Raw genomic sequence first — 107,252 nt, 5'->3', positions numbered from 1 at the left:
TCCGCTAACATCAAAGCGGTGACCCGATCCTGTAGGTTCATGCTCTACAACATTCGCAGAGTATGACCCTACCTTACACAGGAAGCGGCACAGGTCCTAATCCAGGCACTTGTCATCTCCCGTCTGGATTACTGCAACTCGCTGTTGCCTATGCCCCCTGGCTGTGCCATTAAACCCCTACAAATCATCCAGAACGTTGCAGCCCGTCTAGTGTTCAACCTTCCCAAGTTCTCTCACGTCACCCCGCTCCTCCGCACACTCCACTGGCTTCCAGTTGAAGCCCGCATCTGCTACAAGACCATGGTGCTTGCCTACGGAGCTGTGAGGGGAACGGCACCTCCGTACCTTTGATCAGTCCCTACACCCAAACGAGGGCATTGCGTTCATCCACCTCTGGCCTGCTGGCCCCCCTACCTCTGCGGAAGCACAGTTCCCGCTCAGCTCAGTCAAAACTGTTCGCTGCCCTGGCACACCAATGGTGGAACACGCTCCCTCACGACGCCAGGACAGCGGAGTCACTCACCACTTTCCGGAGACACTTGAAACCCCACCTCTTTAAGGAATACCTGGGATAGGATAAAAGTAATCCTTCTACCCCCCCCAAAAAAATAATAATAATATATATATTGTAAAGTGGTTGTCCCACTGGCTATCATAAGGTGAATGCACCAATTTGTAAGTCGCTCTGGATAAGAGCGTCTGCTAAATGACGAAAATTTAAATGTAAAATGTAATGTTTTGGAATATTTTTTATTCTGTACAGGCTTCCTTCTTGTCACTCTGTCATTTAGGTTAGTATTGTGGAGTAACTACAATGTTGTCATTAAACTCTGCAACTGTTTTAAAGTCACCATTGGCCTAATGGCGAAAACCCAAAGCGGTTTCCTTCATCTCCGGCAACTGAGTTAGGAAGGACGCCTGTAGTGACTGGGTGTAATTAATAACTTCACCATGCTCAAAGGGATATTCAATGTCTGCTTTTTTTTACCCATGTCCCAATAGGTGGCCTTCTTTGTGAGGCATTGGAAAACCTCTCTGGTCTCTGTGGTTGAATCTGTGTTTGAAATTCACTGCTCGGCTGAGGGACCTTACAGATAATTGTATATGTGGGGTGCAAAGATGAGGTAGTCATTCAAAAATCAAGTTAAACACTATTATTGCACACAGTGAGTCCGTGCAATTTACTATGTGACTTGTTAAGCAAATCTTTACTCATGAACTTATTTACGCTTGCCATAACTAAGGGGTTGAATACTTATTGACTCAAGAAATGTCAGCTTTTCATTTTTAATTAATTTGTAAAAATGTATAACAAAAAAAATCAACTTTGACATTATGGAGTATTGTGTGTAGGCCAGTGACACAAAATCTCAATTTAATCCATTTTACATTCAGGCTGTAATGCAACAAATGTGTAAAAAGTAAAGGGGTGTGAATACTTTCTGAAGGCAATGTACAGTATATCATAAGATTGTGGTACTGGTGATGTTAAACACTTCTCCAATCATTGTTGAGATCTGCTGCCAGAAATGTAGGCTACACCGTCCCACAAAATCATCCCATTGTCCAGTATTTGGGTATTTTAAATGTGATCACCCTAACTAGGACACAGGAAACGAGTGAGGCACGGTTTACTTGGGCCCATTAGTCGTCACAGCAGGGGAGGAAGGACCTGCCGAGCCCAGTACCTGATAAATACAGTGCGGCCCCTGGCAATAAGCACAGCAGACCCCCAGGTACCAGATAGGGGTCGCGAGGTCAACCGAGCTCTGCCAGATTCTAAATCAGAAGCTGGGTAATCCTTGTCACCAAACATGATATCAGAGTTAAAGAGGGATATCGGTTGGTAACTGGTTCTGGTCCGACACCATATCAGCATTTGTAATAGAAGTGGGTATCCATCTGGCATATTGTGTTTGGTATCTGACAGACATGGGTTCAAATAGTATTTGTTTTCTTTCGAATACGTTAGCTGAGCTTGATTGAACTTGGCTGGCATGATTGAACCAGGGAAATATGGCCAAAAGTGCAAACCTGAATCAAAGCTCAAAGTATTTGAAAGAAAACAAATACTATTTGAACCCTGGGCAGAGGAGAAGATAATATCTGTGCTCTGGAATACAGGTTGTCATGGTAGCCTCTAATCTGAGTGCCTGATACAACTATTGCTCAAATCTTTTGGGGGCACACCAAAATTAAGATGCAATAATTTGTTGGATTTTCTAGATAGTAACTGTATGGAGCAGGTATTTTGATACAATGTGAAGAATTGTGTCAATCAAACAAAATCTGGGGGTTATTCCATATCATCTTAAATCCACATGGAACATGAAAATATATCCGAATCACGAATTAAAGAATAAGACGGAAAACATTTTAACTTCCTGCAATGTATTTAGCTGAAATAGAACTGAATCCTAAACTTCCTCATCTCAATCCATTGAGCGATTGGTGTAGGGCAGGGTTCCCCAACTGGTGATTTTATTTGGCCCCCCAAGTGTTCTGAACACTTTTTTTTCTGTATTTTTGTATTTTATGGGACATTAAATACTGTAAAAACACCAGCAAATCAGCTCCAAGTGATTTTAATTTTGGAAATCTGTTCCAAAGTATTTACAGGCATAAATACACAGTTTATTAGGTACACCCATCTAGTACCGTGTCAGACCCCAGAACAGCCTGAATTCTTCTGGAAATGTTCCACAGGGATGTTGGAAACGTTCCACAGGGATGTTGGTCCATGCTGACTCGATGGCATCATGCAGTTGCTGCAGATTGGATGGCGGCACACCACCGCCACCAGCCTGTACCGTTGACACCAGAGTTCATGGACTCATGCTGCTTACGCCAAATCCAGACTCTGCCATCAGCATGACACAATAGGAACCAGGATTTGTCAGACCAGGCAATGTTTTTCCACTCCTTGTCCAGTGTTGGTGATCGTGTGCCCACTGGAGCTGCTTCTTCTTTTTTTTAGCTGATAGGAGTGGAACCCGGTGTGGTCGTCTGCTGCAATAGCCCATTTGTGACAAGGATCGACGAGTTGTGTGTTCCGAGATGCCGTTTTGCACACCATTGTTGTAGTACTGCACCGTTATTTGTCTCTTTGTGGCCCGCCTGTTAGCTTGAACGATTCTTGCCATTCTCCTTCAACCTCTCTCATCAATGAGCCGTTTTCGCCCACAGGACTTCCGCTGACCTGATATTTTTTGTTTGTCGCACCATTCTCTGTAAACTGCCATGTGTGAAAAGCCCATACCAGGCTCAAAGTCGCTTAGGTCACTCATTTTGCCCATTCGAATGTTCAATCGAACAGTAACTGAATGCCTCAATGCCTGTCTGCCTGTTTTATATAGCAAGCAACAGCCACGTGACTGCAGGAGCGATCCACTTTCGTGAACAGGGTGATGTCACTTAAAAACTGTCCGGTGAGTGTATGTGATCGTATACAAATGCAAGCAAGGTTTGAAATTATTATGTTTTCATCAAATATTATATATGTGTTGGCTTCTTGCGGTCAATTTGCAGTCTACAAATGATTTGTAATTATGTTCTGGCCCCATTACCATCCGCTCAAGAAAAAATCATCCCGCGGCTAAATCTAGTTGATGATGCCCAGTGTAGGGTGAAGTTGCCCCCAGATACTGATCTGGGATCAGTTTTGCATTTCCCCCACTAATGGTTAAGGTTAGGATTTGGGGAGGGGAAGCTGATCCTAAAGGAAACTTCACCCCTGAGCCAACTGGTTCCTCTTGGGGTTGGCCCCAACATAGTAAGTTTAACAGGCTTCTCCAGTTTCCTCTCCCCTCACTGGCCGGGCCGAGGAACTCATTTGCATACAGGTGGAGAGTGGAGTGTGCTGGAATCATATTGGTTGTCGCTACCGCCATGCCCTTTGTCCTCCCAGCCTCATAATTCCAGAGGTGGACACAAAGCAGCGCTTCGCTTCAAAGAGGCTGGCTTGGTCGCACCTGGAAGTTCATCCAGAACGAGGAGGGAACCTGCCTGCTATGGCCACCGCCACCACTGCCACAGATGGCCTCTCTGGGACAAACACAGTAAGGAGGCCTGTTACGGCCCGGGTGTTCAATTTCAACATGAAAGCGCTCTGGACCACAATGTAGTTATCTTTCCACACCAGCAACACAAAGTGCGGGGTGGGAGAGAGGGAGGGAGTTGGGGGGGTCATTATTAATTCATTAGCGGGTGCTAAAAAGTGGGACTTGCATTTCAACACTTTCCCCCCTCTGGGACGCGCTCGGATAGTGGCCAGCGCGCGACCGGGGGTTGGCGTTCCTTTGTGTGACCGTCTGAAACTGCTCCATTGATTCGACAGAGGCTTCAACTTTGTTTGTGGAGTAGGGGAGAGTGGGGTAAGTTGAGCCAAAGGGTTAGTTGAGCCGTCCCTTGTTTCTAGGAAACCATACACAAAATTAATCATGTGACCAAATATTTAGGAAGAGGGCTTCATATCACGGAGTCTGTGAAGGAAAAACCACATGGAAAACGTGGTAAGCAAGTTAGGTCCATAAAACAGATTTTCACAAAGTCAAATTAATTTATTCTGTTATAGGTTCCATAATGCTTGTATCTAAACCAAAGTATATTGTTTTATACATCAGTTGGGGTCTCTATAAGTTACAATGCGAGGCCCTAAACCTAGCATGAAAGTGCATCCTTGTAGCTGTGTGGGCTAATATAGTCAAAATGTTTGCCTTGGGGTAAGTTGAACCAATGGCCACCATACCCCATACAAATGATGATTAGATAGCACAGGAGGTTGGTGGCACCTTAATTGGGGAGGATGGGCTTGTGGTAATGGCTGGAGCGGAATCAGTGGAATGGTATCAAATACATCAAACATATGGTTTCCAGGTGTTTGATGCCATTCCATTTGCTCCGTTCCAGCCATTATTATGAGCTGTTCTCCCCTTAGCAGACATCATGCCCCCTGTATACAAACGTACAACAATGAGAGGTCTAGCCCCCCTTGAGGTTCTTGAGAGAGCAGCCAAGGAAGTGAGAGAAGGGAACAATTCCATTTGAGGAGCAGCAAGGGATGAACAAATAGACTGAATGACACTGAAGTGGTACATTGACAAAAATGATAAGTACCTGTGCTAAAGAGAGGCTATGATAGAGTAGCAGAGGAACATAAGGCCTTATCTGATGACATGGAGTTTGAGCTTGCTAAACATGGACATCTCATGGACACGTTTTATGGACTTATTGGCTTCAAATGCATTTTGAGATGCTATAAGAATTGCATTCAGCCCTTCTCTAGGACTAACACTTGGTTGCGTCACAATAATCTATTTTCTCCATGCACTTATTCACTTCCCTTTATGGATGTCAAAGGAAATATGGAAACTCCCTCTAGCCTGTGCCTATACCAATGCAATGCTTTTAAAGTTGTGGAGAGTAGTGAGTGAGTGAACACTTCAGGAAAAGGAAGAGATTATTGGGATACCCCCTTAGTAATGGCAATGCCAAAAAAATCTAAAGATTAGATTGCACTTTTAATACATTCAGAATCCAGTGACTTGACTAAGACAGACCACTATGTAGCTACACTTTGATAATCCTAACCCTGACTGAGAAGTGGTCATTACGGGGAGCTGCAGCAGAGTTCTCTCTGTGTTGCATACAGCAACATCAAAATCACTAGTTTCCCCAATATAGAACTGGAATAAAGTTAAATGCAATTGCCAAACCGGAGAGGGCTGCCCAACATTTACTACACCATAAACTAATCTCTCCCTCGCACTCCAGATCGAACTGTTGTTGTTAGACTTGTGACGTGCGGTTGCCGTGAGGGCAGAGAGGTTGCACTTGGTTAGCTGATGCGTTCACTTGTACTACCTTCCCCCACCCACTTTCCTCAAAGTGCATGCATGACTTTGTCTAATGATTACTATTCCACCTTCAAAAGAAAATACCAACACAAATATTGCCATGACAATTACACTTCACTCCACTGGTGTCAAATCTTTAGCTTGGACATGTGAGCGACCAAGAGCACTTTACTACGTATCAAAAAGAAGGATGTGTAAAATCAAAATGTCGATTTAAGGTGCTCTGGTTATTGGTCATTAAATTAAAAAAAACAAGGACAACCAAAGCACCCTTAAATTTAGAATATTTTGTTCCATTGAACATTCCACAATTAATATAGCAGTGCCTTGGTCCTCCTTCTTTAAAATGTTTTATACTTTTGTTATACCGGAGATACTTCTACCGTACTCATGTTATAACCATACTCATGTCATACTCATCTTACACAATACACTCATGTCATTCTGATGTTATACCATACTCATTCACTTTTGCTGGCTTCCCTGTTTAGGAATACGCAGTGGAAGGGTAGGTGCGAGCAGAAGGGTGTTGTGTGGGATTTTTTCTTGTTTGCATCTTGTGCATGTTACTTTTGTAAAGAGTTCTCTTGAAGGACTCAATACAGTTAGCCAGAGAAATTAAAGGACTCAATACAGTTAGCCAGAGAAATTAAAGGACAATTGAAAAAATACATGATTTAGGCATCAACCCTCTTTTATTTACACTTAATGCAGTTCAATGAAACAGTTAGTGCACATGCAAAATATCATATTTAAATATATATATATTTGCACCAAGTGCCATAAGTATGTTTTTTCTAAACTGTGAAATATTTTAAAAGAACAATTACGAAATCAAGTTAAAAATATAAAACATGAAATATTACTCAAAACACGGACCACAATGAATATTCACTCCAAATAAAGCAGAACAATTCTGATAAGAAACATTGACACTTAACTTTGCCGATATAATTTCTCAGAGAATCAATTAAAAAGATAACACTAATTCCGTGTAAGACACATAAAAAATTCACAATTGAACAAATTGCTTTGCAGTATGACTGACAGTTCAAATAAATGCATAAACTAAAATAATCAGGGGTCTTAAATAGAAATTACAATTTAAACCCCCTTTCTTGAGAACATAAGCAACAACTGATATTTTCACAACCTTGTTGCTTGTAATGGATACTGAAAATACTCGTCAAGCATTTGAATTGTCAAATAAAATGAAAAATATGTATTTTTGTCTGGCTCTCAGCTATCACAAAATAATATTCCATGCTCTCAGAAAGGTACTGTTGAAAAAAGTTGTAGTTGCAATATCAAGACAGAGTACCCAAAAAGTGGTATCAATCAAGTATGTTTAGAAAGGGAGATATGATGCATTCTATCCCAAAGAGAACTCCACCGAAATTGACACTTCCGATATTCATGGAACGTTTGATATGTTAGTGCCTTACGGGCATGCCAGCACGCGCGAAATGCAGCTTTTCTTTTTCTTCACATGGGCCATTGATGCTGTATGCGCTACAGTGATGGAGTGTGACTTAATGCGACATGCCTACTTGCCACACAGTGATAGAGGTATAATCGTCGCATGGTGTTATTATGGTTTAGAGACAATCAGTGCTGGCTATTTTTCAAAGAAATTTGGACTCTTCACCAAAAATGATAGATGGCTTACAGGTTTCAGTTAAAGGCACAATCTGTATGTCCTGTCTTTCAATGGTCACGTTGATTAATGATATGTACCCAACTTGGTACAACTGTCTTACTCTATCATAACCCCAAACCTATGATTGTATTACTCCATGATTTATCTTTGTCGTAAACAAACAATGCATAGATTCAAAATATTTCTTACAATGATCATGTTGCTCTCACGGACTGTCGGTCCTTGCATCTGTAGCACAGTCTATTAATTTGAGAGGGGTTACCTCGAAGCCCCATCCCTCAGTTTTCCAAACAAAGTGACTAGGCTGTTCAAATTACAGATTTGGCCAGTGAAAGGGTTTGATACCTTATGACGTCATAAGGCACCAATGTACTGCTATGTAAACTTATACAGAGTATCAGTCCTTAAACACATACGAGTTCTAGCTGTACAAATCCAGACCATCCAAAAGGTAGGAGCACCAACACAACAACTTTCGGTGGAGTTCTCAGTTAAGATTTTGTCTCAGCAGGGACAATGCATCTACCAAAATCTAACTCATCTGGATTTGAATGAAGGCAGACATCAAATAAAAGATTGTCTCAAAGGCAGAGGAGACAGCGTGTTCAAGTCTGGGATTAGAGATTTAAAGCTGGAATCCTTAATGGTTAAACAGTCACGTCCGTTTTCGATATTACAACAACAAGAAGTCACTGCAAACAACGAACACTGTTTTTTCCTCCAGACATCATCACACGCACGATAGAACATCAGAATATGTACTGCATTTATTTTATTTTTTTACAACGTTGGGGCAACGCTCCTCACCGCCGCTTCGGCAACAAAACAAAAACAATAACAACGTCCATGGGGCAGACAGTGGCATTGTTTCCCCTACAGTGGACTCCATCTTTAAGGGAGAAACTGTAATGGTTAAGACAACTAAGTTACAATAGTTCCCTGATAACACTTTTAGCCTTCGAAGCCTAACCCAATTTCTCTTCATAAATACTTAGCATGATTCAATCAGCGGCGCAAAGGAAGAGCAAAACTCATACATGTTAAAGCCTTCAAGAGTGAAAGAGTAAAGAAAAATGTGTCTGTTCTGCTACTTTGTGTAAAACTATCTAACTAACTAGCATGAGTATAGGGTAATCTTATTTCTCTCTGTAAAATAAATTATAGCCATTCCAGCAAAAACCATGCAATCCTGATACTTGATTGCGGAATGATTCCAAATAGCTAACTACCTGCTCAGGGGAAAAGGGCCCACATTGGCTATGGAAGGCCGCAGTCCAGTCCTTTTGAGGTCAAGAAGACTATGATCAAGTCCTCCCCTTTACAATGTTATGGTAAGGGAAACACCCCTGGTTAAAACTATTTAACAGTTTACCTTGCCTTCTAACAGCATCGTCATTACTGATATCCTCCATCTATCCACACACCAGTATTAGAGAGGTCACTCGTTTCAACTTGATTTCAACTTGAGATACCTGGGCTTTACTCTGACTTCCTCACAACTTTTCCTACACTCAAAATGCTCTGACCGACATGGATCAAGTTTGAGTTTTCATGCCTAAATAGAGTCCAAACAACGGCTGTGCTACTCACACGGCGATCATAGCTGGAAGCATTAAATACAGTGGACTAGAGTGTATTAGTTGAATCTCAAATCAGTCAGGAAATGTATGGTTGATGTAACAGTGCAGTAAGAGCCTTTCAGATGAATTGTTCATTGGAAAGATAAACTGTGGCTTGTAGCAGTTGGACAATCAAACCAGTTGGCTGGGCAAAAAATTACGTAATTTTCTGGTGGTAAACTGGTTCTCTGTTTGAGAAGACATTACACAGACTCAGATTTTTCACTTTAAAATGTATGCCAAACAAAAACTATTGATTTCAAAGTTTAACAAACCATACAACTCTATGCACAATGACTACTTTGAATAATTTACACAGTACATAAAAAAAAAAAAAACATTTAATGGAAAAACTGTGCAGATGAAAGTTTGGTAACAGAATTACAGTAAAATCTCCCTCAGTTTTATTCTGTTACCAACATTTGTATCTGCACAGTTCTTCCTGTAAATATGTTTTTGTAAAATGTTCAGTGGAAATTGCTTAAAGTAGTCATTGTGCATAGAGTTGTGTTGAACTTTGAAATCAATGGTTTTTGTTAAGTATACATTTGAAAGTGAAAAATCTGAGTTACCCATCACCATGGAATTGCCCCTAACCAGATACAACAACTGGCCTCTTTTACAACTCTGGGAAACCGAGCCAGTCTTTCACAAATGTAAACAAAGTTAATGTATAATATTTTTATGTTTCATCAACTGTTATGTTAAGACCTACGTGGCTATGGAATGATGACGCCCAGAATGCAATTACAGGCCAATTCAGATATCAAGCTTAACCCAATGTGATCAAAGTTAAACTAGGTAACAAACTGTACAAGTCCAAAACAAGTAAACGACTATGTATTAAGAACTTGCTGTTTCCTTATTCTACCAACAACTACTAGACCTTGCTGTTAAGCCTTCGGTTAGGAAGCCACATATTTTCAAGCCAATAGCTTATTTTCAATTGTTATGAAATTGAATTGAACCACCGCTTCATTGATCTTTAACAACTTTTTGCGGAAGGGGCCATGAATCCACACACTAATATGTTGCCAAAAGAAAGGTTTGTCTTGAGAAGATGTGTCAATTCACCATTTAGGACTTTAAAAGGTCATAATATTTGCAAACTATATAGAAATGTTACTACATCACTGCCATACACAATGGTTAAAAACTATATCGCTAAGACGGTGCAGATTGGTGATCCCTGAATGTCACCTCGTCAAGGGGGGGAAACCGTTTGGACCTGAGATGTTAAGCAAGTGCTTTTGAGATTGATTGTTGTCTTAAGCGCCATCTGTCCCAAATAGGGTTGCAAATCCCGGAACCTTTCCTAAAGTTCCTAGGTTTTTCAGAAATCCCAGTTGGAGGATTTCCAGTAAAACTGAAGGGAATCATCAAGGAGGGAATACTTCAGCTGGGAATCCTCCAACCGGGATATCTGAAAAACCTGTGAGCTTTGGGAAAGTTTTGTAACCCTAGTTTCAAACCACCATAGACTTGGATAGCTGCTGTTGTCGATTTCTGTGGAAATGGGGGTGTTTTGAAGAGGTCTGGCCAAAACAGGCATACGGAAAAGAGGGGTCTGTCTAACTGTTGGGCCATGTCTCTCAGCTTCACAGGTTAAAAAGAGCAACCATTTTTCTTCAAGCGTCACAGACGGTGCTGGTATCAACAAAACTCTTCCGCCCCCGCAGTCAGGTTCAAAACAACAAGGGGATCGCAAAACACAGCGCTAAGGGCTCAGGGTGCTGTTCCAGGAAGCTGGTTCAAGTAGCACGCTAAACTTCCACCTACATGTTACAAGCTAGGTTTTCAGTTTCCCAAAACAAAACTCCCATTGAACCTACTCAAAAACACTGTCTGAGATATACATAACGCTCTTGATCTTATAACCAATATTGGTGAAGCCTTCCTGCTAACCCGCACGTATAATTGTGAGAGCAATTGTCCACCAGAGGGTTCTCACAATTTCACAATTAATTATATAGTGGTTACTAGTGTTATTACAATGCTCAGTATCATGATACTCAGAAGTATCATAGTATCATGATATTACAATACTTTCGAGTATTGTGATACTGAGTATTGTGGTGCTGGTATTGTGACAACATTAGTTACTGTTATAAATCTACCCAGTGTAGAGGTAGGTCATATTCCCATGGTAGTTAAAAGAAGCCTCTATCAAATGTACAACTTCATGTGACCTCATAGAGCACACACTACTGTAGTGACTCCCCTGGATTCAATGCAATGCTTACAACTTATCTAATTGCCTCTGCTAACTGAACTGTTGATTTGTTTCTAAATCAAACCATGATCAAACTACCAGCTATCAAGTATTGCTTAGAGAAGTGTTTCCCAATCCTGGTCCTGGGGGACCCAAAAGGTGAGCAGATTTGTGTTTCACCCAGCACTAACTCACCTGACCATCAAGCCATAATAATTAGTGGAATCAGGTGTGTTAGTGCTGGGCTGGGATAAAAATGGGCACCCCCCTCACCCCATGATTGGGAAACACTGGCTTCGAGGCTGAGTAGACCGTGGAGAAAGTAAGCAAGGCTTGCCTGGACCAGCTGCGGTAATCAAACAGACTCAGCAACGTCCGACATACGTAACAAGCCCTGGCGCTGACTAAGCAACAACATTTTTGCATTCCTGGAACATGATCCAATCAACGGTAGACGAGCAGCTCCGAACGAGAACGCTATCATGTAGCTATCTACACTGGACCTCTCTGTGAGAAAAGGTAATACATTTACAGTGAAAACTAACAACGAAAAGTGCTGCTGGCCACCAGCATATGGCAAGTTTTAGAGGAAAAGTAGTTAAGACCACGTATAAAAAAAATAAGAATTAGACAAACCTCCGAAAAATAACAGTTAGTAACGAGAAAAAATGGTCGCCCTGGGGACAACATATGTATATGGGCAAAGGCGAAGGTGAAGGGGTTGGGAGTAGATTGAAGTTGTCCCTAACCACTGACAAAGGATCAGATTTTTTCTCCATCCCCCTAATGGTATAGATTAGGCCTATGGGTTAGGGTCATTGATCCCAGATCTGTGGTTAACTGCAACTTCTACCTCAGGCTGAAGGGTACAGGGACCGGGACAGGTGTTGGGTGGGTTACACGTTGGTAGAGATCTTGTACTTGGGCGACATGTTGTTGTGGAACCAGATGAAACTGAAGATGACGCCCATGGTCTTGGGGATGCTCTCGTCATAGGCGAAGGTCATAGCCTCGTGGAGGGGCACCTTGACCACCTCGATCAGCTCGCCCTCCTGTGGCTCGCCCCCGCCCTCACCCACACAGTTCTCGTCCGACACCTCGGCGTAGAACATGGTCTGCTTGGCGCCCGTCACGCCTACGCCGGACCTGCCGAGAGAGGTTACACACACACACACACACACACGGTCAAAGGTCATGTGACGGGTGTGTAAGCCTACTTGCGCCAGGTTAGCATTTCACACTGCAATGCGAAACACATAGAGCGAAGCAAGCACAGCTAGGGCACTAGCCCTTCCGACAGCAATAACCCTACAACTAAATGTTTCTTCTTACCACAACTGTATAAAAATGACCCATTCTATGCTAGTTCCTACTTCGCATACTTTTTTTCAGAGTCTTGGATGGGTGCCCATTTTTTCCACCAGCCCAGCACTAACACACCTGATTCCACTAATTATTATGGCTTGATGGTCAGGTGCGTTAGTTAGTTTTGAGTCTCCCAGGACCAGGATTGGGAAACACTTTTCTAAGCAATACTTTGATAGTTTCATAGCTAGTAGTTTGATCATGGTCTGATTTAGAAACAAATCAACATTTCAGTTAGCAGAGGCGATTAGATAAGTTGTAAGGATTGCATTGAATCCAGGGGTGTTGTTGCAGAAATGCCTTCTTGAACTTGTGAACTTTCATGTCCCTTAATTACAAACTTGTATGGGATCCGTAAATATGAATGTTAACCTCTTAAAGGATCGGACTCTTTTTTTTCCAATTTTCGCCTAAAATTACATACCCAAATCTAACTGCCTGTAGCTCAGGACCTGAAGCAAGGATATGCATATTATTAATACCATTTGAAAGGAAACACTTTGAAGTTTGTGGAAATGTGAAATTAATGTAGGAGAATATAAACGTTCAATGCAGCATAGCTTCCCAATGTTACACCAATTGTCGTGTATGATATAGATATACCACTACAAAGCTCTGGATCTGAACTTTGTAAAATTGATTTTTTTTTAAATGACATAAGCTCACATATAGGTGGGCAGACACAGTTTAAACATTTTAACCTTGACAAGCATTCAACAGGAACGTGATCAGGATGGCACAGGAAACAATATTATACTGGTTTGGTGGTAAGTCAATTTCCATAATGCTTGAACAGAGAATGGTGTCAGCAAAGCAAGAAAAAGTGTAAAATATGTATTAAATCAGTGTTACAAAAATAAGTGTTTAAATTTTTACTCTGGAATCAATTGTCCCAGTTTACGGCTGAGACCACACACACAGACACCATTCGTTTGTCTGGCGCTTGTTTTGCCACTATGGAAGAATTCAAACATCCATTGTTAGCCAGTCGGGCACCCAAAGGGGCTGGGGCCTGTGGGTGCATGTCACCACGGAAGCACCCAGAGCACAGTGTTTCGAGCTAAGTACTTTTGTCAAGCACTCCCTCATAGGGGGCCATGGGGTTAGCCATGGGGGTTAAGGCGATACCCATCTAATAAGACGGGAAAAAACCTACACATAACAATGCCGATAAATACACCACCACAAGTCGTGGAGCTGGTGGAGTCAAATCAAAAGGCATGTTTGGAGAACGGAAGTCTTCACTCTCCAGGTGGAGGAAACATAGGCAGAGAGGGGGGATGTGCGGCTGCGTATCTCAGCTTTTTTCCGCCGCAGTGTTTTACAGTGTCAGAGTATTAACCGTTGTTTGTTTTTTTTGGGGGGGGGATGGATCAGCTTAATATTGCAGATAGATTGTATCTTCTATCAATGTAATTGTCTGCATCACTTCCAATCCCCCATGTTTTTTTTTTTTTTATATATATATATATATATTCCCCTTTATTACTTTTCAACCCCACCATCCTTTCCCTACTTGGAGTAAATTAGTGAACAACAACGCCCAGGCCTCTACTTCCGGTCTATAATTACTATCTACACCTTATGGACAGAGTTAATTTTACAATAATTATATATATATATATATATATATATATATATATATATATATATATATACACACATATATATATATATACATACTATTAACCGTTGTTTGTAATTGTTTGAAACTGTCTTTGGACATCATGATGGATGGATAGTTGGTACTCCAAAGGCCCTGGTTACCATCTCCTTTTCAAGGGGGGAGAGAGATATACAGAAGACAGCCCTATTTGGTAAAAGACCAAGTCCATATTATGGCAAGAACAGCTCAAATAAGCAAAGAGAAACAACAGTCCATCATTATTTTAAGACATGAAGGTCAGTCAATACGGAACATTTCAAGAACTTTGAAAGTTTCTTCAAGTGCAGTTGCAAAAACCATCAAGCGCTATGATGAAACTGGCTCTCATGAGGACCGCCAGAGGATAAGTTAATTAGAGTCCAAATTTGAGATTTTTTGTTCCAACCGCCGTGTCATTGTGAGACGTGGTGGGCTGAACGTATGATCAACGCATGTGTATTTCCCACCGTAAAGCATGGAGGAGGAGGTGTTATGGTGTGGGGGTGCTTTGCTGGTGACACTGTCTGTGATTTATTTAGAATTCAAGGCACACAACCAGCATGGCTACCACAGCATTCTGAAGCGATACACCATCCCATCTGGTTTGGGCTTAGTGGGACTATCATTTGTTTTTCAACAGGACAATGACCCAACACACCTCCAGGCTGTGTAAGGGCTATTTTACCAAGAAGGAGAGTGATGCAGTGCTGCATCAGATGACCTGGCCTCCACAATCCCCCGACCTCAACCAAATTGAAATAGTTTGGGATGAGTCAGACCGCAGAGTGAAAGAAAAGCAGCCAACAAGTGCTCAGCATATGTGGGAACTCCTTCAAGACTGTTGGAAAAGCATTCCAGGTGAAGCTGGTTGAGAGAATGCCAAGAGAGTGCAAAGCTGTCATCAAGGTAAAGGGTGGCTATTTGAAGTATCTCAAATATAAAATATATTTTGATTTGTTTAACACTTTTTTGGTTACTACATGATTCCACATGTGTTATTTCATCGTTTTGATGTCTTCACTATTATTCTACAATGTAGAACATTTATAAAAAAATAAAGAAAAACCCTTGAATGAGTAGGTGCGTCCAAACGTTTTAATGGTACTGTACACAGCCCTGATTGGCAGATAGGATCATCTAGACCCCTCAAACTCAACTCTGGACCTTAAAGCCAGTTCCACAGGGTACACCAGGTAGGTGCAATTAATTATCAGGTAGAACAGAAAACCAGCGGGCTCCGGACCTTGTAGGGTAAGAGTTGAATACCCCTGGTCTAGACTCTCCGTTGGGACAGACGTGAACTAGCTAAATTGATTCAGTAGCTAGCTTTAGTAAGTTTATAACTTACATTTATTTTTTATTTTATTTTTACATACTGGTAACCAGAGTCGTTTAAAAGGAATTCAAGACATGGGTGACTAGTTAACGTTAGCTTGGTTTTCTCTGTGTGTTTCATACTGTGGGAGGAGGGGTTGGTTCGTTGACAGAGAGCGATGGCTAGCTAATATGCTAACTATTCTAGTTAGCTAACTAACTGGCTGAATAAGTTGACGACGTACTCAGTCAAACTGTCAAAACGAACCCCAAAACTTTACACAACGTTAGACACGGACACGAATGATCTGTTTAGCGTGTTAACACACTATTGGTAGTTTGTTGTAACGGAGTATTGGTGCTAAACCGTGTGTTATTGGAAGCTAGCATGCTAGTTAGCTATGGCGTCATAGGATACGGTGGCCTGGGCGGTTTTCACGGAAGAATACTGTACCAAGTTAGCTAGCTGAATAAACAAAGTTAGAGTCTATTCCTAGAAAACATTGAACCGCTGTAGTTTACAACAATTATAATTTCTAAAGTGGAAGTTGGGAGTTATATTTGAGTGTTTCAGTGAAAGGTAAGTGAGGGAGGCCCTGCTCTCTCGCTTTCCCAGATGTTTAGTTAATTTTATTCCGATCTCTTTTGCATTATCTCCTCTCTGCACAGGCCATACAAACGCTTCACACCGAGTGGCTGCTGCCACTCTAATCTGGTGGTCCCTGCGCGCACGACCCACGTGTAGTTCCAGGTCTCCAGCAGCCTCTGGAACTGCCGTTCTGCGGCCAACAAGGCAGAGTTCATCTCAGCCTATGCTACCCTCCAGTCCCTCGACTTCTTGGCGCTGACGGAAACATGGATTACCACAGAAAACACTGCTACTCCTACTGCTCTTTCCTCGTCTGATCATGTGTTCTCGCATACTCCGAGAGCATTATTATTATTTTTTTGTAATTTAGTAGACGCTCTTATCCAGAGCGACTTACAGGAGCAATTAGGGTTAAGTGCCTTGCTCAAGGGCACATCGACAGATGTTTCACCTAGTCGGCTCGGGGATTAGAACCAGTGACCTTTCGGTTACTGGCACAACGCTCTTAACCACTTAGCTACCTACCGCCCATCTGGTCAGCGTGGCGGTGGCACAGGAATCCTTATCTATCCCAAGTGGACATTCTCTCTTTTCCCCCTGACCCATCTGTCTATTTCCTCCTTCCTCATTTGAATTCCATGCTGTCACAGTCACTAGCCCATTCAAGCTTAACATCCTTATCCAGGTTCCCTTGGAGAGTTAATCAATGAAATGCTCAGTCTGACCGTGTGGCCGTGTTGATACAAATTTTTATACAATTACATACAGTACCAGTCAAAAGTTTGGACACATCTTCTCATTCAAGCATTTTCCTTAATTTTTTACTATTTTCTACATTGTAGAATAATAGTGAAGACATCAAAACTATGAAATAATACATATTCAATAATGTAGTAACCAAGAAAGTGTTAAAAAATCTAAATATATTTGAGATTCTTCAAAGTAGCCACCCTTTGCCTTGATGACAGCTTTGCACACTCTTGGCATTCTCACAACCAGCTTCATGAGGTATTCACCTGGAATGCATTTCAATTAACAGGTGTGCCTTGTTAAAAGTTTATGTGTTTCAGCCAATCAGTTGTGTTGTGACAAGGTGGGGGGGTATACAGAAGAAAGCCCTATTTGGTAAAACACCAAGTCCATATTATGGCAAGAACAGCTCAAATAAGCAAAGAGAAACAACAGTCCGTCATTACTTTAAGACATGAAGGTCAGTCACTAGCCCATTCAAGCTTAACATCCTTATCATTTATCGCCCTCCAGGTTCCCTTGGAGAGTTCATCAATGAGCTTGACGCCTTGATAAGTTCCTTTCCTGAGGATGGCTCACCCCTCACAGTTCTGGGTGACTTTAACCTCCCTACGTCTGCCTTTGACTCATTTCTCTCTGCCTCCTCCTTTCCACTCCTTTCCTCTTTTGACTCACCCTCTCACCATCCCCCCCTACTCACAAGGCAGGCAATACGCTTGACCTCATCTTTACTAGATGCTGTTCTTCTACTAATCTCACTGCAACTCCCCTCCAAGTCTCCGACCACTACTTTGTATCCTTTTCTCTCTCGCTCTCCTCCAACACTACTCACTCTGCCCCTACTCAGATGGTAATGTGCCACCGCAACCTTCGCTCTCTCTCTCCCACTACCCTCTCCTCTTCCATCCTATCATCTCTTCCCTCTGCTAAATCCTTCTCCCTCCGATCTCCTGATTCTGCCTCCTCAACCCTCCTCTCCTCCCTTTCTGCATCTTTTGACTCTATGTCCCCTATCCTCCCGGCTGGCTCGGTCCTCCCCTCCTGCTCCGTGGCTTGACGACTCATTGCGAGCTCACAGAACAGGGCTCCGGGCAGAGCGAAAATTGAGGAAAACTAGACTCCCTGCGGACCTGTCATCTTTTCACTCCCTCCTCTCTACATTTTCTTCCTCTGTTTCTGCTGCTAAAGCCACTTTCTACCATTCTAAATGTCAAGCCTCTGCCTCTAACCCTAGGAAGCTCTTTGCCACCTTCTCCTCCCTGTTGAATCCTCTTCCTCCTCCCCCTCCCTACTCCCTCTCTGTGGATGACTTCGTCAACCATTTTGAAAAGAAGGTTGACGACATCCGATCCTCATTTATTAAGTCAAATGACACCGCTGGTCATGCTCACACTGCCCTACCCTATGCTTTGACTTCTTTCTCCCCTCTCTCTACAGATGAAATCTTGCGACTTGTGATGGCCGTCCGCCCAACAACCTGCCCGCTTGACCCTATACCCTCCTCGCTTCTCCAGACCATTTCCGGAGACCTTCTCCTTATCTCACCTCGCTCATCAACTCATCCTTGACCGCTGGCTATGTCCCTTCAGTCTTCAAGAGAGCGAGAGTTGCACCCCTCATCAAATAATCTACACTTGATTCCTCCGCTGTCAACAACTACAGACCAGTATCTCTTTTTATTTTCTCTCCAAAACTCTTGAGCGTGCAGTCTCTAGCCAACTCCCTTGCTGTCTCTCTCAGAATGACCTTCTTGATCCAAACCAGTCAGGTTTCAAGACTGGTCATTCAACTGAGACTGCTCTTCTCTGTGTCACTAAAGCTAACTCTCTCTCCTCTGCTCTTATCCTTCTAGACCTATCTGCTGCCTTTGATACTGTGAACCATCAGATCCTCCTCTCCAACCTCTCCGAGTTGGGCATCTCCGGCGCTGCTCACTCTTGGATTGCATCCTACCTGACATGTCGCTCCTACCAGGTGGCGTGGCGAGAATCTGTCTCCGCACCACGTGCTCTCACCACTGGTGTCCCCCAGGGCGCAGTTCTAGGCCCTCTCCTATTCTCTCTATACACCAAGTCACTTGGCTCTGTCATATCCTCACATGGTCCCTCCTATCATTGCTACGCAGATGACACACAATTCATTTTCTCCTTTCCCCCTTCTGATAACCAGGTGGCGAATCGCATCTCTGCATGTCTGGCAGACATATCAGTGTGGATGTCGGATCACCACCTCAAGCTAAACCTCGGCAAGACGGAGCTGCTCTTCCTCCCGGGGAAGGACTGCCCGCTCCATGATCTCGCCATCACGGTTGACACCTCCGTTGTGTCCTCCTCCCAGAGTGTAAAGAACCTTGGCGTGACCCTGGACAACACCCTGTCGTTCTCCACTAACATCAAAGCGGTGACCCGATCCTGCAGGTTCATGCTCTACAACATTCGCAGAGTACGACCCTACTTTACACAGAACGCGGCACAGGTCCTAATCCAGGCACTTGTCATCTCCCGTCTGGATTACTGCAACTCGCTGTTGGCTGGGCTCCCTGCCTGTGCCATTAAACCCCTACAACTTATCCAGAACGCTGCAGCCCGTCTGGTGCGGCACCTTCTTACCAGCAGGCTCTGATCAGACCCTACACCCAAACGAGGGCACTACGTTCATCCACCTCTGGCCTGCTAGCCCCCCTACCTCTATGGAAGCACAGTTCCCGCTCAGCCCAGTCAAAGCTATTCGCTGCTCTGGCACCCCAATGGTGGAACAAGCTCCCCCACAACAGCGGAGTCACTGACCAGCTTCTGGAGACACTTGAAACACTACCTCTTTAAGGAATACCTGGAATAGTATAACAGTAATCCTTCTACCCCCCCCTCCCCCATAAAAAAATAACAATGAAATAGGGCTGTTGTCCTACTGTCTATCCTAAGTTGAATGCACCAATTTGTAAGTCGCTCTGGATAAGAGCGTCTGCTAAATGACTTTAATGTAAATGTACAAAATACCTTGTGTACCCTTCAAAGTAGGAGGACACATATGCAAATAAAAGATGACTGGTCATTGCTCAGAATAATCAGATCAGATTGTGTTGTCATGCTGTGGACCAAAAAACTCCATCCCACCTGAACAGGCTGAAATTCAAGGCAAAAAATTAAAAAAAGAAACGCTTACACTAAAAGGGTATTCTCATAATTTTCACAATTTCATTGTTAATTTCGACCTCAGTGTGGATATATCATACAAAAACAGGAAAATCACATTTCACTGCACTGCTCCTTTAAACGAGTCAACATGGAGCAAGTCACCACTTGTACCGCGATAGACAACGCAAAGATTCTGTCTGTGTCAAAGTGGAAGGAGATAAAAGTGTAAACGAATAGCTAAGTTATTGCTAAGTTACAGATGCAGATACGACTTCAGCAAGTTATTTTGCCGTAGGTTCGTGGGTGGACAGGGAAATGCAAGCAAATGATCATGCAAAGCTGGTCTGTCCTTTGAACTCTATGTGAACACCAAGGTTCCCATCGCTCCGTTTGTTTTTTGGGGGGGATAGTGAAGAATCACTTTCGTTATGTATTTTAAGTGATTTATTGACAGATAAATGTGAAACTGAGTGGGAGATGGGAGAGGAGACAGTCAGAAGGGAGCACACAGGGATTGAACATTGGTCTCCAGCAGGGAGCCACACGTGCATGGAGCCAAGAGTGTTACCAACCAACCACGGCTCCTCACCCCATGGCTCAGTTGATTGGATCGAGGTGCTTAAGCCGGGGTGGGGGGTGGTTCCAGTGAATTGTTAGGGTGCATTCACACTAAGCAACGCTGGGTAAAATGACAGCGCCAACTCAATGTATTTCAATGGGAAGGTGTATTGGAGTGGTGAAGGGGTAGGTGGGTCAGCTTGCTTGAGATTGCGCTAAACGCACATCAAACTCTGCATCAAATTACACATACTCCTCCGTCAGCTCTGCATGGGACTGCGTTGCCAGTGTGAATGCAACCTGACCCTAGATTCTGAGCTTCTCAGTCACTCATATGTTTGTCTATTGTGAAGAATATGTGCCACGTAACACCTGAATGCATGCATGACTCCTTTCTATGTGCACCAAAATTACGATCTGTTTCTCTGAATTGCTCTGTGAAAGCCTAACACTAAGATCGTATTTTATAACTGAGCTAGTCATGTTGGCAATAGAACAAACTTTCAAATGATGCCCACCTGACCCGGATTGCCCACCTGACAGTAATTGTGTGATGGCGGGGATGCAGGGCTGTGTTTCAAACAAAACAACTACAAGTGTGCTTCCTCTAGTCCCTCAACAGCAGAGCTAGGAGGGCTCAAAAAAGCATCTTCTAGTTTAAGTCATAAAAGTGCATTGAAATTACTTAGAAACTGTGCACACTTTGGAGATGTGTGTGGCCACGGAGACACCAGTTAGTCCTCTCACTCAAACCCTTCTAATTGTTTTTGTCGCATGTTGCACCTACTCCACATTTTCCAGGAATATTCTTATCATGTTACTAAATGTATCAAGAGCATTTTCAGATTTCGTTATCAACAAATACAGTGGAAAGTACAGTAAATGTAAAATGCACATAAAATCAAAAGTACAATGAATTCAGTCTTGTGTTAGGTGAACTGTTGTGTCCTCAAACTTGGTCCATTTTTCCATGTTCCCTTTCAATTGCTACCATGCTTATGCATTTTCATATTTATTTTGTAAGAAACATTTACATTTAGCTCGATCCTTATAGGCAAATTCCCACAAGTGTACAGTCGTGGTCAAAAGTTGAGAATGACACAAATACTACTTTCACAAAGTCTGCTGCCTCAGTTTTGATGATGGCAATTTGCATATACTCCAGAATATCATGAAGAGTGATCAGATGAATTGCAATTAATTGCAAAGTCCCTCTTTGCCATGAAAATGAACTTTAATTCCAAAAAAACATTTCCACTGCATTTCAGCCCTGCCACAAAAGGACCAGCTGCCATCATGTCAGAGATTCTCTCGTTAACACAGGTGAGAGTGTTGACGAGGACAAGGCTGGAGATCACTCTGTCATGCTGATTGAGTTAGAATAACAGACTGGAAGCTTTGAAAGGAGGGTGGTGCTTGAAATCATTGTTCTTCCTCTGTTAACCAGGGTTACCTGCAAGGAAACGCGTGCCGTCATCATTGCTTTGCACAAAACGGGCTTCACAGGCAAGGATATTGCTGCTAGTAAGATTGCACCTAAATCAACCATTTATCGGATCATCAAGAACTTCAAGGAGAGAGGTTCAATTGTTGTAAAGAAGGTGTCAGGGCGCCCAAGAAAGTCCAGCAAGCGCCAGGACTGTCTCCTAAAGTTGATTCAGCTGCGGGATCGGGGCACCACCAGTGCAGAGCTTGCTCAGGAATGGCAGCAGGCAGGTGTGAGTGCATCTGCACGCACAGTGAGGCGAATACTTTTGGAGGATGGCCTGGTGTCAAGAAGGGCAGCAAAGAAGCCACTTCTCTCCAGGAAAAACGTCAGGGACAGACTGATATTCTGCAAAAGGTACAGGGATTGGACTGCTGAGGACTGGGGTAAAGTAATTTTCTCTGATGAATCCCCTTTCTGATTGTTTGGGGCATCCGGAAAACACCTTGTCCGGAGAAGACAAAGTGAGCGCTACCATCAGTCCTGTGTCATGCCAACAGTAAAGCATCCTGAGACCATTCATGTGTGGGGTTGCTTCTCAGCCAAGGGAGTGGGCTCACTCACAATTTTGCCTAAGAACCCAGCCATGAATAAAGAATGGTACCAACACATCCTCCGAGAGCAACTTCTCCCAACCATCCAAGAACAGTTTGGTGACGACCAATGCCTTTTCCAGCATGATGGAGCACCTTGCCATAAGGCAAAAGTGATAACTAAGTGGCTCGGGGAACAAAACATTGAAATCCAGGAAACTCCCCAGACCTTAATCCCATTGAGAATTTGTGGTCGATCCTCGAGAGGCGGGTGGACAAACAAAAACCCACAAATTCTTACAAACTCCAAGCATTCATTATGCAAGAATGGGCTGCCATCAGTCAGGATGTGGCCCAGAAGTTAATTGACAGCATGCCAGGGCGGATTGCAGAGGTCTTGAAAAAGAAGGGTCAACACTGCAAATATTGACTCTCTGCATAAACTTAATGTAATTGTCAATAAAAGCCGTTGACACTTATGGAATGCTTGAAATTATACTTCAGTATACCATAGTAACATCTGACAAAATATCTCATAACACTGAAGCAGCGAACTTTGTGAAGAGCAATACTTGTGTCATTCTCAAAACTTTTGACCACAACTGTAAAGGGTTACTGAGGGTCCTTTGGGCATATCAGAAAGGTTGCCTTCTCTCACGTAAAATAAAGATTCTGAATATTATATAATTTTTGGCCATCTCAGAGAGATGTTCTATCGATTCCCGGGGTCATTTCATATTTTCATGTTTATCTGAGCTCTTGTCAATCACGCAGGCAGAACTACAACCGGTCTGACATAGCATTGTGATAAAGCCACTCTCACAACACTGGAAGTTAATAGGAAGATTACTTTTAGATTGCGAAAAACTTCTATCATACATGTCAGATTTCTGGCCAATGTCATAACCCAGGAGGTTGTCTTCTCTTGAATGAGCCATTGATTATATTTTTGCAATATTTCTACCTTGAAACATTTGTAATATAACAGAGGGACTACCACATTTCTCTTATGTCTGCCACTTCAGTCCAACATTCAAAATGCATGGTGCCGTTGCGAATGTCAGACCTCACTCTGCGAAACACACGATCTACAGGTTGAATATGGCGAGATTGTAGACTCCTAAATTGATAGCTGTAAAACCACCTAAACAAACTGCACTAACTAGCTACTTCACATGCTGATATTGACTTTGGTATTATTGTGTGTAGCTACGTTTGCTAGCTACTTATCTAGCTAGCTAGCTAGCCAGCCCATAGAGAGCATTGCGGGTTTTGTAGTCGACTTGAGTGAGCTGCAACAGATTTCCACAACAATTTTCACGTTGCAACCAACCTTATTATAACGACAAAATTAAACATTTGTTCACAACCCATCATTTTTATGCGAGTAAAGTCAAACTGTATAAAAAGAAAATCAAGACGGCTATGATGGAAAAAATAAGTTTCGGTACAATTTTATAAATGACGACAGATCATTTGTTCGACCATTTATTTGTTCGACATGGTGGGATCTTTTTGTGTCTGTAAAATTAATTATGCGAGAAATGGCGGTGGAAACGCCTTTATGTGCAAATATTGATATAATAACCATCATATCGAAGTAAACTTGGGAGTCACGCGATGATATGGTGTGTGGTCCTCCCAATATGACTCAGGAAAGCATGCAGTTTATTAGGCTACAGATAAATAAAGTATGATGAACTTCACAGGGTGGTGAAAGTGCACAGTGCCGTTGATGCCCCTTTACAATAAATATTGAGGGTCTGGTGACATGATGATCGATGCTTGACTGCCGTTTGACTAATACAAATATTCCCACTCTTGTCCGTAATAATCTCATCATCTAGACTAGTCCACCCGCACAGCATCTGTGAGCTGTTGGCTTTAGCGCACGTGGAAATGCGAATATTTTCTTTATGTGGATTTTTGAATATTCGCATGAAAATCTGTCGTCAATTGGATGGAAACCTAGCTACATATGAGTGTTATTTCACATTGTAAATTATAGGAATGAGTGGTTTTGGGTGGATTTTTCCTTTAACTAAACCTAAGAATTATCGGCCCCTTGGGCTAAAGGAAAAAACAAGACATTCCACATTTCTTTTCTCCCAAGTTGCAGGTAAATCTTAGACTTAGTTTGTGTGTGTGTGTCTGCATAGACGTTGCATATCCGCACAATGTCTATACGTATGTATGTGCATATGCATGCATGTGTGTGTGCTCGTATGCATATGCATGTGTGCGCCTGTATGAAGCTATGGGTGTGTGTGTGTGGAGCCACACCGTGTAGGATGAACACGCCCCTAGACACTGATCTTGGCTCAGTTTAGCATTTTCCCCACTAATGGTTAAGGTTAGGATTAGGGGAGGGGAAGCTGATCCTAGATCTGTACACAGGGGAAACTTCACCTCGAAGCCATACGTACACACACACCTGTACGAGGTGATCCTCCGCAGCTTGGCGACTGGCACGTCGTAGCCGCACTCCTCCAGCACCTCCTGCCTGGCGATCTCCTCCAGCGACAGGTCAGCCTTGTCCACCAGGCCTGCGCATAGTTCGTAGGTCATCCCCACTGAGCCTGGGGGCTGGGACGTCTCCCCGCCCCCCACCGTAGCAGCAGTCTCGCCTCTGGGGGTCTCCGGGGCTGCAGCCGCAGCCCACTCTTTCTCCTCCGCCGCCTGCTCGGCCGATTCAGGTGCCTTGGGCTGGGTCCTCTCCCACTCGCACATGTACACGGCTGCAGAAGGAGAGCGGGAGGGAGGGTGGAGAGAGTGAGAGGGGTAGAGCTAGATAGCAACAGATATTACAGTTTAGTGACATCGACTTGAGGCCTATATACCTTTTTCTCAGTGATGTATCGTTCCATTCACTTCTCGACAATTGAGACTGTGCTAATGGTGCAGTTTATTTCAAAATCAAAGTCTACGTTTTAATTCTTCAAATAAGCAACAATTGTGAAATAATAAGTGTCTGACAAACTTTGTTTCTGTGAACTGCATGTTTAGTAAAATCATACCCCTATAAAATCATGAAAAGCATAACCCCAAAAAACCTCACTGGTGGAAAACACAGTAATAAGAGACAGTAATAATATATATATTTTTTCTTTAAATTTGTATTGCTTGACATCTGACTGCATCGTTAGGAGCTAGCAACATAAGCATTTCGCTGCACTGCCATAACAACTGCTAAACTGTGTACGCAACCAATAAACTTTGATTTGATCTTCCAGTTTGATTTCACACAGACACAAACACACCTTGTGTCTGCACTCAATGAAAAAAACCGACATTGGATGCATTTGTTTTTTTCCACCTCACCTCCAAAAACAATGCTGCCTTGTGTAATAATGTGCAAAAGGCCCCTGTTACTATGCCAGGCAGGGAACATCCTTTGTTTGCCGCTAAATGGCTGGGGACAGTGCGACACCGCAGTGCACTCCACAGAATGGAAGGAAGGCCTCGCATTGAAAGTCTGTGTCCCAAATGGCACCCTATTCCCTGTATTGTGCACTACTTAGGACTCTGGTCAAAAGTAGCGCGCTATGATGGTAATAGGGTGATATTTGGGACGCAACCGGTTACTTTTTTCCCCTTGCTTGAGGAACAATGTGTCAAAAAGGGTCAGCCATTGTTTGGATGCCATTGTGCGGCGACAAAATCTCTCGAGCTTTTTGATCAAAGGCTGATTTGTTTCAATAAAGTGTACAGTGAGGGGAAAAAAGTATTTGATCCCCTGCGGATTTTGTACGTTTACCCACTGACAAAGAAATGATCAGTCTATAATTTTAAAGGAAGGTTTATTTGAACAGTGAGAGACAGAATAACAACAACAAAATCCAGAAAAACGCATGTCAAAAATTTTATAAATTGATTTGCATTTTAATGAGGGAAATAAATATTTGACCCCTCTGCAAAACATGTACAGTGAGGGAAAAAGTATTTGATCCCCTGCTGATTTTGTTCGTTTGACCACTGACAAAGACATGATCAGTCTATAATTTTAATGGTAGGTTTATTTGAACAGTGAGAGACAGAATAACAACAACAAAATCCAGAAAAACGCATGTCAAAAATGTTATAAATTGATTTGCATTTTAATGAGGGAAATAAGTATTTGACCCCTCTGAAAAACATGACTTAGTGCTTGGTGGCAAAACCCTTGTTGGCAATCACAGAGGTCAGACGTTTCTTGAAGTTGGCCACCAGGTTTGCACACATCTCAGGAGGGACTTTCTCCCACTCCTCTTTGCAGATCTTCTCCAAGTCATTAAGGTTTCGAGGCTGACGTTTGGCAACTCGAACCTTCAGCTCCCTCCACAGATTTTCTATGGGATTAAGGTCTGGAGACTGGCTAGGCCACTCCAGGACCTTAATGTGCTTCTTCTTGAGCCACTCCTTTGTTGCCTTGGCCGTGTGTTTTGGGTCATTGTCATGCTGGAATACCCATCCACGACCCATTTTCAATGCCCTGGCTGAGGGAAGGAGGTTCTCACCCAAGATTTGACGGTACATGGCCCCGTCCATCATCCCTTTGATGCGGTGAAGTTGTCCTGTCCCCTTAGCAGAAAAACACCCCCAAAGCATAATGTTTCCACCTCCATGTTTGACGATGGGGATGGTGTTCTTGGGGTAATAGGCAGCATTCCTCCTCCTCCAAACACGGCGAGTTTGGTTGATGCCAAAGAGCTCCATTTTGGTCTCATCTGACCACAACACTTTCACCCAGTTCTCCTCTGAATCATTCAGATGTTCATTGGCATACTTCAGACGGGCCTGTATATGTGCTTTCTTGAGCAGGGGGACCTTGCGGGCGCTGCAGGATTTCAGTCCTTCACGGCGTAGTGTGTTACCAATTGTTTTCTTGGTGTCTATGGTCCCAGCTGCCTTGAGATCATTGACAAGATCCTCCCTTGTAGTTCTGGGCTGATTCTTCACCGTTTTCATGATCATTGCAACTCCACGAGGTGAGATTTTGCATGGAGCCCCAGGCCGAGGGAGATTGACAGTTATTTTGTGTTTCATTTGCGAATAATCGCACCAATTGTTGTCACCTTCTCACCAAGCTGCTTAGCGATGGTCTTGTAGCCCATTCCAGCCTTGTGTAGGTCTACAATCTTGTCCCTGACATCATTGGAGAGCTCTTTGGTCTTGGCCATGGTGGAGAGTTTGGAATCTGATTGATTGATTGCTTCTGTGGACAGGTGTATTTTATACAGGTAACAAACTGAGATTAGGAGCACTCCCTTTAAGAGTGTGCTCCTAATCTCAGCTTGTTACCTGTATAAAAGACACCTGGGAGCCAGAAATCTTTCTGATTGAGAGGGGGTCAAATACTTATTTCCCTCATTAAAATGCAAATCAATTTATAACATTTTTTACATGCGTTTTTCTGGATTTTTTTGTTGTTATTCTGTCTCTCACTGTTCAAATAAACCTACCATTAAAATTATAGACCGATCATTTCTTTGTCAGTGTGCAAACATACAAAATCAGCAGGGGATCAAATACTTTTTTCCCCTCACTGTATGTGTGTGTCACCCTATCTCGGAAGTCGGAAGTTTACATACACCTTAGCCAAATGCATAAAAAAAAGAAAATCACAATTCCTGACATTTAATCCTAGTAAAAATTCCCTGTTTTAGGTCAGTTAGGATCACCACTTTATTTTAAGAATGTGAAATGTCAGAATAATAGTAGAGAGTGATTTATTTCAGCTTGTATTTCTTTCATCACATTCCCAGTGTGTCAGAAGTTTACATGCACTCAATTAATATTTGGTAGCATTGCCTTTAAATTGTTTAACTTGGGTCAAATGTTTCGGGTAGCCTTCCAAAAGCTTCCCACAATAAGTTGGGTGAATTTTGGCCCATTCCTCCTGACAGAGCTGCTGTAACTGAGTCAGGTTTGTAGGCCTCCTTGCCTGCATACGCTTTTTCAGTTCTGCCAACACATTTTCTATAGGATTGAGGTCAGGGCTTTGTGATGGCCACTCCAATACCTTGACTTTGTTGTCCTTAAGCCATTTTGCCACAACTTTGGAAGTATGCTTGGGGTCATTGTCCATTTGGAAGACCCATTTGCGACCAAGCTTTAACTTTCTGACTGATGTCTTGAGATGTTGCTTCAATATATCCACATATATACCAACTGATGCTGCCACCACCACCATGCTTCACTGTAGGGATGGTATTGGGCAGGTGATGAGCGGTGCCTGGTTTCCTCCAGACGTAACGCTTGGCATTCAGGCCAAAGAGTTCAGTCATGGTTTGTATGAAAAATGTATGCACTCACTAACTGTAAGTCGCTCTGGATAAGAGCGTCTGCTAAATGACTAAAATGTAAAATATAATGTTTCATCAGACCAGAGAATCATGTTTCTCATGGTCTGATAGTCAATTAGGTGCCTTTTAGCAAACTCCAAGCGGGCTGTTATGTGCCTTTTACTGAGGAGTGGCTTTCGTCTGGCCACTCTACCATAAAGGCCTGATTGGTGGAGTGCTGCAGAGATGGTTGTCCTTCTGGAAGGTTCTCCCATCTCCACAGAGGAACTCTGGAGCACTGTCAGAGTGACCATCGGGTTCTTTTTTGTTACCCTTCCCCAGATCTGTGCCCCGACACAATCCTGTCTCGGAGCTCTACGGACAATTCCATCAACCTCATGGCTTGGTTTTTGCTCTGACATGCACTGTCAACTATGGGACCTCATATAGACGTGTACCTTTCCAAATCAGGTCCAATCAATTGAATTTACCACAGGTCCAATCAATGTCTCCATAACATGGGACAGCAGCATTGGCTGTGACTGTATGTCCGTTTGGTGTGTTCGTTAGTATGAGGTGTGTGTGATAGCTTGTGTGTGTGAGTGAGTGTGCATCGCCTGGTAGACAGCTAGTGATGGCTGTTCAACAGTCTCATGGCCTGTTTTTTAGTCTCTTTATCTTGGCTTTGATGCACCTGTACTGTCTCGGTCTGTCGGATGGTAGCTGAGTGAACAGTCCGTGGCTTGGGTGACGGAGGTCCTTGATGATCTTCTTGGCCTTCCTTTGACACCGGGTGCTGTAGATGTCCTGGAGGGCAGGCAGTGTGGCCCCGGTGACACGTTGGGCTTCCGCACCACCCTCTTTAGAGCCATGCGGATGAGGGCGGAGCAGTTGCCGTACCAGGCTGCGATGCAGCCCGACAGAATGCTCTCAATGGTGCATCTGTAGAAGTTTGTGAGGATCTTTGGGGTGATCTTTGGTTGGCATCTCTCTAAGGTAAGAGCGCCTTGCCTCACAAATAGTGTAGCATGCCTCCACGTGTGTGTGTGTGTGTGTGTGTGTGTGTGTGTGTGTGTGTGTGTGTGTGTGTGTGTGTGTGAGAGAGAGAGCACTGCTCTGCTTATGATACATCAAATGGAAGACGGACGAGATCTGCATCTGCACCTCACCCCTTTGTAACCTGCGCCAAAACGATTACTGATGGCACCTCCCCATGGCTTTACCAACCTTCCCTAGACTCAGTTAAGCGGGTGAGATATGGGCCCCATTCCATTTTGGTCCCTATCCCCTACCCATTGACCCAAACTCTTCAGGGTTTACATATCTAAGAGGAGTGGTACATGTAAGCACCCAATCCTTCTACATAGGCTGTGGAGCATTCCCCATATTATCACAAGCAGCTGAAAATAATATATTATTAAGCGCCTGTTTTCCCCCTGATCTGTCCACACCAGAGTTGGGTTAAATTCCATTACAATTCCATTTAAATTCACAAAGAAATGTACTTCCTGAATTGAAATGGAATCGACCCCAACCCTGGTGAACACCAAAGGGGTGGCGGGAGCTGGAGGTAGGCGTTAGCTGCTGGAATGGAACAGGGCCACATGCCACGGGATGACTAATGGATTTTAAAGCCTCGATGGGGCGGTGCACCAGCCGGGCGGAGAGAGTCCGTCAGCATTTTTCTCAGTAATAGACAAGCCTCGACAATGCCAGACAGATCCCAGACCACGTGGCAGGGGACATATTGTTGCACTTGACACACTCAAGTGGGAGTTCAGCATAATACACAGGTGTTGGCTAAGAAGCTCGGAATGTGACAATAGCAGGGTTTCCCCACAGGGATAAAGCAAGGTTGTGGTGGGTTCGAATCAGACCCACGCCCTACTAACACACTTTCTACGCCTTACTTTCCTGCCCTTTCCTGTCCCTCTTCACTGTCTAATACCTATTTTAAAAAATGTGAATTTCCAGTCCTTAGAAGAAAAAAGAACGCTATCCTTGTGGATAAAACATGATTTGATTGGTCGAGCAAAAAGGAAGTTGGGGGTATTACCTGGGCGGAACTGCTTGACCAAGACGAAGCAGTGCGAGGTGGTGTTGAAGATCAGAACCGAAACACTGGAAAGAAAAGGGAGCAGAGAAAAATAGTTTATTCAGTTTGATTCATTCATTATTTTTCGGGGGATGAGTAAAAGTGAGAATCACAGAGGTTTATTGATTCAAAATCATATTGGTTAATAAACGAAATAAACTATATTACATGACATCATCATATACAGCGGGACAACTTCCTGCTTACAGAAATCAACAACAACCGAATACATATCTGCCCAGACTGCCCCCATCGCTTCTTCCCAATGTAGCCATGCGATGGCACAAATTGGGAAGTATATTCGCTACTTAGAATTACGTTGTTCTAGTCTGTAAGCAGGTAAGCACCCTGCTATGTTGATGATACTTTTGAGCGTTAAACCCTTTACACTCGTACCCATATACGGGTTGAAAATGGCGCCTAAATTGGAACGTAGTGGCTTCAGAGCTCGGTCTCTACGCTTCACAGCGCTGTATGGGTTTTGACTGACAGCCGTTCTGAACTTGAGAACCACGCACAACAAGAAGTTGCCCCAATTCCTCGCGGTAATTTGGCAACTTTAGCACATTTTTTGTAGTCTGAATCAGGGAAATTATGTAAATTAAGAGGACTCTTAATTTTGAAAGATGAGATGTTGAGGCGCATGTCATACAAGCAAGCCAAACACCCGTGAGTCCAAATGTGCACTTCACATTTTCATATCATAAAACTCATATACAGTGTCAACGTTTATGATCACTATGTTTGATGTACAGTTACAAGATGAAATGTTGTCATACCCTGGGTTGTTCTGAACAGAATGAGCATGTTTGTCTACTGTGAAGAAAAGTCACCGCGGCACATGCATCTGAATGCACACATTACTCCTTTCTATGCGCATCAAAATTACAATTTGTTTCTCTAAATTTCCTTGTGAAAGCCTCACACTGTAAGATCGTATTTTATAACTTAGCTAGTCATGTTGGCAGTAGAACAAGCTTTTAAATCATGCCCACCTGACCCAGATTGCGATTTATAATGGACAGTTTTTTGATTGCGTAAACAACAAACAGTAACTGTGTGATGGCAGGGACGCAGGTTTGTGTTCCAAACAAAACAACTACAAGTGTGCTTGCTTAGAGTTCCTCAACGGCACAGCTAGGAGAGCTAAAAAAAAAAAAAAAAAAACGTACCTTCTAGTTGAAGACTTCTTTGAGTCATAAAATTGCATTCAAATTGCTTAGGAACTGTGCACACTTTAGAGAGGTTTGTGGCCACTTGGAGACACCAGTTAGTCCTCTCACTCAAACCCTTTTTGGGCTTATGTTGCACCTACCCAACATTTTCCAGAAATAGTCTTATGATGTTATTGAAAGTATCCAGAATATTTTCAGATTTCATTCTCAACAAATGCAGTGAAAAGTACAGTAAAATGCACATAAAATCAACAGTGCAATGTTTGGATTCAGTCTTGTGTCAGGTGAACTGTTGTGTACTCAACTTTGGTCTAATAATTTCCCATCATCTCCAAACTGTTCCCTTTCAATCGCTACCATGGTTATGCATATGCTTTTCATATTTCAGTACGAAACATTTCAATTTAGCCCTATCCATACCGGCCAATTATCACGAGTGTAAAGGCTTAACTGCACAAAATGAAAACTGATTTTAAACCAAAATTGCATTACATTTAAAAAATCCATACATTTTGGCAGTGTAAAATGTCCATGGATAGTCCACAATTCCAAACTAGTTAGTGTGTGTGCATATGTGTGATTGAGTGAGTGTGTGTGTGTCTTCGTGTCAGTGCAGGATTAACACATGGGCCAGTATCCACAAAGCGTCTCAGAGTAGGAGTGGTGATCTAGGATCTGTCCATATAATCTTATTCATTATTATTTAAAAGGCAAAACTGATCCTAGATCACCACTCTTGCTCTGAGACGCTTTGTGGATAAGGGCACAAGTCTTTTGTCCCTTTCTCTCTCTTTTGGCTTCCGAACCCAGTGACCAACACCTTAGTGAGGAGAGAACAAATACCTACTGCTTAAAGAGATAGTTTAAGGCAGGGCTGCACAACCCTGCCTTAGGCACTGCATCGCAGTGCTAGCTGTGCCACTAGAGATCCTGGTTCGAATCCAGGCTTTGTCGTAGCCGGCCGCGACCGGGAGACCCATGCGACGGCGCACAATTGGCCCAGCGTCGTCCAGGGTAGGGGAGGGAATGGCCGGCAGGGATGTAGCTCAGTTGGTAGAGCATGGCGTTTGCAACGCCACGGTTGTGGGTTCGAATCCCACGGGGGGCAGTATAAAAAAAATAATGAATGCACTCACTAACTGTAAGTCGCTCTGGATAAGAGTGTCTGCTAAATGACTAAAATGTAAATGTCTGTAGGTTCAGTCCAACCCTAATTTAGCATTTCTGATTCAGCTAGTTAAGGTCTTGTTGAGCATGGGCCAGTACAGAATCAGGTGTGTTAAATTAGGGTTGGACTGAAAACCCACAGGACGGTAGATCTCCAGGAAGAGGGTTGGGCAGCCCTGGTTTAAGGGAAAGGAACACTGCCGCTACCTAGCTCTCCAACCAAGGTGCATGAACTGAGGAGCAAACTGAAGAAGAGAGGAGATTCCGCAACTCTTGGAGGACAGTGGAAGTTGGTAAGAAATCTTTATTGTTAAAAGTCAAATCAATGCGTTTCAGCTCACCCTGATGAAGGCCAAGAGCCGAAATCATGTTGGTTTTACTTTTAACAAGAATTATTTAGCTTATCACCTTCCACTGTCCTCCAAGTTGGTGAAGCTCCTCTCTACTAAAGGGATAGTTCACCAGAATGTAATATTGGTTTCAATTGGTACCCTGTAAGCATTCTATGAACAACGGTTTCCAAAACCATAATTTGCCATTTGTGGCAGAAAGTCAATATCTCCTAAAGTAGCATTTTCCACTCTTCATTAATGTTCCCTCAAATTTTTTCATGCACTGAGCAAATTTCAGGTCTGCTGAGTGCAAACTTGACCATTGTGAAAATTCTGTGCAACTTCCAGCGCGCGTATACTGTGAACACGGAGGCTGTATCCCCTTTAATTTACAGTTTTAACAGTGGCCATGTAGGCTACTGTGGCTATTTGATCATAATCTACGCCTATCAGAGTGGCCTACCATCAAAAACGATGGAGAAAATACATCCCAGAACATTTTAACATGGAAATAGCTGTTCTATCATTCAGCCTACAGTAGCAGCCAATGTGTGGTGTTCAATGTAGGCCTACATCCCATGAGACTTTTGAAAAAAAAAAAACATGCAAGGCTTGACAGTTACCTGGTTTATCCACTTGTCATTCAGACAAGGAGGTGACTGAAAATGCTGTTGTGTTTGATGCAAGAAACCACTTTACAAAATAAAATGCATTACTATTCTCATACTATTATCTATTATATATATATTACAGAGAATCAGACAAATTATGCTACCCTATGCCAATTGGCTACTTAGCTTATTCGAGCCTGTCTCAAAATACAACACTGCACCTTTAAAACAAAAAAAAAAGCTCTTTACCTGACTCGCTTTTCAAAGATGTCTAGAAATGTACATGTTTTGTGCTCTTGTAGGAAGCAATCACTCCCCTATTGCTGACGACAAATTATCTATAACTGGGCTAATAACTCACTAACTAGCAAAGGATATGAACAAATATGCACACGTGGCTACATGCAGCTCTTGCTTTGATCTAAAAACAAGCGCATCTACTCATGACATTTCATGCTGTAAACACAATTCAGTTAAAAGTAAAATGGCACAGATCCATATATGGCAATGGTCTATTTGCATATAGGCCTACTGCAGCTCTGATTGGTTATGCTGCACTGGTCTGTGTAGTCAGTCTTGAGTGTCAATGCAATAGAATCCTACTCCGATGCGTTCTGCCTACAACAAAATCTCTTGCATAGTTCGTTTTGTTTCGGTATGCTGCATTGAAAGTGGCTAATGTTGCGTTGATTCGATCACATTTGCCACAGTAAAGGGAAACGTTGATAGTGTTAACAGGGAAAACTCTAGAACAGTGGTCACCAACCTTTTCTGAGTCAAGATCACAGAGTCAAAATGCAAGCCGAGATCTACCGCTCAGATATGTTTGTAACATGACGTAAACAGTAAGCCTATGCAACATTAACCAATTAAAAACAGTACTGTAGCAATGAGGGTTGTGCAGTAAGCTATAGGTCCAATACATTATCACCGCATATTAGCTTTGCTTGAATTGCCCTGCCAATGCATTGTTGTTCGGGCCATTTGAGGTAGGCTATATGATCACACCGGTAATAGATCAGTTGTTGTATTACTTGTGAGGCACAGCTGAGTGAGCATACATTTAAATAATTTGCTTTTTATTTTTATTTTACTGGGCTGATGGTGCCTGCATCTGATGGTCAGTCTCAGCGGAGGAAGAGAGCAGCAGAATGAGGGTCCGCCTCTCAACATCACTCCGCTCTCCCTTTCCTCCGCTGACACTGACCAAAAAAGGACACCATCTTCCAGCTGATGGCGAAACTCAAGTCGCACCGCATTATTTCTGCCTCATGCAAATTCAGGTTGTTACTCCTATGAGAAAAGTGAAATATTCCTTGATATTAAAAAAGACCCAAGCCACGAATAATAACAACGCAAGCCCATAGATACACTTTCCTACTCATTCATTACTGCTGCAGTGCATGTTGTAGCGCTGAGTGTAAATAGGAAGAACGTGCATTTTATGGTTTATGAAAGTGTTGAATACAAAGTGTCGACAGTGCTGAGGAAGAATTTAAACATGAACTCTCATAAAAACAGCAGCTCTTTGCTGTATTAGTTGACAGTCTCTCTAGTCATGGTTTCAAACGTATCAACTTTGCTGTAGCTTTCTTTTATGCCTGCTACATTACTGCAGACACAGTAATCTGAGCCATCCGATTGGCCAATGGTAGGCCTATAGTGCACTTGATTTGCTCTCTGGGCCCGCCGGCAAGGCAGAGTTTGTACCTTCAGACACATTAAATGGTTCAAAATGGCAACAGTACGCCTACCCGGCGCTCAGGGCAGCTGAATCCCTTGGAGATCGAAATGACCACTGCTCTAGAAAGTTGAGTGAAGTTCAATCTAGTGCTTCTCTCTGTGGGCTGATATTTCTGCACAGCAGACCCGGGGGAGCTGCACGGCAGTCTCGGGGCTACTGCACGCGCGCAGCTTAGAGGGAACATTGCTCTTCATGTCCAAATCATCTTATGCAATCATCAACTTCATTGAGCTAAGGAAACCAATGAAATTTTGTAATTTGAGTAAACTATCCCTTTAAAGCCTCTTTGAATAATGGGATTGTAACACAGAGGGGTCAATGACCTTAGAGTCACTACACATGAGCAGAGCACAGACAAGATGAGGAATATAGGCTAACAACGCTCTTCATTACTAGCAAAATATTTGATTGATTACAATGTTAGCCAGGCTAACTTAAGAGCATGAAAACTAATGATACACACTAACTCATATATTTTCCTTTCTGGGGGACACGTAGGTCATTTTTAAAGCCTCTCCCACAGGCCACTGCACAATCCCATTTCAATCCCTCCTAAATTAAACCCAGCCTCGCACAAAAAAAACACACAGGACCGCAATGATCACGTGAGCTAGCTAATCTGGCCTAACCATTAGCGCTGCTAGCCACTTAGCCCTGAACGTACTGTAGCATGTAGCTAGCTAGCTAGCCTGTCATCGGCAAGTCACACAAAGGAGATAGCATGCTAATCTGTTATTTTATACTTCTTTATTTCAACTGTTAGATAATTTTTCACTATGAAGCTTACCGGTAGTTCCCCAAAAACAGCTGATTGAGCCAATCACGTGTGTTTGATTACAAAGAAGCACAACATGCAAAACGGGAGCATCGTGAGGTGATCTGGTGCAGGGCAACTTAAGTATTCAGGTGAAATTCACTACTAAGATCCATGCCGTCTAATATTTGTTTTGTGCGTTCAGCAAACTGAGTAGCATTTTCAGATACTTGCATAACTTTATGAATTGGGTTGTCTGTCCTAGTTAGTATTTACCTAGCATCCGCTATGGGAATTACTTTGTAGTTGTTAGCATTTTGTTAGCATTCTGCTAACTGAAATAGCCCCCCTTGTGTGCACCGCCGGTAATACCGGTACACAAACCGGTGCGCCTGACACCTACTACCATACCCCGCTCAAAAGGCAGTTAAATATTTTGTCTGGCCCATTCACCCTCTGAATAGCACACATACAATCGATGTCTCAATAAGCATCCTCCTTTAACCTGTCTCCTCACCTTCATCTACACTGATTGAAGTGGATTTAACAGGTGACATCAATAAGGGATCATAGCTTTCACCTGGTCAGTCTATGTCATGGAAAGAGCAGTTTTGTATACTCAGTGTACACTCACTCACACACACACACACACACACACACACACACACACACACCAGGGTTTCAGTTAGGAAAATGCGACCGGCAGCATTTTAATATACCAGACATTTTTTAAATTTGCCGGACCCATATGCATTGGTGGACGCCGATTATGGCGTCCACCCACGGTGCTCAGAATGACAGAAATCACATTTTGATTATTGTAATTCATCTTAACAGAACATGCAACTCGAGGATGCAACCGTGTGCATCCTTCTTACCGAATACCGATGCGCTCTTTGAAGACGTTAGAATAACTGTCCTCATTTATATTTCCTCAGCCAACAAGAAGAGCAACAAACATCAAAATCACTAGCCTATGTCAATCTACTATCCCCCATAGTAGAAAAGTTTACCTATTCTTTTGGTCAGCTTGTCGTTCTGTTCGAGAAAGAAATAGCCTATTCCAAACAGACTCTGGGACAGTTGTGCGACGATAGATCACAAATTCATACAACCAGTACATCAAAATAACTTTAAAAAGCAGTAGGCTACACGCTAATGTTCGTTCCATAATGCAATTAGCGGGAAAACACCAGTCAAAAGTGCACTGCACATGCGAGCGGTTTCTTGTTAAAGAGATGAAAATATCCGTTAGAAATGTTGATGGGAGATCTAAAGATGCAACTAGCATGGGTTGCTAATATGACTAGGATTGTGCCTTTGGCTACTGGACAATGAAAGAAAACCAATAGAACACGAGATAAATATGTTACTTGTTTCAATGGCATATGGAAGTCTTTAGAAAACGGATTTTGGCTCAGCTACTTCGAAGCAATGTAAGACATGGCTCATAATATGAAGTAAAACGTTAAGGTTTCACACAATTAAGTATGTTTTCAAAATGTGTACTTCCTCAGCTCACATTGCAAAGTGGTGTGTGACGCACTGAAGCCTGCCTACCGTTGCCTAAGCACTTGAATGGCGAATGGGAAGCGCGCTTCAATTACAAGTTGAGGAATAAAAATAGTAGCTCTTTAATCGTGGTGTCAAAACTGTTTTTAACAAGTGATTGCATTTAGAATTGTTGCGCAATGATTGGGCTTATAAATGCACGTTTCACTCCAGCAGCAACAGGAGCTGTAGCAGCAGCTCTCGCGTTGTCTTACAGATTTTCCGCTCAAACTAGGCTCTGTTTCTGTATGCTGTGTGATAAATAAGAATCAAAACGACTAATGAAAATACATATGCACTAACTTAATTCCACTAAATTATGCAAATTAACCTATAGACCGATAAGTATGACCGGTCAAATGTATTTACGTCGACTGGTGTTTTCCATCAATTAATAAAAAACATAATTTAGCAATGGGATTTTTTTCTTCTCCTCAACAATTGGCCGGTGGCAATTTTATTTATCGGCTTTTCATTTAATTTTTTTATCGGCCAAAAGCCAGCTAAAGGAAACCCTGACACATACACACACACACAAACATTATAAAAGGAGCCTGGGTGGGAAAAGTGCTTTATCATGATTGATTTTGGCCTCAGGGCACTGATTAAGAAAGGCTATGTTCCGTTTTAGGGCCCTCTAACCCTTCCTTCCTTCCTGCCTCCTTTCCATCATCCCTGCTCAGGAAGAGGAAGTCACTTCCTCCAGTAGGAGGACGGGAGACTGAGGCGATCAATTCCATTTAAATTCAGTCAATTTAGGAAGTAAACTGAAAAGCTGCAGGTTTTTTATTTCCAATGTGGATTTAGGATTTGTCTGGAATCAAGTGTATATATAAAACATTTTTTACAAACGTTTCATCAAAGTTACCCCAGGCTCTCAGTCCAGTGACAGCGAAAGGAGGAGGGGGCATAGGGGCAGTGTACAGTATAGCTAGACCAGATCTGGGCTGAAGCAGGACAAACCAGCCCACTGCTTTTACCCCACGGCAGGTCCGGGCTTGTCGACTGTTCAACGCCGCTTCCCCCCAAAACCTGTGCTAATGGTTAAACCGTGGGACGGCTAAACTGGCACTCTGGACATTTCACGCACCGTTAGGCTTGTGGCCTTCTCCGTGGGGCTTCCGGCTAGCCAGCAGGGAATGGTTTAGGGCCTAGTATCATACATATGGGTGGGGGATGAGGACAGAGCGCAATCCTCTATGTAGCGATGCTTTAGCTGGCTCAGTTGGAAGGCGCATGGTTGCTTAGAACAGCAGTGGCGGGTTTGAATCCCACATGACCCACATATCCTACTGTATACCTGTTCATTGGAAGTCCCTTCAGATAAAATGCAAAATCCTCTCCTAAACTACCAAAAGAACCAAAAAATAATAATAATTACTCAAAGAAAATCCCTTTCAATTAATGAGATGGGAATGGACGCCCACTCCGAACTAAAGTTTAAGAGGGTTCTCTCCCTTTCCAAGTCACACCCTTACCACTATTCCCCCCACCCCTTCACCCTTCAGATCGACACCAACTCTCCCCTCACCTTCCCAGGGCCCGTGGTGAGGACTAGTGCAGCAAAGGATTGCAGCGGGGCCTGCTGTAGTGGCAGTAATGACCTGAACAGATGCTACTTCTAATGGCTTTACCTTTCACCTCCCCCACTCCCCCATTTAAAAACACCCACACACACACGCACGCAAAACCCCCCACAAACACACACTTAAAAAAACACTCTCCGCAATAAACACGTGCTGTTACACAAACACTCCAATAAACACATATGGGCTAACATAATACTGAGTTATGTAGATAAATATAAACACACGGTCGCTACAATCAACACAAAGAAAACAGGCAACACAACCCAAATAGACAAACACGCTCACACATTCACACAAACAAAACAAGCATTTAAGACTAGCATTTAAGCCAAAGCAACATATTCTGTTTCTTTAAAGACACCAATCACAAATATATGTTAGCCATACACTAAAATAAAAACAGAAACTAACAAACTATAGTGATGGGGGGAAATCGATAGTTATATATCACAATATTATATAGATAAATTGACTCCAAGTATCGACAAAAATATATAATTTATATACATACAGTGGGGAGAACAAGTATTTGATACACTGCCGATTTTGCAGGTTTTCCTACTTACAAAGCATGTAGAGGTCTGTAATTTTTATCATCATAGGTACACTTCAACTGTGAGAGACGGAATCTAAAACAAAAATCCAGAAAATCACATTGTATGATTTTTAAGTAATTCATTTGCATTTTATTGCATGACATAAGTATTTGATACATCAGAAAAGCAGAACTTAATATTTGGTACAGAAACCTTTGTTTGCAATTACAGAGATCATACATTTCCTGTAGGTCTTGACCAGGTTTGCACACACTGCAGCAGGGATTTTGGCCCACTCCTCCATACAGACCTTCTCCAGATCCTTCAGGTTTCGGGGCTGTCGCTGGGCAATACGGACTTTCAGCTGGGTTCAGGTCTGGAGACTGGCTAGGCCACTCCAGGACCTTGAGATGCTTCTTACGGAGCCACTCCTTAGTTGCCCTGGCTGTGTGTTTCGGGTCGTTGTCATGCTGGAAGACCCAGCCACGACCCATCTTCAATGCTCTTACTGAGGGAAGGAGGTTGTTGGCCAAGATCTCGCGATACATGGCCCCATCCATCCTCCCCTCAATACGGTGCAGTCGTCCTGTCGCCTTTGCAGAAAAGCATCCCCAAAGAAAGATGTTTCCACCTCCATGCTTCACGGTTGGGATGGTGTTCTTGGGGTTGTACTCATCCTTCTTCCTTCAAACATGGCGAGTGGAGTTTAGACCAAAAAGCTCAATTTTTGTCTCATCAGACCACATGACCTTCTCCCATTCCTTCTCTGGATCATCCAGATGGTCATTGGCAAACTTCAGACGGGCCTGGACATGCGCTGGCTTGAGCAGGGGGACCTTGCGTGCGCTGCAGGATTTTAATCCATGACGGCGTAGTGTGTTACTAATGGTTTTCCTTGAGACTGTGGTCCCAGCTCTCTTCAGGTCATTGACCAGGTCCTGCCGTGTAGTTCTGGGCTGATCCCTCACCTTCCTCATGATCATTGATGCCCCAAGAGGTGAGATCTTGCATGGAGCCCCAGACCGAGGGTGATTGACCATCATCTTGAACTTCTTCCATTTTCTAATAATTGCGCCAACAGTTGTTGCCTTCTCACCAAGCTGCTTGCCTATTGTCCTGTAGCCCATCCCAGCCTTGGCAGGTCTACAATTTTATCCCTGATGTCCTTACACAGCTCTCTGGTCTTGGCCATTGTGGAGAGGTTGGAGTCTGTTTGATTGAGTGTGTGGACAGGTGTCTTTTATACAGGTAACGAGTTCAAACAGGTGCAGTTAATACAGGTAATGAGTGGAGAACAGGAGGACTTCTTAAAGAAAAACTAACAGGTCTGTGAGAGCCGGAATTCTTACTGGTTGGTAGGTGATCATATACTTAGGTCATGCAATAAAATGCAAATTAATTACTTAAAAATCATACAATGTGATTTTATGGATTTTTGTTTTAGATTCCGTCTCTCACAGTTGAAGTGTACCGATGATAAAAATTACAGACCTCTACATGCTTTGTAAGTAGGAAAACCTGCAAAATCGGCAGTGTATCAAATACAGTGGGGAAATAAAGTATTTAGTCAGCCACCAATTGTGCAAGTTCTCCCACTTAAAAAGATGAGAAATGACAAAATTAGAAAAGAAAATCCAGAAAATCACATTGTAGGATTTTTTATGAATTTATTTGCAAATTATGGTGGAAAATAAGTATTTGGTCAATAACAAAAGTTTCTCAATACTTTGTTATATACCCTTTGTTGGCAATGACACAGGTCAAACGTTTTCTGTAAGTCTTCACAAGGTTTTCACACACTGTTGCTGGTATTTTGGCCCATTCCTCCATGCAGATCTCCTCTAGAGCAGTGATGTTTTGGGGCTGTCGCTGGGCATCACAGACTTTCAACTCCCTCCAAAGATTTTCTATGGGGTTGAGATCTGGAGACTGGCTAGGCCACTCCAGGACCTTGAAATGCTTCTTACGAAGCCACTCCTTCGTTGCCCGGGCGGTGTGTTTGGGATCATTGTCATGCTGAAAGACCCAGCCACGTTTCATCTTCAATGCCCTTGCTGATGGAAGGAGGTTTTCACTCAAAATCTCACGATACATGGCCCCATTCATTCTTTCCTTTACACGGATCAGTCGTCCTGGTCCCTTTGCAGAAAAACAGCCCCAAAGCATGATGTTTACACCCCCATGCTTCACAGTAGGTATGGTGTTCTTTGGATGCAACTCAGCATTCTTTGTCTTCCAAACACGACAAGTTGAGTTTTTACCAAAAAGTTATATTTTGGTTTCATCTGACCATATGACATTCTCCCAATCCTCTTCTGGATCATCCAAATGCACTCTAGCAAACTTCAGACGGGCCTGGACATGTACTGGCTTAAGCAGGGGGACACGTCTGGCACTGCAGGATTTGAGTCCCTGGCAGCGTAGTGTGTTACTGATGGTAGGCTTTGTTACTTTGATCCCAGCTCTCTGCAGGTCATTCACTAGGTCCCCCCGTGTGGTTCTGGGATTTTTGTATGTCTTCCATTTCCTAATAATTGCTCCCACAGTTGATTTCTTCAAACCAAGCTGCTTACCTATTGCAGATTCAGTCTTCCCAGCCTGGTGCAGGTCTACAATTTTGTTTCTGGTGTCCTTTGACAGCTCTTTGGTCTTGGCCATAGTGGAGTTTGGAGTGTGACTGTTTGAGGTTGTGGACAGTTGTCTTGTATACTGATAACAAGTTCAAACAGGTGCCATTAATACAGGTAACGAGTGGAGGACAGAGGAGCCTCTTAAAGAAGAAGTTACAGGTCTGTGAGAGCCAGAAATCTTGCTAGTTTGTAGGTGACCAAATACTTACTTTCCACCATAATTTGCAAATAAATTCATTAAAAATGCTACAATGTGATTTTCTGGAGAAAAAAAATCTCAATTTGTCTGTCATAGTTGACGTGTACCTATGATGAAAATGACAGGCCTCTCTCATCTTTTTAAGTGGGAGACAATTGGTGGCTGACTAAATACTATTTTTCCCCACTGTACTTGTTCTCCCCACTGTATATTATTTTGCTAGGTAGTGTTAAAGTCGATTTATGGTCATTCCAGTATGAAAAACGTACGCACTCACTAACTGTAAGTCGCTCTGGATAAGAGCGTCTGCTAAATGACTAAAATGAAATGTAATTCCGGGGTCTGCATTGGCCGTACAGCATTTACTGCGATGCGGCCTCTGCACAAGTCAGGGCTTCGCGGAGCAGAGCTGTTGAGAAGGAAGTTGTCAAGGAAGTGAGTTTGTGTTTATGCAGGACGTACCGCCCCCACCTACTGTTAACCAATCATGTCAATGTGGACCTATACGGAGCTCTCTGCATTGTTGCACAATTTTTGCTGCGCGTCAGTACAGAGCTTGATTTGGTTTCCGCAAGCCTCCAGAGGCTCCGCAATGTCGTCACACCCTCTGTACGGAGCCTCCGGACCGCATCCCATATCAAGCATAAATCGGCTTTCAGCTAGTGCTAGTCGGCTGTGGAGCTGAGCCAAAACGCCAGTATTTTTCATCCTATAGCTTGTTGTCCAACTTTTTAAATAGTGAGCCAACTTGTTTTCAGCACTTTATTTCCATGACTGATCAAAACTAATTTTCTCTTGTCTCGATATATAGTGAGCAATATGTTTGGAACATCAAAATCGCTATCAAATCGCAATACATATATAAAATCGGGACATTCGTGAGAATCGCAATCGTATCCACACCTAAGTATTGTGATATCATATCCTGAGGTCCCTGGCAATTCCCAGCCCTAATAAACTATCAAATACCCTTTTTACATTATTGTGTCGACCCGAACTGCACTGGCATAGAGCTTTTATTTTTTTACATTGTCCTTTCTAGCATGGTTCCAGCAACTATGGTGGATAAGTAGGCCTAACCAGGCCAGCACAGCAGTACAATTCAGCTTTGCTCAGCTCAGTGCAAAAATAGTTAAAGATACTGATTGCTCAATATACAGTACACCCATGCAGATAGACATATATTCAAAATCTAAACATATATATCCAGTGTAGGCTATTTGGGGTTTATGAAAGTATGAGACCCACCACCATCAGCCTCCTATTTTACCATCCTACCATTTCCTTCTCTCTTTACTACCTTTCTTTCGATTCCATCCCCTCTCCTCATAAATTTGGTCCCTTTCCCTGACCTTTTTTCACAGAGAGGAGCATTGGAAGCGCTTCTGAAGAACAAAGCTAGCTGGGACCCTGAAACAATCTCCACTTTTACATCTACATTGGAACCCACCCAGGTCTTGCCTCGCCTCCACTTTCAACAAGAATTTCCATACCTTTTTTTTTTTTTTACACTGATTAAAAGGTGCAGGCCAATATTTTTCTCTAATGAGAAACGTCTGTTTACCCTTTAACAAAAGGACCATTATGCAAACCAACTCCTAGAGGTTAACCCCACGGTCCCGTCATCGTCCACTCTGGAAACGTCTGCAGAGGCACTTGGACTGAAGGCACCTCTGAGATAGACTTGTCTCTCTGGGCAGATTCGAATGCGCCAGGGGGGCTTTTTCACTGGAAAGTAGGCCTGCATTTTTCAGTTTACTGCCCTTTTCTCCATCGCACCATCCTTTCCCAGTAAAATGAATGATCTCTCAGGGGTTGGTGGGGGGAGAAGCAGGAATGAGGGCTCAAATGGCCCATGAAGTACCCCAAGGGCACAATGCTACTGCTCTCTGAATAGCAGGTGGGAGCCTGGCGATGTGCTTTGACACCAAGGAGCAATATTTCCCTTCCACTGGCCTCGTCGCTGGTCAGGATTTTATAGTCATTGTTTAACAGTGTAATATGTCCACAATTAAGACCACTTTGTTTCACACGGAATATTACTGTATTTTGGCAACTGAGAAGTGATTGCTTCCTGAAAGGTCAACGACAGACAAGAAGGGAGTCGTGATTTGTCTGACACCGGGGCCCTCAAAGGTGATACTTATTTGGTGAATTAAAGCTTCTTTGGTGGGAGAGTCTAGCTTCTACCTTCCTCTGTACTGGTAATGTGGAGCACACATACTTTTTACCCTACAATGTGCTGTCCATTATCCACTTATTCAGACCGATAAGACTTAAATGAAGCAAAGAGCCCCTTTCAGATATGCATAAGTGACTGACAGCACATGATCAAATCTGTGGTAATGGGACTGGAACGACTTTACTCTGCTATATAAAGTGGTTACAATAGTGTCAACACACCTCAGTTTTTTTAATCTCCACAAGAAATACCTAGAGCTTATATATTGACTGAAGGGAGAAATTGTCTGGATGTTGGCTTTTTCCCAAGCTCATTGAAATGGCATTAATATTGTATTTTTGAGGTTACTAGGTAACATGTCAAAGTGAAGGGTATGGGAAGGCATTGGGAAAAGTGACAGAGGGGAGCCATGTGGGATTTTTAAAAAGTCTTTACTTCTTGACCACTGACCTTTAGGGACTCCTCCTCTCAGCTGACAGCGAGGACGAAGAGGTGGTGGAACAACTGAAGAGTGTGTGTGTGTGGTGTGAGTGTATGTGTCAAGCTCTGGCACAGACTTTTCTCTTACCAACAATGAAACTGGTCAATGGCAGATAGAAGCTCACCTGTCATGAGTTCGCATGAAGTCCCACGATTTCTTTGTCCCATTCTGTGAACGACACAAAAACAGAAAACAACGAATGACATCCACATTCTGAAACCATTGTGATAGGACTAGCTGTCCTACACATCGTGGGCTCAGATGGATATCAAATCATCCGTGAACGCATATTAAAGCCTCTTTTGTAAAGCCAGGTGTAGACAGGGAAAAGGAGCTAAACGCATTCAAACAATGGCTTCACACAAGACATCGGCCTCCTCTTCGGTGCGTCAAACATAGCTACCACAAACCACATCAATAAACACACTAGCCTACTCCCACAGAAAACATCATCTTGGCGGACCAACAGAAAGCAGCATAGCACCTGCACCAAAAACATGCCTATTTACAAAGTCCTTTGGGCTATTGATGAGTAAACTTTGGCGATTGGCTATGCCAAGACTAATCCGGATTTATTTCCTCTCTCGCTGTCAGTTTCTGGCTTGGACAGAGTGTTAAAGCTTGTTAATCACTAAAGAAAAATGTCAATCTAGCTACGGTAAATACAGGAAGCCGAGACACCAACATGTACTGCTAACTATATCGTGGTCATATTAACTTATCATTCTTCCTCCCTCAGGTTTAAAAAAAATCAAAATGGGCCTTAGGTGGTGGGCGTGGCAATGGGTACGGTTGGCCCATCAGCACAGCTGAATCTTGGCGGTGTAGAGAATGTTTTACATTTTTAAGCCAATTTCCATGGAGCTGAGATACATTTTTGCAGTTTTAAAGCTGATTTCCTGCGATTCTATACTAAACAAAAATATAAACGCAACATGCAACAATTTCAAAGATTTTGTTGAGTTAGTCATATAAGGAATCAGTCAATTTAAATAAATTCATTAGGCTGTCCCCAACAAGGTGCACCTGTGTAATGATCATGTTTAATCAGCTTCTTGATATGCCACACCTTTTAGGTGGATGGATTATCTTGACAAAGGATAAAATGCTCACTAACAGGGATGTAAACAAATGTGTGCACAACATTTGAGAGAAATAAGCTTTTTGTGCGTATGGAACATTTCTGGGATCTTTTATTTCAGCTCATGAAACACGGGACCAGCACTTTACATGTTATTTACACTATATTTTTGATCAGTGTACATATTCTGCCATTGAGCTGAGAGAAAATCTTGCAGTTTTAAAACTAATATCCTGCAATTCTATGCATTTTGCCATGGCTAATGCTCTGTTATTTTGCTCAAACATAATAACATAATAAATACTGTTAAATTAATAATTTTGGGAATTTTTAATTCTCCCTGTCTAGCTTTTATTTTGGTGATTGTTAGTTCGCAAAGATCATATTATTTAATATAATCTTCGCGAACTAACAATCACTAAAATAAAAGCTAGACAAGGAGAATTTGAAATTCCAAAAATATATAGGACATTATCTTTTCTACATACTTTATTATCTGTTTTCAGTCGTTTTAAATTTACACTGAAAGTGTTTTTGTATCCTGAAAATGTATATACAGTGGGGAAAAAAAGTATTTAGTCAGCCACCAATTGTGCAAGTTCTCCCACTTAAAAAGATGAGAGAGGCCTGTAATTTTCATCATAGGTACACGTCAACTATGACAGACAAAATGAAAAAAAAATATCCAGAAAATCACATTGTAGGATTTTTAATGAATTTATTTGCAAATTATGGTGGAAAATAAGTATTTGGTCAATGACAAAAGTTTCTCAATACTTTGTTATACACCCTTTGTTGGCAATGACACAGGTCAAACGTTTTCTGTAAGTCTTCACACACTGTTGCTGGTATTTTGGCCCATTCCTCCATGCAGATCTCCTCTAGAGCAGTGATGTTTTGGGGCTGTCGCTGGGCATCACAGACTTTCAACTCCCTCCAAAGATTTTCTATGGGGTTGAGATCTGGAGACTGGCTAGGCCACTCCAGGACCTTGAAATGCTTCTTACGAAGCCACTCCTTAGTTGCCCGGGCGGTGTGTTTGGGATCGTTGTCATGCTGAAAGACCCAGCCACGTTTCATCTTCAATACCCTTGCTGATGGAAGGAGGTTTTCACTCAAAATCTCACGATACATGGCCCCATTCATTCTTTCCTTTACACGGATCAGTCGTCCTGGTCCCTTTGCAGAAAAACAGCCCCAAAGCATGATGTTTCCACCCCCATGCTTTACAGTAGGTATGGTGTTCTTTGGATGCAACTCAGCATTCTTTGTCCTCCAAACACGACGAGTTGAGTTTTTACCAAAAAGTTATATTTTGGTTTCATCTGACATTCTCCCAATCCTCTTCTGGATCATCCAAATGCACTCTAGCAAACTTCATACGGGCCTGGACATGTACTGGCTTAAGCAGGGGGACACTTCTGGCACTGCAGGATCTGAGTCCCTGGCGGCGTAGTGTGTTACTGATGGTAGGCTTTGTTACTTTGGTCCCAGCTCTCTGCAGGTCATTCACTAGGTCCCCCCATGTGGTTCTGGGATTTTTGCTCACTGTTCTTGTGATCATTTTGACCCCACGGGGTGAGATCTTGCGTGGAGCCCCAGATCGAGGGAGATTATCAGTGGTCTTGTATGTCTTCCATTTCCTAATAATTGCTCCCACTGTTGATTTCTTCATACCAAGCTGCTTACCTATTGCAGATTCAGTCTTCCCAGCCTGGTGCAGGTCTACAATTTTGTTTCTGGTGTCCTTTGACAGCTCTTTGGTCTTGGCCATAGTGGAGTTTGGAGTGTGACTGTTTGAGGTTGTGGACAGGTGTCTTTTATACTGATAACTAGTTCAAACAGGTGCCATTAATACAGGAAACGAGTGGAGGACAGAGGAGCATCTTAAAGAAGAAGTTACAGGTCTGTGAGAGCCAGAAATCTTGCTTGTTTGTAGGTGATCAAATACTTATTTTCCACCATAATTTGCAAATCAATTCATTAAAAATCCTACAATGTGATTTTCTGGAATTTTTTTTCTCATTTTGTCTGTCATAGTTGACGTGTACCTATGATGAAAATTACAGGCCTCTCTCATCTTTTTAAGTGGAATAACTTGCACAATTGGTGGCTGACTAAATACTTTTTTTCCCCACTGTATTTTTTTACACTCCTTGGATTTAAGAGGCCCGAAAAAAGACTTAAGTGGCCCGCCTAAGGATTTCAATAGCAGAAAAATCTCTGCCTCTCTCTCCGCTACAGTTATGTAAACCTCTATGACACACACACACTCCCTTCCTTAGGTAAATCTCTGGCATGTTTGATTACTTTGATGCCTGGGGATAGGAATTGAGCAGAGCAGAGCGCACAGCAGCACAAGAGAGGGCATGCAGGAGAACACTACTATAATACTAGGCGGAAGGCATGAGGCCTGTATGTACATAAATGCTATTGTATATCAACACACACCTAAAAACATACTGCAAAACATTGTCACCTAGCACCGGCTCACAATGAACTGTAGACTACTATGTGAGTCGGCCAACAAAGGGGGCTTACTAGTGGGGTGAGTAGGGCAATTAAAACCCTGGCGGCGGGAGAGCTGTGTGCCTTACATTTTACATTTACATTTTAGTCATTTAGCAGACGCTCTTATCCAGAGCGACTTACAGTTAGTGAAAATATATATATATTTTTATATATTTTTTTTTTTTTTTTAATATACAGTGGGGGAAAAAAGTATTTAGTCAGCCACCAATTGTGCAAGTTCTCCCACTTAAAAAGACGAGAGAGGCCTGTAATTTTCATCATAGGTACACGCTCCCAACTATGACAGACAAAATGAGGAAAAAAATCCAGAAAATCACATTGTAGGATTTTTAATGAATTTATTTGCAAATTATGGTGGAAAATAAGTGTTTGGTCAACAACAAAAAGTTTCTCAATACTTTGTTATATACCCTTTGTTGGCAATGACACAGGTCAAAGGTTTTCTGTAAGTCTTCACAAGGTTTTCACACACTGTTGCTGGTATTTTGGCCCATTCCTCCATGCAGATCTCCTCTAGAGCAGTGATGTTTTGGGGCTGTCGCTGGGCAACACGGACTCTTCAACTCCCTCCGAAAGATTTTCTATGGGGTTGAGATCTGGAGACTGCTAGGCCACTCCAGGACCTTGAAATGCTTTACTGTCACTCCCCGCTTTGCCCGTGCGGTGTGTTTGGGATCATTGTCATGCTGAAAGACCCAGCCACGTTTCATCTTCAATGCCCTTGCTGATGGAAGGAGGTTTTCACTCAAAATCTCACGATACATACTCGCCCTATTCATCCTTTCCTTTACACGGATCAGTCAGCCTGGTCCCTTTGCAGAAAAACAGCTCCAAAGCATGATGTTTCCACCCCCATGCTTCACAGTAGGTATGGTGTTCTTTGGATGCAACTCAGCATTCTTTGTCCTCCAAACACGACAAGTTGAATTTTTACCAAAAAGTTCTATTTTGGTTTCATCTGACCATATGACATTCTCCCAATCCTCTTCTGGATCATCCAAATGCACTCTAGCAAACTTCAGACGGGCCTGGACATGTACTGGCTTAAGCAAGGGGATACGCTCGCCACTGCAGGATTTGAGTCCCTGGCGGCGTAGTGGTGTTACTGATGGTAGGCTTTGTTACTTTGGTCCCAGCTCTCTGCAGGTCATTCACTAGGTCCCCCTGTGGTTCTGGGATTTTTGCTCACCGTTCTTGTGATCATTTTGACCCACGGGGTGAGATCTTGCGTGGAGCCCCAGATCGGAGGGAGATTATCAGTGGTCTTGTATGTCTTCCATTTCCTAATAATTGCTCCCACAGTTGATTTCTTCAAACCAAGCTGCTTACCTATTGCAGATTCAGTCTTCCCAGCCTGGTGCAAGTCTACAATTTTGTTTCTGGTGTCCTTTGACAGCTATTTAGTCTTGGCCATAGTGGAGTTTGGAGTGTGACTGTTTGAGGTTGTGGACAGGTGTCTTTTATACTGATAACGAGTTCAAACAGGTGCCATTAATACAGGTAACGAGTGGAGGACAGAGGAACCTCTTAAAGAAGAACTTACAGGTCTGTGAGAGCCAGAAATCTTGCTTGTTTGTAGGTGACCAAATACTTATTTTCCACCATAATTTGCAAATAAATTCATAAAAAATCCTACAATGTGATTTTCTGGAATTTTTTTCCTCATTTTGTCTGTCATAGTTGACGTGTACCTATGATGAAAATTACAGGCCTCTCTCATCTTTTTAAGTGGGAGAACTTGCACAATTGGTAGCTGACTAAATACTTTTTTTCCCCACTGTATATACTGGCCCCCCATGGGAATCGAACCCACAACCCTGGCGTTGCAAACACCATGCTCTATCAACTGAGCTACATCCCTGCCGGCCATTCCCTCCCCTACCCTGGACGACGCTGGGCCAATTGTGCGCCGCCCATGAGTCTCCCGGTCGCGGCCGGCTGCGACAGAGCCTGGATTCGAACCAGGATCTCTAGTGGCACAGTTAGCACTGCGATGCAGTGCCTTAGACCACTGCGCCACTCAGGAGTGCCTTCACACCTGCAGACTGACAAAATGTCTGTCTGTGCATGTAATGTTTTGTCTCAATAGAAAAATGTATGACATACTGGCTCAGAAGTTTGCGTCATGTTAAATTTCGAAAATCTAAAATACTAATAGCAAGACATTTTAACATTGTGATGCTAGTTAAACTCCGCTGTGGAAGAATGGTACACTGGATAAATAGGGGTTGGGTTGCACGATAAGCATTTTGCCTATATTTGGGCTTAGCGGATGTCCATCCTGCCACACCCATCTCAGACTGGACAGGCCCCAACAGAGAGGAGTAGGGTTGGAGGGAGGAAGAAACCCCTGTCAGCTCAGATGACAAGAGTTTACTAGAACAATTGAAGTAACTGCCAAAGATGCCTCATGTGGGTGTATGCTGGCACTGGATTCAGAACCACCCCGGTATTTTAAGGCCTTTGCAGTGCCAGCACAGGGCAAACTTAAAGGCCACATTCCAGCCCTACATTGACTCAGATGACAGGCCATCATGGACTTACCCAGCATCCAAGGGCTCCATGCTACTAGTCCTGCTGACAGAGGTTATGGCGCTATGGCAACCTACTGGAGACTGCTCTTCCTAAGCAAGGTTGTTGTTTTATCTATACGATTCTGTTAGCTATTGATAATCTACCCACACTCTTCTGCTATACAGGGAACATGGCTACTCAACTCTTCTGTTTGCAAAAAATTAGGGTATTTTTTGAAGAAACTTTGGTGATGTTAATTTCATCACAGGTTGTAAAAAATATATCCACAAACATTTGGATTTTGACCGGACGTGGCCTTTAATGCAAGTCGGGTAACTGACCATACAATCAGATGGTTGGTTGGACGGATGGTCGATCCAGGCTGGTTTGGTCATTAGGTGATGATTACAGAAGTTAATTCTCGAGACAGACAGTTGACAAGCTATCGGCTCACTGAGCCAAACAACGAAGCTTTGCAATTTCAGAAACGTATCCCCACGTTATGGTCAAACAACTTCGGCATGACCTAACAAGTCCTTGGTCGTCAACATAAGAGGCTTGATCTGTTAATAAGAAGCTTGCGTAATGGCAAATGTGCATCATTAACTGCGGGCTCTAGCGTAAAATGAGAGTGCGGAAAGTGAGTTTGCATACTGCTCCAGCAACCGAAGCGTGGCAAGAGAGGCCATCTGGGTCATGTTTGCTTTAGGGCCCCTTCCGTCATCCCTGATAATGAGAATTTTGGCTCCAAAATGTGGCGGGAATTGCAGTTCGTGCCAGCAAGAAGCACGTCCAAGGGTTATTACCCCAGAGAGCAAACAAATGGCTGAAGACAAACAAAAAATTGTCTGGCCATCACAACCTTGTGGCGCATTCACAAACCGAGAGCGTGTTAAGGTGCACTAGTGCCTCGCAATGTGCGCTCAATGAGTTCTTCAACATCAGCCCTCTCCTTTCTGAAAAGAAAGTCCTAATCAATTTCATGAGGGAAATTAGAAAGCACATTATAGGCCTCTTAGATTATACCTGATCAACAGCTCAGTCGGGGGATGATTTTAGTCAAAGAGAGGACTATGATTTTCCCTCAGATGGCCCATATTCAATGTTTAAAAAAAGATAATACATTATATAAAGCTCTCTTACAGAGCATAATTGAGGTTACCTGACCAACAGTGAGAATAAACACCTCAGTATCATACAATGGACAAGTAAAGCAAACACAAAAGCCAAGCAGTTGAGTCTTTGGAAATGTATAAATCGGTATAGCAGACTCTGTAAGAAAGCCAGGCTATGGGGTGTGTGCCCACCTCAAAGGGATCAACACATATTTGTGTAGGAGTGGAAATCTATCTTCTCCTGTATGAGACTGGAAAGGTGGAAAGGTTCAAAAGGCACCGTTTCACTACAAGCATGTGCTTGAGTGCATAGTTGTGGAGGTGGGCATGTTTAGATCTGTGGGCCTGTTTGGAAGTGAGAAACTGGGAAATGAAATGGTGACTGGCCCACACAATGACCTGCTCAAAGGTCATGGTACAAAGCATGATCCATCAAAGCACACTTTTCCAGCTTCTCTACCCGATAGAACTGAGAAAATTCTTGCATACGCGTGTCCAAACCAATTACAAAGAAGGGGAAGAATCAGGTTTCTGGAGCATCAATGTCAGACTTAGCTTTTACTGTAAATGACAGTAAATACCCCAGCCCAAATTCAAGGGGAAATGAGAGTGGAGTCCCGTGGCGAAGGGGCTGCAAGTTCAAGCAGAACAGACATGCCAAATGCATGAAAAGCAATGACAAGCAATGAAAGTGAAAGCGGGGTAAATCCACCGCCTCTTTACATGTGCCCTGACATGCTTATGGGAAACGCAGGTATCGACACGAGTTCCCGATTCAGTGGAGGCATGTAATTACTGACACAAAATCCTGCAGTGTCAACCAACAGTGCGAGTGTCTGACACGCTTGCTGCAGTTCCTCCCTGGGGCCAAGCCAACTGCACCCTTCTAACTTTCCCTTGGCGAGAGCAACCTACTGTGGAGGAGGGAGCCAATGATAGAGCACCTGTCACCATTAAGGTTTAATACGCTTTGTGCTTGGGGGCTTTGCAAACATAGTAGGTGGGTGATCACGCAACATTTTAGTATAACTTCTTTGTAGTATACATTTGATTATTAACTTTTAGTAGCCTCCAGGAAAGGAATGAGTCAATTCAAGCGATAGAGGGCTGCCAAAGTGGAGGAAACACTAAGTGAAGATGTTTTCTTACAAGGCATTATGCTTGAGAAATTCATCAACCATTGATGATGGGTACCACTGCAATAACAATGCCCCACTGATGCATCTTCAAAAGACTCAACAATCATCTAAAATGTGGGAATTAGGCTTGTTCTGTATTTCCACAGGGACTTTTAAAATTGTCGTTTATGGCAAGGATGTGCAGGAAGCCCTAGAGCAAATTGTAGAAGTGGGTTTTCTAAGCGACCCTCAGCAAAAGCTATCAAGGCACAGCCAAGCCAATCATCCCTGACCGTGCACACTTCCAGGTGTGTTTGGAGCGCCACGTGCTGTTCCAACTCCTCTCCTCTCCTTCAGTGCCTCTCTGAGGGTTTTCTTTGGGGATGAGGGGACAGCTGGCAAAACGAGAGGGGTGCGAGAGTGGCACTGTGGGAAGGGTCTTGGCTCAACTGCATGGGGCAACCAGTGGAGGTTGTACAGTGCTGGGAGGCAGGGGGAGGGTATCCGGGTATCAAAGAATGAGCCATGGTGACACAATGAGCTCTTTTGAGAGGCGCACTGGGCCTCTAGGAAGATCAAAGGCGACAGAGTCGAGACCTGTGTCAGCTCCAAGACAAATAGGCCAGGTCCATTGGGTGCCTCACACACACACACACGACAGCCATGTGTTCGATTCAGTGTAGAAATGTGATACTCTGACTGTCTATTAATAAAATTGCTTACCTTTGAAATATGTAAGCAGCATAAAAGCCATGTGCCTGTGTCTATACTGCAGCCAGAGTAACCCACCCTACTACAGATTCTAAATGTGCAGTATCGAGGACAACAAAATATAGCTAGGCCTACAGTAAAACTATCATTGTATTCAGCAACAAAAAAAGAATACAGAGCAGGCATCGTTTTCAGACTCCCTCTTCACCTGCATCAACTCCACGTTCCCTCTTTTTATGACCGGTCTCAAGGGGAGGAACTGATATTCCCCTCGAGGGCCACCCTGTTTGGGGCCCGCCTGCATGTCTCCCCCCTCCTCTGGTACCCTGTCACTACTCCCAGATGGTGGCAGTCCCTCATTACCAGGGGCCACTTGCTGGGGCAATGTGAATAGCCCTTGGGGACCACGAGAATCACCGGTGACACAGATTGCAATACAGATCACAGGGAAGAGGGGAGCGCAGGGAAGCTGCAGCAACCTTGAAGTTAATGTGGTCCCCCTGACTCAGGGCGCAATAAAGACAGATCCTCGTGTGAATGGGTATTGAAAGGGGGGCTTGTCTTTTAGGTGCTTAAAGTCTAATTACCATCGTTCCCCTAGTTTATAGAGCTTCGACCTCGGCAGCTGCTGAAAATTTCAATTGCCGTCACGCTGCCGGGTACAATGGCAGCCTTTAATTCGCACCATGTGCCATTCAATTTCCCAGGATTTAGGCCCAGCTCCTTGCCGTGCTCCCTGCGAGTGACAGTGGGTGTGTCATGTGTTGAAGCGCTTCTGACACCATTCATGTGTATTCTCATAGTGTGCGTCAAGTTTCACACTGGCAAAGAAGAGTGGCATGGTTCCTCCAAACTTAATTGGGGATTCAAGCAAGATGACACTGCAGGCCCTTGTGGCACTCAACCACAAGTAGCCCAACATGGGCAACAGCCTCAGTAACCATCCACATAAAAACTCCCTGCGTCTTATAAAAGTCCAGCAAAATTAGAAATGATGACCTGAAAAAGAGGTTGTCACTTTGTTGAGTGACGACCTGAAAAAGAAAAACGAATATATGACCACATATACTCCCCTCGGGACTCATTTGGACAGTGAAGCCAAAACATTTAATTTAGCTCTATACTCCAGCATTTTGTATTAGAGATCAAATGTTTTATATGAAGCGACAGTACAGAATGTCACCTTTTATTTAATACATATCTGTTTTACTGTTTAGAAACAAAAGCACTTTATGTATCTAGTCCCCCCATTTGAAGGAATCATAAGTATTTGGACAAATTCCCTTAGTGTATTAAATTTAGTCAAACGTTTAGTATTTGGTCCAATATTCCTAGCACGCAATGCCTTCATCAAGCTTGTGACTCTACAAACTTGGATGCATTTGCAGTTTGTTTTAGTTGTGTTTCAGATTACGTTGTGCCAAATAGAAATTAATGGTAAATAATGTATTATATAATATGAGTCTCTTTTATTGTAAATAAGAATAAAATATGTTTCTGGACACTTGTACATTAATGTGGATGATACCACGATTACAGATAATCATGAATGCATCGTGAATAATAATGAGTGAGAAAGTTTGACGCATAAATATCATACCCCCAACATTTTTTTGCATGTTTTGGGAGCATTATCTTTGCGGATCTGTAACTTTCTCATCATTATTCAAAATTCATTCATGATTATCTGTAATCATGGTAGAAGTGTTCAGAAACTAATTCTATTTGTATTTACAATAAAGGTGACTATTATTTACCATTAATTTAACATAATCCAAAACACAACCAAAATAAACTACAAATGCATCCAACAAGTTTGTAGTCACTAGCTTAATGTAGTCATTGATGCATATAATATATAATATAATATATATAATAATTGCATGCTATGAATATGGGACCAAATACCAAACTTTTGACTAAATGTAATACTCTATAAGTGAATTTGTCCAAATACTTATGACACCTTCAAATAAGGATACATAAAGTTAATAAACAGTAAAACAGATATGTATGAAAATACCCTCAAATAAAAGGTGACATTCTGTACGGTCGCCTCATAAAACATTTGATCTCAAATCCAAAATGCTAGAGTATAGAGCCAAATGAAATGTTCTAGCTTTACTGTCCAAATAAACACGTAGGGGAGTGTACATTTAAGGCTACGCTATATGGAATAACCAAAGATTAGGCTACCCAAGTAAACATTCTAATAGGTTCTGGAAATACAGCCTACTGAGAATATAAACTCCGTAGTTTGCCCGAAATCCTTCCGTGTGCATTGCAATATTGTGAATTTTGCGATAATGATAATACACATTATAAACTGGGTGGTTCTAGGCCTGAATGCTGATTGGCTGAAAGCCCGTGGTATATTAGACCGTATACCGGGTATGACAAAACATTTCGTTTTACTGTTCTAATTACGTTGGTAACCAGTTTATAATAGCAATAAGGCACCTCAGGGGGTTTGTTGTATATTGGCCATATACCACACCTCCTCGTGCCTTATTGCTTAAATATGTTGCTTTGGTCAGCCCCTTTAGTTCTGATGGCACACAGGGCATAACATAATAGGGACAATTATATTAAAAGAATTCAGATTTCCATGGTTAATTGGAACACAATTAACAATTAAGCACAGTAGCACCACCTGACAAGAGACGAGAGGGGGTTTCTCAAATAGTCCATGGAGACAATCGGCTGCTTTGTGACGAAGAACTAAGGAGGCGACAAAACAAGCCATAAACACTTAGATTTGTCATTAGCTTCCATTTTTGTGAGGGAGAGAGGGGGAAGAGGGAAGGGAGTAAGACCGAATAAGTGTTTGTGTGTGTGTGTGTGTGTGTGTTAGTTCCAGGGGGAGGCATAGAGGGAAGGATGCAGATGCACTGTAGAGAGAGAGGGAAGCCTGGGTAGAGATGCCAGCTCCTTTCAATTGAAAGGGGTTCCCTCCCCCCCTCGCGCTCCAGAAGACAGAGCTAGGATGAAAGAAACGAGAAAACAGAGGGAGCCTTCCAACCTCTTTTGTCTTCCATCTGCTATCTTTTGCAACAGTAGGCCTAGCTCCCCAAAATTACCCCCCTGGTCATTCTCTGTGCCCTCCTCCAGCCTCTTGGGAGGACCTGAGGATAAGGCTACCCCAGGAGAGTTCAACCCCCCCTCCCCTCCCCCACACACACCCCCACAAGAGCTCAAGACTCAGTACCCCACCTCTCCCCCAGCCACTACACCACTGCTGGGCCTACCTTCAAACCTTCAATTACTCACCCAACAGGGTCCTCAATTACACAGCTGCTTGATGGGGACAGTCAAAACAAAAGCTTATCTCCTTTCCCACTGGAACAATGTGATGCATTATAAAACAGGTTCTGAGAAATCTGCAATCTGATTGGCTGAAATTGGGTTCTAAGCCTTTGACAAATCCCTGTTATCTGCACTGCCTGAAGTAGCCTAATCACTCGCTGAATTAGTATCTTACGTCAAAGTATCAATACGCCAACTCCAAGCCTTGACCAAAACAAAAAACATGGCGGACAACTTCTTTAGCCTCAGATCTGTAACCAGTAGTAACCACAAACTTCAACAAAGGTTATCTTAAAAGTAGAAGACTAATCTAACATTCCCCCCCCCCACCAGATTTGAGTTCTCAGCAGTAAAAAAAATTAAAATAAAATAAAATAAAAAACTCAGCTAGCGAAATAATTTGCGCCGCAAGCGTAGCTAGCTGTACTCGGAGCTTACAGGTATGCAGCTGGTTAGCTAGCTATGATTACACCACGGTCATGTATTGACAATAAATACGGTAGTCATCTAACTGGCGAAGTTAGTTTTCAGAAAATTATGGGATCATTTTTATAAGCGCATTAACACAATCCAGACTGTGCGTTGCCAGGGAATTAACTCACATCTCAGCGGTTGAAGCCACTCGGCCTTCGGCCTCGTGTCCTCTCACACCGCTGAAGTGTGCGGTAATTCCCTGACAATGCACAGTCTGTCATGTGTTAATGCTTACTTAATGGGGTCTAATAACTGTGCTTTTGCACGTAGCCCTTCGCGGTCCCATTCTGTTCACTCAAACATATTTGGTTTACCAGAATGGGAGTTAAGCATAAAACTGTTTTGTGTTCTCTAGCGTGTCAACCTTCTATCGGAGAGGGTTGAGGCAGCGGTTTACCTCTATTTACGACCATGCAAGTGATTTATTGATCTTCTCGGTAGGGCTGGGCGATACGGGCAAAATATCATATCACAACATTTTTGACAGAATTACGTATTTTACGTTTTTGAATAATAAAAGTTCTACATTTGCTTTATGAGTTGTGCATGACCCTAGGGTGGCAACACATAAATGATACGTTTTTTTTCAATGGGACTTTCTTCATTCTGATTGTTTTATACTGTTCAATCAAACTTCAACCAAACGTTGATCTCATTTGCGATCATTTCCACACGGTCACGTAGGGCTGGACAATATGGGCAAAACATCTAGAACTTATTTTTAACCAAATATTGCAATTGACTTGCCATTTAGATCAAAACACTTGGGTGACCTGTCAGAATCATGGAAATACAATGATTATTATAATTCTATAGTTAGAATGTAATAGTGGACACTTTAAATATTGTTGTTTGACATGACAACTGACATGACAACTAGTGAAAAAGCCAGGGAGGCTTTCATAGAATTAATAGGATCTCTACGGAGGGGTTATTGTGACAGGGTAGGAACCAAAGTGTTGGTCGGTATTTCCCAGGGGAGTGGGACCCTATAGTCTTTGGCTACATTATAAATGTTTTCTCTTACTTCATGTAGCTAACATATTCATGCTTTACCTTCTCATTTCTGATTTAGAAGATACTGTTGTACAAAAAAATGCTGATTTAAGCCTACACCAGCACTGGTTTCAGGCTGTATTAGCTAGCTACGTTTGCACTGACTCAGTACATTTATTAGCTAGCTAGCAATTAAACATTAGCGGCTTACACAATTTATTTTAGCCACAACTTAATAAGAAAAGACAAACTTGCTGTTTGCAGACAGTAAGATAAATCTAAGTGTTAATATAGCTTGTGGATTTATATTAAGAAGCAAAGTGGAAAGCAGCATCGTTGACATCAACATATTGTTGCATCTGCTGCATTGACCATGCAGAGTGAAGAGTGAACGGTCTGCAAATTATCTTGTGGTCGAGCAACAACAACTGCGCTGCGCTCATTCAGTGACGGGGCCGGGGTTTGGTGAGAAGAGAGCGAGAGAGACACAACTCAAGTAGCGGAGTAAACTATAAAAACGGAGTGGCGTATCACATTTAAGAAACCAAACATTGAAACACCGTTATAGAAGGTACAGTAAAAACACAGACCGGTCCGTGCATCCAAACCGGTATATAGTAAAATACGGCATACAGCCCAGCCCTACTTCTCAGTGGCCTGAGCAGCATTGTTTATTGGAACAATCCACAGTCTTGCAGGGAAGTGCTACACAGGTCGAAACAATGCCCCCGAATGGCGGGCGCAGGAGGAAAAATGGCCCGTCGACAGAACCACGTCTCCGTCGTACAGTGGGAAAATGTTCCTGCACTGCAGCCTCGTCACCCCTGCAGATGGGTCCTACGGCAGGCGGAGAGAGCTGGCCTGTGTGTTTGTGTGTGTGCGCGCGTGTGTAAATGGGTGTTACTGTGAGAATACGTGTGTGTATGTTTGTGTGTGTGTGTGTGTGTGCGTGTGAGAGCGAGCAAGTGTACGGTAGGCATCGCCTTTTTGAAGTGCAACAGTGCTTCACAATAAGAAAACAACATGTAAAGTGTTGGTCCCATGTTTCATGTGCTGAAATAAACAATACCAGAAATGTACCATACGCACAAAAAGCTTATTTCTCTAAAATGTTGTGCACAGATTTGTTGACATCCCTGTTAGTGAGCATTTCTCCTTTGCCAAGATAGTCCATCCACCTGACAGGCGTGGCATATCAATAAGCTGACTAAACAGCATGATCATTACACAGGTGCACCTTGTGCTGGGGACAATAAAAGGCCACTAAAATGTGCAGTTGTGTCACAACACAATGCCACAGATATCTCAAGTTGAGGGAGCGTGCAATTGGCATACTGACTGCAGGAATGTCCCCCAGAGCTGTTGCCAGAAAATGGAATGTGAATTTCTCTACCATAAGCCACCTCCGTCGTTTTAGAGAATTAGGCAGTACGTCCAACTGGCCTCACAGCTGCAGACCACATGTAACCACGCCAGCCCAGGACTTCCACATCTGGCTTCTTTACCTGCGGGATCATCTGAGACCAGCCACCCGGACAGCTGATGAAACTTAGGAGTATTTCTGTCTGTAATAAAGCCCATTTGTGGGAAAAACTCATTCTGATTGGCTGGGCCTGGATCCCAAGTGGGTGGGCCTATGCCCTCCCAGGCCCACCCATGGCTGCGCACGCTGCCCAGTCATGTAAAATCCATAGATTAGGGAGGGCCACATTTATTTATTTCAATTGACAGATTGTTGAAATTGTTGCATGTTGCATTTATATTTTTATATGTACAGTACCAGTCAAAAGTTTGAACACACCTACTCATTCCAGGGTTTGTCTTTATTTGTACCATTTTCTACATTGTAGAATAATAGTGAAGACATCAAAACTATGAAATAACACATATGGAATCATGTAGTTTTTGGTTACTACATTATTCCATGTGTGTTATTTCATAGTTTTGAATCTTCACTATTATTCTACAATGTAGAAAATAGTAAAAATAAAGAAAATCCCTGGAATGAGTAGGTGTGTCTAAACTGTTGACTGGTACTATATATATATATATATATGGGATTCGCCTCTCTTCCACTCCCATTTCGTAGAGGTTTGGGGTAAGTACCTTGCGAAACATGTGAGGTGGCGAAACATGTGAGGTGGCAGGCTTTGTGACGGACGCACTCACTCACACACGCGCACACAAACTATTTCTCAATTTACTTTCCTTGAATCCTCTCTCCTCTTTCCTAACAGCTAGGAGAGGGCCTTCAAAGTATCAGGGCCCCAAGGGGACCAACGCACGCAGGCACATACACACACATTGACACCACGCCGGGGTCAGAGGTCAACCCTACGGACCACCAGTCTATCAGAGAAGAACCCTCCTGGGCAAACTTAACGAGGCCCACTGCCAGCCACGAAGCAGCCTGGTAGTAGCACCCCAGGACTGCACTGGGGCTACTCTCACCCCCTTTCCTCCACCAACCTCTCCAGTCTCCACATTGTCTTAAAGGCCTGGGTAACAATTAAGTACCTTACTGCAATAGATTTCCATTAAAATGAGCAAAAAGTGGGGAGGGGAAAACTGAAGGTTTGGAACTCTTTGTTATTGGTCTATTAACCAATTTACCGCATGGTGATGTCACCTTGGAAAGCCAAAAGTCTGGCCCATGCAAACCTACTGATTAGAAGGTCCTGTGTAGATTGTATTTTCAACCAGCAACTATCAGAAAATAACACTGATCAAATGTTTTCACACTTCTACAGTGTTAGTTTCATCTGCTGTGAATTTTGACTGCACTGGGCCTTTAACCATAAGCTACCTCTAGTGAGCTCATTGGCAGACGGACGGTGTGGGAAAGAAAGGGTTTCATGGGAAGCGCCACCTTATCTCGCTCATTGAGCCCCGATGCATTCATCACCTCCCGCCTGCCACATCTGCCTCCCCTCCCCGCAAATCCCATTTCCTGGGCTCCTATTGAGTGTGTTCAGTGGTGAGGGTCGCCACACGTTTTCCCATGGCCTTCTCACCCCTATGTCTACCACCCCAGCCCTCCCCAGATGAAAAAACACACACTTCCCCCGCTCACCATTGTCAGTGCCTCAACTGTTGTGCTTCCCCATACACCGATGGATGCACACTGCGGTCCGCTCACCGGCCTTGCCTTTATCCAGCCCCCCACCCTATTTTCCACACACAATCTTTTGACATCCTAAACTCCAACACACACACACACACTATCTTGAGAGCCTAAACCCCTTTGATAACCCCACTCCACAACACTCCCCCTAGAACCCCACTGCTGGAGCAGTAGCTGTGGCAGCCTAGTCGCTGGGATATGACGGCTCACGAGACATAGGTAGTGTCTCGCAGCTCCGAACGACCTAACCCAATGCCCGAGCCTCACAGAGAGCTGAGGCTGAGCTGAGGCCTGGGTTTCATTATTCCACTGGTGGCCTTATTAATGGAGTCTTAATCCGGCAGGCCCAACAGTGCCGGCGACTGATAAGGCTACTCGGGCGCACTGCGTGTGTGAGAGAGTGAGGGGGAGCAGGGAAAAGTCAAAGAAATAGGGAGAGGGTGTCACCATGAATATGTTTAGAATTCAGGATGGCACAAAAGCAGCTCAAATTTAGAACCGAACTGAATCAAAAACAGATCTTGACTCTTCTTTCACCCTGCTACTGTAGGCTATTCTAACTGAGCATTTAGGACGATTTTTGTTGGGAAACATTGATCCAAGATTGCTGCATTCTTCCTCTAAAAAATATATGTCATACAAAAAGACACAGAATTCTTAAACTGGGTCAGAATCTAGACAGTTTTACTATATCATCAATGTAGCACTTTCCATTTCACGTTGTCCATTCTGTAGACCTAGGCTAAGTTTTGTACCCCATCACATTGATATAAACATAGATAGCCTACCCTTTCAACATTTCTATCCAAGAGTTTTGGCACAACACTTCTAAAAGAAGTCTCAAGGACCGAGTCAGTGAGTGCTAAGGCCTACATGCTTTCCACATGTTTCTCAACTGCCTAAATGGCACCCAGAAATAGCAGGAGCGGATGTTGGTTTACTCTAACAAGTCATCTTGGATTCCAGCATCTGTTCGGCTTGGTAACGCTTCCTCACTGCGACATTCAGCAAAAATCTTAGAGCCCGGAATTAGATCATGGAAAGCGCCTGATGATGATGATGATGATAACTGATGAGACATGCAAGGAGGCCGAGGACCTATCCAGGTGGGCTCCTGAAGAGAGAGGGTGCCTACAGGTGGTGAGGAGCGTGGGCAGGAAGGCTGGGTGGGGGAGGCTTCTCAGTGGCAGTGCCAGCAAAGAGTGGGTGGCAGAGCGCTGTGACTCAGTGCTGCGGCTGTGGCCATTGAGACTTAAAGACTCATTGGAAGGAAGGAAGCTGGAGAGAAATTGACAAAGGCCCACTTGAAGCCTTGGTGCCGACTGCCAACAAAATGAGTAAAACACCATAGGCCTACATGACCACTCTAGGTAAGCCTCCCTCCCGGCGTCACACCAAGGCCGCATAGCCATCACACTTGCAGCAGTGTGAAGCGCACCGCATCCATGCACACGCTCAGATATTTTTTGCCAATATGGGTGATTCCCCACGAAACCAAGACAAAAAAAATATGATCAATAGAATGGTCCTTTGGAGGAAGGATTGTTGACATATGTATCTTAAAGTATAATTGATCAAATAAATATTGAAGTTGGAATATTTGTGACATTTTGGCCTTACCCAGGCCTCCTTTAAGACTCATGTTTCATCTGTAGGTGCAATAAAGCAAAAACAATTGTCATATGAAGCTTCACTGCTTGCTCTGTAATATGAGTAGTAGGGCTATTTTGTGAAACTTCACAGCACAGTTGAAAAATACATGGCAAATAGAAATCAAAACTGGATGATGTTCAGAGATAGATGGGAGGGTGGGACTAAAAACAAACTATTGTAAAATATACTGTGTCTGTAAAATTAATATAGTTTGTATAAGCTGGAAGTAGAAGCCTAAGTGTTGTTGTCCATTAGTTTACTCCAATTTGGTGAGAGGTGGTAGGGTTAGGAGAAAATAAAAGGAAAATATATTTAAAAATATATATATATATATAGGTGCTATTAAAGCAAGCCTTAAAAAGGGATTTTTTAAATAATTACAGTTGTCTGGACAAATTATAAGATCCCCTAGTTAGGTTTATAATAATTCATAATTCACTTACATGTAAATATGAAACAAAATACATTTCTCAGAATGCATCAAACACTACAGAATGGAAGGGATCAACCTAATATCATGACAAAAATACAAAAAACTACTATATTTTAGTTAGTTATAATCAAGCTAATATTTGAAATGGCATCTGTATTCTTTGCAGTAGTCTAATTAGTGGCAGATATTTTAGATAAAAGATTTGACAAAGGAATGAAACTTTCATGCTTTAGGTAGCAGTTGAATTGCTTTGAATTCAGTTCCACTTCCTTTAATTCAAATTCTGCTTCCTGTGGGGGGTGTCCAATTCAAACTCCAATTTCAATTCATGAGTGGAATTGAATGAAATTAAAACATTCTGAATTGACCCCAACCATGTTCTACGGGCATATCAACGTTTCAGAGTGGGATCTCTGTTAGTATTAAAGTTATGACCCATTTTAAAACAGTGAAATTGGCAAACTACTAATGCCATGATGATCTGGACGAGACTGCCGAATCGAGGCAAAGGTACGAATTTTTGGATTCTCTGGATAGCACTGCTGGGTGATTTAAAAATTCATAGTAAATCGATCAATAATATAATACTCTTAGCATACATATATATATATATAAATTGAATCTCTAAATTAGCTAATGTTAAGGGCCTCCCGAGTGGTGCAGCGGTCTAAGGCACTGCATCGCAGTGCTAGAGGCGTTACTACAGACCTGGGTTCATTCCCGGGTGGTGCCACAACCGGCCGTGGCCAGGAGTCCCATAGGACGGCGCACAATTGGCCCAGCGTCGTCCGGGTAAGGGGAGGGTTTGGCCGGGGGGGCTTTACTTGACTCATCCCGCTCTAGCGACTCCTTGTGGTGTGCCGGGTGCCTGCAGGCTGACCTGGGTCACCAGTTGAATGGTGTTTCCTCCGACACATTGGTGCGGCTGGCTTCCGGGTAAAGCTGGCGGGTGTTAAGGAGCGACGCTGGGCCAATTGTGCGCCGTCCTATGGGACTCCTGGCCACGGCCGGTTGTGGCACCACCCGGGAATGAACCCGGGTCTGTAGTAACGCCTCTAGCACTGCGATGCAGTGCCTTAGACCGCTGCACCACTCGTTTGGGAGTTGCAGCAATGAGACAAGATCGAAAAAGGGAGGTACATTTGTTAGCTAAATTTAGTAATGAATAAATTGGCTACATTTCTTTAAATTGACAATTCTGTGAACTGTCTTGTGCAAGTTTTAAATTGACACTAACTGTTAGCAAAGGTGTCAGCTAGAGATGACGTGCAGGAGCTTGCAGGGATTTGTAGTCTTACATGATGGCTACTTTGATGCTAATTAGCATTTTCGAATCTAAGAGTAAAGAATGTAGAGCCGAATATATTAAGAGCATCAAAGTAGCCTTGTCCGAGATAAATTTACATGGTTATCAAAACGTCACGCCAGGGTAAGCCTACACGAAACACAGCCCTTATTTTAAATGTTTCTAAAATTCCCTATGGGAAAAATAAATGGTGGGAAAACTATTGGAACCATTTCCATGTTTGACCGCTAGGTTTTATGGGTATTATGACACCTCCACTGTGGGGCTCTATGGGACAGATCCAAAAATGTGTGGTCTAAGTGTATGAAATAGATTTAAAATGGTCGCCCTCTGCTGGTAATTTACAGGATGAGCAATGATACAAGTAAAAGGAGGGCTGCGATTGGTTAACTACTATGCCAAAAAACAGTCGTTTTTTGTAGTTTTTGTCATGATATTAGGTTGATCCCTTCCATTCTGTAGTGTTTGATGCATTCTGAGAAATGTATTTTGTTTCATATTTACATGTAAGTGAATTATGAATTATTATAAACCTAACTAAGGGATCTTAGAATATGTCCAGACAACTGTAATTCTTTTTTTTTTAAATCCCTTTAAGGCTTGCTTTAAAAGCCCCAACAGTCTGAACAGCTCTGAGATTGTCAGGAAGGGAGTTCCAAAGGCGTGGTGCGTGTGAAGAAAAGGCACGGTCCTCCATTGTTTGGAGCCGGGTCCTGGGTGCATGAAGCAGTTTGGCGTGGCTTGACCGTAGGGTGTATAAAAAATTAAAACGAAATACTACTCATATGACACAAATGTTTTGCTTTGTAGCACCTTCAGATGAAACATTATGGAGTCTTACAGGCCCAGTGAAGTCAAAATTCAATTTTTCATATTTCATATTGTACAACAGCTGATGAAACACAAAGTGTGAACACATTTGATCAGTGTTATTTCCTGATAGTTGCTGGTTGAAAATACAAAACATCACATGGGCGGGAGTTTCGGCTTTCAATGGTGACAACACCATGCGGTAAATTGGTTAATAGACCAATAACAAAGGAAGTTCCAAACCTCTCTGCCAATAACCACTAGTTTTCAGTTTGCCCCTCCCCACTCAGACCACTCCCAGACAGTCCTACAAAAATTATTGCTTGAGAAAGATTTTTTTCAAAAAAGCAATTTTTGCCCATTTTAATACAACTATTACAGTAGTTAGGTTTCCATCCAATTGGCGACAGATGTTCATGGAAATATTCTAAAATCCACATAAAGAAAATATGCACATTTCCCCACCAGTGGTGTGTTTCCACCAAACTGATTTGTTCAGTGCATGATGACGTAGTGCACACAAAATGTACTTTTTCATTTAAGTTTTCATGTACTGAAAAAAAATCTGAAGTTCAATGGCCTATTGATTAACGAGACACACTATTTATCTTATTATTTTGTGTTATAATTTGCCATTTACCTTTAATTTGTTTTACATTGTTGTGTCAATTGGCCACTAGGCTTTAAATAGGAGATAAGTGCAATGGTCAGGTCACTGAGGAAGATGTCAGCTTGACGTCGAAAAGTCAGTCACCTGTTCGCATCCTGTACAATTGATTAAAGTGAGCAAAAATAAATCTGCCTTTTTTTTGTTGAGTGATCCAACTCCTTTTTACTTTAAAATGAGTCCTTTTGGACGTTTTTCTTGTAAGCCATTCTCGTGTTTCCATCGCATTTTCAACTCTACCGATAGTTTTGTCACAAACACTTGTGTTAAATAGCAAATGTGCCTACTTTGGTCTTGGCAGATGCGCTCTAGCCAACAGCTCGCAGATACAGTGCAGGTAGGCTAGTATGGGATTATTATAGATAAGATCGAGAATATTTTTATTTGTCAAAACGGCAGTCAAGTATCAAATCATAATATCTCCAGAATAAGACCCTCAATATTTATTAGGAAGGAGCATCATGCTCATCACCCTTCACTTTCCACACCCTGTGAAGTTCATCATAACTTTTTTCATCTGTATCCTAATAAACCACATCGTAGTAGGAGGACACAACACCATATCGTCATCATCATCGTGTGACTCCAAGTTTACTTCGATATGATGATGATTATATCAATATTTGCGCATAAAGCAGTTTTCACCGCCATTTGTAACATAATTTATTTCACCAACACAATAAGATATCCCACCATGTCGAACAAACATTATCTGTCAACATTCATAAAATTGTACCGAAACTTCCTGTTTCCATTACAGCTGTCATGATTATTATATATTTTTTTATACGGTATGACTTTACTCGCATAAAAACTGTGAATGGAAATGTTGTTCGTAAGGTACTTAATTCTTACCCAGAAATAATGTGATATTAATATAAAAACAGCTACATTGGGCCTTTAAAGGAGGCCTGGGTAACGCCAAAATTTCATCAATATGTAGGGCTGGGCGATATGGCCAAAATATCTTATCACTGTATTTTTTTTATGACAGTATTTTATGTTTTTGAATAATACAATTTCAACTTTTTCTTTATGAGTAGTGCGTGACCCTAGGGTGGCAACAGATACATTCTAAGTGATTTCAATGGGTCTTTCTCTAATCTGATTGTTTTATACTATTCAATTCAACTTCAACCAAAAAAAATGTCTGCTGTTGTACTCATTTGAGATCATTTTCACACTGCCATGTAGGGCTGCACAATATGGGCAAACAATCTATGCCTTATTTTTAAACAAATGTTGCAATTGCGATTTGACTTGCGCTTTAGAGCAAAACACTTAGGTAACTGTTGTAATCATGGAAATATAATTATTGTTCTAATTCTATAGTTGCCAGAGAGGAGTTATTGTGACAGTAGGAACCAAAGTGTTGATGAGTGTTTCCTAGGGGAGCCTATAATCTTTGGCTACATTGAATGTTGTTTTCTCTTAGCTACTTCATGTAGCCAACATATTCTTGCTTCGCATATTCCTCTTTGATTTAGAAGATACTGTTGCACAAACATGCTGATTTAGGTCTATACCGTCACTGGTATTATCAGGCTGTATAGCTAATTACATTTGCACTGACTCAGTACATGTATTAGCTAGCTAGCGATTAGCATTAGCGGCTAGTAATTAGCAGCTAACCGGATTTAGGCCCAACTTGCTAAGAAAATACAAACTAGCTGTTTGCAGATGTAAGAAACACAAAACTAATAGTGTAATTATAGAACGCTAGTTGATTAATATTAATAAACAAAATGAAAACAGCATCGTTGTGCTGCATTGACCATGCAGTCTGAATGCAAGTGTCTCGTGGTCGAGGAACAACAAATGCACTCCTTGAGTACAGGGAGCGGGGCTAGGTCTGTGTGGAAAGCGGCATGGAGAGAGAGAGCGGATAGAGATGACTCAAGTAGTGAAGTAAACTATAAAAATGGACGTTACACACGGCTTATTACATTGAACAAACCAAACATTCAAATAGCCCTATAGAAGGTAAAACCCAAACCGGTCCGTGCATCAATACCGGTAAATCATAAAATACGGTATACCGCCCAGCCCTATAAAAATGACAATTTTGATTCATTATTGTTCAATTAGGCGTTCAGATGGCAAATATATTCAGGGGTCAGAAATCTGCATTTTCAAAACACAGACCATCAAATAAATCTGTGTTTTAAACCATTTCACCTGTGTTTTATATTGAAAGAATTTTTTTTTATTTTTTACTTCAATAGAGTGGTCAGGGGGGTGCAACTATAGTTTTCCTTCACACAAAAAATACATTAGTGCAACACATTAGGGCAGAAAATAGCTTCATTTTCATCAGATGTCAAATTAAGTGCAACGCTATTTGGCTAGCCACTTAAGTAAGCATCTCTTTGTCCAAATAGCAGATTGCACCCACTCATAAACTACTAAATAATATGCCATGGCCATGACCCCTGACCTGGCCCCAACTCTCACCCTTGACCCCATAGCCAAAGGGAACATTTGTTTAGTGGGAACAATTTGGCACTCCAGCGTCAGTCAAGCTCCAGAACACGTGAATTAATGGAGGGGACGAGGACCAGGGTTCTGCCTCCAAAATGTGAGTGGCTCTGTGCCACCTTGTTGAATTACAGGGCCTTCAGAAAGTATTCATACCCTTTGACTTATTCCACATTTTGTTGTGTTACAGCCTGAATTTTTTTTACCCATCTACACACAATACCCCATAATGACAAAGTCAAAACATGTTTTTAGAAATGTTTGCACATTTATTGAAAATGAAATACAGAAATGTATTTTACGTAAGTGTTCAGGGGTTTGCTATGACACTCCAAATTGAGCTCAGGTGCATCCAATTTCCTTTGAACATCCTTGCGATATCACTACAACTTGATTGGAGTCCACCTGTGTCCAATTCAGTTGTTTGGACATGATTCAGAAATAAACACCTGTCCACATCACCAACAAACTATCATGGTCCAAACACACCAAGACAGTCGTGAAGAGGGCACGACAAAGCCTATTCCCCCTCAGGAGACTGAAAAGGTTCTACAGCTGCACCATAAAGAGCATCCTGACTGGTTGCGTCACTGCCTGGTATGGCAACTGCTCTGCCTCTGACCGCAAGGCACTACAGAGGTTAGTGCATTTGGCCCAGTACATCACTGGGGCCAAGCTTCCTGCCATCCAGGACCTCTACACCAGGCGGTGTCAGAGGACAATAGCCTCGCTACTGTTATTTTACTGCTGCTCTTTAATTATTTATTTTTTTAAAGTTATTTTTTACTGAACACTTATTTTTCTTAAAACTGCATTGTTGGTTAAGGGCTTGTAAGTAAGCATTTCACTGTAAGGTCTACACCTGTTGTATTCGGCGCATGTGACAAATATCATTTGATTTGATTTGATATATAAGGTCCCACTGTTAATGGTGCGTATCAGAGCAGAAACTATACCATTAAGTCCAAGGAACTGTCCGTAGATCTCCAAGATAGAATTGTGATGAGGCATACAGTATCACTGGGGAATGGTATAAAACTATTTATAGAGTGTGTTTCCAAGAGCACAGTGGTCTCCATCATTGGGAAATGAAAACAATATGGAACTACCCAGACTCTGCCTAGAGATGGCTGTCCGACCAAACTGAGCAACCGGGCAAGAAGGACATTGGTCAGGGAGGTGACCAAGAACCCAATGACCACTGACAGAACTCATTGGCTGAGATGGGAGAACCTGCCAGAAGGTCAACAGTCTCTATAGCACTTCACCAATCTGGGCTTTATGGGAGAGTGGCCAGACGGAAGCCAGACCTGAGGAAAAGGCACATGACAGCACACCTGGAGTTTGCAAAAAGGCACGTGAAAGACTCAGAGAGCATAAGGCAAAACATTCTGTGGTCTGATGAGTAGGCTTGGGTGATATACCGTTCATACCGTATACTGGGGTATTTCGAAATACCGATGGTATGATTTTCAATACCGTAAAAAAATATATCATTATTTTTTTTTTGGGGGGGGGGGGGCTGCGTGCTATGCCACTGCTTATAACTATACGTTACGTATAACTATAAGATATCTAAGATGTGTCAAATAAATAATATCCAGCTCAGGGCTCCAGCTATGTATTTGGTTAGCTAACTTGTTAGCTAAGTTGCTAAATGTCAAGATCAAGCTTTTTGGTTACAGCAGAGGCATTAAATCCCCTCCTGGATCAAGATCCCTGTTGTCTAAATTGTTTTGTGCATAAAAAATAATAATATAAAACATATTTAATAGCACCCCTTGTGTGCACATTAGGTAATACCATATACCCCGGTATGGCACAGAAACGGTATGACGGTATGAAAATCTAGATACCGTCCAACCCTGATGAGACAAATTTTACTCTTTGGCCTGAATGCAAAGCACTATGTCTGGAGAAAACCAGGCACAGCTCACCACCTGTCTAACACCATCCCTACCGTAAAGCATGGTGGTGGCAGCATTATGCTTTGGGGATGCTTTTCAGTGGCAGGGACTGGGAGACAGGTAAGGATAGAGGGAACAATGAATGGAGCCAAAATACAGTCAAATCCTTCATGAGAACCTGCTTCAGAGTGCAAACGACCAATTTACGTTCCAACAGGAGAATGAGTACGGTTACATGCACACACTAATTTGATTATTGTGAAGTCAGATTAATATAACAGTTCAATTAAAACATTTAGATGCTTTGCAAGAAGGATTTCCCTAATAATCCTGTTTACATGGACACATCTGAAATCGGGCTACCTGATAGCACTCTGATAAATGCAGAAAATCGTCAATCGAAATAAATGTTCTACCACAGCGACCATGTTATTTTTGGGAAGCATATTTGATTGCCGATTGTGAAAACTATTTCTAAGAGGCATAGATTCAGTTGTTCTGAACTCTCACGTCACTCGCACTAAAGAGGGAGGCTTGCTCAGCTGGTGCTAGCAAATGCGCAGATCAAATACACCGCTGGAACGCCGATTAAGGTGTTTCCATGTCCTAATAATTTGAAAGACTGCTAAAAACCAAGTGTTTTAATCGGCGGTAGCTTACTTCGATTTTGATCTTACACCGATTAAGATAAGCAGACTAAGGTGTTTACATGATTATTGCATAATCTGCCTACTACCATGATCTGTTTAATATCGAATTATTACTGTGCATTGAAACGTAATCAATGAACCCAAGCATACTGCCAAAGCAACGCTGGAATGGCTTCAGAACAAAAATGTGGACGTCCTTGAGTGGACCAGCCTAAGCCCGGACATAAATCCCATTGAAAATCTGTGGAAAGACTTGAAGATTGCTGTTCACTGCTGCTCCCCACCTAACTTAACAGAGCTTGAGAAAATCTGCAAGGAAGAATGGGAGAAAATCCCCAAATCCAGATGTGCAAAGCTGATACAGACATACCCAAGACGACTCAAAGCTGTAAGCGCCGCCAAACGTGCTTCTACAAAGTACTGACTCAGGGGCGTGAATATTTATGTAAATTAGATCTTTCTAACACAAAATGTGTAATAAGTCAAGGGGTATGAATACTTTCTGAAGGCACTGTAGTTGTCTGATGCCAATGTGTGTCATTTCAAAAGTACTGTAAAATCGCCATTCTAAATAGTTATCATATGTTCACACACACATTACAATAGAACAAAATAGGCATGTCATTTATCAGTAAAAATTGTATATTTACACTACAAAAATTTAAAAAATGACTCCTTCAAGACGATGGATGGTGCATTGACTTTTTTTTAAGCTGACAATTTCAGAATGTAACAGGCAGTTACTACAACTTCAGATAACACTTAAAACAAGTCTTAATATAAGCAATACATTTCAGCAGTTTCAAAAGCATTGCTCTGTTAAGATTTTTACTGTATGAGCATATCACTTGAAGAGACTATTCTGTTTAATGTACATCTGGCTGCTCAGATGGGGGTGACTCTCGAGCAAGTCTCGCCCCGCGACCTCCGGAGGTGGCGTAAGAGACTAAACATTTGCGAGTTTACATTACAGTAAAAGGTCTAGCCGAGGGTATTTTCTCGAAATCTCTAGTGAATCTCTCGAAGTGAGAATACACTATGTGCACTTGGCTAATTTATTTGGGGCTAATTCACCACCTGAGTAAGTGGAAACTCAAAACACATTAGTTAGATAGCTAACTAAACATAATACCCCACTGCTGGTAGCCATGTTTTAATCTAACAGTAAATTCAATGTTCTAAACAAACGTTGCAGTTGCAGCCTAGGCTCATTTCCATGAAAAAATACCCATGTGCACTAACATGTGAAGTTTATAGGAGCACATCACATTTGGTGAAAGCTGAGTCTATGTTTTTAGGAAATTAGTGGCCAGTTCACGAAAATGGTTAGCTCCTACAGACAGTGAGTCACATGGCCGTGGCTTGCTATATAAAGCAAGCAGACAGGCATTGTTACTGTTCGATTGAACGTTAGAATGGGCAAAACGAGTGACCTAAGTGACTGAGCGTGGTATGATCGCCAGTGCCAGTCGCGCCGGTTCCAGTATCTCAGAAATGGCCGGCCTCCTGGGCTTTTCACACATCAAGAATGGTGCGACAAATAAAAAACATCCAGTCAGCGGCAGTCCAACAGTGGTGTGCAGAACGGCATCTCAGAACACACAACTTGTCGGTCCTTGTCGCGGATGAATCCCGGTTCCTGTTGCGTCATGCTGATGGCAGTAAGGATTTGGCGTAAGCAGCACAAATCCGTGGCCCCATCCTGCCTGGTGTCAACGGTACAGGCTGGTGGCGGTGATGTAATGGTGTGGGGAATGTTTTCCTGGCACACGTTTAGCCTCCTTGATACCAATTCAGCAACGTTTGAACGCCACACCATGTAGAATCCATGCCCTGAAGAATTCAGGCTGTTCTGGAGGCAAAGGGGGGTGTCCGACCCGGTACTAGATGGGTGTACCTAATAAACTGGCCACTGAGTGTATATAAATGTTTCAACCATTTTCCATTCTAAAAATTAGCAATAAACAAAAGGCTTTGATTTCTGGTCAAATGGATGAAAAATGAGTTTTAGAAAACATCTAGCAGAAATACTTCAAGTAAAGACCCTGCCAACTAATCTGAATATTCATATTTAGTTTTGCAGAAATGTTTTGCTTTGTGTAAGTTTAAGAAATATTGCCTAGTGTCTTGTCATTCTGTTACCAAAAACCCACATATCTTTAAGATACTGTTTTCTAAGTTTACAGAAGTAACAAGTTAGACCTACCAACTAGTTATAGGCCTAGTGTTTTTACTGATAACAATTTGGTTTGGGTCACCAGCTACTGTCCTCCCTTCCACTGGCACACTTATGTTCAGCTCATAACAGTTTTCTTTTGCTTTCTGTTGTGTGGTGGCAAAAGTTCTCTCCCATGAGCACCTTCTCTTTACATTTACTGTAACCAGCCCCCTCACCCACTAAGCATCGACCGACACGGGACACCCATGGATGTTGAAAAGTAGGCCTAGATTAAATGTGGTCAGTCCAAATTTTAACCAATCATGGACATCTCTTTCACAAGTTAGGACAGTACAGCTGAGTACAGTAAAGAAAAGTAGAGTATAGGTCTGTACAATACAGTACTCTAGAGTTTAGTACAGTAGAGCACACTAGAGTACAGTGTTATTGAATGTATTGTACTGAAATACTGTACTTTACGGGACTATACTCTACTGTACTGTACTCTACAGTGCTGTACTGTGATGTCCAAACTTGTGAAACATAGACGTCCATGATTGGTACAGATTTGGTCCGGTCCAACAAAATGTGGTATTGTTTGGGGGCGGAGCTCATTAGAATAATAGTCAGTGTGTAGAATAATACCCAAACATGCAAAGGAATATATTACATTTTTCTACCTTTGTGTACCTATTCAGGATACATAACCATGAAGAGAATGACATTCATAATTATGCATTTCTGTATAGTACAGATCAGGGACCCATGATGTCATTCTGTTACCAGGTGTTGATCCACTTCATTTACTGTAGTTTAATAACCAAAATAGATTTTTTCAAACTCAAGGAGATTTTACCATTATTCTATTACCAAACTTTACATCTGCACTGTTCAAGTAAATGTGTTTTTGTAAAATGTTCAATGGAAATTGTTGAAAGTAGTCCTTGTGCATAGAGTTGTATGGTTTGTTTAAATTTGCAATCAATGGTTTTTGTTTGGCATACTTTTAAAAAGTGAAAAATCTGTCTCATAATCATTCTGTTACGGTGGAATTGCCCGTAGGCTACTACCCAATGAGGCCTGCACTCTCTCAAATCCAAGTTTATTTGTTACGTAGACAGATTTAAATGGACATTTTTGTAGGGGTTGATACATTTTTCGTAAGGGAAAATCAAGTCTTTTAAAACCTCGAATATACTACAAGTTTTACATTTCCTGCATAAGAGCCTACATCTGTAATGTGTTTTGAGTTGCCACTTCCTCAGGTGGTGAATCAGCACCAATTGAATTAGGCCTTTATATAATATTAGTGCACATAAAGATAAACGCAAATTCATCTGTTGAACAAAAAAATATCAGCAAATTCTGGAGCCCAATTTTGACAATAATAAATAAATAAAATGTAAGCCTAATTGTCAACCCAAAACTCATGACAAATCACTGGATTAAGTTGCATAAGAAAATATTTTGAATCATGGGTTCCTGCTTGAACATATTAGATGTAGGCTAACAACATTTATTGAATACCATTTAGTCTATTACACTTCTTAATAAAGCATTGCGAATGACTTTATAATGTTTTTATATGATAATGACTCATATTTATTATATCGTGTGACGCTGTGAAAAATAAAAGTTTAGTGTGCCACCAAATCATGGCCTGGTGCCACCAAATGAAGAAGTTCGTGGCCACCAGAGGAAAATATTAGTCTGGAGCCCTGCCCTAACCGTTACATCAAGAGGTCCGAAACACCCAACACCCTAACAGTTACAACAAGAGGTCCGAAACCCCTTGATGAGATTGCTACACGCTAGGTGTTGTATAGGGTCACTACGATATTTTCTTAAAGTATCAAGTCTCTGCTATAAAAAAAATAAAAAAATAAAAAAGGGAAGAGAACCAGGCATTCCATACCAATAGGGCTCAGCAGTGGTCATTACAGTAAAGTCTACACCTGTTGTATTCGGCTCATGTGACAAATAACATTTGATTTGCTTGATTTGAGACCTAAAGAGTAACAATGGGCCAGAGAAGCAGCACACTTCCACACTCACCCTCAATGAGAGGAAGCATTACAGCATGGTGAAAAATGCAAGGACCACAAGCCCAGATGGGGGAGAACAATTGGGACAGAAACATCTACAGGTGCCCTCCAGCCAAAACAAAGTGCGTAATGCCCTTCATGAAATCCATAGCAGGAGAAATGTTGTTATCTGACTTCATCCGCCGGTGGATTACCGACTTCCTGACTAACAGGACACAGCACGTTAAGATGGGACTCCCTAACTCTCAGCACTGGGGTGCCGCAGGATTGCATGCTCTCCCCCCTCCTCTACTCACTCTACACCAATGACTGTCTGTACCCCAAACTACTCAAGTTTGCTGATGACACCACCCTGGTTGGTCTCATCTCCAGTGGCGAGGAGTTCAAGTGCCATGGAGAGATTGACCGCCTGGTGCAGTCACAATAACCTGGAACTCGACAGTCAGTGGAGATGGTGGTTGACTACAGGAAATGGCCCCCATCATCTCGTCACCTCGAGATTGATGGCTCAGCCATCAGCACAGCCAAGTCATTCAAATTCACGGGGACCATTATCTCCCACAAACTCATGTGGGAGGACAACTTCACAGTGGTGACCAAGAAGGCTCGACAGAGCCTCAAACTCTAATCTGACAATTCTGGTTTGGTTCTACACGTCCATCATTGAGTCCATTCTCACCTTTTCTAGGTTGTAAACTGTCATGGTAAAAACATATAGATTCAATGGTTGTAAAGATGGGGAGAGGTCTGTCCGTAATAAAGAGATGCTCTGCTTTTTTGACACCACATTCCACAAAGCATGTCCTGCAGGCTGTAGTTTTATCTTATCTTTATTATAGTCCAGTCATATGGTCAAGTGCTGCAAAGAAAGACCTACTTAAGCTGCAGCTGGCCCAGAACAGAGCGGCACATCTTGCTCTTCATTGTAATCAGTGGGCTAATATTAGCACTATGCATGCCAGTCTCTTTTGCCTAAGAGTTGAGGAAAGACCTCACTGGATCAGTTCTTGTTATTATAAGAAACATTAATGTGGTGGAAATTACAAATTGTTTGCATAATCAACTTACACACAGCACCAGACATGACACCAGGGATCTTTTCACAGTCCCTAGGTCCAGAACAAATTCAAGGAAACGTACAGTATTATACAGAGCCATGAGTGCATGGAACTCCCTTCCATCTCATGTAGAGCAAGTGAACAGCAAACCTGGTTTCAGAAAACAAATAAAGCAACATCACAGCACAACGCCTCTCCCTACTGTGACCTACTTGTTGTGTGTATGTACTGACATGTTTAACTGATAGACGCACACTACACGTAATGTTTTTAAATGCATGTAAATTGTAAAGTATTTTGTCTAATGTATTTTTCATTATGAGTCGGACCCCAGTAAGACTAGCTGTCGCCATTAGCATCGGCTAATGGGAATACTAATAAATACAATAAAAATGTATCTATCACCGTCTGGTATGGGTCTGCCCGCTGCAAGGGCAAACTGCAGAGCATCCTCCGGTCTGCGGAGGTCACCGGCTGTCACCTACCCTCCATCAGCACGTCTCCAGGACAAGGAAGTGTGCGGGTAAGATCATCGATGACCCTGCCCACCCCGGACACCACATATTTCAAAGACCCCGCTCTGGCAGACAGTTTAGGTCAATATGACCAAAACCGCCCACCACCTGAACAGTTTCTTCCCCCATGCTGTGGCCCTCATCAACCGGCCATCGGGCTCATAGGGATTGAAGGAGAATTCCGCCACTTTATAACCAGTTATTATGCTGTTAGTATACACTCACCGGCCAGTTTATTAGGTAGACCACTCCGTTCACGAAAATGGATCACATTGCCGTGGCTTGTTATATGAAGCAGGTAGACAGGCATTCAGTTACTGTTCGATTGAACGTTAGAATGGGCAAAACAAGTGACCTAGGCGCGCTGGATCCAGTATCTCAGAAACGGACGCCCTCCTGGGCTTTTCATGCATGACAGTGTCTAGGGTTTAGAGAGAACGATGCGACAAACAAAAAACATCCAGCCAGCGACAGTCCTGTGGGCAAAAACACCTTGTTGATGAGAGGTTGTGGAATTTCTTTCCTTCTTAATGCGTTTGAGCCAATCAGTTGTGTTGTGACATGGTAGAGGTGGTATACAGAAGATAGCCCTAATTGGTAAAAGACTAAGTCCATATAATGGCAAGAACAGCTCAAATAAGCAAAGAGAAATGACAGGCTATCATTACTTTAAGACATGAAGGTCAGTCAATATGGAACATTTCAAGAACTTTGAAAGTTTCTTCAAGTGCAGTCTTAAAAACCATCAAGCACTATGATGAAACTGGCTCTCATGAGGACCACCACAGCAATGGAAGACCCAGAGTTACCTCTGCTGCAGAGGATAAGTTAATTAGCGTTAACTGCACCTCAGATTGCAGCCCAAAATAAATGCACAGAGTTCAAGTAACAGACATCTTAACATCAACTGTTCAGAGGAGACTGCGTGAATCAGGCCTTCATGGTCGAATTGCTGCAAAGAAACGACTACTAAAGGACACCAATGATAAGAAGAGACTTGCTTGAGCCAAGAAACACAAGCAATGGACATTAGACCGGTGGAAATCTGTCGTTTGGTCTGAGGAGTCCAAATTTAAGATTTTTTGGTTCCAACCGCCGTGTCTTTGTGAGACGGAGAGTAGGTGAACGGATGATCTCTGCATGTGTGGTTCCCACTGTGAAGCATGGAGGAGGAGGTGTGATGGTGCTTTGCTGGTGACACTGTCAGTGATTTATTTAGAATTCAAGGCACACTTAGCCAGTATGGCTACCACAGCATTCTGCAGCAATACTCCATCCCATCTGGATTGCGCTTAGTGGGACTATCATTTGTTTTTCAACAGGACAATGACACAACACACCTCCAGGCCGTGTAAGGGCTATTTGACCAAGAAGGAGAGTGATGGAGTGCTGCATCAGATGACCTGGCCTCCACAATCCCACGACCTCAAACAAATTGAGATGGCCTGTGATGAGTCGGACCGCAGAGTGAAGGAAAAGCAGCCAACAAGTGCTCAGAATGTGGGAACTCCTTCAAGACTGTTGGAAAAGCATTCCAGGTGAAGCTGGTTGAGAGAATGCCAAGAGTGTGCAAAGCTGTCAAAGCAAAAGGTGGCTACTTTGAAGAATCTCAAATATAAAATATATTTTGATTTTTTTAACACTTGTTTGGTTACAACATGATTCATATGTGTCATTTCATAGTTTTGATGTCTTCACTATTATTCTACAACATAGAAAATAGTAAAAATAAAGAAAAACCCTTGAATGAGTAGGTATGTCCAAACTTTTGACTGGTACTGTAGTTGTGGAAACTAATGGAGAACAAGAAAAAAGATGGTATAGGAGCAAGCGTTGCGTGAGTATTGTGTGTGCCAAACAGTTACTGTTATTTCACAATATTTTTTTTGACCATTGGAACAGTGTAAACAACACTAAATAAATAAGTGTACCAGAGAGTATCTTCTAACAAAGATTTGTTTAAATATACAGTTGAAGTCGGAAGTTTACATACACCTTAGCCAAATACATTTAAACTCAGTTTTTCACAATTCCTGACAGGGAATAGCTCAGTTGGTAGAGCATGGCATTTGCAACGCCATGGTTGTGGGTTCAATTCCCACGGGGGGCCAGTATGAAAAATGTATGCACTCTAACTGTAAGTCGCTCTGGATAAGAGCGTCTGCTAAATGACTAAAATGAAAATTTAATCCTAGTAAAAATTCCCTGTCTTAGGTCAGTTAGGATCACCACTTTATTTTAAGAATGTGAAATGTCCGAATAATAGTAGAGAGAATGATTTATTTCAGCTTTTATTTCTTTCATCACATTCCCAGTGGGTCAGAAGTTTACATACACTCAATTAGTATTTGGTAACATGCCTTTCAATTGTTTAACTTGGGTCAAACGTTTCGGGGAGCCTTCCACAAGCTTGCGAAAGTATTCACCCACCTTGGCATTTTTCCTATTTTGTTGTCTTACAACCTGGAATTAAAATTGATTTTTTGGGGGTTTGTATCATTTGATTTACACAACATGTCTACCACTTTGAAGATGAAAAATATTATTTAAGTCATACCACAGATTCTCAAATTGGATTGAGGTCTGGGCTTTGACTAGGCCATTCAAATGTTTCCCCTTAAACCACTTGAGTGTTGCTTTAGCAGTATGCTTAGGGTCATTGTCCTGCTGGAAGGTGAACCTCCATCCCAGTCTCAAATCTCTGGAAGTGGCGTCTCCTGAGTGGCGCAGTGGTCTAAGGCACTGCATCGCAGTGCTAGCTGTGCCACTAGAGATCCTGGTTCGAATCCAGGCTCTGTCGCAGCCGGCCGCGACCGGGAGACTCATGGGCGGCGCACAATTGGCCTAGCGTTGTCCAGGGTAGGGGAGGGAATGGCCGGCAGGGATGTACCTCAGTTGATAGAGCATGGCGTTTGCAACGCCAGGGTTGTGGGTTCGATTCCCACGGGGGACCAGTATGATTTTTTTTTTTATACAAAAAATATATATGTATTCACTAACTGTAAGTCGCTCTGGATAAGAGCGTCTGCTAAATGACTAAAATGTAAAATGGAAGACAAACACGTTTCCCTCAAGGATTTCCCTGTATTTAGCGCCATCCATCATTCCTTCAATTCTGACCAGTTTCCCAGTCCCTGCCGATGAAAAACATCCCCAGAGCATGATGATGCCACCACCATGCTTCACTGTGGGAATGGTGTTCTCAGGGTGATGAGTTGTAGTGGGTTTGCGCCAGACATAGCGTTTTCCTTGATGGCCAAAAGGCTCAATTTTAGTCTCATCTGACCAGTGTACCTTCTTCCATATGTTTGGGGAGTCTCCCACATGACTTTTGGCGAACACCAAACGTGTTTGCTTATTTTTTTCTTTAAGCAATGGCTTTTTCTGGCCACTCTTACATAAAGCCCAACTCTGTGGAGTGTACGGCTTAAAGTGGTCCTATGGACAGATACTCCAATCTTCGCTGTGGAGCTTTGCAGCTCCTTCAGGGTTATCTTTGGTCTCTTTGTTGCCTCTCTGATTAATGCCCTCCTTGCCTGGTCCGTGAGTTTTGGTGGGCGGCCCTCTCTTTGCAGGTTTGTTTTGGTGCCATATTCTTTCCATTTTATTATAATGGATTTAATGGGGCTCCGTGGGATGTTCAAAGTTTCTGATATTTTTTTATAACCCAACCCTGATCTGTACTTCTCCACAACTTTGTCCCTGACATGTTTGGACATCTCCTTGGTCTTCATGGTGCTGCAGACTCTGGGGCCTTTCAGAACAGGTGTATATATACACTGAGATCATGTGACATTTAGATTGCACACAAGTGGACTTTATTTAACTAATTATGTGACTTCTGGAGGTAATTGGTTGCACCAGATCTTATTTAGGGGCTTCATAGCAAAGGGGGTGAATGCATATGCACGCACCACTTTTCCGTTATTTATTTTTTAAACAAGTTTTTTTTCTTCATTTCACTTCACCAATTTGGACTATTTTGTGTATGTTCATTACATGAAATCCAAATAAAAATCCATTAAAATGACAGGTTGTAATGCAACAAAATAGGAAAAACGGCATGGGGGATGAATACTTTTGCAAGGCACTGTAGCCTCGTTATCGTATTGTGTTACTTTTTATTTTAAGGTTGTTCACCTGTTGTACTCGGCGCATGTGACAAATACAATTTGATTTGATTTGGAAAGGGCACAAAGGCTGGTGGGAGTGGTTTTGCCAAATAGAATCATGGGAGTTTGAACATTGAACAACAGAAAAATATTGTAGTAAGCTGACTATAAATATCGTTCTATAGCAGTGGTCACCAACCGGTCGATCGCGATAGAAGTGAAGTGTTCCCATTTTGAACCATTTCATGTGTCTGAAGGTACAAACTCTGCCTTCCTGGCGGGCCCAGAGAGCAAACCAAGTGCACTATAGGCCTACTGCTGGGCAATCGGATGGCTCAGATTACCATGTCTGCAGTAACGTAGCAGGCATAAAAGAAAGCTACAGCAAAGTTGATACTGCGAGATTTCAAAACCATCACTAGAGAGAGATTGTCAACAAACACAGCAAAGAGCTGCTGTTTTTAGGAGTGAGTTCATGTTTAAGTTCTTACTCAATGTCAACACTTTATTCAACACTTTTATATGCAATTAAAATGCGTGTTCTTCCTACTTCCACTCGCGCTACAACCAACACAGCTGTAATGAATGAGTAGGCTTGCGCAATTATTAGCGGCTTGGATCTTTTTGAATATCGAGAAATATTTAACTTTCTCTGTTCATATGAGTAACAACATGAATTTGTGCATGAGGCAAGAATAATGCAATGCGACTCGAGTTTTAACATCAGCTGGAAGACTGTTTCACTTTTTGGTCAGAGTCAGCAGAGGAAAGGGAGAGCGGAAGGATGTTGAGGCGGACCCCAGTCTCCTCCTGCTCTCTCCCTTCGCTGAGACTGACCATCAGATGTAGGCACCATCAGCCTAGTAATATATTTAAATGTATGCTCACTCAGCTGTGCCTCACAAGTAAAACAACTGATCTATTACCGGTGTGATCATATAGCCTACCTCAAATGTTGAAATATAATTGTAAAAAATAGTCCGAAGCAAGCAAAGTCAATATGCAGTGATAATGTATTGGGCCTATAGCCTACTGCACAAACCTCATTGATACAGTGCTGTTTTTAAAAGGTTAATGTTGCATATAGGCATACGTTTTTTAAGTAATGTAAAAAAAAAATCTGAGCGATAGATCTCGGCTTGCATTTTGACTCAGAAAGTGATCTCGACTCAAGAAAGGTTGGTGACCACTGTTCTATAGGTTTTTTAGCGTCTATTTAAAATATTAACAGTTGTTATTATAAATGGAGAACCTGATCAAAATATAGCAGGGAGTTCCAATATGATCAGAAAACTACAGATGGGTTATATAGATTGCTGAAAATGATCATCCATAATTTATTGTATTAGTCATTTACATTATTTAGCAGACGCTGTTATCCACAGCGACTTACAGTAGTGAATGCATACATTTTCGTACTGGTCCCCCTTGAGAATCGAACCCACAACCCTGGTGTAACAAGCGCCATGCTCTACCAACTGAGCCACACGGGATCATCTCAGGGACCTACTTGAAATATCACAGAGAAGGAATTTACGGTTTTGCTCATCACTAAACAGTCAATAGGAATTAAATAATACAATTACACAAACTGTGTAGGACATCACTAAATATTTCATAATATCAACCAAAATGTTAAAGGTGTGCGGAATTGTCCTTTAAGTGACACTGCATTGGGCCAATTACTGCACCATCAATTACCTCAAATACAAAATCTGCACTATACTGTATTCAGTGTTTCCCCTATATTCAGCATATACTGTTCTGATATTGTAATTCAGTATGATGTCTATATTTTGTTTGTATATTGTCTATTGCATGCTGGCAGCACCTACTCACTAAGGCAAATTCTGGGTATGTGTAAATGTACTTGGCAAATAAAGGCGATTCTGATCCCAGGAAAGGTTGAGTGAATGTGATGAAATCTTGCTCACCCCAAAGGGAATCACTGCCAAAGAAATCACAGCAGAAAAATGTAGCATTCCTAGAAAGAAGGTCAAAGTAGAGGCTATAGGCCAGACTCTGTAAGCCTACATGTCATTGACCTGAGTTTAGCTTTCAATTCAGAGTGGAAACTGCCTAGTCCAAGAATGGCAACCATTGCTAAATCTGGTTCCAATAGTGTTATTATAAGTAACTAAATATGCATAATTGCCTGTGACCAAAACTATAGCCTAATCAATGAACATAGTCAACCACAAAGATAGTCATCTTGAACATCACATGGTCATTAGTTTAAGTGTAGCCAATCCATCTTCCAAACAGAGGTAGCTAGCTACCCAAATAGAGCACAATTACTAGTGGAATCAATATACCCTAACATGCATTTTAATACCTGAGGGAATTTAGCTAACTACAGTAGCTACATAGGTAGCTGCTCTTTAGATTACATATTTAGGGAGATGAACATTTGAACATGATTTGTGTGCCATAAAATACTGGTGGGTTCCATTCATAAAAGTGGACTTGTGGGTTTCCTGGTTATATCCAAGTCAAATAGGTTTGCACGCTCAACATAGCACCCAAATTCTGCAACAACATCCGACCTCAGTCCCACAACAAACTAGCTAGTTGACTAGCCAGGCTAGCAATCTCTCCTTTTGACACATCTCAAGGTCTGACACCGCATGACTTGGCTAACTAGCACGAGAGCTACTGTACCACTCAACGTACAACAACCAACACTACCACCACCACCGGTGAAATGTAGATATTGTTGGGGTCAGGTTGTCAATTTCCAGCAAGCTAGTCAGCTAGCTAGTTAGCTAGCTAGCCTAATGTAAAGCATGTGCTCGACATGAGACAGTAACTGATATGTTAGCTAGCTACTTGCTTGAATATTTACATTTTATACAATTGATAACAGTAAATATTTGGTGGCAGTGGTGATGCACAGTTAATAAAGACGTTAAGTCGATAAGTACGGTCATTGAAATATGGTGTACCGTCTTTTTATGAAGGTTACGCCGTTGATGCTGCACAATAAGGCAATGGTTAAATGAATGGGGGTTGGGCTACTAGCAATAAAAATACATGGAGTCCGCAATTCAAGCTGGATGATATAACGCGAGTGTGCTATTTGGACTCACCTGGCTATAGTGCACCCTGAATGGTTTTAGATAATTGGAGCTGGTGCACGGAACGACCTGGATATCATTTATCTGCTCCATAGTTCAGACTGCTAGCTGCCCACCGGTGTTTCTCACCACAACAGATAGCACAAACCGCAGGTCGTAGTGGAGAATGAGACAAATGTCTACGGATGCCTAGTAAGGTCACAACACACTTTTCTTATTTTATAAAAAATAATAATCTAAAGTCGCATGACAGGTTAATGAATACTCATTGGATGATGATTGATGAATATTGCATAAACCAAAGTAATCAAAAAAAAATATATATATATAATAATTTTCATGACAAATGAAGGACAAGCGAGTGGGATTAAAACTATATGCAGTGCTTCATAGAGTAAAATAGAAATTAAACTCATTAGCACAGCTGTGCCTCTGCCTATTGTCGGCTGGTGTCCCTTTCCCGCCGATAGAAGTTGTTCGCGCACTTTGCATGCAGAATGTTTGCGGCGCGAGACTGGCAGGTGCAAGTGTCCTCAACGCGTGCAGCTATGCCGCACCTTTCCCGCCGTGACCGAAGGATTATAGATTAATTTCACCTGACTCACCTCCACCTCGGCTTAATGTCTGAAATCATCTCATAGGAATGTATAGAGAACTTCGAAAGCTGTTCAATTTAAGTCACGGGCAGCACACCTGGCTGCCACTGCTTGATTGCACAGCGTGTAACCTCTTGGCTGAGGCAGCTAACAATGGTCTTTGGCATGGTCTAAAGTGCAGGAGGCTTTGTTTCACCATAGAGACATGTTGCCCAGGGGAATTTTTATTCAATTGCTAAAGTAGCCTAACAAGTAATAGCAAACAAATCAGACTGATGCACAAATCTGTCCCATCCAAGCAGAATTAAAGATAGTCGGCTTAATGGAGGGGCTTACTGGGCCCAGGCCAGTGGGGGGCCCAAGAGGCAGTAAAGAAAGTATATGGTTAAGGAAATATATAATGTATATATTATATATGTAGTATATATTGTATATTTTTTCACAGCAACCACCAACCACAGGAACAGTGTAGACAGCCTTCTGCTGACGCTCTGCTAATGGTCAGATGGGGGGAGGAGAGGAGGTAGGGGGCTCATGTGGGTAACTTTGGGCCCTGCCTTGATTGGGTAACTGATTAATACAACATAAAATAAAAACTGCATAATAAATACATGTGACTGGTCAATTGTGTGAGTCAGGGGCTGGGCCCAAGCCCTTAGGGGGCCCAATAGGTATTTTATTTATTTATTATTATTAATAAAAAATGTTTTATCTAACCACAGGAGTCTGCTCTCAATGTTCAAAATAAACCAGAGAGCATAATTTAGCCACAGAGGATCAACAGTTTATAAAAAGGACTGTGGATTAAGTTTTATCACAAGCACATACCGTTATCTGCCAAAACATAAAGTGTCTTAAAGGGTGTTTCGCCACCATGAGCTGCCAGAACAGCTTCAATGCACTTTGGAATAGATTCAACAAGTGGACCTAAACCATGCCAGGAAAATGCACCCCATACCATAATACATACTTTGTAACCCTTGTGTTCTCAAGTGTTTCCTTTATTTTGGCAGTTACGGGTACGACTACAGTCGGGAAGGCCTCAGTTTTGGTAGAATGTGCACCAAATATAGGCTACAGCTTGTTGCGTTGTGGCCATAGGCATATAATCCATAGAAGGGTTTTGTAACCTCTTACCCTGGCAATTTGACTGAAAAACAAATTGGTACACTAGCAATGGATGCCAGTCCTGACTTGAATGGGAACTGCCATCTATGGATTATATTTCTATGGTTGGTTGCTGCTGTCGGTTTGCCTTTTGCAGATTTCAAAATATAATTGTGGGAAAAACGCACAGTTTGGAAAGCAAATGCCTAATGCTGAAAATAGAAGATGAATCTGTCTGTAGAAACATCTCCCTATTTGTGGCTAAATGCAGCACTGTTTTTCAAAGTAGCTGATCTTGAGATAGGCTATTTCCATAACGAGCAAATCGGCCATCTCCGTGAGTAGCCTATGGCTTCATCTTCATCCTTAGGTGAGTCAATGTGCCACTGGACATTTTATTTAGTAGTCTACTGTAGCCTGAAGCATTGAAGTTCCCCAAGAACACAGTGGCCTCCATCATTCTTAAATGGAAGAAGTTTGGAACCACCAAGACGCTTCCTAGAGCTGGCCGCCTGGCCAAACTGAGCAATCGGGGGAGAAGGGTCTTGGTCAGGGAGGTTACCAAGAACCCTATGGTCACTCTGACAGACCTCCAGAGTTCCTCTGTGGAGATGGGAGAACCTTTCAGAAGGACAACCATCTCTGCAGCACTCCACCAATAAGGTCTTTGTGGTAGAGCGGCCAGACGGAAGCCACTCCTCAGTAAAAGGCATATGAAAGCCCGCTTGGAGTTTGCCAAAAGGCACCTAAAGACTCTCAGACAATGAGAAACAAGATTCTCTGGTCTGATGAAACCAAGATTGAACTCTTTGGCCTGAATGCCAAGCATCACGTCTGGAGGAAACCTGGCACGATCCCTACGGTGAAGCATGGTGGTGGCTGCATCATGCTGTGGGGATGTTTTCATCGGCAGGGACTGGGAGACTAGGCAGGATCGAGGGAAAGATGAACGGAGCAAAGTACAGAGAGATCCTTGATGAAAACCTGCTCCAGAGTGCTCAGGACCTCAGACTGGGGCAAAGGTTCACCTTGCAACAGGACAATGACCCTAAGCACACAGCCAAGACAACGCAGGAGTGGCTTCGGGACAAGTCTCTGAATGTCCTTGAGTGGACCAGCCAGAGCACGGACTTGAACTCGATCGAACATCTCTGGAGAGACTTGAAAATAGCTGTGCTGCGACGCTCCCCATCCAACCTGGCAGAGCTTGAGAGGATCTGCAGAGAAGAATGGTCAAAACTCCTCAAATACAAGTGTGCCAAGCTTGTAGCATCATACCCAAGAAGACTCTAGGCTGTAATCGCTGCCAAAGGTGCTTCAACAAAGTACTGAGTAAAGTGTATGAATACTTATGTAAATGTGATATTTCAGTTGTCATTTTTTAAATAAACTTGCTTGTTTCTAAAAAAAACTGTTTTTGCTTTGTCATTATAGGGTATTGTGTGTAGATTGTTGAGGGGGGAAAAAACAATTGAATCCATTTTAGAATAAGTCTGTAATGTAACAAAAAGTCAAGGGGTCTGAATACTTTCCGAATGCACTTTTCGAATTGCCTCCTAATATTGTAAAATCTGTGTGTCGCTTCATTGGGCTATTGTTTTAATTCAAGACCAGATTGATCTCAGTTTGTCAGTGTCAGAGTAGCCACTAATTTCGGTAATTTGTGTGATATTAAAAAAGATTCAGCTAATGTCTTCTGTCATGTAAATGAAGTAGATTAGCATGAAATGCGTTTTTAAAAGGCTCGGGGCTCCTATAAAAAAAAAACAAAGGTGCACGGATGTGTTTCCAGTAAATCATGGTGTGCCGGGAAGTGGGAGGGGGGCTATAAAAAAAAAAACACCCCGGGACCTATGAATTCTTAATCTGGCCCTGGGGTAGCCTAGCGGTTAAGAGCATTGGGCCAGTAATTGAAAGGTCACTGGGTTGAATCCCAGAGCCGATTAGATGAAAAATCTGTAGATGTGCCCTTGAACAAGGCACTTAACTTTAGTTGCTCTGGATAAGTGCATCTACTAAATGACTAAAATGTACAATTGTGTAGCCTATATAAACCCTGGATTGCTGATGCTATGTATTGGCTATTGAGAAGCTTTGAAGCCACCGGTCGGCCGTATTGGCACTCCCCAGTAGGAATGGAATTTTACAGTATTTCAGTTAAATGTTTCAAGGACAAAATCACATGTATTTAAGTAATTTTTTGTTGTAGTGGGGGCAGTAACATTAGTAATCTAAAAAAAAGATACTTGAAGAAAATGTTTGAATATACAGTAGGCTATCTTTTACGTTTTATTTTTGTGTTTAGCCCATATAATATAATTTAAAAGTATGCATTAAGGTGGCTGTAATAAAATAAATGTGGCAAAAACTAATGTAGACATTAATAAATGCATTTCTATAGCTTCCAAAATATATATTTTTTACACTGGTAAGGGAGTGCCAAGATGGAGGCACAGTGGCTTCAACACAGCGCCCCCTAATAGTCATCTAGTGTATAGACAAATCATTGGCAGGGTATAGGCCCTTACTTACTACCATAGACTGTATAGCCTACAACCAGTCTACTGTTTTATTTTGTGGTTGTCTACTGAGTAGGCCTACTGTAGTTTCAATACTGTTTGTCATTACTTTAGCCTATTGATCATATGGATCCGTCAGTGAAAATCCAAATTTTAAAAGTTCCAACACAGAAAAACTGCTTTTTAACATACTTAATTGCCATTTTTGGAAGGAAAACTATTTCACTCATATTGTAATTAATTATAGGTCATATTCATAGAAATCTGTAAACACTGGACAGTTACTTTAATAGTAATACACAATGGTTGCATTTGTGTGATTGTTATTTTGGTGCTGGCCATAATGAGCTTATATGACTAAACTGTAGTTAATTAGGCCTATTATCATTATGCCAATGCAGCCAATAGTCTATAATGCAGACACAAAAAATTATAAATCCTATAGTATACCTTATTGTAAAGTGTAGGCTAGATCAGAATGTGCCTAATGCCTCTGCCTGACTAAAAAACACAATTCCGATATTAGCGACATTTACAGCACCACACAGGCACACTGGTAGGCCAATCCTACATGAGTCACACTATCCTGCAGCACTTTTGAATCACGCAGCCAAAATAAAGTCTCTCCATTTCCAGCTGATCTGAGCAAGGGATTTGCAGCCGGGCAGTCTGAGACATCTCTGACTTCAAAAAGACAGAAAGAAAATAACTATACTGTCTGAGGCCACTAAAGAGATTTTTTCTGCGTGAAACCGTCCATGCGATAGATGAAGATGTTATCCCAAATGCTGTTAATTAAAATGGGGGAATATGTCCACATTTGTCGCCACACTTGTTCTCTCCACTTCAAGGCCCAATAGCATCAACTGTGCTCTCTTGTGCCGTCTCTCTCTCTCTCTCTCTCTCTCTCTCTCTCTCTCTCTCTCTCTCTCTCTCTCTCTCTCTCTCTCTCTCTCTCTCTCTCTCTCTCAAAATAAAATAAAATAACAGAATATAGTTATCTGATGCTTGTGTTACCGTTCAAATAACATATTTCTGTGATGTTCATGTCAAAGCCAAATGGGTCTGAGAGGAAGGAAGCCATTAAGTTGTGTGTTTTATCTGACTTTAGGGGTAAGCTGGGGTGTTTAATGGTGACCTCCAGCTTCTTATCTGGCCATGCGCCTCAGCTTATAATATATTCAAACCAGCTGAAGAAGCTTACTGACTTTCCCTGTCTTTCTATTACTCTTACTCTGTCTCTCTCTCTCTCTCTCTCTGTCTCTCTCTCCCTCTGTCTCTCTGTTGGTCTTTTTCTTCTTAAGTATGTCCTTCGATCTACACAAAGGTCAAAGGTGAAAAACATCTCTCATTGTTAAACTACATTTTTTTGTGTGTTCAGTCTCGGCATTTGAAACTTTGCAGTATTACGATGCACTCTAATAGGTGCCTAAATTAATTTGACTGTCGCTGCGTGCTTAGGTACTCTGTGGACCACCTCTCAGAGGGAGAGACAGAAATAGGCGGTAAATGGCCCAGTTTATCTTTGGGAAAATTAAAGCTAAAAATGCCTGGTATGCTGAAGGGCACTTAGTTTGTCTGTTCTCCTTTTGTACTTATCCAACCTAAAATATTTTAGAAATACCACCTGGAAAAGTTAATTTTTTTGGAAATCCCTACAGTGGGAAGTCAAACATTGTAAGTTATACCGTGATGTAAACGATCACTGTTATTAACATCATCTGAATCAATGGTCTAAATCTCCCTGGTGTTTGATTGAGATGTACATATTTTCCGATTTAAGATTCAGAAGTAGAGCAACAAGCTAAATTGCTCTGTGAGGATGCTGCTGTTAAGGGACTGTTTGACTCCCAGGTCAAGGTCACACACAGAGAGCATGTAATTGCCCCCTGATCCCTACAGCATTGTGAGAAACCGGATATCCCCTCCTCTCCTGAAGCAGGTGTAGGGCAGACTCCGGCCTTTTCTCATTTGGGGAAAAGTCTGTCCTCCACCCTCTCTCCACCGTCCTCTCTCCTCCATGTCCCGGAAACTGATAAGTGGCCGAGGAGATTTCAATTCGTTAGTAAGCAAACGGAACAGTGTCCTCCCCTCCTTGATAGCCACCTTTCATCGAGGCTAGTAATGTGTACCCTACCTGAGTCCTTTGGGGAAGAGTTTTGAAATCTGCCACACTCCCTTTGAATCAGCTTATGTTTTGTCAGAGGAGAAAAGCATGCACACATTTAAAAACAATATGCTAATGATCGTTTTATCTATAAAATGTTGTGCACAACTAACTTAATTGTTTTTTTTATCAGTTTACACATTTATTTTGGGTACCACCGCTGTAAATGTAATTTGCCTGATGACGCTCGAGTGGAGAAGGAGAGCCTCATTTCATACAAGCACATTTCTGTCCACGTTAATATGATTGAAATGCTATATGCCAATCCCTCAGCTATCATTACAACAGGCAATATCTGCTCTCCTCCATTCAGAATCATTAGAAGCAGCAGACAAAGCGATCCAATTTCTCCTTTGCTATTTTTATTATCCATGGAACCCTTGGCCCAGGCAATTTGTCAATCGAACGAAATAACACCAATTTCCCTCAAATCTACTGACCACTTAATCTCATTATACTCAGACAGTATTTGACTAAATCTAGACAATGTATCTTAATCGCTCCCAAATGCATTGAAGATCATAGATAAATTCAGCTCCATTTCAAGTTATAAAATTAATCTTAACAAATCAGCCCTACTGCCTCTCAAGACCCCGATGGAGGACTCCATCTCTACTTATGGAATCCCAGTTGTTTCACATTTTAAATATTTGGGAGTAGGGTTAGGGGTGGAGGCCCCCATAATACAAAGTAATGCCCACTTGTTCATTTTTCATAACATGCTAAATTGCTTACACTCTGTAACATGAGCATTACTTTGTATTATGCATTTATTTCTGAGTGGCAGCCCAAAGGTACAACAGAAAAAGATATATGGAAAATAATAAATAAAAATGTGATATGAATTGAATATATGAATTTTAAGATAGTACCTGTAACAACACCATGCCGAGAGAAAACAGTGATGTTTCGAAAACACTTCTACTGGCTAGGTTTGAATATGGCATGAGATCTATCTTTATGGACTAACTCAGTGTTCCCCAACTGGCGGCCCGCGGGCTGAATTTAGCCCACGGGTGGTTTTTATTTTCCCCCAAAAGTTTTCGGACCAAAGAAAACCCCAGGAAATCAGCTCCAAGTGATTTAGATTTTGGTAATCTGTTCCCAAGTATTCACAGGCGTAATAGAGAGACACGTGATCGTATACAAGTGTAAGCAAGGTTTGAAATGATTTTGTCTTAGTCAAATATTATGTATGTTTGGGCTTCTTGCGGTCAATTTGCAGTCTACAAATGATTTGTAATTATGTTCTGGCCTTCCGACATCTGCGCAACAAAAAATTGGCCGAGGCTGAATCTAGTTGATGATTCCTGGACTAACTGATCTATTTTACTGTAGTAAGATGCAGTGTTGGTTCACTCAGAGATGGCAAGGTTGTAGTATTGTGCAGTGGTGTAAAGTACTTAAGTAAAATTACTTTAAAGTACTACTTTAGTCGTTTGTTGGGGTATCTGTACTGTACTATTTATATTTTTGAGATCTTTTACTTTTTACTTCACTACTTTTCTATTAAGGTATCTTTACTTTTACTCAAGAATGACAATTGGGTACTTTTTCCACCACTGATATTGCGTAGTAAACGGGCGGTATTAATGATAATGTCTTCCACAATGAATGACATACGCAAAAGTTGCGTGCCCTTAGCTCAACTCTGACTCGAGCCACAAATGTTCTGGTAATACAGTTTTAATGAAAATGACATGGTGTAAATTTGAACAATTACAAACTATTCTAAAAACTCTCTATCATACGTGATCTTAATTTAGCCTTAATTTCCAGGGCTGACACCATATAGCGTGGCCAGCTCGGTGTTCACGCTAACAATAATACCAATCAGCGCAATCACAACAGTGTTAAGAGGGCCCGTCCCGAACGTGTTGAGTAACGAGGCAGGAGAGGTGGCCAGCCCAACCTTGGGACGCGGATGGATGATGTCACCTGTCCGAACCAGGGGCGCTCCCTCCCTCTCAAACATTCCGTTCAGCCCCAATCTCGGCTAGGCCGGTTTCCTCTCCTCTAGTGGAGCCTGGGACTCCCACCCTCCATACGGGGACAGGATGTAACACTTTTGCTGGCTGATTTACATCTAAATAAACACAGGCAGACCAAACAATGTGCAGACTGAAAGGGAACGCACGCCTTTCTCCTCTGCCTGGGCCATTTGATATTGGCATATCGGGCCCAGCTGGGAAGGCTGATAAGCGGAGTGGGAGGGGAATCGCTGGCCCAAAAGGACAGCATTGTCCTGGAGCCATGCTGGGACAAAGTAGTGTGCCACAAGGAGGAGGTCCCCACAAGAAAGGAGGTCCCTTCAAGTTCAAGGAGCATTCGCATAAGGATGGAGGGTAGAAGTGGCAAGCGGGCCAGCAATCTGAGATGTTTTCCAGTTTGAGTCACAGGTCCGGCGGGAAGAATCTGGTGGATATCGTAGATGCCGTCTCCTGCCGTTGTGACCTTGAGCAAAACTGCTCCAGGGGTGCGGCAACGTGGCACTTCTCTGAAAAGGAATATGGGGCAATGCAAATAGTCCGGGTAGCCATGATTAGCTGTTCAGGAGTCTTATGGCTTGGGGGTAGAAGCTGTTAAGAAACCTTTTGGAAAAGAAAAGGAGAGCCGCACACTCTAGGAGCTCAGATGGAATAATTTAATAACCTAATAACCAACGTTTCGACAGACAAGCTGTCTTCATCAGGGTATAATGACAAACACTGCGGGTCACTAGTTTATATAGTGTCAAAGGACACACACAAGTGTCTGTAATCATGGCCAGGTGTGGCCTGATAGCATTAGTTAATTCACAGATAAACAGAACATACAAAAAACATGAATAGATAGCATACGATCATAGATACAACTTGGCTACATAGGCCCACAAACATTTACAATGAATAGCAAAATCACAAGAATCACAAGAATGGCTTCAAATCAAAGTCTACGTTGAGACCGAAGGGAGCAAGGGTCTTTAAATTAAAGATCCAGGCAGCCTCTCGTTTTAACAATAAGTTGTTGAGGTCACCCCCTCTCCTAGGGAGAGTGACATGTTCAATGCCGATATAACGTAGGGACGAAATTGAGTGGTTCACTTCCAAAAAGTGGGCAGTGACTGGGTATGTCGAGTTTTTGCACCTAATGGTGCTACGATGCTCCGAGATTCGTACTTTTAAATCGTGCTTTGTTTTACCCACATAATTTTTACCACAAGAACAAGTTATAAGATAAATAACTTCCTTAGTGGAGCATGTAATAAAACATTGATTGGGATCTGTTTCCCTGTTTGGGACACCTATCAGGCCACACCTGGCCATGATTACAGACACCTGTGTGTGTCCTTTGACACTATATAAACTAGTGACCCGCAGTGTTTGTCATTATACCCTGATGAAGACAGCTTGTCTGTCGAAATGTTGGTTATTAGGTTATTAAATTATTGCATCTGAGCTCCTAGAGTGTGCGGCTCTCCTTTTCTTTTTCAAGTGTTCTACTCCGTTAGCCAGCACCTCGCCTAAATAGGTGTGCGTTTCTTTCGCCTCTATATTAAGAAGCCTTTTGGACCAAGACTTGGTGCTCCGGTATCGCTTGCCGTACGGTAGCAGAGAGAACAGTCTATGACTAGGGTGGCTGGAGTCTTTGACAATTTTTAGGGCCTTCCTCTGACACCGCCTTGTATAGAGGTCCTGGATGGCAGGAAGCTTGGCATCAGTGATGTACTGGGCCGTACGCACTACCCTCTGTAGTGCCTTGCGGTCGGAGGCCGAGCAGTTGCCATACCAGGCGGTGATGCAACCAGTCAGGATGCTTTCTATGGTGCAGCTGTATAACTTTTTGAGGATCTGAGGACCCATGCCAAATCTTTTCAGTCTCCTGAGGGGGAATAGGCTTTGTCGTGCCCTCTTTACGACTGTCTTGGTGTGTTTGGACCAGATCTTCAGACGAGGGCAGGAGGAGAGAATTATTCACTGCCTGACGCAGTCCCCTGAGCTGGCCTTTGAATATGCCTTGCACAATAGTTTTGAGGATGTTGCATAGTTTCGCAATCGAAACACATAAAAATATATGCATTGACTAGGGAATATGCCTGTCTTACGCTAGCATTTTTCTGTTATAAAGAATGTGCTTAATGTTTGTGTACATTTATTTACAAAACCAAATGCAATTATTTCTTTACATGTACAATTTAATAATTTTTGACAATACATTTCTCCAGAGTGACAGTCAGTGCAGTATAGCCTTTATTAAGAGGGCTGAATGAGCAAAGAGCATAGAGAGAAGCAGTCTACTTCATGTGTAGTGTAAATGCGTGTGAGAGAGGGTGTGTGTTCTATGTTATAGTCATATGGTATGTGTTTCCGTGTGTTGAGATATTTGCTATTTCAGGGTAGCAGTTGATTGACGCACGCAGACATACTCATGATACCTGGAGTGACCCTGAGCTTGGCATTCATTGGTGGGTGTGAGTGATTGAGATTTATAAACTGGGTGGTTCGAGCCCTGAATGCTGATTGGCTTAAAGCCGTGGTATATCAGACCGTATACCACGGGTATGACAAAACATACATTTGTACTGCTCTAATTACATTAATAACCAGTTTATAACAGCAGTAAGGCACCCCGGGTGTTTGTGGTATATGGCCAATACACCACGGCTAAGCGCTGTATCCAGGCACTCTGCGTTGCGTCACGCATAAGAACAGACCTTAGCCGTGGTATATTGGCCATATATCACACCCCCTCGTGCCTTAATGCTTAAGTATAGCGCTGGAGCTGAGCAAAGTGAATAACTCCTGAAAGTAACAGGGTGGTAACCTTGCTTTCACCTATCCAATTACTTACTTACAGTGCTTACTTCTATGCGGAGCATACTTTGCAGAGCCATACTCTTTACTGCTCCTGGAAGGCATATTTAGTAGTAGTAACTAGTGGTTCTACAACATTTCATTACATGGTTAGAGTGGACTCATTTACCATGCAATGCACTCATCTTTAAAGGGCCCCGTTTGGACAGTCCCCACAGGGGCCCAGCGCCTTATCTTCTCGCTGGTTCGACCCTGGGACACCCCTCAATGTGCTAATCCAGTCCCCCCAGCGAGCATCCTGGTTTGAAACCCTTTTCAGGGCCCTTTCCGTCACCCCAAATTAGGGCCTGCGGCCACCAGACGCAAGCCAGGTCCCGACAGGCTTAGACAGCATGCCAGACATGGAGCCAGCCCACGTCCCATAGACTCACACCCTATTCCTTTCTCTTCTATCCTGTTTTTCTCCCTTTGTTCTTTCTCTCGTTATAAATCGCCAAGCGTAGTTGGTAGCGTAGTTTATCAGTAAGAGGTCAACAGGGGGATTTGAGCTGGACCCTGGATGAGAGAGCCAGGGCCCCTGGGAATGCACTCAGCGGAGGTGCCTGCTGCGCCTCTTGTTAAGAGGCCCGGGGTGTGGGGCTGGACAGTCCGAATCGCTTCAACATGCAGTCTGGACGCTCAGTCGCCACTCGCCGCCGCAGGCACAGGAGATGCTCCCAAATCCCAAATCCACTACCGGTCAAAAGTTTTAGAATACCTACTCATTCAAGGGTTTTTCTTTATTTGTACTATTTTCTACATTGTAGAATAATAGTGAAGACATCAAAACTATGAAATAACACATATGGAATCATGTAATAACCAAAAAAGTGTTAAACATATTTTATATTTGAGATTCTTCAAATAGCCACCCTTTGCCTTGATGACAGCTTTGCACACTCTTGGCAATCTATTTTGATTTGTTTAACACTTTTTTGGTTACTACATGAAACCCTTGAATGAGTAGGTGTTCTAAAACTTTTGACCGATAGTCATCAGTTGCGATAACACATAATCGAAACCCCATGTTCACCTTCTGTGGTGTGTGGTGTGTAGGGTATTTGAAGAAAGACTGGACTGAAATCATATCTGACTATTTTTGTGTGTGCATTATAGCCATGTAAATGGAATTTCCAAACTGTTTAAAAGTAATGCAACTGTGATCATGTAAAAGCAATGAATGTTTGAAGGCAGTTGTACCATCGTCCAAATCCCAAATTGACACCTGACTAGATGCTTCTATGTGATATAGGATATAAAAAATGATGTAATATATTGTACGTTTGATGGCACTCTAGAGCAGCCATGTTCATTTTGAGTGGAAGTGGTCAGTGGCAGAATAGATTGTGTGGTTATACCAAGCAGGCTGCCGCCACCTCTCACTTCAAACATGCCTTTCCCTCCCTCTTCTTGTCCATTTCCAGGTATGGCCAAAATAAAGGGAACCCGATCCGTGTGTGTAACTCGTGTTTCGTGAATAGAGGCCCCCAAAGAGCCAGCCCCCATCCCCACTCCCCTACTTTCCACTAGAGGCCTTTGTAATGGAAAACCTCCACTGTTATTTCGACCCTCATATTTTTAGGCAAGGCTATTATTGTTCTCCCTATAGCCTACGCCAGGATGTGTTAGTTGGAATTCTTGTTTTGTCGTCTTTATTATGCTGGAGAATGGCCGCCCCACCCACAACCCTTTTGGCCCCCCTGGGTTCTGGGGGGGGGGGAGAGGAGCAAAGACCCTACGAAGGCAGATGGAGGGCTGGTTTGTGGGGATTACTGGGCCCTAAGGCTGACGGGACCAATGAACCTTGATCTCTCTATCAATTTACTGGGGGACAGCTGCCCACATCCAGTCCCCCCTGCGGAGAGAGAGGGGCTATTTGAACTGCCCCCACCCCCCTAACCCACCCCAGTCCTATTGTCTTTACCCTGAGCTGGTTAAGGAATGTTAGGTAGTACCACACATATTCCACCTCTCTAGGGTTGGAGGTCTTCATTTGTGTGTGTGTGTGTGTGTGTGTGTGTATGAGTGTGCACGCGTGACTATGTATCTCTATGTACCTGTGTGTGAGTGCGTATGCGTGACTGTGTGTGTGTGTGTGTGTGTGTGTACATACGTGTCTGTTCATCGTAATGGGAATCCATGTCGCCCCTCATCGTTATGGGAACGCATGCCTGCTTGAAAAGTCAAATTGAGAACTCTCTCTGTAACGTCACGTAACTCAATCCCTGGACTGGGCGCACAGTGGGGGCGTGGATTGTGGGTGTGGGGGGGGTTGTGGAAAAAGTGACGGATGGGAAAGTGAAGTGTGACACGCGTAACCAACTGAGCAAATGAGATGGCTCCATGGATGAATGTCCCCTACAACTCCAATTCAAGAGGCCACACAGCCACACGCACGAACGCATGCACGCACACACACACACACACACACACACCACCCAAACCCCAGACCCTAGTGCATCTCTGAGATCCACTGGGTGAATGGGCACTTGGAGCTCCTAAAGTTCTTTGTGTTGGAACTGCAAGCTGATTTGGCAAGTGATGGGACTGAGGAAGTGTGTGTGTGTGTGTGTGTGTGTGTGTGTGTGTGTGTGTGTGTGTGTGTGTGTGTGTGTGTGTGTGTGTGTGCATGTGTGGTGGGTGGGGGTTGAGGTGTAATGACATAGGGGCCTAGCTGCAGCTGGAGTCTTTAACCCTAGCTGTAGAATAATAATTAGCGCTTTTGTCTTGTCACCACAGCAGTATGTTAATAACACACCCGGCTACGGTTGCCTGATCAGCGTGTGTGTGTGTGTGTGTGTGCATGTGTGTGTGTGGGCGTGTGTGTGTGTGTGTGTGTGTGCATGCAGGCGCGTGTGAGAGATAGGGAGAACGAGAGTTCATGCTTATTACATTGGGGATTGGGTGGAAGTCAATGTATTGCCCCATCTACAGTATATTATAAACTGGGTGGTTCGAGCCCTGAATGTTGATTGGCTGATAGCCGTGGTATATCAGACCGTATACCATGGGTATGACAAAACATTTATTTTTACTGCTCTAATTACGTTGATAACCAGTTTATAATAGCAGTAAGGCACCTTGGGGGTTTGTGGTATATGGTCAATATACCACGGCTCCGCGTTGCGTCGTGCCTAAGAACAGCCCTTAGCCGTGTATAATTGGATAAGAGCGTCTGCTAAATGACTTAAATGTAAATGTATATTGGCCATATACCACACCACCTCGTGCCTTATTCCTTAAGTATATAATCTATGGCACACACACACACACACACACACACACACACACACACACACACACACACACACACACACACACACACACACACACACACACACACACACAGCCTCCTCTTTTTTGTCTACCCTCTCAACAGTATATGAGATGACACTAAAAATATGAAAAGAAAATGGGACCATGAGCAGCTGGTGGGCCTTCGCACTGACTCTGTGTCGCAGGAGACAAGAGTTTGATTGTACTGAGACACTTCTTCAGTAAGAGGGAGAGAGGAGGAGAGAAAGAGAAGAAGAGGATGGATCATTTCTCTAAAGTTCATGAACAGTCAAAATCATGATTGGACGATATTTGGACCATATTTGAAATTTGACGATATTTGAAGGAAACCAGATCAAATTTTGGAAGATTACCCGTAGCTGTTCTGATGAGACATCCATACATCCATAAGCCAATTACAGTGTTTCAAAAATATTGTGGGCTATTATATCCCTGTTTTGTGGTTGGTTGCTCATTTTGGGTGTGTAGACTAAAATGCTAGATTTTTGTATTCATATTATACAGTACTTATTGTGTGTTAGACTACTTAGACTACTCCCGTATGCGAACGCTTTATTAGCGTTTTCGTCATCGAGAAAAAACAGCAACCACCTTCTCAATTATTTTATTGCCCTGTGAAATTATACAAGTAAACAATTATGTATGCAATTATATATTTTTTCATGTCTGAAGCAGATGCGTCTTGCCTATGGGACGCACCTTTCGTTGGGAACAAATCAAACATTACAGCTCAATCCCCTTGAGTAATTGCAGTCCTCATCACTCATCACACACACCGACACACACACACACACACACACACACACACACACACACACACACACAATACGAGGACTGCAGACCGCAGGCGCAATTAAATCCTTTTGCTGCTAAAGTGGAGAGGCTATGAATGCCATTCAAGTGTGATTATCTCTAATGGGAACCCAATTCAAAAACATACTATTTCCTACCAAAACAGAGTCCCCCTGCCTCCACATTGTGCTACCAACTCCACCTCTTCTCAAATCAAATCAAATCAAATCAAATTTGATTGGCCACATGCGCCGAATACAACAGGTGTAGACATTGCAGTGAAATGCTTACTTACAGCCCTTAACCAACAATGCATTTATTTTTTAATAAAAAAGTAAAATAAAACAACAACAAAAAAGTGTTGAGAAAAAAAGAGCAGAAGTAAAATAAAATAACAGTAGGGAGGCTATATATACAGGGGGGTACCGGTGCAGAGTCAATGTGCGGGGGCACCAGCTAGTTGAGGTAGTTGAGGTAATATGTACATGTGGTAGAGTTAAAGTGACTATGCATAAATAATTAACAGAGTAGCAGCAGCGTAAAAGGATGGGGTGGGGGTGGGGGTGGGGGTGGGAGGGCAGTGCAAATAGTCCGGGTAGCCATGATTAGCTGTTCAGGAGTCTTATGGCTTGGGGGTAGAAGCTGTTGAGAAGTCTTTTGGACCTAGACTTGGCACTCCGGTACCGCTTGCCGTGCGGTAGCATAGAGAACAGTCTATGACTAGGGTGGCTGGAGTCTTTGACAATTTTGAGGGCCTTCCTCTGACACCGCCTGGTATAGAGGTCCTGGATGGCAGGAAGCTTGGCCCCAGTGATGTACTGGGCCGTACGCACTACCCTCTGTAGTGCCTTGCGGTCGGAGGCTGAGCAGTTGCCATACCAGGCGGTGATGCAACCAGTCAGGATGCTCTCGATGGTGCAGCTGTATAATTTTCTGAGGATCTGAGAACCCATGCCAAATCTTTTCAGTCTCCTGAGGGGGAATAGGCTTTGTCGTGCCCTCTTCACGACTGTCTTGGTGGGTTTGGACCATGATGTGGACACCAAGGAACTTGAAGCTCTCAACCTGTTCCACTACAGCCCCGTCGATGAGAATGGGGGCGTGCTCAGTCCTCTTTTTTTCCCTGTAGTCCACAATCCTCACCTTTGTCTTGGTCACGTTGAGGGAGAGGTTGTTATCCTGGCACCACACAGCCAGGTCTCTGACCTCCTCCCTATAGGCTGTCTCATCGTTGTCGGTGATCAGGCCTACCACTGTTGTGTCGTCGGCAAACGTAATGATGGTGTTGGAGTCGTGCCTGGCCATGCAGTCATGGGTGAACAGGGAGTACAGGAGGGGACTGAGCACGCACCCCTGAGGGGCCCCCGTGTTGAGGATCAGTGTGGCAGATGTGTTGTTACCTACCCTTACCACCTGGGGGCAGCCCGTCAGGAAGTCCAGGATCCAGTTGCAGAGGGAGGTGTTTAGTCCCAGGATCCTTAGCTTAGTGATGAGCTTTGAGGGCACTATGGTGTTGAATGCTGAGCTGTAGTCAATGAATAGCATTCTCACGTAGGTGTTCCTCTTGTCCAGGTGGGAAAGGGCAGTGTGGAGTGCAATAGAGATTGCATCATCTGTGGATCTGTTGGGGCGGTATGCAAATTAAAGTGGGTCTAGGGTTTCTGGGATAATGGTGTTGATGTGAGCCATGACCAGCCTTTCAAAGCACTTCATGGCTACATACGTCAGTGCTACGGGTCGGTAGTCATTTAGGCAGGTTATCTTAGTGTCCTTGGGCACGGGGACTATCGTGGTCTGCTTGAAACATGTTGGTATTATAGACTCAGTCAGGGACATGTTGAAAATGTCAGTGAAGACACTTGCCAGTTGGTCAGCACTCCCTCTTATTCCAGGCTGGCTTGGTGTCACTACAACGCAAGTTCTAGGCCTGTGTGTTTCCACAGAACTGTGTGAGACTCTGTAATCCCAGTGACATCACTTCCATGTTCCCAAAACATAGGGTGAGAGTGATTTCATGTCGTGGTGGGGACTAACATCTATGTTACAGTTTTTTTTCAATCGCTTTTGTGCTATCTTCACAAGTATGTGGTGAATTTTCAAAACTCTTTGTACAAAACTACAAACTGGTAACACTTGTAACGCAGCAAGTCTTATATTCAAAACACTTAACTGTGCCTTAAATTTGTTTGGAGAAATCTTTCTCCACACAACCATTGATCCAAAATATACATTTACTGTGAAATACCATGAGAATAATGATTTAAACACTAATACACAACATAATCATACACCATTTATTTATTTTAGAATCTAGACTAATCCAATAGCAAATAAATGCAAGATAAATGTTTCAAAATTGCCCTTTTAATGTAATATGCTAAAGTACTGTAAATTACAGTACATTGCACTGTTTTTTACATTAGGTAATACACTTTCTACCTGTATTGTAAACATGTATTGTATTTTACAGTATTGTATTGTAGTGGTCCTGTGTGGCTCAGTTAGTAAGAGCATGGCACTAGAAATACCAGAGTTGTGGGTTCTATTCCCACTGGGTTCACATACGAAAATGTGTGGACTCATTATTGTAACTTAATAATAATAATGTAACACATGTGGCTTATGGTATTGCAGCACTGCATTGGCCCATCAAAAAGACCCCAGCAACTTCATTTTGGATGCATGTTTACTGTATAGGGGATGCATTTGTTACAGTACATCTTGTCAATATCAGTTTTTTTTTACTTACTGTGGAGTAAAATCATAATAGTACATTACAGTATGTATCATACTTCATATGTTTATACTTTACAAACATACATTGTCATGTAGTTTTCAAAATCTGTAGGAGACGAACCAATTCAAAATCCATAGGTTTACCAAACGTTTAAGTGATTATCAATTATGAGCAGTCGGATTAAGTCATAGTAAAATGTATTTTAACAAATGAAAAGACAATCATATCAAAAGTAATGTGAGCATTGCATTGTGAAAAGCAATTACTTTATATGAACATGTATTGCAATGTGTGTCTAGATGAAACACTGATTATGTTTGGTGAAAAAAGTGACTGTATGATTTTGTGTGTTGTACTTAGTCAATTGAAAATGTGCTTAGAGTGCCTTCTTGATGATCTGTTCTGAGTTTTGTACTAAGCGTTGTGAAAATGTACCACCTACTTGTGAAAATTGCTCCAAGGCTATAAAAAAAAACTGTAATCTCTCTCTCCCTCTCCCTCTCCCTCTCGCTCTCGCTTGCTAACTCTCTCTCTCTCTCTCTCTCTCTCTCTCTCTCTCTCTCTCTCTCTCTCTCTCTCTCTCTCTATCGCTCTCTCTCTCTCTCTCGCGCTCTCTCTCTCTCTCTCTCTCTCTCTCTCTCACACACACACACACATGCACACGCATGCACACACACACACAAATACACACGCGCATACATTCATACTGACACATCAAGCTACTGCACACATACACACGTAGGCCCATTGTTTTCTCTCACGCCATCGGCCATTAGTAACAGTCTACAGAGTTGAAACCCAGGCTTTAGCTAATAAAATAATACCACACTATGAAACAAAGCTTTAGAAAGCATTTCTCTTTGACTAAGCCGAAGAAGAGAGAGCTAAATTGATGCATTGTACTTAACAGTAATGCTTGGTTGTGAGGCAATTGTTTCTTTGATATTCTTGAGCTGGCCATTTTACATGTTTTTGTTAGTACTGCTTAGTTTTACATGTTTTCAAGGCAGATATTGGCCTCCATTTTGACAAAGTAATTCAAACTTATTTGTCACGCCCTGGCTCTGGGAACTCTTATATGTTGAGCCAGGGTGTGGAGTTGTTATGTTTAGTTTTCTATGGGTTTTGTTCTAGATCGTTTATTTCTATGTTGGCCAGAGTGGTTCCCAATCAGAGACAGCTGTAGCTCGTTGTCTCTGATTGGGGACCATACTTAGGCAGCCTTTTGGCATTTTAGTTTTGTGGGATCTTGTTCCGTATGGTTTGTTGTATTACCTAGGACTTCACGTATCGTTTTGTTGTTTTTGTTCGTGTTGTGTACACTTAATTAAAGTATGTACGCCTATCACGCTGCGCCTTGGTCCGCTTCTCATAACGATCGTGACAGAAGATCCCACCATAAAAGGACCAAGCAGCGTGCCAAACAGGAGAAGTTGGCGATGTCCCAGGTGGGCGAATGGTGGTCTTGGGAGGACATATTCGCGGGCAGAGGGCCATGGGCAAAAATAAATGCCCAGGCAGGAGAGGAGAAACGGCGCCAACCGTGCCGACGACGGACACACGAGAGGCAACCCCAAGTAATTTTTTTTGGGGGGCACACGGCGTGGACGACGGGGCTGCTGGAGGCAGCTACAGGGTGCATCGGCGATCTAGGAGAGGAGGCCACCAGGTTTGGGGGGCTGGAAGGGTGGTTGGCGGAGCCTAGAGGTAGAGCAGAGCCAACTCCCCGTACTCAGGCTAGGCAGCGTGAGACTGGGCAGGTTCCGTGGTATGCGGAGCTACGTACTGTGCCGCGAGTGTTCCGGCACAGTCCTGTACGTCCTGTGCTAGCACCACGCACGTGTCGTGCTAAGGTGGGCATGCAGCCAGGACGGAGTGTGCCGGCTCAATGCTCGAGGCCTCCAGTACCCCTCCTCGGTCCCGGATATCCTGCGCCAGTGCCACGTGCTGTAGCGCCAGTACGAGTGCACAGCCCTGTACGTCCTGTGCTGATGCCTCACACACAGTGTGTGGAAATAGGCATTCAGCCAGGACGGGTTGTGTCAGCTCTCCGCTCCAGACCTCCAGTCCGTCTCCACAGTCCAGTCCGGCCTGTTCCTAATCCCCACACCAAGCCTGTGGTGCGCGTCGCCAGCCCGGTCCGGCCTGTTCCTGCTCCCTGCACCAAGGCTGTGGTGCGCGTCGCCAGCCCGGTCCGGCCTGTTCCTGTCCCTCGCACCAAGCCTGTGGTGCGCGTTGCCAGCCCTGTCCGGCCTGTTCCTGTCCCCCGCACCAAGCCTGTGGTGCGCGTCGCCAGTCCGGCCCGGCCTGTTCCTGCTCCTCGCACCAAGCCTGTGGTGCGCGTCGTCAGCCCGGTCCGGCCCGTTCCTGCTCCCCGCACCAAGCCAGTGGTGCGCGTCGTCAGCCCGGTCCGGCCCGTTCATGCTCCCGCGCACCAAGCCAGTGGTGCGCGTCGTCAGCCCGGTCCGGCCCGTTCCTGCTCCCGCACCAAGCCAGTGGTGCGCGTCGTCAGCCCGGTCCGGCCCGTTCCTGCTCCCCGCACCAAGCCAGTGGTGCGCGTCGTCAGCCCGGTCCGGCCCGTTCCTGCTCCCCGCGCACAGCCAGTGGTGCGCGTCGCCACCCGGTCCGGCCCGTTCCTGCTCCCCGCACCAAGCCAGTGGTGCGGCGTCGTCAGTCCGGCACGGTCCGTGCCTGTTCCACCGGTGCCTGGTCCGGCACCGGTCAGCTGCTCCACTCCGGAGCCAGAGCAATCCGCTCCACCGGTGTCCAGTCCAGCTCCGGCCAGCGGGGCCAGACCAGACCAGGGGCGCTACGGGGGGGTAGAAGGAGAGTGGTGGTCACGCCTGGAGCCGGATCCGCCTCCGAGGCGGAATGCCCACCCGGCCCCTCCCCTGTTGTGTTTGGTTGGCGCGGTCGCAGTCCGCGCCTTTGGGGGGGGTACTGTCACGCCCTGGCTCTGGGGACTCTTATATGTTGAGCCAGGGTGTGGAGTTGTTATGTTTAGTTTTCTATGGGTTTTGTTCTAGATCGTTTATTTCTATGTTGGCCAGGGTGGTTCCCAATCAGAGACAGCTGTAGCTCGTTGTCTCTGATTGGGGACCATACTTAGGCAGCCTTTTGGCATTTTAGTTTTGTGGGATCTTGTTCCGTATGGTTTGTTGTATTACCTAGGACTTCACGTATCGTTTTGTTGTTTTTGTTCGTGTTGTGTACACTTAATTAAAGTATGTACGCCTATCACGCTGCGCCTTGGTCCGCTTCTCATAACGATCATGACATTATTTGAAGTGATTCTGTGAGTTTTTTTCACGCTCTCAAAATATCACTCAATGTGGT

General features: G+C 42.9%; 1 protein-coding gene across 1 annotated transcript; it reads right to left on the bottom strand.

Moving 5' to 3' along the window:
- Positions 1-9,629: 9,629 nt before the first annotated feature.
- nudt14 (nudix (nucleoside diphosphate linked moiety X)-type motif 14) lies at positions 9,630-86,036 on the bottom strand. Its single transcript, XM_041865422.2, has 5 exons — positions 85,882-86,036; positions 46,154-46,197; positions 31,040-31,104; positions 25,155-25,458; positions 9,630-12,492 (listed from the first exon to the last, which is right to left on the bottom strand). The coding sequence occupies exons 1-5, from the start codon at positions 85,960-85,962 to the stop codon at positions 12,243-12,245; spliced, it is 744 nt and encodes a 247-aa protein (XP_041721356.1). The 5' UTR covers positions 85,963-86,036; the 3' UTR covers positions 9,630-12,242.
- Positions 86,037-107,252: the final 21,216 nt, after the last annotated feature.

Source organism: Coregonus clupeaformis, chromosome 36 (assembly GCF_020615455.1).
Source record: "Coregonus clupeaformis isolate EN_2021a chromosome 36, ASM2061545v1, whole genome shotgun sequence".
Lineage (NCBI taxonomy): Eukaryota > Metazoa > Chordata > Actinopteri > Salmoniformes > Salmonidae > Coregonus > Coregonus clupeaformis.
Note: the sequence above shows the minus strand (reverse complement) of the source record. Positions and strands in the feature narration are given on the sequence as shown.

What these genes read in the sequence shown, in the direction of transcription:
- nudt14 (XM_041865422.2), bottom strand. Translation starts at nt 85,962, where the DNA reads ATGGAGCAGATAAATGATATCCAGGTCGTTCCGTGCACCAGCTCCAAT. An exon ending in GGTCAAGCAGTTCCGCCCAG is followed by an intron (nt 25,459 to 31,039) that starts GTAATACCCCCA and finishes CTCCTTCTGCAG; the next exon opens with CCGTGTACATGTGCGAGTGG. An exon ending in CGGAGGATCACCTCGTACAG is followed by an intron (nt 12,493 to 25,154) that starts GTGTGTGTGTAC and finishes CTCTCTCGGCAG; the next exon opens with GTCCGGCGTAGGCGTGACGG.